Source organism: Adelges cooleyi, unplaced genomic scaffold (genome assembly GCF_023614345.1).
Source record: "Adelges cooleyi isolate 19-005CV unplaced genomic scaffold, UGA_ACOO_1.1 ACOO_flye_CR_arks_rails_tigmint_CR_PRNA_23, whole genome shotgun sequence".
Taxonomy (NCBI): Eukaryota; Metazoa; Arthropoda; class Insecta; order Hemiptera; family Adelgidae; genus Adelges; species Adelges cooleyi.
The window spans coordinates 9,409,518-9,541,722 of NW_026095893.1; the positions used below are offsets into that span (position 1 = coordinate 9,409,518).

At 33.4% G+C, this 132,205-nt stretch overlaps 3 protein-coding genes across 10 annotated transcripts in view; all 3 read right to left on the reverse strand.

Moving 5' to 3' along the window:
• The window catches only part of LOC126836271 (zinc finger protein 85-like), a 4,538-nt gene extending 3,582 nt beyond the window's left edge, over nucleotides 1-956 (reverse strand). The window contains exons 1-2 of the mRNA XM_050569527.1: nucleotides 624-956; nucleotides 1-84 (exon numbers count right to left, since the gene is read on the reverse strand). The exon at nucleotides 1-84 is cut by the window's left edge and continues 87 nt beyond it. Coding sequence (XP_050425484.1) covers nucleotides 1-84; nucleotides 624-788 — 249 coding nt within the window. The 5' untranslated portion in view covers nucleotides 789-956. The remainder of the gene's footprint in view (nucleotides 85-623) is intronic.
• Nucleotides 957-8,551: 7,595 nt separating this feature from the next.
• Nucleotides 8,552-76,598, reverse strand: LOC126835375 (paired box protein Pax-5-like). 7 transcript variants are annotated; one of them, XM_050567912.1, is made up of 12 exons: nucleotides 76,097-76,598; nucleotides 66,981-67,136; nucleotides 66,657-66,710; nucleotides 31,850-32,015; nucleotides 27,349-27,546; nucleotides 16,445-16,827; nucleotides 11,514-11,617; nucleotides 11,194-11,413; nucleotides 10,885-10,995; nucleotides 10,225-10,464; nucleotides 9,846-9,953; nucleotides 8,552-9,070 (listed from the first exon to the last, which is right to left on the reverse strand). In XM_050567912.1, exons 2-12 carry the CDS (start codon nucleotides 67,105-67,107, stop codon nucleotides 8,835-8,837), a joined length of 1,947 nt encoding a protein of 648 aa, XP_050423869.1. In that variant the 5' UTR covers nucleotides 67,108-67,136; nucleotides 76,097-76,598; the 3' UTR covers nucleotides 8,552-8,834. The 7 variants fall into 7 exon arrangements, with proteins under 7 accessions (XP_050423869.1, XP_050423870.1, XP_050423868.1 ...); XM_050567913.1 differs by having other exon boundaries at nucleotides 66,657-66,706; nucleotides 66,980-67,136; XM_050567911.1 differs by having other exon boundaries at nucleotides 66,969-67,136.
• A 41,279-nt stretch (nucleotides 76,599-117,877) lies between these two features.
• LOC126835618 (uncharacterized) lies at nucleotides 117,878-120,201 on the reverse strand. 2 transcript variants are annotated; one of them, XM_050568315.1, is made up of 6 exons: nucleotides 119,910-120,201; nucleotides 119,501-119,846; nucleotides 119,241-119,329; nucleotides 118,655-118,723; nucleotides 118,495-118,584; nucleotides 117,878-118,104 (listed from the first exon to the last, which is right to left on the reverse strand). In XM_050568315.1, exons 1-6 carry the CDS (start codon nucleotides 120,108-120,110, stop codon nucleotides 118,015-118,017), a joined length of 885 nt encoding a protein of 294 aa, XP_050424272.1. In that variant the 5' UTR covers nucleotides 120,111-120,201; the 3' UTR covers nucleotides 117,878-118,014. The 2 variants fall into 2 exon arrangements, with proteins under 2 accessions (XP_050424272.1, XP_050424271.1); XM_050568314.1 differs by having other exon boundaries at nucleotides 119,034-119,329; nucleotides 119,501-119,645; nucleotides 119,910-120,189.
• Nucleotides 120,202-132,205: the final 12,004 nt, after the last annotated feature.

Consider the following 132,205-nt stretch of genomic DNA (forward strand, 5'->3'; position numbering starts at 1 on the left):
TTTACTTTTGAACGCGTACATTAAGTCCAAGTTTTTTGCACAACAAGTGCAAATATTTTGAGGAAGTTTATCACCCTTTTTTACCTAAATAACATACATTGGCATAGAAAAATGTTAATGTTAACAAACACTGTAGTCATTATATATTTATAAACATAATAGTATCTAGTATATTTAAACCGCTGGGTTCAGAAAGGGAAATTTTCATTTCCTAACTCAATAAATGGTGTTAGTGTTAAAAGGAGACATGTTCCGCAGTCGCATATGGTCAGTATGTCAACAGTCATATGTATTATGAATGGCTTCAGGATATTGAAATAAACAATTTTTTAATGAAAGTGAAGAGTATTTATACCTACCTACCTTCCCTATCATCCTTGATAATTTTAGTTGAGTTCATAAAAGAGACATGAAACACTGTTGACACACAAAAAAAAAGTGAATGCGACCAAAACCTGCACATTGTACAACACTTCGTAGAAATATATAAATGAACTTGTATGAATTGTATAGAATATAAGGTATTACAAATTTATTTTAAACAGGTTTTTTGTCTCCTTTAAAATTAATTGTTTTAGATAGATCCTCTTTTTGAACTCAGCGATTCATTTAATTTCACTTACGACTAGAGAAGTACAATAGCGAATTTTGTCAATTATTGATGTAAACCCAATAGTTTCTTGGTTAATATTCACTGTTACATTATTGTTACCAAGACAAAGCCTACAAACTTGGAATTTATTTTCTTCAGAATTGGGTTCCTCCGAATCATCTTGAAGCTTATCCATTAATACAAAAACCACAAGGAAAATATCTTACAGGAATTTAAAAATCATTGAACTGAGTGGAAATTAACTGAAAAAAGTTGCAACAGCCAACAACAATTATTTCAATTATTATTAATTGATATTTTGTTTATAATGTAATATCAACACATATTATCACGGTCTTATACTGTATACACAAGTCCGGCAGCTCGAATATACTATGGTCTATGATTCAACCTAGCCATGAACTGTACCTAGGACGCTATCTAGTTGTATTTTCAATATACATTTTTATTGGCTTATCATAATAACATTAATATTTAATACTAATGATAACAACGGTCGCCTTCTCTACAGTGTGTCCTTTTACAAAATTCTACAAAATATTGTCATTGAGTAACACATAATATCAGATAATGCTTGTAAAAAGGTTTTTACAAACAACTATAAATTTTGGTTTGTATATACCTATTTAACAGCTAACTATTTTTAATTTATTATAATTACCAAATTTTTAATGTATAGACAACCAAAAATCTGAGCGTAAAAATGATTGCATTTACCGAATTTGTTGTACCAATTTTGTAGGTACACATTTTTCGTTTGTTTTTATCTATTATTTCGATTCCTAAAATTGTATAATAACTGAATAATTACCTCGTATAAATTATTAAATAAAAATCGAATACTGGTTACTGCTAATCGTATTGATCATTAATGTATAATCAAATTTAATAAAATATATTAAAAATTAATACCAAGGAGTTGACTACAACATCATACAGAAGCAATTTTTACTGCTCAAATGTTCTAGATAGTGAATCTAATATCACAAATTAAAAATTTTAATAAGTTTAAGCAGTTCTGTAGTCAGGGGGTCACCTGGGCCCCATGACCCCAGCCCCCTTGAAATATTTTATTGTATTTTAAATAATATACTAATATTTGGTCTTAATTACTAGTGTTATTAAAACCAAAAAAAGGTCCAAATAGTTCAAGAAATCTTTCCCTTCAAGGAAAGATATTGTTATGTTTATTTTTACAGAAACACGATTTTCGGGATACAAGAACGTTAGTGCATTATTGAACCAAGATTAAATTTTATTAGAAATTGAAGGGACCATATTTACTTAATTATAGGTAATCCTTTGGCTACGTAGCTTGTACACTTATATCTGTAGATATTAATATTGAACTATCGCCATTTCCATTGATATTTAATAAATTAAGTTTTACATCTTTCATTTGATTAAGTGTAAAATTAAGTTTAAGATTATTGTTATAATAAAATATAATTGTTTGAATAAAACGTTTGTTCATACTGGACGAGCTACATCCCTTTATAAATTACAATTACTCTGTCGCTTCATATTAAATTAACATAAATAATATTATGCGGATTTTGTGTTCAGAAAGGCCCTATACTATGATAATAAGCAAACTTTTGTTGGTCAAAATTCTATGTGCGTTTTCAATGGCTGAAATCAATTTGTTTCTATGTTGACTTAATAACAAGGAGTTAGTAACAAATGTATATTTATAAAACATTAAAATTCAATACCTGTGTTATAATATTTTCAGCGAACAATATACAGCGTGTCAAAGCGTTCTTTAGTTATATTTTATGTTAAAACCGTTCAATTTTTAAACGACTTAAACATTATTGTCAGTGTACTATAAGATTGGACATACCTTCAAGCTATTCAAAAAATAAATCCTAAGCGTTCCACAGAAGGCGACCAAAGACTCAAAAGGGCTTCACCTGAGGCTTGGTGGTTGGTATTTCGAATACATTCAGTTATTATGTAACACAAATCATAATATGACAATAAGTTATTGAAATAAAATGCTAAAATAATACATTTAATATAATATGGGTGATCGAAATGTTTAATAACTGTTTCATAAAAAAAGAAAACTTTTAAAAAAGCACTTGGAATTTTAACTTATGTAAATAATTTGGTGAATCAATTTTAGCATTTAAGAATCCAACACGGCATGATCATATTTGAGCTTTAGTGTAATGCAAAAAACCATCATGCCTTATAGAAATCTCTCAATATACAACCTAACCAAATCTAAAATCCCAATCCAATTATTACTAAATACTATTTACCAATATTATGTTAAAATTTTTTTTAGATTTACGAAAAAAATGCAATTATTTACACTTGGCGGTTGATCATGGATTTCCAAATAAGTATAAATAATACGAAGTAACTGGTAAGCAATGCATGTATTAATTTATTTTAAATACTAATAATAATTTAATTATATATCGTTTTAAGGGACCGGAATTAACTATACAGTCGAAATAATTGTACAAACGTAAATACAATTATTCTCTATTCAGTAAAATCTCCTTCTCGTAAATTGGATATGAAATGAAATTGAAAAAACCTTTTTTTATGTGACAGGGATGTTAATTCTAGACCCTTTTCTAGTGCTTGATTTGGTATAAGTAATGTATTCTTCAAAAAAGATCCCTACCCTAAAATATCTGACCATACTTGAAGTTCCAAATTACTTCCCCACCAAGTAAATACTGCGTGGATTAGGTCTATATACGATGATGCCATTTTATTCTCAGTTCCCCTCATAAACTATTTTAAACAATCGCAAAATTATCATTAATTTATTTAAGTAAATTTACACATTATAGCACTATCATCACTTCAGCTAATTAAATTAAACTACTTACACAACAATAGTAAGTCACATCTGTATGTGCATTGCACATTAAAACTATTGCATATTTTAGTATCATTAAGTTAACTTTTGTACACTCGTGCACTATTCTTTTGAATTTGTACAGACATACAAATTTGTATGTCAGATTATTATTTCATGTTGCATAGTGCATACTTATTTAGTAACAAGATTTGTTTGTAAATAAAACTACCAATATCTATACCGTTATCCTGCTGGATTACCTCCTTGGTACCCTTTATTAAGCATAAGACCTCAATAGTCTAATGCGTTTGTAGTATTAAGTTAATCATAAGTTATGCCCGAATCGACATCAGTGCATAAGACCACGTTTACTGCGTGGCCGACCAAGCTGCCAATACCAGGATGTCGTCGTTAAGAAATTAAACTTAAGGTAAGCCCGGATCGACATAGATGCATAAGTCCACGTTTGTTCGTAGCAGCTCAAGCTTTCAATACCAGGATGTCGTTATTAATAACTTAGAATTTAGGTATGTCCAGATCGACATAGATGCATAAGTTTACGGTTGTTCGTGGCAGCCAAAGCATTTATTATCAGGATGTCGTCGTTATTAACATAAAATTTAGGTATGCCCGGATCGATATCGATGCATAAGCCCATGTTTGTTGCGTGGCCGCCTAAGCTGTCAATACCAAGATTACGTCATTATGAAGTTAAACTTAAGGTAAACCCGAACCTATCTATAGATGCTAAGTCCACCATTGTCTGACGCGTGGCTGCCCTAGCCGTCAATTTAGATTCAACCCCTACCGTTGTCCAGCAGGATAACCTCCTTGATACCCTCATCGTCATTATTTGCATTATCCGTAAATCTTCAATAATATTGAGTATCAATACACTCTATCACACATTGCTGGTGGTTTTATAGTAAATACAATTTCAAGCATCATCGTAGATGGAGATACCACGTTAAAAAAAACGAGCCAAATACTCTACCCCATGGGTGGTTTGGAAACGAGTATAATGAAGCAATGTAATCAGAATTTTATCCAGATGCTCCGGTTGCCATATGAAAGTCGAAACATTTATAGTTAAACAAAAAATAGATGGGTAGTTAGATTTTCCATTTGAAGAAGTTCAATTATTTACACGTGATGGTTGTAATTGTGAATTTGCAAAACTTAAGTATAAATAATACGAAGTACAATACATGCAATACATGTAGTGATTTATATATGATATGTTAATTATAATTTATTTATACGCAGCTGTTAGAGTCCGGAATTAACTACAATCGAAATTATTGTATCAGTAAAATTCTTACTATTTGTATTAAAAATAAAATAATTAAAAAAACTTTTTTTATGTGACTGTGTGATTCTAGAACCATTTTAGCGCTCGATTTGATAATCACAACTCCAAACAATTATTTGTATTTTCAGTATTTAGCATTTAAGTAGATTTGTTTTTTGTAATTTGAAACGTATAACGTGCGCATGTAATTTAACTTTTACGTTTAATTAAACTGTAATTTTTTACACTCTCAGTCTATCACCGAGTTTCAACCAACTTTCTCACTGATAATAATTATATTTTAGTTATTAGGATTATTCACTTAAGATAAACTTTATCATGATTGTAATTATCTAAGAAGATTTAGGGTTTAATAAAAACTATCAATACTTTTAGCGAGATTTTTGCAGGTATGTGAAAAAATTGGGGTCAAAGGCAAGTCAACGGTAATTGTTTATTACAAACAAGAAAAACATGGAGAGTACAATATTGTTATGATTTTACATGTGCACCGAAATAACATTTCCTACCTGTGGTAAGCATTTACATGGGTCATAGTTTATACGTTACAACTTTTTCAGCCCTAAAACCATTAGACGTTTAACTGACCCTGTAGCACCCTCTAATATCGATTGTTAAAATCATCAATACAAGCGATGCGACTTTACTCCTCAACAATGCAATTCAACATGCGTCAATGGCATTTGCCTACACTGCTCGCCTAAAACTGTAGGTTACTTATTAAGTGTGTATCGTTTATGTGTGTGTAGTATTAAAATGTTGGTATATAACCAAATATCGGTACAGCGATGTCCATAAACGTGGACGTGTGTCTATTAAGAAGGCGTCGCACCGCCAATTTTTAAGGAGTAAAGTATAGGCAATTTTTTACAAAATCTTAATTTAAAGGTTAAACTAGGTTAAACTGGGATGTGTAATTATTAGTTCAATAACTAAGACTCTATTTTGGTAGTTAATTTATTTTTTGGGCTATCGCAGCATCCTTGAAAGCGGTTTAAAAATGTTTTTTCACCTCTACTAGTTTAAGCAGACTGAAAATAACTCGCTTAATTTTGGATTTAGAGTAAAATCACCCATTATAAAATTATAAGAAAACAATATTTCGCAGGGCAAGACGGTGCGTTTTTTTCATTATTCTAAGTATAGCGCTCAATACATAGTTTAGAAATAACGACTATTTTAATATTTTTAAACGACTTTAACTTTTCAAAAAATGAATTTTTGCCCTCCGAAATATTGTTTTCTTTTAATTTTATAATGGGTGCTTTTTCTTTAAAACCAAAATCAAGCGAGTTATTTTCAGTCTGCTTAAACATGTTTTTACCACTGAAAATCACCGGTGCGACGCCCTCTTAAGTAAGAATTGCACTATAACTTACATAATTTTTCACGACAGCATTAATCTGAATGTCAAAAATATGACAGCAAGTACATAGATCGAATATGAAGTACTTCAGAAGACAATAGGCCATCTGAGTTAAAGTGGAGGAAATGATGGTGGAAAAAGAATAAAGAAGTTTGAAGTATTAAAGCTACTCTACACTTAAGTAGGATAAGGTATTAAGAATAATAAACATTTTTGAAAATAGACAAATTACTTCGAAACGTATGTGGGAAGGTATTCTTTAGATATAGTACTATACCTACTAAATACATTTTAAACTACTACAATTTGGTATATTATCATATAATTTATAAACTATATATGACACCTAAAACCTAATATCGATAATAATTAATAACTAATAAGTAATCCCAATACATAGACAATATGTGGTGTATCATACAATGAAGATATTATCAAATCCATAATCAAATAGTAAGATAAAAAAAATCAATAATTCACGATGTTATGACTTAAAACACTTAAGTTCAATGTAAATTTTGGCAAATATTACATCAACCACTAAACAAGTAAATCATAACACTTTATATGTATATCGAGCAAAAATCATACTTGCATTTTTTTGACTATTGGTACATAATATATTATACTACATGTATAATACATAAATACCTAAATTATATTTAATTTTCTAATACATAATCATATGTTGATACTTTTTACCTCCTCCTCCTCCCCAAGATAAAGCCTTAGTTTTCTATGTTCCCGATGGTAGGCGATGACAGGTACGCCTATGACTAAGCAACTGGCAACGACGAAAACAGCTTAACAGCTACCTACTACGATGGTGGGATAAAAATATGATGAGCGCATTACCTACTTCCCTAACTGAAAATTAGTGATATGTGTTATAACACTATAAAAAGTAAAAAAATAATATTATAATTAACTTTGCAATATATAGGTATTTTGATTTTAATATTTTCTTGACATAGTCAAATTAAATACTACACTAACACTAATATGTACACAACAATTTTCACGAACAGACTTTTTTATTATATTATTAAATGTATAATATTTTTTTTTTTTACATTGTATATTCATTTAAGTACAATTTAGATCTCAACAGATCAAAAATACAACAATATTACAGATTTCAATCCACACTACATATAAATATATCTATTACTAATACTGTCTATTTAAAAAAAAAAATACCATGATTTTTCTAATAGTCATCTTTGGTAAGTACAGTATAACTGGTCGAGTAACGTAAAATAAATTAAATACATTATTTTAAATGTTTAAGTCACGAAATGCCTATATATCATTGTAATTAATATGATAAATATAATACATTTAAAGTTGAAATATAAAAATAATTAAAAAAATAACAAATAAAAAATTTTTATAATAAAATTAATGTATTACGTCATTTTAAACGATTTTTTATTATAATGAAAAATGCTTTAAAGATCTAAAAATTTTAAATATAAGTACAAAACCACTTAAAGTGCATTGATCTGTGCATTGAAGCATCACTTATTGACTAGGGTGTGTTCGATTTAAAGTTAAAATAAAAATATTCAAGTAGGATACATAATTTTACATTTGTATGTTTAAAAAAATTACATTTATAATTACAACATTCTTATTAACATTGCACTTTTTTGACGTAAATACAATAGTAACATTTCTTTGAATTTGAGATATAAGTTTAAATATTGCGTTCTATCAAAATATTGTATTACAAATTAAAAAATAGACTAGAATTTAATTATAAAAAAATGTATATGAAAAATTATAAATTATTTTTTTTGAGAGAGCGTTTAATGAGCTTTTTAAAAAAAAATTGTTCCAGTTTGAGTTATAACTTTATAGTTTATAACTTAAAAATCAAAATGGAATTACAACAAAGTAGTTTAACTGTGAGGCATGGGTTTTCTATCTAAATAGTAACATGTATCTGGCGTTTCATGAAAGTTTTTCAAATTACATGATAAGTTCAATTTTAATTACTAATAATGAGAAATGTTTTACTTATAATACACATTATAGAGACAAAACTAGTCGAATTTAGAAGATGATGTAGGTAGATTTTTTTTAAATATATAATAATATAATATTAGTACAATATATTTCTACTGATCATGTACAAATAACAACGCGCTATAAATATATCTTTGGTTTGCTACAGTTGAAATAAAAAAAAACGTAATAATATATATTATACACAGTAGGATAAGAAAAATTAAATTCATAAGATAATTATCGTTTTTATACAAAAAATAACTTGTTTGATAATATTATATGATTTAATAAATACAACACGACACCATCGCATGTCATACATTTTAGCATTAAAAATCATATAATTAAAAAAAAACTGTATTGATAATACAAAAAAATATAATATAATATAATAATAATAATAATAATAATGGTATTTATATAGTAGTATAATATTCAATAATTTTGATGATTTACAATAATATTACATGCTTAAAATCTAATATTCGCTTGAAACTACCTAAAAGGATATTTACAATATTACAACATATAGTAAAATATTTTCACAGGGACTGAAGATACAATATTTTATTTTGATGGCGGCCCGTTTCGATGTGTCTAATAAATACTCTATTATACTATAACAATAATAATAATATGATTGGTTTTTATAATCAATATTATTATAATTTATTATTATTGTTGTATTTTCGGTGTGCGCTTCTTAGCTGATACCAATGTACGGCGAAGTGACTGCACCGCCTGGGTTGTTTGCTTGGCACGGGGACGACGCGCTGCCCAGTGGCGAAGATGCGCTGGCGCAAGCGGCAGAATTGGCACGGGTAGCCGCCACTGGCGATCTAGCAGCCATGCTGGCGCTGCTGCCCGTTTCGTTACCGCAGATCTCGTGCCCGCCGTTGTTGTTGTTATTGTTGTTGTTGTTGTAGTAATAACGGTGATCTAAACAACAAACACGGTGTGTCAATTAATACCTAGAAAAGCGATAAAGACAATAATAAAAAAAAAATTGTCCAACAAAAGTGTCGCCGAAATAATTTTTTACAACCAAAAAGTCAAGATCCGTGGTGATACGACGGAGATAAATAGTACCTAAGTATATAATTTTAAAATATCCGTTCATATTTACAATACAGAACTGATTGATTTTTAATATTTCACGTTTGTGCGATTAATAAATAAAAATTTATTCGAGATTTTACGCCGTCAGAGTGGGTTGGTTTTTTAAAAATACTATTACATCATGTTAAGCTACTATTAGTGAGTTCAACTCGAATCTATAAGGATAAGTGTATGGTTTTAAAAAATTAAAAGGGTATGGATATTTGATCGCCATTTGAATATAACGCAACAATACGACATGTTTGTGCAATTTTTGTTAATTCACATAATATTTTGCACAAGGCATGACGACGGTAGAACTGCATTTTATATTTTATTTTAATAAATAACATCTGGATAGAATAAAATTATTAAGAGATACATTTCACGCGGCACACGGGCTTGTACCAAAAGTGTATATGAACTAAGGTCCACAAGACATTTTTACAGTATAACCACTGTCATTGGAATTTCTTCAAACATCATGATCAATATCATATTATGTTATGTAAAACGGACGTGTAGTGTGTTGGCCGTAGCACCACGGATATTTGATTTCAAGACGACATTATTACAGAAAATGCCGCTGGTCGACGACGAAATAAAATATACCTACTGAGAAGACTGCTTGTGCCGGTGGTGCTGTAACTGTAACCGGCGTACGGGGACGGAGAGTATTGCGTATACGGCGAACTCGTGTACGACGCGTATTCCGTGCCAGCGCCTGAAAACAAATACAATTTTTAATTATTATTGCTGTTAGATAGCGTTTATACAAATATAATATTCGTCGACAGAGACACCGCAGTACGGGTATAGAATAACGACCGAGTAGAGGTGTACAGCGGTGTCGTTTATTTGGGTCGTTGTCGTATGCGGTTTTACGCGTCGGGTGTAAGTGCGCGGTCTCGGAAGGAGAGAGGCTTTTCCATATTGTGCGTAACAATAATAATGTATACTATAACGCGAAGACTTAAGTGGTATATTATTCTTACCTGAGGTGTAATGAGTGGCGAAACCGGGCAACATGGCTGGGGTGGCCGCCGCGTATACCACACCGTTCTGAACGTTGTTATTTGCCGGTTGCAATACGGTCAGGTTGGAAGGATCGGGAGACCCGGCGGGAGTGACGTCAGCAGACAGTGACGACAGGGAGACACCGCCGCCGCCGCCGCCACTGGCCTGAGGCCCTCCGGCTCCCCCGTCGTTACTAAACCCTCCCGGCGTACCGCTATCTACACGCCAGACAAATCAAAATACAAAAAGCGTCAAAAAACATGCGTTTTTCTAATATTCTATACTAGGTTAGGATAGACTAACAACATCAGCTACAGGCGCTATAGACATATTTATTATAACATGATAATGAGAAATGGTCTGAGAATGGCACACGAGAGGCAAACTACATAAAATTATGATAAACATACTACTTGATAAGTCACAAAAAAAAAAAAATACAAGTTTATAAATTGCAACTCTCAACTCAAAACAACTATCAGCTTTCTTTCCGTTTTTGTTTGTTTTTTTGTTCACGATGATGACAAAGCGTCTCTCTTTACGTGCAATCCATAAGATGTCTATGACGGCCGAGTAGTATAATATTGTAGTGTACAAAACAAGTACATTAAACTATAAGCAAAATAACCTAAACCTACCTGTATGATATTGCACAGGTGACAGGTGTGTGTGGTCCACTAAAACTGTGCCGGGACTCATCTTTTGGATCTCTTGCATGGTTAAGGGGGCTAGAGGGGTGACTCCGCCTACTACAAAAACACAAAACAAAAAAAAGGCCGTCTAACTAAACTATCGTAACAATATGGTATTATAATATTATAATCTACTCCGTATTATAAATTAAATACAAATTAACACAGCGTCATGCGCGTTACATATGATTACACACAAGCGATGGGCTAAAGTGTTGTAAAGGCTAATTTAAACATAAAACGAGATATCCTTACCGAGCGTGGTGGGCACTGGAGGAGTGTACACCGGTGTCGCGTTCTGAGTCTGTTGCGGTTGAGTCATGCTCTCGTAAAGGTCTGCAGTCAAAGGAGCTGCGGAAAATGCCGTTTGATTGGTATCGTAGAACGGCGAGGTACCTCCACCGGACGTGACGCCGGTGCTCAGCTCGGAGAACAGCTTCTGTTCGTCTTTCAAACACCATTTGCTCGGCCACAGCTACACGTTAATAAAGAAAAATCGAGCTTAAGTTAGCAAGAACGATACGAGTAAAACGACGCAAGAGTCAAGTCTCTTGTTCAAAAGCCACAACACTTACTGATACGTTCGAGTACAACGAAGCATCGCCGCCGTTGTAGTGTAACTGAGATCGTTCTCTCTTGATTTGCAGCTGATTGTCCGAATTCAAATCTCGGTTTTCATCTGAAAAAATCAAATTCCAAATAATTTCATTACCGTTCTGTACACAACACTGTTGGCGTACTCGAACACCTATCGGGGTTTTCGCTGCAACATATAAATTAGTCACACCCCCTCCCCACCGCCCTTGCCCCGTGTTTTTGTCTCTGTTAAATCCGTACATCCTCGAAAAAAAAAACAAATAAAAGAAACGCATACACGCATTGTATGCTTGTGTCCCGTGACCCTTTCGGATAAAAAAAAAAAAAAACACCGAATGGCTACACAAACATTCCCCCGGGGTCAGAGAGCAGATTGTGTTTCGCTACTTATTACCCCGTTCCCGTTGGGAATACTCGCATTCAAAAGCTTTAAATGTCAAACTAATATATTGAATTACGCTGTGTAGCCCTCTTGCAGCCGGGAGCTTCCGAAATAACCGCGCACGGATAGCCGCTTAATGTTGTCAATTCGACATAAATCCGATTGCCCACTTGTGAGCGCACCACTATATTATACTACCGTAATGGCCTTTAGAATGACTGATCGATTTTAATATTATAATATTATGTATACATAACGATATAATGTATTGTGTGCCGGGGTAGAGTAGAAGACACGAATGTACATAAAAGTAAAATAGTAAATAATACTATTATTCGTGCACGTCAAAAAAAAAAAGGCATGAGAATAAAGTACAGTGGAATAAGTGGAAGGATAAGACCAACACAAACGGATTCTATGTCCGACATTTCAATTAAATTATGGTTTAATAATTAATCGTTATAATATGACGTTATTATTATAGCAATATAGTCGTCGAACACACGGACGAAGACGGAGAAAAACAAATAAATGTTGAGGATGGGACATGTTAGGGTGGCCGACCACACACTTATGTACAAAATAAGGCAACATTTTATATTTTATTATAATTATTGATTTCAAATCGAAATTTTCGTTGGAAGTTTATTTCACATTTGCATTTTTCGACATTTCCCAATAACTATCAAAACTCTAAATAATAAAAAAATAATATATTATTCATCCGTTATCGTGACGAACAAAACGTCCGGCGACCGTTTATTGTGATCGAACAATAACATAATGAAATTGAATAGAGTGTGCGGCACGTGTGCCGTAGGTGTAATGCACAATAGTGTACAATACTGTGTTTTAGCTGTTATACGGGTAACGCGATCGGCGAGTACAGGGACAAACCATGTCTGTGTTATCTGTCAAACTCCGGACGGTCGAAAAAAAAAGGAATTGAATTTCGTTTAGGTACTGCTGGACCACTGATTAAACACACAAGCGCACGTGGAACAGTGAATCAATTCCCAAAGGATGAAAAAAAGTCGTTTTTGTTGTCATTTAGACGATTTTCAAAAAAACAGAAGAATTTTTTCATTAAAGCGAATTTTTTTAGAATCTGAAACATTTTGCGCGTGCACTGCCACCGAAATTTGTTGGTACGCAAGCGCCTACATTGTATTATGATTATTCTTATATAATACATAATACTTTAGAGACAAAAGACTTATAATGTATACGTATATATAATGTACACATTATGGTCGTACTGCGGCCGTTACGCGGAGTCTTAAAAGGGTTGAGTCAGGGGAGAGAGACAAAAGAGGTTTGAAGTTCATCAAAGTTTCGCCAAAGTGTATAATAGCGGGTATACGAAAGGACCTTTTCGCAGTATCGACGACGTATCGGTGCCACGCGTACAAAGTGAGCCTAATGCGTCTAAAGGAAAGGAATGATCCGAAGAAATAGCGCAGCGCTGCGGACAAAAGGGGCGAGGGGAAAGGAAACCCTTTACACGGATACGCAGACAGGGTGAAAAGCTTTTGCCGCATTGTGCCTACTCGGTTTGAAGTTCCTTCGTATTGGCAAGGTGATTCTTGTATATCTCGCCAATACAAAAGCAGGACTTTAAAATATTCGGCGCACGTTTTTTTTTATGTGTGTAACTAGCAGGTATCGCGTTCGACCGATCCGAGCCAACACAATCTTCGAGATTTTATGCTTGTACCGGGTTGCCGAAAATGTATTATTTTTAATGCAGTACACAGTATGCGACTTTATGTTAAAGTATTTGAGTTTTTACGGTTTTGTTTTTTTTCCCAATGCATAATTTCAAGGATAGTTCAGGTCGTCAACACCAAACAAACACAGTGCGGGTGTACGCGATAATATAATAATATGTATGTACATAATATTATATTATAGGATTTTTTTTTGTTTTTTGTTTCTAAGAACCCGGTCTGTGTTATGTATTTTATATTATTGATCAATCTGCGCAGAGTATCAAATATGGCGCGCGTTAAAATAATATTATTATATTTATGTACTCGGTGATATTTTAAGCAATCATTTTGAGCTTAGATAAAAAAAAGTATAGGTACATAATCAAATAATCACGTAACTTTTTTTATTTATGTAATACATTTTTTTTTTAGTGCACAACATAGTAAACCTATCGTCATTGTTATGTTTTTTTTTATTTCAAAATACAATGTACTTTATAATAAATTTTATAAAATATATTTATGTATTTTATTTTTAAAAATACAATGGTTCTCGATTGCAAATAAATTGGGTATTTGTTACGATAGGAAAATAAAAATGAAATAATCGTATAAATATTGAAATATTATATTATAAAAAAATCATACACAGAATTAATACAGTTCAAGTACCTATTTTGATATTGTAATAACGGTAGATTTTACTATATGCAGCATGACACCAAAGTTCACGAGGAGTCCCAAAGTTATAGGTAATTGCATCCCTTACTTAACCAAAATATATAGCATCAATAATTGTGAAGTGTTCGGCCTTTGGTATAGGGTGCGCGGATCAGTGTCTGATCTAGTGAATATATGTTGTCAGTTTTGAAAGATACGCTGTATACCACTTGTATACTTAAATCTGAATTATTTGTTTACTTTTTTATTATTATTGTTATTATCATTATTACTACATTTTATTCTCTTTTATTTTAATGTTTGTGATTAGCAGTAGATTAATTGCCTACTAGAATCAAATGTGTTTTCTTTTGTTTAACATAAAAATATCAATGTTCAATTGTTTTATTACTATTATGTACTTTTTTTTTTTTTTCTTCAAAAATTATGTCATTCGATTGATTAGTATGCTGTGTTGTACTGGCAACCCGAATAATTGGCAGCTCGCTTTTATTTGTATTAATAAAGTTGTTTATATATATATACCCCCACTTTATCATCTTATCGCAAACAAACATATAAAAATAATAGCGTAAAGAGAATGCATTTTTTTGGGTTGACAACAAGTTAAGAAATTGCAATAACCTTGTATATTTAGGCCATGAATCTTGGTACCATACTATTTTAGTAATCAATATACTTTTGATACTTGATGCAAAGGAAATGTGATTGCAATATACTTATTTTGCGGACGGGAGGGAGCAAACGGATATTTACCCAAAATTCTATACGATCATGAGAATTAGTAAGAGTTTTTTAAGGAAATCGTTCCCCGTTGCCATCTTGTTCATTTATAACAATTAGTAATCAATGACTCAACCGATTCACGTAACGTAATATTATATATCATTCTGTAAACTGCCGTAGTTTGTTACGAAACATAACGGTTGTAAAAAAAAAAAAAAAAATACAAATCGAACCATTTGATTCACTGTGGAGAAAATTATACTATTATTATATTTTCATGTAAGAATTTTCTCAGAAAACCGCCGTTAAAGGTCGTAATTGTATTTTTATAAAGCCGTTCGGTAATCATTCACACATAGAAAACCCTATAGATAGAACAAAGCAATACATTGTAATGGTTGTAAAAACCAGCAATTATCTTTTTCTATTATACGTTTACGTTTAAAAAATTATAATAATATGTATAAAATAGTAATATTTATTAAAAATAACCGTATCATAATTTGTTATAATAATAATGCGATATTGGAAACCTATGCCGAACGGTCGATTGTTTATGATGACTTGAAGAGTATTAGTTACCATTGTTTTCGAAACGAACGTGCTTCCAGTCTATTAATCTGGAGTGCCCGGCGACGGAAGGAGGAAGCGAAAATCGAGTACAGCTTTTAAAGTATATAATATGTAGATATAGTGCGGCGGCTGTGTTTAGATGACGTCCCTTTCCCGTCGATTCCGGGGTGATGGCCGGGAAGGTTATAGTACACATAGTAATAATCCAGAAGAGTTTCCCTATATATATACACACATAAGAGCTGCTGTAGCGTACTTGGGCGGTGAGTTTGTTTGTAACGGTCGACCGGGCGGCGACGGCGGTGGCGGCGGCAGCGACGACGGTATGTATAAACTTATCGGAAAACGTAAGAAAGGGCGAGTCGTAGGAGAAGAAGCGTATAGGAACGACCGGCGAAGGGAGGAGACGAGGACGAGACGGGGAGGGGGCGGTCGCGTGGGGTAAAAGCTTTCGAAGGATGTCGCTTTGCCGAAGGGACGGCGCGGGCCGGACAACTATGGCGGTGTAATGGAGCGTTGCTAGGTAACAATATAGCTTGTAGAACTTTTCGGTATATCCCTATCCCTCGCCTACAAGTCGAATCCACTTCTCCCACCCTCTCGGCCGGCAGTTCTTTTCGGCAAGGAAGCAAACTCCTTGGCAAAGAAAATACACCACACTCGCGCATTGCCCTTTGAGCGCAATCATTATATAAATATATATATATATATACATGCTACACTTAGAGCGTTTCTTTTTTTTATTTTCTTCCCGCGTCCCCTGGGAACTGCGCGTAATGGTATAACAAGAGTAAAACAAACACTAAAACGACAACAGCTGCAAAATTAGACTTACCGCCCGCGTGATGGTGGTGTTGTTGGTGATGGTTGTGGTGGTGGTGGTGGTGGTGATGGTCCAGGTCACCACGTTTTCGCTTCCCCGTGGTCACGTTACCGTTGGGATCGTGTTGTGGTATACCGAGTATACCGTTGATGCTGTACCGGTCATGCTGTTGCTGTAGTCCACCGCCTCCCGGTTGTTGTGGGGCAGGAGCATGGGCGATGACGGATACTGGACCTTGTTGCTGCTGCTGCTGTTGTTGCTGCTGATGGAGTTGCTGGCTAGACGGAGTGCCCGTACTGCCGTTGCTATTGCTGTTCTGTTGATGATGCTGATTCTGCTGCTGCTGTTGATTGTGCACGTGCTTTGCTTTCTCGGCGGCTTTATTTCGAACGATTCTGTTGGACGAAATAAAGAAAAAACGAATTACTTTCAAGTTGTACATAACTATAAAGGACATTGCCATATGTGTATTACAATACCGGTGCCCGCCCGGAACCGGCGATGTATACCAAATCTCCGCATTCTCTAATTAATGCGGTCCCAGGCATATTTAACGGTTCGGAAAACATTATTATTTACTATTATTATCGTGTGCGAGGACCGACGACCAAAACTTTTGCGGGTGGTAAAAATTATACCTACTTACACATTATATATATTTCTGCACAGGGGGTTAGTATAGAACTCCCACGGGGCGGTGCGGCAGCAACTTTTAAACTCTGCGACCAAAAGTTACTGCGGCACAATGCAAACGGCGACGGCGGCACCGCATAACTATGTTAAAAGCTTCTCGGTCCGTTTGTCCGAGAGAAACAATACCTTTTGCCGGGACTAACTCCTTAACTCCGCCAATGCGGTATAACTTTTGAAAACGCCGAATTGCCTTTTCCCGAGCCGCACCCGAAACGGTCCGCTTTGATTATTATTATACCATCATTATTATAATTATTATTATTATTGTAAGCGCGGAGACAGTGTTCCGCACCGTATCGTTTTTGCCTTTAATACGTTTCGAGTTACTCGGGGGGGGCCCATAGAGGTCGGCACGGTAAGGCGAAGGGACAACGACAATTTTATGTGTACGGGAGCAAACTGTCGCTGGATGACTACTTACGAATTAAACAATATAATACGTTCGGCAGACGGGGAGGTGCGTATACCCATCAAGGATATTAATAACTTTATACGCAATAACGGTTATGGTAACTGCAGTATAGTCGCAAGTCCAGGAAGTTCAGCGCACGTGTCCACAGCACCGCCGCACGTGTCCTCTCATACACACTTTCTATATAATATAGTTTTTTCTTTTCTCCAAACTAGTTTTTAATACTGTAACGATTCGCATTAATCATCGTGCCGCAAATTTATTACCATCTCTTTCGGCGCGCCGGTCGGTGGCCGCCGTCACCCTTATGCACATTCGCTACGATCAGAAACAAAAGCGACTATTTTTCCCGTACATAAACGCTATTAAACATTTTCCATTGATAACTTCCAAATTTATATTCTGTCCCGCTAATAATAATAGCATACGAACAACCGCACAGCTATAACAGAGACAATGATAATGTTATTATTATTGTGTTGCTTATTGAATATTATTGGACCTCGGGATATCGTCTATTATTTTCGTCGACAATATCGGTTTGTTTGGAAAAAAACATACAATTTCGCCTTTTGTTTTCGATTACACAATGCCATTAAATTATTCAATTTAATTTTCCCCGCACGTTGCTAAACGGCCGCGCAGTTACGGCTCCGTAAACAAAACACGGAATTAAACCGAGTAATACCTATCCACAGTTTGTTTGCTTTTTGACAGAACAGGCCGCGTGACCGGACGCATCAACAGGTCTAATAACATAGATAGAAGAAATGCGATTAAAAAGTAACACGGAATCGCACCCCTATATCCCGACAATCGGCTAAGTTGTTTGATCGGATAATAAATTAATGGTAAACAATTCGTTTGCTTAATTATTTATGACAAGTCGGATAACTTTCAATCGCATAAATATAATCGTTTCATCATTCATGTAAAAAATCAAATATACTTAATTTTGTTTGGGATATCAAAATTTCTAAAATTTGTATTATAATAATATATTTTATTTCTTGATAATACCTATATATATATATATATATACATATATTACAATAATCTTAATTCAACTTTATAACGCACCTTAGGACTTTTTTGTTAACGGCGCATTTGTTTACCGTATACAATATAATAATACAAATAAAAAACAACAGCTATTGGTCTGGCGTTTCATAATATGTTTATACAAAAATATGTGTAGATAAATCTTCTCCCGTTGGATAGAACCCGCCCTTACAAAGGCGAAAGGGTATTTTCTAACTTATGCGAATGGGATTTATCTGGTATTTTACACGACAAACATGTTTATCGCTCTGAGTGGTGCGTATAATTTAGGTTCGCACACGTTTTGGGGTGCATCGGAGGGACCTCGAAGAGGGGGGCACGTCCCTTCTTTTTATGGTTATTGTATGGAGCGACGCCGCTTATTGTGTAAATGGCGCATTGATGGAGTGAAGCCGGTTACACAGTGGCGGATAAGTCAAACCGACTTCTCTGTATAATAATAATAATAATAATAATAATATAGTATATAGTATATAGTACAACATATTATATAGCTGACTACTGCTGCACAATGATCAGCGGGGAGTCCCCGGCAGATGCACTTATACAACGCACAATCGCACTTCTCCGGAGCACGTCTGCTTCGTCGTCGGATTCGGGATTCCACCGAGTGCGTATAATATAACATTAATACAATAATATTATTTCGTTTTTTTCGTTTTTGGCATATGTGTTGTACGCACAACACACGAGGGTATATATATATATATATATAAACCCTTGTGTAAATATATATATATTTATTTAAAGTGATAATAACATATTATATACGACCGAAGACGACTTATAAGTATGCTGGCTAGTGGTATATGTATGTAGTATGTATCCACCCCGTCGTCGTCAGAGTTGGTGATCACGGACCGTGTTTCCTATATGTGACGACGGCGATGCAGACCGCAGTAAAACGTTTCACTTGTAACCGGAAAAGCTTGCACACGTTTTGCCCCGAGAAAAACCTCTTGAAACGCACGAACTAACACACACAACAACAACGCGCCGGCAAAAGAGGCAAAGACCGAGGGGGTGCCGCCGATATTTGGGCACTGTATGTGTATTATATTATGTACTCGGTGGATGACGCGGGATGAATATATGCTACATTCATACCAGCCACTCGAATGTAAAATCATCTATACCATATATACACAATACAAAATGCTATAATGATATAGCGAGGGATACGAAGATCGCGTGATGATCCGCAGTAAAATGAAAAGTCACTCAACGCCATGTAAAAGGTTGAACAAAACGAAATGACATGCTTTTGTTTAGCTACATACATGCATAGTAATAAATATTTTAACATAATATACCAAGGTAATGAGGAAAAACATACACGGGTACAGATAAATATATTGGTTAAAAGTGAAAGAAATTCTGATGGCTTCGATTAAAATATTATTTTTCAATAGTTAATTTATAAATTAATTTAATTAACAGGTTTACATTTTTCGTTGAATTATGTGAAAATTAAGTGATATTTTTAAATTGGATAATTCAAAACAAATTTCGACAACATTTTTATTGCTAAAAAAAAGGAAACTATTGAATCCACTAAAACTTATTCCTTAAGGTCATGTTTTTATTAAACTAGCAAACAGAACAATTTTCTAAAAAAAAGTATTTAGGCAATAAATATACAATCTCAGACGTACGCAGAAAAAAGTTTTGAGGTATGTTTATATACCTATAAAAGTCTATTAAAGTATAATATAACATTAAAACTGAATAAGTAAATAACCATACAAAAACCAAACATTTTTGGGGGTGTTTGAACACCCAAAACACCCCCTGAGTACGTGAGGGTACTCGATGTTAATATCTAGTTACTTATAAATCATGTTAATATAACTAAAATGTCAAAATAATATATTTTGTCCATTTAATTAAATAGTTATAGTTACTCAAGACTGTCGATTGAACATAATATAGTTGTGTAATTACACAGCTAATTGCATGATGATGATTGTGACGGATTTGTGAATGTGCATCCCACATGTACGTGGTTAACCGAGAGGCACACTATAGATTACATCATTCGCACAAAATAAAAACAACATTTCATCGATTTCCCCCCCAAATTCTTAATTTTTTAATGTAAACTCCTGTGTATCTATTAAACAAAATGTTTTACCGTTATGCTTTATTGTGGCGTTTGTATTACAGTAGGACAGACATTTAAAACGTGAATATTTTGTAGTCAGTCTTTACATATCCAGTAGTTTCCCACGACCATAATATTGCGATTATGTTTTACAAAAACGAAATATCACGAAACAATTTTCGCCAGTATACTTTCGTTTTTCATTCGTACATGCATTTTATAAATTACAAAATAATAGACAGCATACATATATTTCGCTCACTTACGATGATCTCTCGTGGCACGCCACTAGAATGGTACAAATAATATTATATGCTTTTGTTATAATTTACTCTATGAGTCGCCTTGAGTTAAAATATTATGATTGTAGTTATGATACAAGCAGTTAATCCATAGGACTTTCTTAAGCTTTATTAGGTAGCTTTTAATGATATTTTTACAATTTGTTTTGTATGAACCCACAAAATCTCCCAAACGATTACACCAATTTCTTTATGTAACTATAAATCAAAACTTGTACCTGAAAGGTACTTTATTGTAGTAATACTTTATTCTTTGAAATTAAAAAAAACTATCCCCAAAATTGTAAAAAATACCTAAAAACATTTACAAGCTTTACACTTAAATTAACGGCACTATAACTTTTAACTTTTAACTTTTAACTAGTTCCAAATGTATATAGAATGTTCTTTACTAACGATATACGTTAACAAAACCAAACAAATATTATAAACCCTTTCTCCTAAAAGAGTTATAACTTCTAGAGGTAAATCTAGAGTGAGACTATAACATAAAATTTTCTCAATCGATAATTCAACTTTTTTTTAGTATAACAAACTACCGGAAACGACTAAAGCTTTGTACATTTTGATGAAAATAAATAATGTTTAACGGTTAGCTGCAAAATAATAGTTACAATTGTTTATTTTTTTAAGTATAATATGTTTTCATTTATATACATATCGTGTGGATAATATATAGTTTTTTGCATTTTGTTCGCTGATCTGTGACAAACACACAATTCGTTTCTATTCAACATATTTGTACCATAGTGAGAGAGAGAAGTGTTCTAGTTATAATGTTTGTATGGCAAAATATTATTGTAAGCAAGTTTTTTTTTTACATCGAGCGGTTTTAGAAACCTGTGACACTAACCTTTATCACTATTGAGTCCCGTTCATATTGGTAATAACGACCGTAATTATAAAGGAAGCAAACAAATACTAATAATATGTAGGTTAATTGGATTTTTGGTTTGGCGATTATCTTTAAACTATAAAATATAGTGTGTTTGACGATTGAAAAAAAAACCTAAGAAATGTGATTTGTTTTCATAGATTAGGTAACAGTTGCGGTTGGTTTACTTTTTGTTTTTCGGATCGATTGTTTTTTAAACGACACCTACTATCTATTTATAATAAACACATTTTAATATGTGTCATCGAACAACTGTCTCGCGCTATGGTTGTGTCGATGAAAAGTATAGCAGACACAATTGACTAGTTGTGAACGTACCTACATAATATTATATTATGCACTGCAATGGTTCCGAATGGAAAAAAACCACTCAGAACGTTAACGAGGCGTTCTTATAATGTAATTATTTCGGGTAAGTTCAGGCCTTTGGTCGGCCAATACGCATTGAAGCTGCTTGTTTTTCGTCGTCGCCGAAGTGTGATCTGTATTTGGGACCATCACAAAAAAATAAAACGCTATAATTCCGTTGTAAGACGGCGTGATCCGATTGGTCGCGTTTTAATGGCATTTGCCACGTCCGATTGGCCGGATACACGACGTCAGGGTGGAATTATTGCCGTTATATTATGATTATCGCATAAGGGGTGAACGTCGACCCCTCATCGTTACTCCGCCACCGCTTATACTACTACTTCTACTACTACTATAGGCCACCAGAGACAGTTCAACCGTATTGCACCACACGCTTGTACTACGTGGTCCTCGTCTACCTCGTGGCACGGAAAATGCCATTTATTGTGTAATATAGTACCATGCCCCCCTCCCCCCCCAATTGTATTCCTCCTTGCGCGATTCTCCAATAATTCGATCCACTTGTTTTGCGACAAACTTGTAATTGGTTGAGCGCGTTTTATTGTCATTTGTCTGTATATACGGTTTATTCACTTTATTGAATGCAACATACATAATACCTACTTACAATACAATGGATACTATAGGACGATCTATTAAGTGTAACATTTTCTTTGTTAGTGCCAATTGGGTTTCACATATTTATGTTAGTATTTTACGGTGAAATTTTCTAAAAACAATTCATTAACTTTACTAAATTTTTCATTAGGTGTTTAGGGACGAAGGTCATAATCATTTATATTATAAGTTATAACCAATAATGTATCATTGTACAATTATACGTATCTTAGTGCCTATATATGGCATGAAAATAAGGTTCGAAACACTCCACTGCATTCCAAATTAAATAGAAAAATGTGTGTGGCTAATGGGTAATCGTGTATTTATTCAGTATGGAAAAAACCAATGCAGTATTTGTGTAGTAGAACAAAAATAATTGTTTATGTGATACCTAATTCTACAAAAAAAAACATGATAAATACCGATTATTATTCGGAAACAGCTTAAGCAGCCCATGCAGGCTTATCGTTATCCTTTCCTATGGACGAAGTTCTCTGATTACTTTTTATTACCTATTATAAAACTCTCCTTTTTTTTCTGTTTCCTTCGCCCTATCATTTTTAACCTATCGTACGTTAATCTGTATTACGGGTTTGGTATTCGCATCTGAACATAAAACATTTTTATTTGCGAATCGGCTCTTCTAGTCGTGTACCGATTATTAAACGAAAGCGTTCTCCAACCTGACAACAACATGCATTTATAGTGTGTATATGTGTATACTTATATCCGTTCAGCCATATTATTGCGACACGACGTAGGACACATTTTGTGGTATGACGTTTGAGCGGTTACAGTGTTGTTAAAGTGTTTAGCATGACACGGGTTCAGTTTACCGTGGCAAATCTGCGGTTTTCCGTGTGGACAACTAGTGTCTTGTTGAAGAGGGGAGGGCAATGGGTTTGAAGAACGCCATTGTGCTTGAGCGTGTGCTACTCTGTCCTCCTCCTTCTCCCCACCACGCTGCTAACGAGCGGGGCACAGCGGTTAGTCATCGCGCGCCGAAAGTAAAATAGTAAAAAAACAAATCGAACAAAAATCATGAGCGCATCAACTAACGTACAAGATAATAGCATTTTCGACATAGCGGCTCTGCAGTGAGATCATAGATCATCATCATCGCCATCGTATGATAATAACAATAACCATCAAAACCCGCGATAAAGGCGACGACATGTGCGCGTCACAGATACCATCTACCCCCGGACGAAGATTTGTCGTATTTAATAAACCATCAACGGGTTTATTTTTTTTTTAGGGTAGATAACGATCACAGGCCATTGACGACGGTTTCACTTATGCCGGGCTTACACACTCGTCGCTCTGGTTGATCACTTGGGATGATTTTGACGGTTCATTTTTTAAATGAATTCGTCTATTTTATATCATAAGACTAAAAGAGAAATGTGTAACTACTCGGCTTTAGCTGTTGTCGTAGGTACGTTGAACAACACTGAATACGAGTAATGAACACTAACTGTGAAGTTAGTAATGAACATTCTGTGGCGCCTCCCGATAACATTTTCCACGGCTTTCCGGTTTGAACGAGCACAGGCCATGTGTGTATGTATGTGCGCGTGGCGGTGGTTATGGTGACGGGGATTCGGAAGGGGGTTATAGCCGAGAAAGTGACTTAGTTAGCCGTGGACGATAGGGGAGGACGGCCAAGGGTTTTTTTGGGGGGAAAAAAGAAGGGTGAGATCGATATCTCGAAGAATCCAGCAGCGCACGTCTCAGCTCGCCGGTCGCCTTTTCCTTTTTCGTTACCGTAAAACCCCCCAGTGTAAGTATATAATAATATATTATATGTATATATACACATTATATTGCGCTCACCGTCATGACTATATAGATGCGCTCTGAATTCAGATACTCTTTTGCGCCCACGGCGCTTATTGCCGGAGATAAAATCTCGTGTGGTGACATTAGGTCGAACCTGTTTACTAGTGACGGCGATCGACTAATAATTGTAAAATATTTAGTTGCACATGCGGTACTCAAAGGGACTGGTGTTTTGACTTTGAATGTTTTCCGCTATTTTCGAATGTCACATTTCACTCGTGACCCGCCACTGTGAAATGTGATTTTCGGACGGCGCGGTGCTTAATGTGTTGGAAACTGGTATAGCTGCTGGGGATCGAGACTCAACCGACCGTCTGTAAGTAATGTATTGTGTTATTATATAGTACCTACATGACGGCTATATAGGAGAGTAGCAGGTCATTGAGTCATCTAGCGCGCGCGCGAGCGCACCGAGTGCTATCCTTTTCGGATTAGCCTTTTTTTCTCTTCATACTCAATCGCACGGAAATGATAAATGGCCACGCTTACGCTCAAGAGCGTTGAGGGGGCGAGGGTGTGAACAACAGGTTGCGCGTTTCCGACTTTATGAAGATAATGATATTAATAATAATAACACGAACCGATGATTTTCACAGCACAACAGATGTGCAATACTGCTATTGAGTTTCTACCGTACCGGTCGCCATCCATGCCGATGATTAACAGCCCGGCGCAACGACGATCGATAACAATGCGAGGTCAGTGAAGCTTAAACGTTGTAATGCATGTTGTTAGTAGTAGTTATTTTCAAAGCCTAAGGGTACTGTCCACGTCAACAGATTTTAAACGATGAATATTTTAAACATGATTATTATTATTATTGTTATGGGGTCGGAACTGCTTCCCGAAAATACGACAGGCCTTCCAATTGCCCAGATTTTCGGCCGCTGTTTTTATACTAAGAAATCGTCTTACCATATAGATACAAGGTATAGCACATGAATTCAAATCTTTACGAATAACACTAAATAGTAGTTATTTTTGAATATATGGAAATAAATACACAGCTAGAGTCTAGACCAACTGAAATTATGGTTAACATAGGGACACAACAAATGTATAGTTGGAATAGTTAGGCCAATTAATCGTTTAGTTTTCTTAACTATAGTATAGTTTCTTTAACTAAACATTCAGCTGGCCCAACAATTTTTTTAGTTATTCCGACTATACATTTATTGTGTTCTTATATTAACCATAATTTTAGTCGGTCCTCCTATGTATTTTTTTTCGTGTAACTTTTTAGGCTCTCCCACACTCGTTTATAAAAAAAAAAAAAAATTAATTAAAATAAGCGTTAATCGTGTGATATTCGTTCGTAAGACGTGTACTCGTCATAATGTGTTTGATTGTTTATCTTGGAAAAAAAAGGAAAGGATTTAAACCGATTAATTTTATCAATCGCATTAACGCAAAAAGTGCATCAGTATATTTCTCGAATCTACCGGCATTTCCCAATCACAGCACAAACGATTGCGCAATACTGCGTGCGTTTTTCTTCTCCCTCTTTCTATGTTTTTCTCTCTTTCTCTCTTCCTCTCACTCTCTTGGTTCCATGACGAATTTTCAGACCCGTGTTTGATTTGTCTGCAGCACGCACCCATACACAAGCCACGCCGTTACAAATCGCTTCTAGCGGATATCAAACATACCTCTGCGATACTAAATCGCAAACCCGTGACGACAATGATCATCAAAAGCCAAAAAGCTCTTGAAATCCACGATACAACTTACATTCAGTTTGCAATCTAGAAAACGACCGGGGTGTTTTAATATAGCGCCCCCGGTTAATCCCATGGGCGCAGTTGCTCTTTCACTGCCATTCGACGATTAATAAAAACACAGACCTTGCCACCACCCCCTCTCGTCCACTCGACCGATCGCTGGGTGTTTACACCCTTTTTATTGTTATTGCTCACTATCATCATCATCGCCTAATCGTGTAATCTCCTACAGCCCCTCATGATCAAGTTACTCTATACTCGCGAGTGGTCTTTATCATAATAGAAAACACGTTGTTTAATAACACATCATCGTGTTAACATATGGGCGGTTGTTTTGAATAATATATCGTACATGTTATAATAGTGCATGTACAAGCGTTTAGTGGATACGTTTGAAGACATTTACTCAGCCAATAAGACCACCTTCAAACAAATCAGGACCGCATTATAAAAAAACACCCTTATACCGGTCAATATTTTTAATAATATATAAACAGTTCGACGCACAAACGTGTCTTCTGGTTTTAACGCCTAGTTCTTATCTGGTAATATATTGTAACCCATTTAGTAACGGGTACATTAATATAATTTGAATGCCTTATTATCAATCGAACCAGCTAAATGTTGTTTAAGCTTTAAAGAACCAATAAATCTAAATTGATTTATTAAATCTCTAATAAACGTATTTCAGTATAATGGGCATAGATATGTATATAGAGCGACACTAAATTTGTTTGTTAGACACTAAAACGCTACAAGTACTGAAGTGCATTAATATCAACTTTAATTGTATTTTTTTTTGCTTCTGTTTTTCGATGTAGTCAAACGTATGATAGCTTAGAAGAGATATCGCAACAATTGCTTTGATACACTAATTAAACCGATTTGCGTATAATAATACATTTGTTCTTACCTGTTGATCGATGACACGCTGGGCACGTTGTCCTGAGTGCAAACGCCTTCCGCCAATAGTCTATCGCGGATTTCCCAAGCGAACATGGTCGGATTTTCTCGTTTGTAATTTGCTATGGAGTCTACGACGGGTGCGGTTGCCACTTTGGGCTTGCTGCCTCCGATAACGCCGGCTTTAAAGCTACCAGTCTCGTAGTACCTGCAAAGCGAAAATAATAATATCATATACTGTATTATAATGTAGTTGGCGGTTAGCACAAGTCATAGCGTAACGCAATACTGGATGCTGTTATTATTGTAATATTTTGATTTTATTATCGTGTGTTAAAAACGATGTAATATATTAATATATATATATATATATATATAGTACCTATGTACATGTATAAATTCATTTTTTTTCCTATAGAAAAAGCACACACCTTACAGTATATTATATAATATAAGTCTGTAAAGCGCAACGCGAACACAATAGCCTTTTTACCATATGAAAGGGCCTTGTGTCCCAATGGCCGCGGCCGTCACCGGGGACTTGCGCGAAAAATGACCGTTGGTCATTATATGCATATGAAGATGTCCTACTTCCGGGACACGATATCCCGTCCAAAACAAAGGAGCTCGCGATTATTTATTATCACGGAGCAACAATATTATTATCATAATACACTACGCTTGGCATTATTTATTTAACATCACATTGTATGTACGTGTGTGTACGAAGATTGTATAATGTATAGGTATAATTTTTTTGTCGTTGCTTTCTGCGCGTTTTTCGTATTATAGAAAATGCAGATTTTAGTCTATTCATGTAGGTCCAGCCATTGTTTCCGGACGGTTTTAAATGCGACGCCCAAAAAGTATTAGCATGAGCGCCGGACGTGTCTAGGGGTTCGGCGGAGCTCTTGTGTGTGTAGTGTAATGTAGATGTATGTAATATCGCATTAGAGTTTTCGCCGTATGACCTATAGTCTAAAGTCTACAGTATCGCCCGTTTATGAAGCAGTAGGATAGCATACGAAGAGCCAATGGTTAAACTGGAGAAAATCAAGCTCCCATTTACGCCAATTGTAACTACTGTCGAATATAGGATCTCGTGTGTCAAAAACATGTAAAGTAATATAAGTCACCTTGTGGAAAATGTATCTGTATCGTCCGAACACATAAAATATGCGCAAATAATTAGTAGAAGTATGGTGAAATAAATGTGAAGAGAAACATTGGGTGTTCTATTATTGTAAATGAAATGATTCCGTTGTCGCTGCTCTGTTTCAAATGAGTGTCCTTGCTCAAAGATATAATCAAGCTAGTCAATTAGCGAGTATCTACCGACGAACGGCTCGTTTCGTTGACATAATATCATCGCGCCCCCGTACTTTCAAGCCATAAAGTTTATACCGACCAAATTAATTGGAACAAACGAATCGTTAAATTGGAACTTTGTGTATGCACATCAAGCGTGTTATTTTTTTCCACACTCGAAAACCCGAAATCCGAGCGCGCATTTATAGTCCAATGTTGGCAACGGGTTATATTTAGAGTGAATGTCAGTTTATCAATGTCTACACCTGAGCCAAGTCCAGGAGAACACACGCAAGCTATTAAAATAATATTATTACGAATCACAAAAAAGGCAACAGCAGTTTAACGTGATAGGCCCCTGCCAGGCCTTGACTGATGGGGAAACGTGTGGTATTTAAAGTAGTCCGTGCATTAACTATATCATTTTCAGATGATTTTGTGTACCTTTACTGTAACTTTATTTTATTGTAAGGCGAAACACGCAAATGACGATACCCGTATAGGTACTTATTTTTAAACCACAGACTATAATGACAGAAAAAAATAGTTGATTTGAATTAGATATCTACTACGTGTAAGTATAGACGATATAATATAATACATTTAGCTGTTTTCACGATTTCTAGATACCCCCTCCCCCTCCTCATACAAGTTAAACACTGATTATAGTATACTATAGTGATGCAAATTTGGCGAACGTCAAGAACGGCGCTACGCATTTTTAATTTTAATATATTCTATATAAGTTTGCTAATATAATAATGTATTTCAAAATCATTGCGCGTGTCATTGATATTTTTTTGTTTTGTTTTTTGATGCGCGAGAACTGTTTCATCCATAGTAGAAAATGGTTATGAATTTATCAACATTAGACACAGTCCCCGACGATGTGTGTGTAACCTTTTTCTGGGCAAGAGAAATCATAATCGAGACCTATTGTTCAATGGAGAATAACAATTTTTCACGGATGTTTTTTTTTTTTTGCTCGCGCCGTTGTCAACCCTAATAATTCCAAAACCGGGTTCGACCGGCGGTGGCAACAGCTATACACCATAACAGATAGAAAATGTATACTGCGGTGGTGGTATACACGCGAGGCTAACTCAATTTTGCACTTAGACCCGGCACGCGCACACCCAGTGACATTTCCCAGAAGCCGCACGGATAATACGCTCGCGGTTAATGTTATTAAAACTCACTGGGAGGAAATCGAAGGAAGGGTGCGGTGTCAGCAGTATGAGGGCGGGGAGATGGAGAACCGGAGAAGAAGGAAACGAATCGAATGAGATACGGATATGCAATGACAGTTCATTTAAAAAGAAAGAAACCACTTTTGTTTTTTGTTTTGCATTATATTATAAAAGAACGGTAGAAAATGGTAGGGAACATTGGGAATTCAATCCTATGATATTGCAATTTAAATTAAGCATCGAGTACCAGGTTAATATACAGCAATGATTATTTAATTACCAGCCACTCTTTAAGGCCAATAATAATTTTGATAGGTGGGCGCTTATCGAATATTTTAAGCGATGTACAAAAATTGTTATTACTTATTAAAAGGACGTCGTACCCTTTAAATATAACCGTAAAAACGTGTAGGTCAAAAAAAAAATGTTGATATCGATAAAAAGAGAAAAGCTGCGTTCTCTCGTCGTTTTTTTTTAGAAAACTTAAATTTTACTTTATATATATAAGCACTTAAATAAGTAAAAAATGATAAAAAGTGAATGTTTGATCAATTATATAAAAAAAGCTAGAGAAAACCCAGATAAAGTTCTCATTACTTTAAAAAAATTTGTCTACGATTATTATTTAGTCAATAATTGAGAATGTGTTTAAACGAAAAAAAATGTTGTAATCGCTGTCAAGGATGCTGTGATAGTCCGAAAAATAATTTAACTACTAGAAAAAAAAATAGGGTCCCACTGAACTAATAATTACACATCACAGTATAGCCTGATTTATAAAAAAATGCCTATACTTTACTCCATAAAAATGGGCGGAGAGCGTCTTCTTGATGTTAATTATCTAGTAGTGTGAATTTTTTATTTTTATTGGGAAAATAACACATTTTGTTAGAAAAACAAAATCTTTTTTTATAACGATGGTTAGGTTAGCTACTAACTGAACGTGTAAACTGTGTACTATTAATAATACAGTTAAACAGCAAAACATTATCATATAAATAAGTGTTTTTCAAAATCGAATCACGATTCATTCGCGTTGAACTTTAATGTGTGTACATGTGTGATATATAAGTAGCTATATGAAGTTAAAGTACTTAATATACATTTTTTTGGGGGGAAACGGCAGCGGGTCCACTGTGCCTTAATGCATAATGCATGTAATACACCAGCACGCGTAACCCGTTTCCGCGAACAAAAAAAAACAAAATAATAAAATAAATAAATGGGCATAAAGATTCGCAAGAAGAGCGTACGGCCGTGAGAGGGAGACCAACCGAATGAACCGGAGGAGAGTAACATAAAAATTAATAGCGGCGACATGGTTTTTACGACCTTCTCTATTTTATTAGGGTATGTTTGTAAAAAAAAAAATGTGTAATATATAATATACAGGGACGATATTGTTGCAGAGAGAACCGGAAGCGGGGGAAAGTCCGTGGACATCGGTTGCGGTCGAGGCTTAAAAGAGCAGATCCATTATCTTGGTTCCGGTATTCTAGAATAATTGTTTCATATTGAAAGGAACAACGCTAAAAAAACATCGTCCTTAGTATAGTAAAACGTCGGCTGTTTATTTTTAAAAAGTATTTATTTACATTAACAATTACATGCAACTGAAATTCAGATACCGAATAGAGACGCTTCACTAGCTTATTTTTATATTTGTACCAACAGAATCGAACTTATCCGCAGTAGTTGTAAATAAATAGATTAATTCTCTGATACCATGTGAAGAGCTTTGATTGGGTACTGAAGACGGATTATCACTTATCAACCATCAATAAAGAATTGGAAAAAAACATTTGTTCCTTTAGGTTATACATAGAATCGAGTAATGAGTAGTGACTAACAATTTCATAAATAATATTTCCAAAATCTCTAACCACCTCAATTGTTTTTCCTGTATTTTTTTATGGCTATGACTTGTAGGACTACACGTTCAATTCTATTGATTGTTACTCGTGTCTATGTTACAAAAGAAAATTGTATAATTATACTGTAAATGATTCTTACCTGGATAAAATTTTAGACACGCACCCGTGCGACACTCTTAGTTGTCTGGATATGTCACAGGGTCTAGTACCGTTATGTGCCAACTCCACTATCCTCTGCCTGACTAGGTCTGGTAACGGTCGGCCGTTGACGAACACTCCTCCCAGTTGATTCACACCACCGTGGCCTATTGAAAAAACGAGAGAAAAAACATTCGTTAATATTAATATCAGCATATAGTAACTACGATAGTGACAATAACTGTTGTTGTTGTTATTATACTATTGTTGGCTATGGCGGATGGCTTATTATAATTATTATTATTAGGTGTACAGATTGGTAGTTGGTTCCTTAAAAGTATTTTTTGGTTTTTTTATTTCGTTCATTATTATTATACTACAATAACGTACAATACACGTTATAATATATATGCACACACCGCAAAACTTAAAAAAAAAAATGAAACCATCGAACAACATCCGATACCGAACAATAATTACACAACTGCAACAATATTATTGTAGAACAGCCCACAGTCACGTAATTTGTCCTGTTTTTATCTACAAAAAAAAAAATACACATCCTTAAATATAGGCATATTTACACCTATTGTATAAACTTAATGTGAGTACGCTTACAAATCACGCTCGTCTATTCCGATATGTACATATAATTGAATCATTAAAACGTGTGTTTTTAGACCTATATTATTAGAATATGATATTTTATAAGTTTTGTAGCATAATGTTTTAGAATTGTTTATATCGACGTTGTATTGAACTACAATAACAGAAAAAATTAGATTAGATAATAAATAATTTGGATAGAACGAAAATACATTGTTTTTATTCAAACAAAGTAAGGCATGAATTACTTCATTTCAATAGAATATTTGATTTTTTCACGAATAAATTTTAATTTTACAAATAACAAACCATACAGTTTATAGCGTACCTACGCGATTATCTCCTTAGTTTACAAGTCAGTAAATAGAATACTCACCACACCTGACAACTAGCAATGTTATGCCACTAATGATTTGTGATTATTGATAATATTGACATATTGAAAATTAGGACAAAATTGGCATTTGTATTTCTTTAACGAATTTGTACCGATACAGATTTTTGATACGTTTTTTTTTTAATTAGAACATCTGTCCAGTGGTGAGATTTTAAATGGGCATCTGGTCTGGCCTTTTATTGTTACTATATGATGATTGGACGTCTCACAATAGAACAAAACGAATCGGTGCGAATAAAAGGTGTTGGGCGGTCAGTGTTGTGTCCGGTTGCAGATAACAACCAGCAAAACAATGTTCATTGAATATACATTATATATAAACACCGGTGGTTTAAAACCTCTCGACGCGTGTCCCGTTGTGGTGGGCGTTTATTATACCAACAAACAACCCGCTCAAATACACTATGTGTATAGTGATAGAGAACACAGATAGAGAATGATGGTTTAACGAGATAATCTTGTTTGCCGGGGCCGCGCAGGGGTTGTCCGCCGAATTAAGCAGATTACCGTTTCTGAAGTGGTTTGAGGGGTTAAGAGGAGGGCGGCGGCTATTAAGAGTTAGTCATCGCCACGCCGTTGGGCGTCGACATATTGGCTCTCGACCCGACAACTAGAAAACAATATAAACCCCGTCGACTAATTATTTATACCGTTTCCCTTGCATACACACCTATTTGGTAACCGATGGCCATTTTGTAAACATATTATACTGAATCAAGTAAACAATACACGAGTTCAACAAACATGTATACATACACATATTACAGTATTACATACATTAATTAGATATTGGACATGTTTGATAACACATATAAATATAATATGCAATTCTATTATATCATTACTTATTTAATCGTACGAGCAATATTTTACTTGACATTTATTACGAAATAATAATATCATTAATAGTTTTACAGTGAATAATGAATAAAATGTATTGTGAAAAATAGCTACTTGTGGGTCGTCTCGTTAGGTATTTAGTGACCAACAGGTATAAGTTAAGGTTAATTCGTTTTCTAAATTATAAATATGTTTTATGAAAGGAATAATGGATAATTATCATTTTTTTTCATATACTATGGTTTTTTATATAAATTATATTCGAGATAATCGCTGTGTTAGTTAGTTGTTGATACACTTACACATAAGTATACTTCTACTACCTATATGTAGTCTTTAAAAAAAATATATAATATATATTGTCGAGGTATAATAAAATCAAACTGCGGTTAGCCTATAAAAATGAAGCGCCGTTGACTTTAAGCAGGGCTCGTCATTCTGTTGATGTGGTATCGACAGCGCTGCAAAAACAATCAGTGATAAAACGGAAAACCCAACTATGTTGCCGTCAAAAGTGTTTGGCCCTCGGGGACCAAACACTGCACACGCCCTTGTTACTCTTCTAATGAATCTTCCCCATAGAATATAGAATATCGACTGAAGGGCCTGCACGCGTCTATAACATTAGTCCACACGTATGTGCGTTGGTTGGATGCTCATAGTACTAAACATTAGTCGATAAAAAGATAATTTACACAAACAATGAGGGGATGTTTTTATACAGGTCTCGATAAATATGCATGGTCTTGAGAACGAAAATTGGGGTCAATTGTTTATACTTACACAATAACAAAATTAAAAATAAAAGAATATATAATATTTTTTTTTTATTATTTGGTGAGTAGTTTGTAAAAAGATTAGGACGAGTCAGTGCTCACTGTCACCGGTTCGACACTGGATATGACGGTTCTGTTTGCTGGACGGAAAACCTAGTCTGGTGTAAAGAAGCCGCGGCGATCCGTCCCAAAAGTAAATTCTACAGCAATGGACCTGCAGGTCTGTTAAGCTATACGATGACGATAATGAGTTAAAAAGGGAGAAGAAGGTAAACAATTATTTTGATTTGATACGATTTTTTGGTTTATAATTTCAGCTTCGACGAGGAGCTGAGAAGGATTGTTTTTGAAATTATGTGTTTTTATTTTTGTGTCTGGATCCACGATATCTCCTAAACCGCTGCACCAATGTATTCATGCGACAAGCTTACAGATCAGAAATCGTATCTGAAAAGTACTCAATTTGGGCCGAAAGTTAAAATAATACAAAATCGAGAAAAACACCAAAAATATTAACCACATTTTTTATATTAAAATTACGGCATTACAGCTATTTCAAAAATAGTCAACATACATTGATTAACCAACGAAATATCATAAGCCCTATTTCCCTAGAAATGTTTAATTGTGTTTAGATGGAAAATACAAATTTTAAAGTTTGTTTGACAAAAGTTACAGCGTAGAAAGTGAAATTAATCGGACGTGCAAATTGGTTCTAGTTTCATGTACCTACAATTACAACAGTTATAAATCTACAGTTTTTTGTGAACAAAAGTTCATCTAGTTATATTTTTAACTATATTTTATAATATAACTACATTCAATGTTTGATACAAACGAATCTTGTGAAATATTTATCATATTATAGACCGGATAAATAATGATTTCAACTACCTGAGGTATTACATTAACGTATTATAAATTACATTTCACACCGTACTAATAAGCTCTATCGTGGAAAATTCATTTACATAGCACTTTGGATCGCGTTGCTCAACCAGGGTCGTGCCCGTTATCACTGTCGAATTTACCGTTGAGTATATTTCAAGTTAACGTTAAAAACACGTCGTAATATTGGTATTGTATCAAACGTTTAACTTAATATTAGATTTGGATTTAGAAAGATGCTCAGGGTCTACTTATCAATAGTAAATGTATAGTATGGTATAAGAGCTAAGCTTTTAGAGATTCGAGCTTGCTTAATATTTTGATGTCGATAATTATTGAATGTCAGTTTTGTTGAAAAGACGAAAGTTGCGTATCGCCGCAATATTTTAGGTATAAAAAAATTAATATAACAATATTATGTACCAGACCAGGGGTAGGTTATAATGTGCCAATCAAACACCGCAGTGTATGTTTTCCTAATTAGCTTTGGGCGGTGTAATGTAAATAAAACTAAACGCGACCGCCGCAATTGTGCAACACGCCGATCGTTTGTCGCGTGTATAAAAAAATCGGCGGCGCTAATCACTTGCGATGAAAACAAACTAAAAACGTGTGTGTATGTGTTTATAAACGAGAATCGATTAAGTTGCACAATCGGCGTGACGGTAAGACGGCGGCGGAAGCAGAGGCAAGGCGTTCTGATGCGGTTGAGTAAACGAATAATTAGACTTGGGTGCCGGCGTCGCGTTAATTACAATTTTGCCTAATCCTGATATTTTCACCAGAATCTTTCGGCCTTACTCTCGTTGGAAACTCCACCACGATTCGCGGTCGTTGGCCGCTGAGCGAATAGAAATTTCAAAAATAAGAAAAGATAAAACAAAAACGAAAAAATCGTTTCTCGCCGAACCCGACAGAGGCTGACAAACTCACAGGTATAGTATTCCATCATGTTCTGGTTGTACCGATAAGCGGCCGTGGACAGATCCATGGCGGGCCTGAGGGCCGTGAACAGTCCTCCGATATTTGCGGACGGGTCCAGTCTGGAGGCCGCGCCGAGTTCACCGACAACGGAATCGCCGCCGAGCACCATGCCGGACACGGCGGACGTGGTGCATAACACGCGCGAAGAAAAACCAAACGGACACCGCCGGCAGTAACTGTGTTGTTGACGGACACCGCTAATGTCTTTTGCGAACCCGCGTGCGGCCCTGTAATATACGTATTGTCGGCGGCGCGGACAACGGTGTGTGTGCGCGCGGTACGTGCGATCGGTGGTCGCGTCGGGTGTGCGATTGCACGTCGGGATAGCGTCGCGGCTCGCACGATGTGCACCACACAACAATATGTGTACCTATCAGCCGCCGGGGTGGCTTATGTCGTTTATGTGCTGCCGCCGCCGCCGCCGGTCAGAACGCGCGACGCTTTCGGGTTCGATGGGCGGGACAAAGGGATTTCGGTGGGGACACCCGCCGCCGTCGCTTCGTCCTGTCACCCTATACGTGACCGGCTCCCCTCCTCCCTGCATTCCGCCAGAAGCGGCTAGAGTGTAGTAGTGCCTGATTTGTTTTTATCATCCTCTTCTGTTTTTTGCTCCATTTTCGTAAAACACAAAAAAAAAAAAAACTACCCTCTATTTTAACGCGAGTACATAATACATATTATTTTAATCCACTTCCCCTCGAACGGTCTGGGTCGTCCGAAAATAGCGTTAAATTCGCCTTGATTCCCCTCTCTTAATGTTTTCCCGGTCGGAAACCGAAAATTGACATACCGTGCCCCACAATTCCATTTTTATGTAATCACAAGCATGTTATTTTAATATTATAACATTATTATCCCACAGGCCACTAGCAGAAGTTGTATACACACAAACGTAACTTATACGCGTATTTTTTTTTTTAATAATAAAGCACGGAACTGATTACGAACAAAAAGACTATATATACTCTATACTCAAAATGTTTTGTACTCTACTGATTAAAAAAAATGTCTCATCAAACGTGGATACCAAATCGAAATTTTCGGTCCCTAGAGTTACTGATATTTTTAAGGGTAACTGTAACTTTTAATATGCTCATAATTATCGCAGAAAACTGTTATAGTTGCAGATACTAGATATTATTCATTAAAATGTATGATATATTTTTTTTATATAATGTACAATAACATTACATAAAACCTATAGAATTTTCTTATGTGGGTGATATGAATAATAACGTTTTTAAGTTTGTACACAAAAACAAAGAGTTTTGTCAGAAAAAAAAGTTTTATTTAAATTTATATTTCTATACATGTATTTATTAAAAATATAATTTACTTAATATTATAATGAAATGTTCGTTTTTCTTTTGTTTTCATGTCATTTCGTCCGAAAATTCTAGAATATGTTTCTATTTAATAAGTAAAATTATTAGTAATAAATTTATAAAAAAAAAAAACTTTGAATCCACTGTAAATGCACCACTGCAGTCACGGTACTGTCGAATCGAATTTGCTATTGATGTTAAATTAATATTTAGTTATTCTAGTTTAGTTTTAGCTGTTTAAGTCAGACGAGATGTTGTCATGTCTCGTCATATATTATAATGCTATGCCATTAGCTTTCAGAGTTCGTTGGACTCTTAGCGTGTCAGCCGCGAGCGTTTTTTGATATTCAACTTGCATCATCTGTCCCGGACCACTGTGATTTTTCCGGAAATCTTCTCACGTCAAAAGTGCGCCTACCAAGCCCACATAGTCCGGGAGTCTCTTACTGTCGGGGGTAAGGGGTATGCCTACAATACGAGGCGGTGGTGGCGGATGACGCATGTGCCGCTCGGGGTAAAGACCCTTTGCTATTGGCCAATGGGCGGACCGGAAACCCGAAAACGTTTTGCGTACGCTTTTATTTTTTTTTTTCGCCTCCCATTTCATATCCGTTGCACACACACACATACACATGGCGGGGTGTAAATATTTTAATAAGCGCCGAAAGTCGAAAAAGCCGACACACGGAGCTTTTTGTGTTATTAAACTGCGCCGCGAAAGCTTTACAAAACGTTTGCCTTGTACTGCTGCTGCTCACACCCCCTTGTCGTCCCGCTTTAATGGTTCCTTCGGGGAATGCCTATCGGGAAAATAACGTTTTACAAAAGTAAAAGCCACGAGCGTGTGCTTTTCGGTTTTTATTGAGGTTTGCCGTGAACACGCTCGTTTCCATACATTATTATGTCGTACGCCTCGTATGACGTATATAAATGTATAATCCGCGGTAGTCGGCCAAATGTTTTTTTTTTCTCTATTCCTTTTTAATAAAATATAAAACCATAGGCCACACAACGCCGCGAAACCCGCGGCAACTCTTTTTACTTTTACAGAAAAGCCACGATGAGTATTAATAATGGATTCTGTAAGCTTAAATTTGCGTTGTATCGAATTCTCCAGGCAGGACCGGCGCTAGACAATAATCGACTAAGGCAAACTCTAATTTTGCCACCTTTTCGATTATTAATTTAAAACAAAATCGCCCCCTTGTATAATGCAACCCTAGGCAATATACCTATGTTGCCTGCTCCATACACCGGCCTTGTCTCCAGTCAGTTATTCGGTTGGCAGACATAATCAATTAGGTCTAAAATTAGAAAAAATGAGATTGAACTGTTTTAGTCGAGAAAAACAAAATTATCTCACCATCAAGAAATTTTAGTTGATACACTTTATGAAAAACGTAAGTGTTTAATTAATATTTTTACAACAGTATAAACTGAAACGAAAAAGGCTAATGTAAAACAAATCTTCTTAAAGTACGGCTATTTCTAATGTTTCAAAAGAGTTTACATATTTTTAAACGCATTCATTTGTATTAGGACTGTAAAATAATGTTATAGCTTTTAATTTAACTCAATCGACAAAATATACTATATTTATAATGGCGGTTGAGAAAAACCATATCTGCAGACTGCAAATATGCTTACCACCTACACGCCTGCCGAACACTTATAACACTTTACATAATAATTTTTAATTATCATAATATTTTAAACTGAGAACGCGTTATTAGCCGTTTCGATCGGGGCGTTCGCCAGACGCGCCGGTAAGTTTTTAATTTTTTCCTCCGTTTTTTCTATTATATATTATTATTAATATTGTAAAATATTTCAGCGACACTTTTGGCGTCTGCGCTGCTGTCTCTTCAAAGACCCGTTAAACGATGTGTGACGCGAACGCATCAGTTTTTTTTTACCATTTTATTTTTGCCACCGCCGCCCGCGTTTACACGTCTGGACGCCGCCTAACCTACAACCTAACCGATCCGTATGGTCTCACATCGGTGACTATTTCATTTACTATATATTATTATGTATGTATACAAGAATAATAATTGTCACACATAGTCAAACGCACACCGTACACGTGAAAACTCTAGTTAACACACACCGCCGCCGCCCGGTCGTATCCAAGAGGGTTAATGATTCAGAAACGCGTGCGGGAATGTCCACTTGGGTGGCCGGTTTATTGAGCGATGACAAGTAATAATGATTTAAGAAAAAGAAACAAATGTTTGAGTCGCTAAAATCTACAACGTTATCCCGGTTGGATGAAAAATTAACAAGACAAGTCGGCGAACATCGTGGACTTTATGCGCACCTCGTTTATCGGCCCTCGATAGTAGCTGGTATATTGTTGGAGTACATGGGCTATTATAGCCGGGTAGTAAAAGGATGGCGAGCCAACAGAAGAGCGGACGGGATTCTTTAAATATCGTTTGCCAGAGAGTAGTGGCAAAAGTCGGAGAGCGTATAATATAAAATATATAGTACATTATATTATTGTTATGAGCCGTTGTTCGTCCCCTTTCACGTTAGTCGACAATGCTGAGTTAATAAATTCGGCATTATCACGGCTATAGACCGCGAGCCACCACCGAGGTCGCCTCCCCGCGTTTCCACGCACATCATATTATAATACACAATACCTATGTGTGTGACGGTCCTCGTTCCTGTATATCGATTAAACGCCAGGTTCGTTTACAACAGTTCGAGGGCTGCTGCCGACGCTGTGTACTATAGGATATAATACGGGGTCACTTGATCATAATAATATTATAAAAGGCTCTGCAGGTAATAATAATGCGGCACAGCTGATTTCTGTGTTAAACGCTACCGCGCGCAGGATGTTAAAAAGCGATTTTTTTCTGGTGTTGTATGTGTACATAATAAAACCAAGAGTGTTGTGAATACCCAGTCCTCCTCGTCCACACCAGAATGTCTTTAACGAACCATTATCGGTTGACCATCGACGCGGTTTAAAAACTCTACGACCGCCGCAGCAGTTCCAAGAGTTAAGTAATTGTTTTCGTTAACAGATTTTTATCAATTACCGTTCGCTTGGTCGCATCACAAGCTAACCTCTGGCAACCTCTGGTACCAGGTTATAAAGTCCTCTGGAACCAACCAATTGAAACCCCTATGCGGCGGCGAAGTAATAATAAACTTTTTGATCTCCGCAGCGAAGCTAAAGTCAATCGCACCACGCCACTGTTCAATTGTGTAAAAATATTCATTGTTCACTTGTCGTTTCCAATGTGATTTCAAGTGGTAAAGTGTAACCTGCAACGACTTCAGTCCAGAAGATATATTGGTAAACATATCTTCGTAGCAATTCTAGGTTTTCAGTAGAGTTTAAAGTATTTTAATAAATCATTCAGGTTTTTTTTTAGTTTTTTCATTCTTCCTGTTGTTTGGAAACCGAATATATATATTTTTAAATTGTCGACAATATATCGTGTTAACTCATTTCGATTCATATGTGTATATATTAAAAATACTCGCATGCACGAAGGTTGATCCTAGTTTCGATTTCATAGTGTACCTATGTGTGTGCGAGTGCATGTGCTGCTTCTTCGGGTGTGTCCGGCAATCACGAATATCTCACAGTGCTCTTATTTTGTCACACAAGTGCAATCGAATATGGTCCGCCGGATATCGGTTACAGCCGCCACGACCACAACAGCTATAACGCGGCCGGTCAGGTTTTCATGTAATAATATGTAGGATATCCCCGTTTCCTCGGTCGCGTCACATTCGTACTCCAATATGTAAAAGTAATCGTAATTATAGGACTACAACACACACACACACACACTTATAACGCCAAGACGCGGCTTAGACATGACGATGGGAATTTCCCACGATTAATACCTATACATCATATCCGTCGCCCGAACCACCGCCGACTTCCCTTTTGCCGAGCAAACTCACACTAGTATACATTATACAAATATATATATATATAATAGTATATATATATAATAGTATCTATATATATATATATAATAGTAGTGGTAGACGAAGCCATAATAATTGTATTTTTTTGTATAATTACAATAGAACGTGAGTAATCGACGCCGTGTTAATAGTAATAATATTACTTCGAGTAAGAAAAGGATGTAAATGTATATTTATTTTATTTCAGTCTGTACAACGTTTTGTACGCGCGTCGGTACTGAGTGGCCGCTATTATAGTAAAATCTACTATAATGTTCTGTCTCTCTTTGGGGCATGCAAATCATAGTGCAAACACACTTTGGGAGAGACACTATTTTGAGCTAACGGTAAATCTTACAATAATTTATCTTGTTACACACAATAAAGGTGACAACATTTTCCATCAAATTCTTCGCTTAATTATTGAAAAAAAAAACTAAAATGAGGAAATATCGAAACACAGTGTTGTAATAATGACCAAAACTATTAAATTTCAAGTAAGAATAACGTTTTAGAAAATAATTGAATTGTTAGGTAATATTAAGTTATTTATTGTCAGCTTTATTTTTGGCTTTATGGCGAATTGTTAGTTCAAATAATAACTCTCCAAAGTTAATTTGAGTTCTGTTTTTCGCGCTAGAATGAAGCTACAGTATGAAACTATTGAAACGTTGTGAGTTGTTAAACAGGTGACACACGCTCGGCGTGGCGTTGTAGAACAGATCTAAGCAATTGGGGCAGATAATTTCAGGACGAGCGACATCCGTTTGGATTTTTATGTGGTGAAATTATTAACAATTGTCGTGGTGCGTTATACTCAAAAGTAGGCGGGATTCGGCCTAATATAAAATTACGGCGACGGGCTTAACAAAGAAACTAAAATCTCAGCAGTTCGTTTTTTTCTTTTAGCGGAGTCGTTCGAGGCAGGGCGATGACTATAGTAGTTATATTTCAAGAGTGGCTCCGAGCTTGTTAAGTCCTCTATATCTACGTGTGTGCGAGAGAAAGAGAGGGAGGAGAAAGCAAAGTATAAAAATAAACTGTTGATATACCCTTAAATGAGCAGCTCGGGATGAAGGCGCGACTGCGGGGAAACTTGTGTATAGTTTTTGGCATTACCATTTTATGAAAGCTTCGTCAAAGAGATACGCCGGGTGGACCGGGAGCGTTGTATACACTTTTATGTACATAATATAACAGGAGAAAAACGAAGGTCGAAAAGAGGTTGAGAGACGAAGAGATAAAGGCCGTTGTGGGCGGAAAGCACTTAAAAAGCTTCCCGCATTGTTTATTATACACCCGGTTTCTCAAGATTGGATTATCCCTCGCTTCAAAAACGACCGCAGAAATAAATAATACCGCGGAGAGCCGTTCACGGTCCGAGGATCAAGGAGCAACGCCGGGTGCAGAAGCGCACCCGTTTGCAGTTTATGCAGCCACAACACTTAAAAACTTCTACAACACACACAACCGTTGGCTTTAATAATTATGAATAGAATAATAATAATAATAATAATAAAGCTACTGCCTACTTTAAGCTGCAAAAACTTGTAATGAAAACTATCACGTGTAAAACAATGTGGTGCTGTATAAGAATGGAAATAGTCGTAAAAACTGCAATAAATTCAGCAGGGCTTAAATCAAAATTTATTTTATTGTTTTTTCGTGAATTTATTGAATTTTAACGCTTTTTTAATTATATTGTTTAGCGTTATTATGCTTTTAAACGTTATCGGTTTTATTTTGTTTTACGTTGATTGTATTTAAAACGTCATTAATTATTGAATTTAACGTAAAAAATTTATTTTTGTTGCTTCTTTTAACATTTATTCGTTAATAGGTAATTAAAGAACCACCGCCAAAATAAAATATATTGTAAGTACCGGATACTTATTTTGATTTATTATTAACTCTTAGTCAAGGGAGTCAAAATTTAAATAGCATGTTTTGTCACAATGTTCTAAAAAAACGTTTTCAAGTCCTGGCACTAAATTGTGACATTTTTTTCTTCAAATTATACTACTTTGATTTTACACTAATCATACCAGACTGTACCCACGCACTTTTTTCTCCTAGTCGCGCGATACATCACTGTCGGTACATGACCTTTGATTATTATTATTATTATTGAATGGCGGATTTCGCGACTATTCCGCTGGGGCTTGTTTCTAATGAAACTGTCGGCAACGGCCGACGTCGCTAGGTCAAATTTGAATACATATATTATAAAAAACAAAGATAGAGAGGGGTAGAGAGTGGGAGAGAAACAGGACGTCGTCGTCGAGCAATCAATCACGGCGGCGACCCCCCATCTGCATCCAGACCGGTATCGATGAGGCGGCGGGGAGGTCGTCACTCAGTAAGGGTAGTCGACGGGCCGCGAAATTAAAAAAAAAAAAGAAAGGGAAAAGCGAGGAATAAAGTATAAAAATAATAATAATATAATTCCTCTAAAAGAGAAAACCGGATCGAGGGATATGATATTATAATAGTCATATTTCACAGTCCCGTGAACATTGGCCATGTAGCAGGCATCCTTGCCGGGGAGAGAAGTTGCGAAGTGAGCTGAATTTATCATTTTCCAGATATATGAAACCGTAGTGCATTCCTTTGCGAGACCGACAAAAAATATTTTTTTTTTAAAAATGGCGACCGAAAGTAAAAAATATATAGTTTTCGGGTCGCGAGTCGACGGTGTAATTTGAATACTTCGTTTTGAAAAATAACATTATTTTTATCGACCATAAACTTAACGAAGCACGCCAAGAGTAATAATGTTATTATTTAATTTTTTTTAATTTAAGCGCTTGGATACGCGACTCGCAGTTAATTAAACCGTTTAACATTCAATTCGATTAATTTATTTAACGTTCAATGAGACTGCTATAAAAAAAACCGTCGTTTCCTATGCAATAGTACTTATAATGATAACTTGTTGATTTAGTGAAAGCGAGCAACAGAATCGATTTTCTCCAGTCGCGATGCCAATAGAAACGAAATCCGTTTTATAACCGTTGTAGAAAACAATAACTTTCATGATAGTATAAGCATAATTATTGACTTAATAAAAAAATATCTATAAAAACTTTTTTGTTGGAATGGAGCATAAAATTATAATATCAAGACTATGTGTTTAATATTAATTGTTCGTATGTTCAAATGTAATTTGTATATACATTAAAAAAAATAAAATAAACATTTATCATAAATACTGAAAAGGTTTTTACTTATTAAAGCTGGTTTTTTTACTATTAGTGTTTTTATTGTATCAAAGATGTACTAATCGTTTGAAATGTTCGATTACAGCAATTAAATACTATAAAGAAAATTCGATGATTAATATTATACTTGTTATATAATGAAGTTTTTAAAGTGTATACAAATATTTTTTGCATCTTCTACAATATGCTAAAAATAAAGGTTTTATTAAAAATAATTCCTATTCGGGGGAGGAAACAAGTTTAGCGCCTTTAATTTCCAAATTACTTTTTTCCACAACTTATTACCAAGGAAGTTTCAATGGAAATTAATTTGTTTAAATTACTTGTAAAAACAAAAATGATCTCTTAAAACTAACGACTGGTTGAAAAACCAAAATCAATCCTCCCTAGCACAACACATAACAATATCATACATACATCATATTGTTTTTGTTGCTGATTATATTTTGATCTTGATACTTTTACTTAGACCAATACGCCCAGGTTAATTTTTCAAGGTTCAATGAACATAATGATATTATAAGATGGCTATAGGATTATATTACAGCAATATAATATTACGTCTACCTGAAGAAACCCTACCTTGTTCTTATGGCGCCTGAACGAAACGCAAGATACAAAAATACGGCGTCCCTGCCGGTGTGGCAAGCGAACGTGGATAAGATTAGGCGAACCGATTGGTGATGATCATCTTCGTGTGGAATATATTTTTTAACTGGTCTACTAATAAATTTTGAAGTTGGTGCCGTTAGACTTTTTTTTTTTATAATAATATGTTTTAAAAACTGTTAAAAATTTGCCGACGCAAATAAATTATCATGCTCATGAGTTCCCGAGTCTAAATGTATTTATACTCCGCACCCTTTTTTTTTCTTCAAGAACACTATAACACAACCGTCAGATATTTATTGCGCCATTAGCGGTAAGTTGCTTTTCTCCTGCGTTTATTTTTCCTTCTCGGCTTTTGTTGTGCGTTCGGTAGTCGGCCTTAAGACATAACGCACGCACGCCTTTTTTTCCCTCTTGAACATTTCTTTAGCTCTCGCTTCACCCTTATTTATCCCGGTGTAATTTGCCAAAGTGTTGGGAGCTTTGCTGCGCAACGGTCGATTCGACAAATCTATTTGCGGGGAACACACGTCAGAATAGTCGGTCGGTACCTCTCTCGTTACCATTTTGGTTAGAATATTATTGTTTTTTTACTTTACTATCGCATTGCAAAAGAAAAAACGACCAACTACCCGTCGTGTCATTATCGACAGATACTTAGCACTTATTACAATGTCTTTAAAGTTTATTTACTTATAAAATGACCGCGAAGGTAATTTCGATAGCGCGCAAATTATGTTTGTTATAATATTATTATTATTTGATCATCGATGACCGGTGATGACTATCCAACCGTGTAGGTATAAGCACTGTAGTGGGCTGGTAGGTACGTATTTACAGCCGGTGGTTATCGCGTTACGTACCAACTACCGAGTGTAAGTACACCAGCCAGCCAGCCAGCCCGCCTTGCCGACGCGACGCGACGCTACAGTTTTCCACTTGTATTGTACGAGATCAATCACGATTATAATTACACGTTTTACCCTTTTGTACGACGGTAGCGGCGTGACTGATTGGCGGACGGCCTGCGACCCGGCTACAAACAATCAATAATTATGATAAATTTTGGATAATTTGTAGGAACTCCCACACCGTTAGTGGATTGTTGTTGTGTTCAGGTGTCACGGAACGTTACCTCCGCGAGGTCTTTAGGAAAAACGACGACAATTTCTGTACGAAAACACAATATATAATATTATTATAACAAAAACATCGATCGGTTTTCTCGGCGGAGTACCTCTTCTTTTTTTTTACCCCAACCGACGAGTGCTTTTTTTATTTTTATTCTCAGTCCGACATTCCTCTGTTGTGTATACTAGTACGTGACTCGTTTGCCGCGTCGGAAATTGATTAATATCGCGTCGATTTGGAAAAACGACATCGGCGAACGGCTCGGAGAAAAACTGGTAATTCACTAAAAGCAATAATAAAAGTAATAATAATAATCTTCATTGGCGGTGCAATATAACGTCGTTCGGGAGAAGGGGAAACACAAAAAGAGCAAAATAAAGAAATTCCGAAACAGCTAGAAGAAGATACACGGTCGGAAAATTCAGCGTTCGCTTGGATACACCGAATTGCATATAATATGCATACCGCATTACTATTTTTTAATTGAATTTTGGTTTTGTAATTATTATTTATTATTGATTTTATAATTATTGTATGAATTTGCTTTGCTTTTAAAAACAGCCTTATGGATTTCATCTTAACTGTTCTGAACATGATGATTTTATATATCAGGTGATTCTATTAACGCCCTATACTAGTTTACTCTTAAAATAACTGCAATCAACATTGGCTTTATCAACTTTTGAAACTTGTATGGTAACGTATATATTTTATTAACTTATTGAATGAAGAACAATTTTCTGAATTTTTTATTGTTCAAAACCAGTTTTGAATAATATTTTAAAAGTTATTTATGTTTATACTTTAGAACGGGAGGAAGAGGGGTCGGGGAAAGGGTGGAATGCAAAGTTGTTTTTATTTGTGTACTTTTATCAACCGCATTTATCAGCCGGTTTACTTTTTAAGCTTTTTACTCGTTTTGCATTCAGATAGACTCACTTGATAAAAATGTAATTATTATTCTATACATTGGCCAACAAAAAAAGAGGACACTGTTGTTTTTGCGCAACGAATAAGAAATGTAATGTGTCGCAATAACAATATTACAGCTGAATTTCGTCTGTAGGAAGTAGTTGTTGCACTATTCGTGGAAACCGCGTAATATTATATTATATTATCATTCACACATATTATACATAATACATAAATGTATTAGTCGAAAAAAAGGAAACGTCGCGGCCCACACAGTTGACGACGCGAAAACGGGGTAATGATAATTGATTGCGGGGCAATTTTCGGGTAATCCGTAAAAGATGAGAGCACCGGCGCGGGAGGAGGACCCGGCCGTTTTATTTTTCATTATTTCGTGTGAGGTCTTTATTGCCACCGCCGCCGTCTTGATCGTTTTGTAATGGGCTCCCAAAAAAACACGGTTGGTCACGACTACAATATTATTATTATTATTATTGTATTTTCTTTCCATACGACACGGATTTTGTTGTCTCCCCCGCCCGGCACGCGAATCGTACACGACAAATCGACATTTCATACTGGTTGCTCCTGCGTTCCTTAACGTCTTCATCAACGGGTCGAAGACGGGACCACCTCACGATCACGTGGGAATGAACCCATAAGTCACGCGGACCGCCACCGGTGTACCTTGTCGCTCGTTTTCACATTATTATTATTATTATGTTATTAGCTTTGTATTGCATAGCACACATTATAATCCGTTAACTTCGGTTATGCCAAACATAATCGTATTAATATTTCGTCGCGTACAAAAATCGGGTAGTTAACGTGAATTATTTCTATATATATATATATATGCTAAGTCGAAAAAACGAATTAGTCTTTTAAATTTAATAACTACGTGCTAGATTACAGTCGTTTGACGACGATTAGTTAAACGTTCTGTTTTTAATGCTAAAAAAATGGAACGGTTTTTTATATAACAACAAGAACTTATTACCAGCGAGTAGAGACAAGTTACCCCCCGAATTCACAAGTATAACCTCGCGGACATTGTGAAATACAATAAAAACTTAAGTTTGTTCTTCTATACATTATCAACAAATGTAAATGCGTTTTATCGTGAGAACGCCAAGAGTGGGATTTTTTTTCAATAACACGGCGGTCAAAATGATAATGAAAAAAAAAGTTATTGAAAGTTGTGACTGAGAACGTTCAATTTTATAAGTACCACCTTCACATTCCGTGAACACCACCTCCGTGGTCGGGAGAGCCATTTCCTCCTTTTTTTTTCAGAACTCGTTTCCTGTCTTATAACACAGGTCTATAGAACGCCACGCCAAGCAGTATCGAATAAAACAAAACAAACATTATTTCAATGTTACTACCGACGACGGTGTACCGGGTACCTTCTTTTTGTGTTGCGATACAAAAAAAAAATCAAAAACATATATCCATATATATACATGTATATTTTTTTTGTTTGTCTAGGATATTACCACTGGAGCAATTGCTGCCGATGTGGGACTGCGGTTAGAGCCTCGACGGTGTACGCGCTAATCACGCCACTTCCGTCCTTCCTTCCACCCCTCCAGTCAATGAACATTCCACCGATGAACCGATCATCAATCAAACTCTGGCTAATGGTTTTTTACTAGTCAGTTCTTCTTCGTGGTCCGGTTTTTTTTTATTCATACCGCGGTAAGGCGTTCATCAGTCGTCACATGTGTATATTTTTATACAGGAGCATAAACGGCCGTCATAATGTACATATTATACTATACAATAACAGTCAAAAACACCGACGACGTTTGTTCGGTTTTCCTGTATCGGGTACACCATCCCGATGGCCACAAATTTTAAGTTGCCGCGGTGGTGGTCTCGCACGCGTTCATTCATTACGCCCGGTCTATGGGCTATATTATTATTATATTTTTATATGGCGACGTTACCAAATGCTTTTGTTGTTCGTCCGAACAGATTATTCGCTTTTCGCACGTCTCTTGTTTGCGTAGCTTGCAGACAGTTGCTATATTATTATAATAAAATGTTTATGATAATATTAATGTATATAAATATACACATAAAATATTATAATATTACCGTGCTCTGTTAGATCGTATCTATAGAAGTCCACATCTCTGACCAGCGAATCTTTTTTCGGTGTTTTTTTTTTATTTAGTAAGAAACGGTTGCCGCCGTCGCCACTGCCGCTGTATAATCGGTTCGTCACACTGCAGAGTGTGTAGAGAGCCATCGTCGGCGCGGCAGTACATTATTATTATGATTATTATTATATATTGATAGCCGTTGCGGTATAATGGTATATACGTATACCGTACATGTACACTGTAAATAGGCGGTGGCGGCGGCGGTGGTGGGGGATATTCACTCTGGTTACATTTTTAACAGGTAACAATGGGATACAAGATGATTGCATATCGGAAACCCCACCCTAATTAGTGACGTCATTTCCGGGCTTAGAATTCAAACAGACATTTAACATGGGCAATTCAAATCTCCCCACCAGGATTCTATTTTAGCGCGTATCACATAATAATAATAATAATATTATTATTATAACGATCGTTTTATTCACTTTCGTATGTACTACGCACAACGGGCAGACGTCATTGTGTCCGTCGCCTAGGTCCCACGGTCAAACGAATTTTGCTTTCGAGACCACATGCAAAGCGTAAAATTATCAACAAAGTGCACGTGGTGGTCTGCGCGTTGCCGCATTGACGCTATCAAGAGTAGATACCATTCTCGATTCCAAATCAGCACTTTTTTTTATCACACAACGAATGAATTCAGAACGGTCACTTCGGGATGTACACAAAGTCGCGACCTTATGTCGCATTTTTGGAGGCCTCGTGATATCGTTGGCTGTACCTATTCTTGTTCATAGAAAATATGATAACGGCGACTCCAACAAGATGGCTGGTTTTGTTTATTATCTTATGATTTCAGTGTATTGTACTCGGATTGACAAACTTACGGAGATTTTCACATGACAAACATAACGAGAAAATCGTTACGTACACATACGTATCAATTCGCACAGAAAGGAACTCTTAACCTCGAGCCCGCCGTTGTCCTTGACACCGGTGGGAGTACTTACGGTCGGCAGTCGTAGAACGCTAAAGAGGGTCGGCGGATGGGAAGCGCTCCTATTGCTTCAGAACGTGGAAACCTATTGTTTTCACCACACACACACACATACAGTATCAAGGTTATGATGCAACCGTTCACTATATTTATACATATAAATGTGTGTATATATATTTTTTTTTATTGTACGCTGTCTGTCTAAAATTTTGTGGTATTTTCAAAACTTGGTAATGTTTTTAACATCGACTTCTCGCTCATTACATCGTCCGGTCGATCCAAGGTTACCAGCTGAGTCCTTCCACAATGAACCACTGTCGGTCATCGGTTTTATAATCTGCTACAACACCTAGACACCACACATAATACAGAGTTCTTAGTGTTTTGTTCGCCACTGTGTTTTTACACATTCTTTTTCATGTATGATTTTTTTCGTTTTCGCACGATAATAGTTGTATTATCATGCGACTTGTATTATTGGCGACTATCTTTAGTGTCGTAAAGTGCCGCACCGTTTCAATTCATTCCATCCCGTTTCTTCGACTTGTTAAAGTATCTATTGATTACTAAAAAAGTTGTTTGTCTATAATATATCGCTTAACTTTAGATGGATGTCAAAGGCCGCAGACGTAGACGAAAATTGGAACGGGGAGAGATAACCACAGCAAATACATGAGTCCAAACCGGTATACTACGATATGTATTGTTTAGGAGGCAGTCGAGCAGTAGTATTATAATGCGGATAATGGCTGCGGCTGAGTCCTTGCCCGGAGCTATTTTATACTACAGCGGCCGCCGCAGTGGCAGCAGCCGGACACCCATGAATGGGATATGTGTGTATCATAGCAAACACCAGGAGCCTCTTCTGGAAAGAAGAAAATGATGATGATGGAAAAAACGTATGAATGGATCGAACCGAGAATCATGCGTGACCAACCGTTGCTAATCACCACAATATTCGGTCAGCTGATCAACATGATCTACCGGCTCCACAGTGTCTCCTGCCACCGTTCACGGTTCATCTATTTTGTGAGAAAACTTATTAAAATTATCAACAGGTCGTGAACCACCGTCCGGAATTTGTTACAGTTTAAACATATTCCCAGTTGCATATTACAATTTGACAAATTACTCTACGGGCAAGTTGTACTTCGATTCGAACTTTGGGCGCGTTGCACGTTCAATCATTACCGTCTGCTTAGTACTATGTCTTCGAAAACAGCCAAATCTTTAAGTTCGCCCTTTCAATAGGATTTACTATAGTATTGTAGAGTAGATTGATGGAAAGAGGAGGGAGCAAGGTGTCGGCGGTGCAGTGTTCTCAGACGGTGTAAAACTCAATGAACGGCGGCGCGGTGTAGAAGCATTGTGGACGGATTCGTGCCGCATGGTCCATTAGTTATGCCCCACATAGATCATGCTGACTGGCAGGTTCATAGCCACCGCCGCCGAAGACGGGGACGTGATGCGCTCACGGACAAGACACACGTCCCTATGTAATATCGTACCGCGACTCCAACTGCCGCGGCACCAGACATTTTTATGCGTCTACTGCAGCAAGAGGATGTGCGTACATGATATCCGGTGCGTGTGGTTTGTCTTATGGTCCGGCCTATAAGGACCGTGGGTCGTTGAGTTTTCCCTCTGTCTTGCCCGAACACGAACTGATTAATTCCGTTTTCTCCAATCCGGAGATTTTAGTTGCAAAACCTTTCCATCTGTCACAGGATACGAGTAATTGCTGCGACCGCTCGCGCATCTTACACACGCGATACCAACGGTTTTTCGCTTTTCACCTATATGTAATGACCAATGATATATATGCTCAATAGTTCCTTGATTTTTCTCGTTCTTGTATACTCTCTCGTATAAATCTATTTTATACTGTCGTGGGATATATTACACGTGGAAATCGGATGCCTACATTATTTTTTCTAGGCGTATTGCGGCTGTTTTTTTTTTCTCAAACATTCTATATTGGTCGAAAACCGCTTTCGACCATCAGCGTTCGTTCTCTTTTTGGTGTACCCGCGTTTATATATACATACAGCCATAATCATAATAATACTATGAGAACGGCCTTGAATATATTATTATTGTAGTTCCATTGTGTAATCCGACTTAACTGGTCCGACATCCTTTTCCACACACGCACCCGTGTGACAATCCCCATAAGCTCCTTACCCGTCTAGGTGGCCGCCGCCTCGGCTACTCCGGCCAAAACGCACGTAACGTACGTATTATACTTACGGAGTGACGTCGGACGTCTTTCTTTTTCGCCGTGGACGTGCGGGGACCGGAGTTATCGATCTCGGTTGTAAGTCATCATTGTAAATACTTATGCAGCCGTTTTTCTGGACCGGTGGAACGCGTGCCGGCCTCGTCCACTGTAGCTGCGTGTAAAGCGAACCGTTCGCACTTTGGGGATCCGATCGAGTAGTCTGCTCTTTGACCCATATCCAAGTCAGTTGGTCTACATGTTCTGCTGGAACGCTCTGATGCGCACGAGTAAAGAGCGGCAAAAACAGTCTTGGTCGACGTGCCGAGAGAGGGCAACCGTACACAGGGGGGTCAGGATCACTCATTCATGTTATTGCACGGCGTCAGCTGATTTTGGGCGCGCGATTTCGCTTTCAGTCTGACCAGAGACCGATCGATGCGCTTGTGACTGACCCGGCCACGGCGACGCGCTTGGCCAACCGTCCATGGTCCGTGTGTATTTTTTAAAGCGCATCGCTGGACCCGTTTAACGCCGGTGGCGGGTACAATGTCATTCGCACAAACGGTCTCAAGGACGGCTCGCCGAATAATAACTATACGCACGTAAACAATACCGGCTATTCTACGTCCACCGCAAGTCTGTTGATTAGATACAATATTGAGTATTTACTTAGAAAACGCTCTCGTCGGTCTCCGCCCCACGTACGTTATATTATTATACTGTACCGATTCTACAGCCCTATCGGTAAATCTAAACTCGTGTTATGTTCGAATCGGCCCGGTTTATATGTACATATGTACACGCCGGCGATTTGGTGAAAACTCCTGCGATACTATCGGTTGTATAGTATGGTACTGCCGCAGCGTCGTCGTCGTCGTTCACCGTCACTCGCGGTTCGCCACATTTATAATAATAATATAGGTATTTTACACGTACATAAGTACCCGGCAAGCCGGCCGGTCGGCACACGTGGCCGTAGGTCGTCGCCGGCATATTGCACACACGCTCACCAACAATTATTTATGGTGGTGTCGTTTGTGCCGGTGTTTTTGCAACGTGTACAATAGCCTACTTACGCTTTGAAGGTGCGGGGATAAATTATATATGTACGTATTCTACGAAAAAAAAAATAAACAAACACAACGGCCAGAGTGTTGTCGTAGATAATAATATTAACGCACGTACCGGCTGACATAATGTAGTACGTTTAAAAGGCATTTAATACACTCGAATTAAAAAAAAAAAACAGCTATAAATAAACCGCCGTTTATTATCTTGACTAGTCACGACGATCCGCTGAATGGTTAAAATATTATGTACTTATTGAAAAATAATAAAATGTATTGAACTGGCACGGAACAAATTATTGATCAATAAGGCCAATACAACCGCAACGCGTCCATTGATTTACCTTAGTGTGAAATCCACGGCACAGCACAGCGCAATATGGTGTTCAAACGATGTTAATTAGAAAACTATTAGAACAAATCACACATGTTAAATTATAAATGCCCAACTGTTAGCGTTACGTCACGACCACTGAAAATATTGATCATGTCATCGCGGTATTAGTTGCCAACACGGTACACTGTGTAAGATTACATCAAGTAGGCTTATCGGTACGAGAAAACTAGACGAGATACCCATAAAACGATTGTAGGTACATAGAGTCTCATTGGGTTTCGAGGGCCGAAGCCTCTTTAATGGAACTCATTACTCTTTTGTTACCGGGTTACATGATGTTGTAGTTGGCTTCTGTTTCCTTATACCTACGTTACACATATTCCATTTTAATAAGTCCGCGCGCGCGCATGTATGTGTGTGCAAGAAGAGAAATCCGAGTTTTCCGCGACTCTATCACGACCGCGGCGACGACGGACCGTCTTAATTGGGTCTCGTTCGGAATAGGTTAATATAATATCGCTGCACGGGGAGAGTCGACTGGTACCGAGCAGCGTGGTCTTAAAAAATAATAATAATAACGAAATTCTATGCAGTAAGACGAATATTATTGCGATTTTATCGGATTTTGCCCCCTTCTCCAACAGTACGGACATAAAAATATACAGTCTTGTTTTTTAAGACCTCGTCGTCAGCGGCAGTATAAAAATAATAAGAAAATTAGACACGGGAACTCGACGCAGTTTTTTCTTTTTTTATTTCAGACAAAATGCGTCGGCTTAATGTATTATTATTGTAAGAAAAAAAATTGTTTTCCTAATAAAAATATTACGATACATTATTTTGAATGGTGCTATACTCGGTGGAAAACCAAAAAAATATGACGTTGACCGAACGGCTGTTAAAATATATCCATTCGGCGGGTCGTTGGAAATGTCAACGAGAATAATTTGTTTTATGTTAATTGGACGAAATCCAATTTCCAACGACCGACTGAAATCGATTCGAATTAGGGTGAATTGGGCGGACTGGTGTCAATGATTCTTTTAACCCCTCGGTTATTTCCGTTGTTATTTTCCCTCCGACTAAACGATTATTATACTATTTTATTTTACCATATAATAATGTTATTATTATATCATAAGTGGGTATGGTTTCTCTCTGAATTATTGCCCTTTTGAAGGTTTATTTAATACTCGACGAATAATAATAATAATTGTTATTAACAAAAATCATCATGCAAAATCAGTCTGTGAATACAATATTTATTATACTACTTATTACCGTCGTTTAGCGTTTGTAACGATATATTTCATTTTCTCGTTTTGTATATCGTTGTAATGCCATTGTTTTATAATATTGTCACTGTAAAATAGGGATGAGGCAGTTTAATAATATTATACTATTATTATAAGCCCCTCGACAGGCGACGGTCGTCATGATTTGTGTGAACATATAAAATAGTTTCACCGGACAGATCCGTAGGTACGCCGAGTGCAGACAGACTTTGGTGCCGAGTTGTGGTGGTCCGGTAACGTCATGGCCGAAACGGGTCTTCGCGTTCGCCTTGAAGATTTATGACTCCGGCTACTTTCGACCGATTTCCCACAGGGCACCGTTACATGAGCGCGCAAAATCGTGCTTAGGCGCGCGCACTGCGTCTTTGAAAAAGTACACACTTGCCCGTGTGCTCGGCCCAAGTGTAATAATATCATCGACGGCCGACCGGCAATACAATAAATAGTAGGTATATGAAACAGTTCTGATGTAAACGCCAGCCGGGAGGACCCACAGAAGAATATTATGTTCTGCCGGTGCACGCAGAGCAATTTGTTGCCGTTGCGCGGGCGTGGTCCGGCCAGTGTCTAGGTGTGAAAGCCGTTATCTACATGAGTTATATGGTCGTGAGCGTTTTGGATTTTTTTATTCGCCGCCGTGTTCCCTTAACGGTGAATATGACCGTCTCCTCATCCCCTTCTTTCTCTTTATCGTGTTCCCACCGTAATTTTATTATTAACCTACCGACGGCTATTGACAATAATAATAATAAGTAACAATAACAACCGCCCTCGCCAATCGGTATTCGCGAATCTTGCATTCATTATGGTTTTATAATATATTTCATTATGCGAATCGAAATTGTCAACTATTTTTGAGAATCCCAAAAAAACTGACTTCAATGTACATATTATACACTTTACTTATATACTGTATACATTTAAGGGCGAACTGGGATAAAATATAAGCCCGGATGATTCATATACATTCAGGCGTCCTCGGTTGGAATACCTAGAAATAATGAATTTCATGAGCTTAAGATCTCCCCCCCCCCCGCGGGCGATTGTCCTTTCACTCTCTGGCTTAGTCCTCCAGTGACTGCACTTAATTCAAACGTATCGGTCAGTGACTGATTTATCGCTCGACCGATGGAAAACTATAACATCGATTTTGAACGTAACTTTTTTCCGTACATAAGTTTTTGTACATACTACATTGGAAGCTTTTTTTTTATTCTTACTGTCTAAGTCCACGTGTAGACTACTAAGATGCGCGTTTTTGTTAACCGAGTATTTTGCGCATACTCCATCCGGATATTGTTAACTTCACGTTTATATATAAAAGAAAATGTACACGGTGAATTAATTTACAAATATATGTATATATATTATATACATATTATAATAAGCTAAACAAATTCACGATCGTACCGCGGGTTAATACGCATATTTCACGTACCTGCGCGCCGTATTTATAAATGATCTATACACGCGTCGTTATCTATATGTATATACAATATTATGGTGTATATGCCTTCATGTATGCATGTGTGTATATACATATAATAATAATGCGCTATGATATTATATTATGTGCTACACATAAAACGACGACGACGACTTGAGCTCCGGGACGGGCGATACCATCGGTTTTGACCGGCTTACACTTATAAATACATACACGATTCCCGGCGGCGGCGGCGGCAGTGATGGTCCTGCGGACCAGACTGCGATCTCGGATATGCCCGTTCAATTTATCTGCACCGCGGCGGTTTAATAATCTCCATAGCGCGTGCAGACACTGGTGATGCGACCGATACCCAAGACATTATGATAATTTTATAATATAAAAAAAATATATTGCACATGTACTACGCACCGTAGTCGAATGCTTTAAGCTGAACATCTCAAGAGGAAAGACCCCTGAGACGGCGGCGTTGGATAGACAAAATTGTACTTAACGGAAAATCTAGCTGCTGTAGGTTGATATGGTATCCAGTCACCGCAGTAGCAAAATTAACAACATTTTTTTCTTACGTGCTTTCCATTCGTCAGCTCTTTTACGGGACACATTTCCGGGAGATATAGATCCGGTAAATTAGGGTTATAATAGGTTTCTATAACCTGTTTGGCACTGCGGGTATTTTAGTCCAAGAATTATCGGGTTCGGTTCTCGTATAGTACGAACGAGAGGTTGATTTACACAAAGTTTTGATTATCTGGATTAGGTGCAGGTTCAAATGAAAATAAAGTTTAATAAAAAAAAAAACAGAATAAGATTCATACTGCACCAGCTGTCCATTTGCTAATATACATGTTTAAAATCTTTACTTTAATTATATTATAATGGGGTAAATTTAATCGCCATCATACTCGTGTAGACACAATTGTGCGCTGAATTTCTCTGTCCGAGTCATAAAAATCTGCAATAGGTAGTAGTGTACGAGGTGAACGATCCGCCTTCGTCGCCAAAGGACAACGGTCGACAGTTATAATCATCACAGCCCATATCATTATTGTTATTACTTGTGTTATTATAACGGGAGATTAAACGAGAATTAACTTTTCGGCAACGACACTGAGCGGCCGTTTAGTACAGAGGTGACCAATAATTTGCGCCGGGTAATATAATAATATCTTCATTTTTTTACTTCATTTATTTTGTACACCATTTGTTTTTTATTGTAGGCTGTTGCTGTTGTCGTTCCAACCCGAATGGTTATTAAGAACGTTTAGTTCCCACGCGGCCCGGCCACGAATAATAATAATAGTGTGCGCGGTTGAGCGCTGGCAACGATTTTGTATATTATAATAAAGAAGATAACATAAACGTACAGACCGATTGTTACCCTACGGTTACCAACTCATTAGTACTTAGCTGGTGACAACCGCTACTGCAGTGATACTATACGGTTCATCGGAGTACCTACGCCGGGACACAGAAAACATTAAAACATATTCGCGTCGTCCAATGTATGTCCACGTTATTTTTTTTTCACTCCTAGTTCTAAGTCACGCTTATGTACCGGATAGTAATTAGGTTATTACCAATTTATTATCTGTAGCGGATTTTCGAATAAAGTCAAGAGGTACCTTTATAGACTTTACTTCGGATTGCCCAGAAGGTACAGGTATTAGATTAGAGACAAAGAGGCAGAGGCCACCAACGGTTGTCGACGTGAATTAAAATATCATTGTTATTATTATTACCGACGGCTTTCTTAATTGGTGGCACGATGAGCATCGATAGAATATCTCCGCCTTCGACCTCGTTAGCCTACATTACAGTAAACGGAGGTCGATTTACAAAACCGAACACGAATACCCGTGTTAGTAGGTACAACATACACAATATATATCGGCCGCGGTACAGGATTATTACTACTATATAATATAATAATATGCCTACACGGTTGTGTTGAATACAATCTAATGTGCAGTAATAGAGTATCAAACGGAATTGCGACGGTTTCTTTTTAATTTTATTTAATCACACTACCGCCGGCGATGGCCCAGTAGACTAGTCGTACACTACACACTATACACAATGTAACACACGAGCCGTAAGTCGTAAACAAACAAAAGCCATTGAAACGAGTTGGGTATTGCTCTGGTCAGGGCAGGCGGTTAGCACGCGCAAATAATTTTGAACGATACTACGATGGACCAAAACATGAGTGGCTGTTACGAATATTAAACAGTATCTGTACTTCTTTAAGAGTCGTAGTTCTTAGGACGTCTAAAGAATAATATTTAAATATTTGCCCCCTTTTAGTTTCTTATAAAAAAAAAGTCCAAGAAAAAAATTAATGTTCGGTCTCTATTGATCTGTTTGATTCTGTCTGGCCTTTGGGTAATCACAATGGCTTCTTTTGAGTAATCTACTTGTCAAAAATAATTTGTAAAATAATTACCTAATACTACAAAATTAAAAATTTTTACATGGAAATATTTATTAAAAAAATTATGTTTTGTTAATTTAACGAAATAAAAAACGATTGAACATTTTTACAGAATATCAACTATTGTAGTTTTAACCTAATTTGTAATAAAAAAATGCAAATTTGTAGCTTTTCTTTTTAAAAAAAATGTTTGTTTATATTATATTTCAACATTTTAAATTACTAAATAATACGGTATAAACATTAACTATTTAATAAATATTACCTTTTTTAGTATTTTCCAGAGCTCTATCAATTTTAAATGTTAAACGTTAAACGGATGTATACCTATATTTAATTAATTTTTTAAATTGAGAATAATTGGTTGAAAATGTTGACTAGTCGATAATCAATTTTGAATAGTTACTTTTAAAATTATTAAAGTTAAAACATTTTGAAGGATGTAGCAAAATTATAAAAAATTGCAAATAAGAATGTTTTCAAAAAGAAAAACTATAAAATTACAAGTATTTTCCGGGAAAACGATTGTCTTACGTTAAACAGATTATCCTGTATAAATTTTAAATTTATAAATTTAAATTTTCGTTAAAACTATACGAAGTCATTCTTTTTTATCATTTTCTTTCTGGAAGACTCGCTCGTAGGGCCTAACCTGACCGGTGGGTCACCGGCCTACAAGTCATTACCTACCTGTGTAATTGTGCTGGCGACACTTCAATTTTGGAGCAATTGTACTTGGGCCGGATGTGCGACGACATTACAGTGCTCGCACCTTTTGTCTTGTGCGGGTGGCCCTTAATGGCTGTGCAACGAATGCAGAGCGTCATGTGTGCCGGGCGAACGCCGTATGCGCTTTTCACCAATCCCCCTTCCCCGTCATATAGATGATTGACGGTTTCATCTCAGTTTTTCTTTATTATTATTTAGGTTTTTTTTTTAGCAATCTGCCATCTCGCGTTATTATTGTCTAATTTCATTTTGTGCGTTTGTTCACACCTTTTGGCGCTACCGTATACACGTTCTGTAGAACACCAGCCATATACCGCGTTATGTATACCCACTGTGTGTGTGTAAACCAGATGGTTCGGAAATAATTGAATCCTCGCGGCTTTGTGCGAAATAATATATGAAACAATTGTCTGGCCGTGACGATAACTTTTGTAAGAGAAAAATACACTGGGCTAAACACACAAAAAAAACCGCCTCTTCGCTTTACGACGGTTAGCAGCGGTTTTTTTTTGTCGTCCGCCGGAAGAAGATCATTGGAAATCACTAGTGTAATATAAACGATTTATTAAATTGCTTCGGTACAAAAATGAATATCATTCGTGTCTATGCGAGAGCCTTTATTGTACAAACGGGCGGCATACTAATAGCACGTTATAAAACTTTCTAAACGGGCTGTAAAACAATCTAGACGTGTCGTAAAAATATTGCAAACAACCGCTAAAAATCGTCACGACTCCGGCCGATAATAGTTATAATAATAAATTCATTGTCGTAACTAGAAGGGGGAGGGGCGCTGAGTAAGTTCGGACCTTTTAAGAACTCTGAAAGCTCCCTTTAGAACTTTAGTACAAATTATAAATCATACTTGGAGGCTGTGCCTGCGATTGGTTATCGAGGTTTTTTAAAGCCTGAACGTGGTGTTTAGAAAGATTTGAACTTTCCCAGGCGAACATTTTTTTTGTTTTAATCCTGTATAGACCACAGCCGAGTTAACAGTCGCGTCGGTGCGAAGACCGGAGCCAATGGGATGGACAAAATACAACGGTGACCCGAGATGCCAATAAATCGATTACCGGTAATAAGATCAAGTATACCGTCGGGTGAAATTGTTTAACACGATTTTTATTATTTAAAAGATTCTGCTGTTTTTTCGGCCGCTGTCCAGCGAACGGATTATCACCGATTTGTCGTGGACAAAACCGGAAACGTCGCGGCCGCGACCACCCACTCAACCCTTAACCGGGCGAAAATTAGACAACATTTCCTTCTGTTGCGTAACACAAGTACGCTTCGTACAACGTTCTATTTTTATAGTTTTTGTGCCGACAGACCGCTCGGCGATTTATAAAAATAGTGTTACAAAAGCGGTACACACATACACACAGCCCACGGGTCTGGTTCGACATGCACATTACTGGAAAAACTGCCCAGTTACGTACACACGGAGATTTAACGCCATTGTGCCTTTTTTCGCCTCCGACACCTATTCAAAACACTCCGGATCGCGGCAACGAGAAAAAATATAGAATGAAAATATAATAATAAAAAAAAAAACAACAAATCGGTTCTTTTTGTTATATTATTCCTATAATAAGTTGTATGTATATATACTTATATATTTCCCCCCTCTACACTTGGGCTATATTATAGTGTATAAAACATATAATATAATAATGTACTATTGTCGGCACGGCACACACGACACGCGGTACTTATAATACGAGTGTCGAAGATAATCATGCAAAAGTACCTATCTAATACATATTATATACATATAATATCATGTACGCGAATGTCATTAAACCCTTAATCTGCCGCCGCTGTTGAGCTATATAGGTGTGCACACGCGCATTTTTCAACGTGTGAGTGTCTGTCCAGCCCAGAATAAGTTTTAATGGAGAAGGAGGCACATCGATAATGATTTATACTTATATATATATATATATATTATTATGTCAGGAAGGTTTTCCGACCAACAATCATAATACCATGACCGATCGCAAATGAGCAAATTGCGGAAGTCGGCGGAAAAATGTAAAGAAACAAAACAAAAAAAACCCTAAGCGATCGCTCTTTCGGTAAATGCCTTACTGTAGACCTCGGCCGTGCATATATTATACGATTATACAAACACTGATCCCCGACTCAATGTCAGTCTTCTGTTGTATTACCGCACGACGGCCGTGTGTGAAACAAAGCATGTTATAAAAAAACACATCAAAATTTAAATCGCGATCGAGTTTTAGGAATTTCTATAATTTGGAGTTTCATCACTGTGGATCTGCCACCAGACTTTAACGGTTACGCAAATTATAACTATACGGTCTTAGGTGTTTACCTATTACACTTTAGGTAAATGGGTATTCATCAAGAACCTGTTTGTTGCTCTTTATGAGTCTTACGGCTCAAAAGAAATGTATAAAAAAATGGTTTCAATATTGTAAATGACAATATTTTAGTAACATTTCTTACGGTTTGTGTTATAAAATATATTATTTTAATGAAAAACGAATGGTTATATAAAACGTAGGTGCTCAAAAATATTGCAACTGCACTGGCTCCCTATATATCATAATAATGATATTATCATAGACATCCTGGGGTTATACCTTGGATCGTGATTGAGTTTTTTTTTTAGTCTTCGTGCCAACACGATAATATAGTATAATTATTATTGTGAGTGGCGACGATGGCGCTAGGGGTTTTAAGAATAACCATACCGGGCATGAAATCAGTACGGCCGCGGCGGCGCGTATGTATAATAAATTATTGTAATTATCGTTTGCCGCCGTTGTCGTAAAATATGTGCACCAAATATTCATAGAACATCAGTATTTAAAAGACAAACGAAATGGCTGGCATGGCATCCTATAGGCTATAGCCGCCGAACAATCAACGAGACGTCAGGTATTGTGAAGGAAATTAAAATTATTCTTATCGATTGCATTTCCACTGTTAAATAAAACCGGTAGTCACTGTTTCTTCAAAGAAACGGTTTTTTTTTTGTCTTTTGTACGCACAAAAACGAATTGTAGCCGTTAAAGATTTCGTGGGTGTTTGACATAATCAAACAATTTAAAACGCAATCAACGTTAATGACAAGGTCGTGTAACAAGTGCGTTTACACACACACACATGAGCGCCGGTAAGGGCAGAGGGGTCGCGGGGCATGACATGTGGTGAAACCGTTGCGGAGGGCGGCAGATGCCTCTCAACCGTCAACGGACGCGAAACACTTCCACCCACCCACCGTAAAAAAAAATACCACAGTATACAAGTATAATGTAAAAAAAAACACACAATTTTCATTATCTTCGACCATTGTTCTTACAAGGAAGCACGCTTCTTCCTTCGAGACGGCCAGTAAAAAGTCCGTTAAAAATAATTACAAGCGCTCAACGGTTTTCGGGACGGTTGTGTACGCTGTGCATTTTCTTGATCGGCCGCCGCATTATTCCCACACCTTGGCGGTATAATAATAATGCAGCAGATACGTTAAAAATAAAATACCCATATCAGTTGTCCGGTTATAGATAGCACTCAGAGAGACACAGCTGTTCCAGAACAGTCGGCCGTTATCACTCAACACGATAAAAATTAAAAATCCTCTCTGTGAGAATCGACCACAAATCTGAACGTAATGTTTTACCGGCTCGGACTGGTGAAACTTTGTACAATGGAGAAATAAATTTCGAAAAAAAACTGCGGGTGCTTTTAGTTACTGTTAAAAGATTGCTCCGGATGAAAATTTATTGCGAGTGAAGTTGAATGAAAGCATATACTCGTACGTACTGTACCCTTGAACACGACGCGGCGCTGTGTATACATGTATAGGTGGTATACCTATATGTGTTTGTGTATGGGAGTAGAGTTTTGTCAGTGTACGAGACAGAACAAAAACGGTAAAGCTATAAAACGGATTTACGATTGGCGAGCAAAAAAACTGTATCGTATACTACGGTCATCGGCCTAAAAACTATTTTTGTGGATTTCGTTTGGCGAACTGCAGCTGTATTATTATAGGTTTTTATTTATTAATTATTTAACTCCAAAACTACACATTCGTATAGTACAACGTTGTCGAGGTCGGACCAACGTGCGACGCCGGTAGAAATAATAAATAAACTATAAAGTTTAACGGCAATGTTGGTTTTGCGAAATGTCTCGGTCGTATAATATTGTTATGACAGCGCCGGTATGTTTGTTTTCCTCTCATTAGCCCGGCAATCGCGTCTTCGCTCTAGGCGTAACAGTCGTTCGTACCTTTATAAATTATTATTATTGTTGTATTTTAGTGCAGGCGCGTTTAGGTACGAACACGACCCGATCGTCTTGGACGAACCGTTTGTACACGCGGGGTATACCTAGTGTACTATAGCTTTGGCCGAAGAGAAAAAAAAACAGTGCTTCGGTGACACGGTAAAACAATGCCTATACCTAAGCATTGGAACCGAGGCGATCCGGATTTAATAACTGGTCCATGCTAATACTACCTATCCTATACACTAGTGTCCGATCGTGATGATGAATATTTAAAACGTTCGGCTCTCTATCTCTATTTTTCTAAATTCCCCTCTCTTTCTTTCTCTCTCTCGCACACAAACACACTCTTTGTACTTACATTCGTCGTTTAATCAATCCGGACAACGGCAGCAGCGGCCCTCAATGAGCGCTAGGCGGCGAATCGCCGGCACGATCTCATGAATAATTCACCTGTGGGCTGTGGCCGCAGATCCGAGCTTTAGCATACTATGTATGCTAATTCCTCTACCGTATACGACTACCGTGCGTCCGCAACAATAATAATAACGGCCGTTGTAAACATACCAGCGTTCAATTAATGTATATGTTTTGTGTATCGTATACAACCAATAAGCCACCATTCGCCGTCGCCGCATTCTGAAGTCGGTGAACGCGGGGTTATCGTCGGTTTACAAAATACCAATAAATATTTTACAAAAAAATCACACAAGCAGTGCCGCTCTTGGGGTCAACCCGTACTTAGTGGCTCGTGTAACGTGTTGCTAGGTACAAATTGTTAGTCGCACACGTGCGTTTTTTTTATGTAGTACATCCAATAGTATTATACGTTAGACGAAGCGTCGTGGAAAGCCTTAGAGTTAGACTCCTTATCTCAACATGACACTTATACTCCTTACTCAATAATTCTATTTATTACTATTAGTAATGTAGTCGATCGTAAAAAAATGGACTATATTATGACTTATAAGTTATCGAATACCGTCTAAAAATCTAAAGTAGACAAAATAAGTTCGATCGAAGAACATTTGATGTATATTTGTCAATTCCAATATCTCCACATCAAATAGTTTAAAGTTAAAACTAAAAATAAATAGTTGTAAGCACTTTAAGGAAACGGAAAGAGTCAAATGTATCCTAATGTTCTAAAGGTCTAGATTTTAATTTGTGAATTTTTTCTCCCTATTTAAATGGGATTAATCACTATAATGAACCGAATGTGATGCATTAAAACGAACGACCACTGTGCAGTCTGGCGTCTCGCTGCACGCATCAGATTATGGGACTATTATTGTTGTTATAATATGCTGTTGCCTTGTGGTCGCTATCGTTTTGCGGCGGCGTCAACGTGAAAGTGAAAATACTACAATATTATTATGATATCCACTAGGATTTTTATTGACGTGCCTCTCTTCGGGGCCACCCCATCGTCGTTGTCCATAACAATTATTACCGTTACAGCCGGTCCGCGTACAATAATATCACGTGTACTACAACGACTGTTAAGAATTTACAATCGCGGGTCGTTATCGTAAAGTGGCGATCGCGCACGAAGATCAAGAAAGAGTGAGAGAGAGAGAGGGTGGGCGAGTGAACGAGGCAGAGAGTTATAAACAGACGGGAGCACGCGCGCCGTACAAAAGGGAAGACGAGCACCTGTTCAACCTGGGCAACGGTCAACCCATATGTTACTTCTGGTTGCAAATTAATCAGGTCGTCGCCGTGTCATCATGATGATATTTTTACCATACTATAACCAAGTATAACCCATGGCGACGATGCCCGCGCGTACACGATATTTCCATTATATCAACCGTTTTTTTTTTTGTTTTTTGCCATGTACATAATAATGGTATCACTACACACCGTAATGTACCTACCGTAAATATTCCACGGGCGTAATAATAATAATAACAATAATAATAATAAAATAGCCGTGTAGCATTATAGCGCGTGCCTCCCCCTCCTCGTCCTACTCCTCCGACTCGTTTTCTTTTGGCCGACAATGCCGTGGGTCGTGATCCGGCGTACACGGGCGACTTACCGGTCTCAAAAGAGATTTCGATCGGATTACATATTTATGTTTAAATATATATATATATGTGTGTAGATTGGAATTGTCTTTGGATCGGAAACGCAAAACCCGACTTACATATTATACCCGTTGTACACGTAAGTCGCCCCTCTCCCCCCCCCCTTCGCACCGTATCCCTGGTTGTTATTACATTTACTTTTTAATAATATCCTATAATATTATATTGGGTTGCACGAAGACTCACCTTCCTGTGAGAACCCGTTGACACTGCTACTGCTGCTGATGTTTCCGGATCCCACTGAAACAAAAACGATTCCAAAAGAAGTCAAAGTTTCTATAAAACGCGGTTCGTCGGGGATCGTTCGTCGCGTGCGTTTTTCGGTGTTTACCCGTTATTAGTCCGGCTTGAACACTGTGTTGGGTATTCAAATACGACCGCCGCACGATAGACCAACGACTCGGACTTAACCATTTTAAAGATTGATATTTAAAAATAATTGAGCAGACAGATCAAAAATCAAAATGTTTCAGCGTTTTGTATTTTGGTCCGTCTTACTTTTCTTTTTACCATCGTCGTGGTGCATCTGCTGTTGCGTTTGATGCATCAATCCTTGCGAGTGCATCTGATGTTGTGGCATGTTGTGAGGGTGCAACGAGCCTCCATGGTGCCCCAGACCAAGTTCCATTCCAATCATAACCCTTTTCACGGTGTCATTCACCTTGCCTGCAAGATAAATTTAGCAAAAATTAAATCAAGTCGTGTATACTATTCATTTAATTACTAATAATAGCCTAACCTAATCTCGCAGTAAGTGTTTTGATCGAGTAACATTATATCGTTAAAATGCAACTATTCGAAATAAGCTGTGGTCAAAATGTGTGTTTTACTCTTAAGTTCGAAAAGTTATATCTACAATAGGCATACATATATATACATATTATGACGTGTTAATCGCGTTAAAACCCCATTCGCTGATCAGAAGTACATTTGCTACGGCTTCTGTTCATAGATCGCAAGTCAGTCAACATGAATCTAAATTTTGCCATGTCACCGTTATTACTACAACCATCAATCAACAGTATAATATGCTATACCCGGGTGGCCTACACTCGTCGTGCCCGAGGACAGTTTACAGGTCGGCTAGCTCTTCCCGGCCAATGTGCTCCTCGTTGGCAGCGGTTAGCAAACTCGGTATTAATATTATGTTTGTTGTACATATAGGCTTAAGCACCCTATTTTCTGATCGTATAGTCTCGGTATACTTGAAGGCCGTTCTCTTTTACAGCCCGATTGAAAAAAAACAATTATACTGAGCTTGTGATTCTAAATACATTAAAACTTTAAATTAGTGCTATCTACATTTATTTTTATTTCAACAAAATCTCTCACTAGAAAACTAATATAATATGTAGGTATTTTGAAAAGCACTAATTTTAAGTTTTAAGGTTTTTAGTATCCCCCCTCCCCCCGATATCCGCCAATGGTTGTGTGTCGTTACTGCATCAGCACTAGCAACACGGGCATCACGTTTATTATTATACAGCAATAGGATCCACGTGTACTTTAAGTGTTTTAGTCGCGGTACACATATGCTCACCGGTAGTACACGACGTCACACCCTGTTCGCTAGTAGGTACACGATGAAAAGTTTTTTTTTCCCATTTATATTTATATAGATAGATATTTAACGTAATATATGTAAATGCTGCGAGTCGTGCCGGAGGGTTAAGTGCACACCGTGGTGGGATGAGAAAACTAAAATGTGTGAAAATTGAAGCTCGTGATGACGACCGAGCTGTGTTGTTTTATATAGACCTTCTTATGGCGGTCAACCGATACACACAACGCCGGGGTGTCATCTGGGCACAGTGCTGCGTGCGTACAGGTATAAAATATAAATCTCGATCACGCGGGTCCGGTCAGGATCGTGGCTTGATATTATTATTCTCAGTACACACACACACATACGTATATAATCGGATGCGCCGAGTTGTCTACCGGCGTCTGACGATAACACACGAAACCCTTTGCATGAGAACAAAAAACAAAACACAAGATGAGAAAAAAAAAACTATGGAAACGAGCGAAAACAATCTATGTAATATATTTTTATTCCTATAAATAAATACTCTGTTCCTCAGGACTCCGTTATATTATATGCTCACGTGTGTCATCGTGCACGACATCGATGTGACAACCCGACGGTGCACCGGCGACCTCTCAATATAATAATGTAACATTATAGATAACCGCTGAGTCCCATTCATCAAGTCATCAAGTCACGTTGTTCTTCTCGCGCGGTCGTGTCCTGTGCGATTTGACGCGATATCGATTTTTTTGTATGTACTTTTCTAAACTTACCGAGTGCAGTACACCATACCGCGTGACCGATTGGGAACACACAATATGAGCGGTTTGGTTAGTATGTTTACATTATAACCCTTAAATCGTCAAAATATCCTCTCCACTTCCCGTGTCGACAAGCGCGATTTGCAACAGCAAAAATCAATCAACGGTTATCCTAAGCCGCTTGCTGTTCCAAAACCCCTATACTTTGTTTCTGTTGTCGGCACATTATAATAATTTTATTTTTATATCGTTATTTATTTGGCATTTCGTTCACGTGCCTTACAAATCTGCACGTTTTTCTTGGCCGGAACTATGCACATATAAATGCGTCGGTGGGACCGTGCGCTCTGGATACGATAGCCGGCCGGTGCGATAATATTATGTGTGTAGTGTATATATGTGTATGTAATAAGAGAGTATATTATAAAGAAGGAAGACCATACCGCGGCGGCCATCGAGATAAGAGACGTTGACGTGCAAGAATAATAACTCCGGCGGCGTTTGATTCGAGCGCGAGATGAATCGCAATAGCGTTCAGGACTTGTTCGCTTTAACCGGCGAGCCTTTCTCAAATTCAATACCGATCTACGCAATAGAAGTATAATAATTTTTACCCGAAAAAACAAACAATAACAAAAATAACGCTTCTATTACAGTTACTTAGCGAGTGTCCAAGTGTCCAACCCGTTTTTATGACAGCTTTTTGATCGATCTACAGGCTACAGACAGCGGTTATGGGTTGGGATAGGTTAAAGCTTGTACCGGTGACCTACTTTCGTGCGACACTTGTTTTTAAGGCGAAAAAGTTGTATTATGTTAGTAGACAATTGAAAATTCATTGGATTTACACAAGGCGACATCCAGCGCTGCCGAGTGCAAGAGTGCTGCAAAACCATAAAAGACTTTCCGTAATGTTTGCCTCGACTTGTGTGTGTGTGTATGTGCTTATACATAGCTTCGTTGTTGACTTAGCGCGTGTCCACGGCTCCGTGACCATAACTCTTTGGCGTATGCTGCGCACACTCTCACGTACACACATTATAGACACTTCTCACTGGTCGTACATAAATACGTTATTACACGCCAAAGAGTTTGTCGCCACCGCCACCGACGCTATGACAAACGTATAATATAATATCATATAGGTACAGGTAATGGTACACCACACCATCCGACTATAACGGCCGTGTGGTACGCCGTTTTGTATTTTTTCTTCTTTCGTACTCACGTGACGCCGGACGCGTGTATATATGTATATAGAGATTATTATTATAGTACATAATATTATATGCGGTGTGGGCAACTCGGTATTGCGTTACAGCAGCAGCGCCGGCATCAGTGCTTTTAAAACGAAGGTGAGTGTGTGTATATGTGTAAACGCGTGTTAAAGTCTGCTCGGAAGTTTTGTACCCATAATTATATGTATAATGTATATACTATATATATATATATATATATATACATACTATAATGAAGGTAAAGAAGGACTGAATCGATTGTCAACGTCATTGGTTTTGAGTGGAAAAAAAACACAATCCATTCTAGGTACTTTCTCGTGAATATTGTTTGTATTTGGTTAACACAAGACATTTTAATTTTTCATTTAAGAAATTCTAACTCGAAAACTAATCAAAATGTTCGCAATTTAAAAAAGTTCCTAAAACTCTAAGTATGATACTTTGTTATTACGCAATATAAAAAAAAAGGACTTTCAAGTATTATATTTTTGCTTTAAGATTCTTTTTACTGTTTACTCATTTATTGTTGCGCGTATTTGTATAGATGTAAATATTCAATATAATAAAAAAAGCTTTAAGAATCTTCATTAATTTTGTAAACATTTTAATTAGTTTTCAAGCTGAATATTTTTTTAAATAAAAAATGTAAATTCCCTATGTTTGTCAAATGCAAAAAAAATTCATGAGGTAGTACTTAGAGTTAAGGTAGGGGCCTGAAATTTTAGGAATTTCTTATTTGATTAGGCTACTATCGATTTAAAGGGGTAATCGTAAACAATTTTTTTTAAAAGAATAGCCTACTCTATTATATTGTCTATTGTCACTCTATTCTAGAGTATCTACTGACTATTATCTGCACTGAGTGTATATTGATAAGCTTTTTGTCGGGTCTGAAGTCTTGCTCCTGATGCAAGGATTGTGTGCTATTAGATCGAAGGAGCTAAACATAATATTGTTGTCTTTTCAGTTATAAGTTATAAGTCAAATTTGAACACGTTTTAATCTAATATAAACTAGTCTAGTTACTAACTAATAGTTACCAGTCCAAGTATTCTTGTTAAATTCTTGTTTTTAAAAAACTATTGTTGTAGTTCTAAAAAATTCAAATTTAGATTCATATGGTGATTATTGCTGAACTTCACTGTATTCGCCACAATAAAACTTATCATTGGGATAGTAAATCCAACGTGTATACTAAAATAAATTTTCGAAACGTTTTCTTTATAAATTATTTTTTTTAGTTTTCACTTTACTTGTTGAATAATTTTTTAAAAATTATTTATAGCTGAGAAGAGCACATAATATATTATATTTGTCTACAACGTTTATTATTACGATTGTTTTTTTTTTTATTGTACTTTACAAACAAACAAAAACTACCCTTCTTGTTAGATAATAACATCGTTTTGCTACTTTTTAGGATACTATGTCCCAAAAGGGTTGCGGCGTTGGAGATAATTACGGCTATTGTACTTTGACGAGTTCTTACGTAGGCGTGTGTCTGCAGGCTGACGGCTATTGAGTAGAGAAAAAAATTAAAATTAAAAGTGAAGACGAATAAAAAAAAAAACTCCGTGCTGTAACGATTGGAGACGTCACATCGCCTAAAATCGGCATTATTATATTTACTACCTATATTATTTTGAGACAGTTCCTTGGGTAAACGGTTGGCAACAAAATGGCGGTATTGGAGTAATAATATCGATTAAAAAAATATTTTAGTTACGAATGACCGGAAAAAAAGAACCGCCTGTTACGCAATTAATTGGATTTTCCATCTAGGACGGGTTTCCACTAGGAAAATTTAATCTACCCACTTTCTCTTGAGGTTTTTTTTCGCCATTTCCGTCTCTTATATTTTTTATCGTAATTTTTTTTTTCAATTGCCCGGTTGCGGGTTTCCATACGGTTTTTTCTCTACTCCCATAATAATTCGGAATTTTCCTATTTATATTATTATTTTTAACAATGTAATAAGTAAAATAAAAAATGTATTTATTCACACTGAAATAATATGTAACTGATACAAAAGCAAGCCTCGTGTCGCGGAATTGTTTTACCACGAAGGTACAACGTTGTGATATTTTCGAGTGGCTGAAAGCAGTTATATAGGTTGTGTTTTGTATATTTTAATGTATAAAAGTCTTATATTGTTTTTTTTTTTTAGATTACCGTTTAAGTTGTAGGGCTATTTTTTAAACGAAAACGTCTACGCTAGAATTTTATTAGTTATTTTTATACATATACCTAGCGACCCCAGACTTTAATCGACCTGGATATCATGAGCAGTTCAACCTAAAAAACTGTACACCGGTATATCAAATACCAGGTTTAGGCATATTAGTGTTCGCTGTTCGGGTGTGAGGCTCATTCAACAGTAGCGGGCGGGAAATCGTTCTAAATAGTTATATTATTATCGTCACGCGTTTTGTCCTTGATGAAGTCGGTGGTGTATGCGAGCGGCTATGCTAAACCAACGACAATGTCAGACATCACGAGCCGTCACACACATAAGCAGCTGGTGCACCGGTGTCCGCGTGGCATCGCGGTTACTGATAACAACGATGGGCCCAAAAGGGTTGACATGCAATGTCAATGACACGAGACGGCCACAATAGGCAAAAGTCAAGGATTTTTTTGTTTGTCCGATCTAATCGTCCGCCGGCCATAGTAATACATTAAAAAAAAATAAATAAATAACAAGTAATTACTTGGTAAACCGCACATTTTGTTAATGTGATGTCATTTTGTCTGTTTTATTTGGCTACGGAAATAGACAGCTGCTGTTCGATTTAAATTTTAACCGGTATAAGTCCTCTTAAAATATACATTTAATACTTTATCCGAAACAAAAAAATAATATTAGTTGTATTATTAAAGTACTATGTTCGTGTACTTTTGTTCAACTTCTTTAAACATATTAAAAATAACAAAATGTAAAAAGTCATTTTAATACCAAGTTACTTAATAACCAACATTTTGTCATCCGAACGTTTCGGAAAAAGTACCAAGTAGGAGAATTTTGTTTTTAACTTCGATGCGGAGCCGAGAAAGTGTTGATTTATAATTATGTGTTATTATTAAATTGTTTTGTATCTAGATCCACAATGTATCCGAAATCATTGAACAGATTCCTTTATGTTTCAAGTGTATAAAATAGAAAACGTCCCTAAAAGATAATTACTTGGGCCAAAAGTAATAAGCCCCTTTTTCAAAAAGTATTCATATTTTTCAACATAAATTTTTGATACGCTATAACATTTTTTAAAAATGGTCAAATAATTCCAAATTTGTATAAATTATAATTTAGATATAGTAATATTAATGTTCATTGACAAACTGAAAAATATAAAGAACCAAATTTTCCTAGTTGTCTAGTTAATAATTGACCAATTTATTAGGCACCCCTATCAATGTATACTGTGCATGCTTGTTTGTTATGTAAATATTTAAATAAATTTCTACCTAAATATCAAATAATATATGTAACAGAATGTATACATGAATAATATGTACAGATAACATTCATCGTAAACTATCAAGCTTTCTAAATTGATTTTGAACACCTTTAGAATTTGAATAACTGCGAGAATCGAATGTATTAAAAATTCATTATTATTATAAATTCTAATAATGCTTTTTATCATAATATCTTGTTGAATTTGACATTGACGCTTAAGTTTATTAGACACGCTATATAATTTTCAAAATTATCTACCTATAAAATAATTATTATTATCACATGTATATTTTTTTGAAGGAAGTATAATTATTGTAATAAAGATACCAATGTGGATTTTTATTTTATATAAGTAGACCGGTCGATTATTTTTTTAAATTGTAGATTAATGTTTCAAACTGTATGCTTTGTTAGTAAACTCCAATTTTTTATTTTTAAATTATTCTTGTGGTTTTAATTGTAAAATTAATTATGTTAATATATTATAATACAAAAGTTATTTAAATAATAATAATTAAATATATCTATTTAAATTAAGTTAGGATGTAAATAATCTTAAAAAATTGGCTTTTATAAAAAGAACCTACCTATTTATAAAGTCGTACATTTTTTTAACACATTTTACATGTACTAAATTGTCTATATTGATAGAAAACTATAAGACGAAGTTCAAAAATATAAGAATTCATAAAACTGTTCTTAAAACATTTATTGATGTGACAACTTTTTAAAATCTTGATACTATATTAATACTTATTTTACTTTTAAAAATAGGTAGGTAAGTATTCTTTTAAAATATCTACTTTTAAGACCAATAGCAAATAACAAATTTAAACAAATTATCAAAATAAAAAAACTGTAAACATTTTCGAAATTGGAGTGGTGAATTCGACACATTTTTATAATACAAATTAAAAACAGTAGATTTGTTTTCGAAAATATAGTCAATAATTAGTAAGAGATGAAAATTTGCTAATAATGTTTATCCAAATTTTGTTATTTTATTACCTTTTTTAAATGTACTTTACGACTGAAAACTAGTTGGATACTTATATTACTATACTATATGCTATGTATTTTAATGTTTCGTGTAGATTTGTTTGTCAACTCACTAAGTATATAGTTGGTGGTATTTGTTTCAGAACAATGTTTTAACTACATAAGTAGTTATTAGACAACTCTCGAAATTATTTATTATGTTTAAAATGCTATTCGGGTAACTTGTACAGTGATTTTACACAATTATTATATATATATATACAACTTTGTAAATAGACCGAATCAAGCGAATATCAGTTTGAGTTCTTTGTTTAGTGTTATAAAAATATAATAGAAAAAAATTAAAATAATATATTGGTGTCTAAAGGCGAGGTCACATGTGCAATAATTTTACTGAATGCAGATTTTCATCAAAATTCTAGGAAAAAGAAGATAAGTATCGTTTTCGAGTTACAATTACTAAGCGTTATTTTTCATGTAGATTCTCAGAAACGAATTAGGAAAATGACCTATCCTGCCGTATTATAATATTTTTTTATCGTTCCGTATACGTACCGATCAGAATAATGATACTATACTGCATATACATTTGCTATTTTTACCCTGTCCCGACTTTTATTATTATACAAATACAGTGCATATAGAAGCTATCGTATAGTATATATCAAAATAATTACTATAATTAACATAATACAGAAAAATATTACTAATGTCAATTCGGTTTTAAGATTTTATTTTTTTGTTATTATATCAACAATTTTTTTTCTTTAACTACCCATTGAGCGTACCGGTGTCGTGTCCAAGTCATTACAATGCAAACGACCGTGGGATTTATTTTCTGAAGAGAAAAACATCACTTGTTGGTGCAATTAATGTTTATGTATATGTATTAGGTTGGATAAAAATACCTCCTAATTTTTCAGATTTTAAAAGAATTTTTAGAGGTTGCTATAATAGTGCTTGGAATATTCATTTTTTTTAAATCATCCGTAAGGTCATAATGTTTTTTTCAATTTTAAGTATATTTTATTTATTAAGTAAAGTCTACTTAAGCGGGATTGACGGTCAAGGATTTTTGTACAACTGGGTTTAAAGTTATATGAAAAAAAATACACACTTTCGGCACAAGATTGTCATCATTTTTTTTAACTTATGATAAAAATTTTCTGTAGAGTTATTTTTTTTAGGTGGAATTTCATGTTAGATATTTTTCATATAGTATCTAAACTCTTATATTCGTTGAACTGTTGGCGAAATGAATGTGTTTTTTTTTGTCTGGGTACCAATTAATTTTTAAAATATTTTATAAGAGAGCAAAATTAATAATAAATCCTTATAGAAATATGCATTTTTTTTTTTTTAAATATAATTTTTTTTTTTTAACAAATGAAACAAAAATCATAAAAAAACTAGATTTAGAAAAAAATATGTATACACTCAGTATATTTTTTGATTCTCATCGCTGGAGTTAATAACCGCATTTTCCATAAACTTTAGATTCCAGCGTTCAAGTCTCCGCGCAGAGGTTTTTCTCGTCAAACGTCTCCTACAAACGCGGTGGTTTACCAACACTTTGACTTATAAACTAACTAAACACTTATAGTATAATAATATTATTTTCTTTTAGTTGCACTTACCGAAACCCGTTGGTGAAGTACTCCGTTGGCTCGATGTTGGCCGAGCTGCCTGTGGGATTTAAAAAAACTAACACTATATTATCTTAATTTTTTTGGCTTTTTCAAAGTCGCCAACAATATCGGATCCGCACAAAACGATTTCAAATTGCCGCGAGTAGTCAACGGCGGCGGCGGTCGCGGACACGGAAAATCGGATGACAACTATTATAGATAATATATTTTAAAATTATCGTTGGCGATGCGATTCAAGAACTACCGAACCCGATCGAAACGATTGTAAATATTATTATTATTACTATTAATTATGATAATAATTGTGGATGAATGCGTGTCGGTCAAAGGGGTGTGGGCGTCGCGAGCGGACCGTTCACGGGTGGTCGATGAAAAGCACTCGGCGGAAAAAAAGCGCGCGCATATACACACACACACACACATACAGGGCGCCGCAGATCTATAGACTATCTATGGTCTACCGATGGTGCGTCACGACCGTCGTCCGCCACTAGGCATACTAGGCACTGGCACTATACTACTACTAGGTATGGTCCACTGGCAAACCAAACGCTCGGAACACCGGCGCCCCCGCCGCCGCCGCGGCCGCAGCCGAGCGGCGCACGCCATTGGCCCGTTACCGGAGACGCCCGCCGCCGCCGCGGCAACAGGTGCCCCGTACACACCTATTGGAAACGTTGTACTGTCGTAACCCGTTGACTATAATATAAGGTAGTCTACGCTGCATATGTATATATACATAATAATAACTATATAGGTAACTATATATATATATATTATGATAATAATATACAACTACAACATATACCTGTAGCAGCGGCTACCTGTGCGCGCGGATCGTTCACCGCGGCCGGGGGAAGGGAGCGCAAAGCGTGCGTGCGGCGCGCATACACGTACCTACTGTCCGATGCGTCCTAACAATGATCTGTAATTAAAAAACAACAAAATAATTACACAATATTAACATAAGCGATTTTGTACTTGTGAAAAACCAGTCCATAGTACCTAACTATTTTTTTGTCGAATATCTGTATAAATTAAGACGTGGGAGTTCTTAGTCAACACATTTCTACAATATGCGTTAAAACTTAATGCAGCAGGAAAATATAGCTACTTGGCAAAACTGGGATAAATATACTAAAAAGCCAGCCAAATGGGCTGGATCACAACTGGGAGATAATAGGTATTTAGAAACTATAATAGGTATAACTAAAAGTGATAAATTTACTTCCAAGTAAACGCCTCAATGCACAGAAAAACGATTATATTGCACTATAGAGGAGTAGCGTGCCATATTATTATTAAGATGAAAATACATATTTTTAAGTGGTTTAACTCGATTTTCAATAGAACAACTGAACTTTCTCAACTTTTAGCCTAATGAAGAACCTTTCGGGTATGATTTTTTGATTTTAGACTTTACATGAAAAAATTCACCAACTTGTAAATAATTAATGGTGTGGCCAGACATACAAAAAAAAAAAATAATTTCTCGGCAATGAATCAATTAACATATCATCAATATATGTTTGAAACTATATTTTTTGGTCGACTGTTATGACCTCGAATAAAGCGAGGGTCAACGGCCACCGAATGTTGGCCAATCATTTTCTCGTTGCCGTTGCTTCGCTCAGATAAACCAAAAGTTCTATATTTGCAGGCTAGTCAAAAAAGATATCGTAGGTTTAAGAAAAAGGTCGATTCCGAGTTTATCGATTTAAGATTTGTTGGCTCCAATTTTGTCGATACCTCAACAAGTATGATCGTTTCCGAAAAAGTATTTTTTTAAATAATGGTTTCATACATTGGTTTTTCAAAGAATTTTTGGCACATCCCTAAAATATCTTAAAATTACTTTTTTTTATTTATGAGATGAAAATTAAAAAAATATTATTTTAAAATAATACACAATTATTATTTTGTTATATAAATTTAATCTAAGCCGCTTTCGATAACAATTTTAGATAAAAAGTTTATAAAGGTATTTTATAAACTGGGTTTGGGTTATATGAATAAATTAATATATTGATTAAGATTTATTTGTGTTGGCGGGAAAAATAACGCAGCACATTACTGTTATTATTTGCACATTCTCTCCAGTATGTACTTCAATATACCTTAAAAATAATTGCTCAAAATTGGTTATTGACCAGTAATTTTTTAAAGTGATGATTCTTGATTTATTATGTACTCGAAATATATTGCCATTTAAATTTCAAAAATGGATTAAGTATACAATAAATAAGTAAAAGTGTTAAATTTGTTCAAATATAGTTACACAAAATATATTAAAAAACTACAAATATGAAATCTCAATTACTTTTAGAGAAAATGAGTGGTTTATACAATATAATGAATTATCAACCAGGATGTATTTTGTGTACCTACACATAACATTATTGCATGGTATAAGTTTTAATAACCACGTAATAAGTTTTTATATACAATGTTAGTGTCGTTAATAGTATTCTTGAATAAAGAATAAGAGCCGGTAAGAAATTTTTGGAAATATCTAATCAAAAAGCTTTTTTAGAAATTTAATAATTTTCAGTGAGTAAATTATTGAAATAAGTAATTATTAAAATACTGTTCAACATATTCTGCGTACCTAAATAATAAATACTATTGTTGTTGACTGTACTTGTCACAATTAAAAAAATATTGTAGGTACCATCAACTATTAATTGTATTTGTAATTATTTTTAAAAATTTTAATTTAATTACAATATAACTCGAATTTTAGTCTTAAGCTATACAGTCAGTATAACAGGTAATTGATATATTGTATTTCAGTTATTCCAATATATTTAATATATATGTTGATTGTTGGTGTATTTAGTCACTGCGGTGCGTGTTACACACAAATATAGCTATATAGAGTCGGCGTTGATTTATATTTTGTTTTCGATTTATAGCCATTTGAATAATAATTACACTTTTTCCATTTTCAACTATAATAATTCCTGTAGACCTATCACCTCCACGGACCCCGTCTCCTCTATGACCCTAACATAACTATTATAATTACAGCTAAAATGTTACATGAATGTTTATATTTTTAATAACGTTTTTATAGCTTTTATTTATCCCTACTCTCTTTTAAAGAATATGTTTACACTATTGGGTAAAAAGAACGCCTCGTCAGACCGTAATATATTCCTTGATTTCTCGTTTTTTTTTCTTTTTGTATAGTATTACGATGTTATTAAAATACTGTAAAGAAAACGTCTTGTTTCAGAGCCTTAAGCGTTTTCCACTTGAATACCCCGCAAGTGGTGTTCGGTATATATTGACTGACACGCAACTATCTAGTTAACAGACACTGTTTGCTATTAATGCGATCACCATATCACATCGATTACGCCGGTGGGTAAGTTTGCTAAGCAATTAATATTATCCATGAGGGTATATTGGTGGTCCGGAAGCAAAGGTCATTATGCTTTGTGCATATTATTATATACTATTACATCGATAAGAACTAAACAGAGTAGATCAAATTTAAATTATGGTAACTGGAAATCAAATACACTTGTCATTATGGTTTCATGACACTGTTTCGAATCGAAACAATAAGAAATTGAATCTTAGACACAAATTATTACTTCCTCTGCTTGTATAAGATAAGTAAAAAAAAAAATATTTATTTGACTTTAAATTCCGATATTAGATGTAATACTATGGATTTCGCATCGCCGTGTTATTATGCAGAATTTTGGATTCGTGTCAAGTTTTATCAAATACTTTCATCTCCTAACTCCTTAATTAATAGTTAGAGTAAATGTATTTACCTAGTAATTACTTTCAAGGAAACCCCTATACTGTCCATGTTAACGTTATACTTTTAAATTTAACATAACAACCTCGCCGTCGTGGCGAGGTTGTTATGTTAGGTTAGGTATGTTATGTTAGGTATGTGAAGTCTATTGGTCACGACAGTACCTAATATGTTAGGTTTGAGACTTAAGAGATGTTTCCATATTAAAACAATAAAAATAAAAACATCAATGGATATTTTCACATTCTCGGCGTGTATAATTTGCAAATGTACAATCGAAATCACGTGTTAAAAAATAAATAGATGTCGTGGTAGGCGATTTAATAGAGCAACAGATATAATTATTTAGAGTCGAATTGTAGATAAAATTACAAACCGGACGAGCACTCGTAGTTTTGCAAGATGAGATGATTAATCAATACTCGCCAAATGTTGAACCAAATATAATAGAAATGAACAAACAAAATTATTATTTTGTAGATAATTATCAATTTTTATATTTTTGTAACCAGAAAAGTATTTTCACTAAATCAGGGAGGGGGTTAAATATTGCAGACGACATTCCTTACTCAAATTTTGGAAAACTTGATACTTAACAACACATTGATGCTTAACGCTACGTATATTTTTTAAAAATAAATTGCCAATTTTGATCTGATAAATTATTATGTTAAAGATGAAGTAGTTAAGTAGAATTGGGTAGCGGATGATATTCTTCCCCTTCTACTACTTTAACGGGTTATAAAATGTTGTCCATACAAAAAATATATCAATTTACACAAAATTTGTTATGTAATTTTTGTTTTGTGTTGTAATTAATTAAAACATTATTCTGGCCAAATAGATTAATTATTTTTCATATATTTTCTTCATGTATATAATTACAAATAGGTACATCTAACATTTGAATATATTATTACTTAGTTGTGTAAATGGCAATTACAGTTAAAATTTGAAATATTGGCTCAGTAATACAATCGCTTTGTATAAACTCATTGATTCATATTAGGTACTATTATTTATTAAAGAAAAATAATTTTTTATTTCTATTAAACCTCAATCGTACAAATATGATTTTATTATAAGCTATTAGGTATATTTAAATGTTTATACTAAGCGCATTACAAAAGTTTACATTCAATCAGTAATTATTAAGCACATTTTGTGTTATTACATTTTTCTGTCAAGGTTAAGTAGTACCAATGATCATTTAATGAGTCATACCTATTAATTATTTTTAGAACAAAGATTACACTAATAACTTTTTTTTATGAAGAGTTATAAAAAAAAATGTATATTTCATACGTTGGTATCATATATCATAAAAGTACTTAATGTAGTTTTACTTTTTCTCACGAGGCATTAATATTTATGAAGCGTAGTAATTCTTTAATTTTAAATGTTATATTATGATCCTATGAACTATTATAGTGCTTAAAATTTAATACTGTCATCAATAATTTCCAGTTATATGAATAAAGAAATAGTTTTTACCAGAAAATCAATTTTTTAATGCAATCAAATGATGTGTCTGTATTGAAACTTAGTTGTGTTTAAAATTAACTTATTAACATTATTACTGATTTACAGTCCAGAAAAGAGTTATATTTAGTACAACTGTTATTAACTGAATAGTTAATAATAATGACAATATAGGTACCTAACCTAACCAGACTAAGCTATTCGTGGGATTTCAAGTTTGGAGATTTTGATACCCAAAAATATTTTTCACTTACTATTTTGTTACTAATAAAATAAAACAGATATCGAAAGCTAAATGGATCTGTAAGCATTATCTAATTATTTCTAAACGATTCAAAATTATGAAGTAAATATTATGGTCAGGTGTGTGTTGGAATTATAATTATAATATATATTTTGACGAAATCAATTGGTTAAACAACTATACAAGTGAAAGTTCCTAATGTTGGTTCGACTACTTGACTGCGGCAAGCAGTTGACGTGAAATGTTCTTAACCTGATTTATTTAGTATTTGCTAATAATACTATTGTGAAGTGGAAAGCGCTAATTTATTTAATTGATACAGCAAAAAATGCTAGGTCGTATATTAGAAAAACGCGCAATCATTTGATATAACTGTAAAAATATAATTGGCATAACCATATACTACAGTTTTAGTAGGTATTAAAAATAAATTTAAATAGCTAAATTATATTTTTGTTATAACTTTGTACTGAGAAACCTTAAACAAATCTCTCGAAACCAGTAAATAGACATTTAGAGCATGAACTATTTTAGTAGCTGATGAGAATTAATAAGAAATTATTATATCTCGACAATTACATAAATAATACCTATTATGTAATATTAAGGTGCATCAACATTTATAATATAGATGTTATTTTAGCAACAGAAACTTAAAAACTTCAAAGAAGAAAACAACTATTACATTAGTAATTTTATATATTTGTACATAAACATATATAACAAACGATTTAATGAGAAATGTATTTTGCATAGAATAATAAATAACTATATATTATAAAGCACTTCCGTATAATATTTCTGCCACAATCCTGCTGTATGTTATGAATAGATACGTATAGGTATCACGCCGATGAAAAATTTTAGTTTAGTGAAACTAATGACAGTCAATAAACTACAACGCCATCTATTGGTAAGTGTTTGTAGTTTTTTGTCATACTCAATAGAATGCGCTAAAGACTTGATTCAATGTACATAATATTGCGTTCGCTATAATTCGGATGTATGTAATGTAATTACAACAACGGTAATGCCTATTATTTTAAATAATTATAATAGAAGTGTGGAAAATCAAAATCTACTTTGTGAGTAGGTATAGATTACATGTAAAAAATGATGGTGTTATACGTGTGTAACATATTTTAATTAAAAACATTTTTGTTTTCTTATTTATTTAAGATAAATACTTTTTATTATATAGTCGCATTAAAAATCAATTTGTCGAGGGTTATTTTATAAATTGCTGTTGGAAAAATAATTAAATCTGTGAAAATTGGTTACATATAAAACGGTGAATCAATTGAAAACACGCTTAAAAAAATTAAATATGTATAAACCATTCTGTGCTGTACCTAAAGTTAATATTATACAAAATTATAAAACATTTTTTTTAATGCATAGTTTGGACAAACACAAAAATGACATATTTATGTTATTATTAAAATATTAATTTAATACTTATCTATCTGAAATCATAATTAGGTCATAACTATACATTTTCAATGTCAAAATACAACTTAAATCATATAAGAATATTACGTGGCAAAACATTAATTATTTGTCGTCTGTATACAGGGTGATCCATTTAGCGTAAGACGCTCATTTTTTGAGAAAATAATTACAATTTAGTAGTTTTTATTTGGTTGAAAAACGCACGTGGGTAAAAATAATACTACACTTTCTTCACGTATCATCCATCCTTAACCAATTTTTAAACTTTAATTACTATAAAAGTAATGACCCTAAACTGGTTATCGATCAGTCAACATTTTCAGCAAATTATTTTGATTAAAAATAAATATTATTTAAATATGCTCGCTACATTTTAAGTTCCAAAAGTGAATAGCGCTCTGAAAAATTCTTTAAAAAGTAAATATTTAGTAATTTTATGAAAAATATGTTTTCAAAAAGATAACTATACAAAATTGTACTTATTTTTCCAAGAAAATATGTGTTTTGCGCTAAATGATATACTATAAGAATTTTATATGGACATTTAAAAAGCATAATAATTTGTTCCAATGATCCAAAGTTGTCGAGGGTTGATGAACGCTACTAGTAAAACAAACTATAAAAAAATATATAAAAATAAATATATTATAAAATATTTATAAATTATAGCAAATATAACTTTATTATGTACCATAACTAAAATCATATATTTTACTATACAATAATCGTTTTAACGTGCAAAAAATCGCTTTATGGACAAAACTGAGTTAATGAAATGAAAAATAAATATTTTATAATTGACCCTACTAAACATTAAGTTAACTAAATTAATTTTTTTCGAAAATTGTATTTATTCAGCAAAGTCAATTTTACAATTTTGTCATTACTGTACTTTATTACTTTACTGTAATATATTATACAAATTAAAAATACTTTATTAAATTTATTAGTAAAATAGTTTTACCTATGAGTGCTGTTCATACTATAATATCAGGTGCAATTACTAATAGTTATAATCGAAATACCTGGAGTAGTCTATTTTCAATATGTATAAATACAATTTGATCTAAATCACAATATTATTACAAATCGTTATGGACATAAGAACTTTTTAACATGATTTACCAAAAAAATGGTAATGGAAGAATATCAACACGTCAAACATTGTAATTATCACAACAAAAGTGTTATTTAAGTTTATTATGAAGATGACTATCTATAGAATAGGTATTTGAGTTTCTCACATTTTTAACGTTTTAATGATACTATAATCTATTATTTATAAGGATTTAAATATGTTATATTACAAATATTAATCAACTAATTCAATTCAAATAGTTAATCAACAACATCTGTTTTTTTTTGGCAACCACTAAATTATTATATTAATATAATACTATTATTTTTACTCATTTTACTATTCTATTTTTTCTCGTTATTTCTGCTACTTGCTAATGATGGCACAGACATATCTTCATATCCTAATTAAAATTAAATTGGCACAGTCAATAATTAATATAGGTTTAAGTAATATTTTTGTCCACAATTTCTTAATATATTGCAGCATAATCAATAGCTATATTATATACATGTGTGTAAAATGTAAATTTATCCATGTTTGGCGAGTAACCCAAGCATTTCGGCTGGTCAACATATATAATTTAGTATAAATAATCGCATGTATTATGGTTAAATTACGATAATTAATTATTTGTCTCAATCTATCAAGACTTTCTAATGTTATGAAATGTTATAAAAACCAATCAACCGTTAACTTGTTGACTCATATACATTCATAATGTTTGTATAATTTAATACTTTTATTATTTTTCCCTAATTTATTTGTTGAATAGATACTAGCTTACAATATAAAAAAAAAAAACACCAACAATCTTTTACTTTTATTTAATTTCACGATGTAAAAAGTGTTTTAATGTTTTCAATTAAAATTAAAAAAATAGTCGATTACTTTTAATATATACGGAATTTATATATTATGCCACATTGTTTTTTAATTAAGATTTATCCATCTGACTTGAATAATCAAGTTTCATTTGAATATAATACTCTCGTCTATATTCGCTCCAATTCACAACTGCATTCGGTAAGGCGAATATATTTTTCTAGATATTATTTTGATGGCAATTCGATTTTGTGCTTACTAATGTTGTGTATGCCGCACGTTATGTATTCATGGGCATGTCGTCACTCACAATTGGTTTGCGAGAAATTTGGTAGCGGCACCACTAGAGTAGAGTGGCCTCGGCGAAAGGACCGACAGCGGTGGTGTAGGACCGGTTGCGTGCGGTCGGTCAAGAGTAGGGGAGCTCGTCTCCTTCTGAGCGTGTATCCCCTCTGTGCAAGATTGTACAACATGGCGACTCCGGTCCAATCGTAAGATCTCTGAAAGGCGTTGCTTTGGTTTACGCGACACGACATTGGATTTTATCTATTATCTAGCCGCGTTTTCTCGCAGCTATATGTAATTATTATTGTAACTATATACATAAATGCATTGCTCAGTCATTGTAGGTGGAAAAAAAAAACAACGGGAGGAAGACGGGATGAGGCCTCGACATCACCACCGGTCGTTGAACTTTGCCGGTGTATCGTAGAGACAAAACATTACGTTGAACTCTCTGTACTCTATGGTTAATATCTAGGCACATATATAATAATATAAATCGCACGATGATGGAGATAATGATACCTACTAATGGTATGGGTACGTATTACGCATGGAAGTACCGTGTGTCTCACGGATTGGTATATAATAGTTCGGAGAAGGGGAAACGGCAGCCGTGGAAATACATGAAACGCGAGAGGAGAAAAAGAAAATGGATTTATCCGTGAAAATTAACCGCCGAAACGACAATTGTGGCAATATGGCCGCCAACCAAAAATTATATGGTTTCTTTGAAAAAGGAATATTATATTTTTTCTCATTTTTTAGTCTTTTGTATGTACCTACCTATTACTAAAACAAAACAAAAAACGCTGAATTTATTTTTTTTTTTTGGTAGTAGCAGCATGCCTCTAATTTAGTTCAATGTACTTTATGCTCTCTGTTATTAAGCACGTCATAATAAAAATTGAGCGTACATAAAAAAGTGTGGTTTAATATTTGGGACTTGTTTTTTTAATGAAACCATTTGTAGTACTATTTTCGTGAAATAAGGAAATTAAATATTCCACAACTCAACAACAATACAGATATTAATCAATTAATTATTGTATACTTTTTTGGGTAAACGTTAAAACTGAACATTGCTTTATGGTTAAAATATAAGTAGATAAACTTAACTATACAAAGTTAGCATTAATATTGTGGAGATGGAAAAACTTAATACTCTGCCTTACTACCAGCGACCTACAAGTGGATTAAACATTAAAACTGTAAAAGCTATAACTTAACGCATTTTTATTATTTAGAACATTGTGCGTCATTTCTAAAAGGAATAAACTCAGAAAAAAGACACAATAGAGGTTTAATAATAATAAATTAATAGTATCGTAACCGCTTAATTTTGTACTTAAAATAATATCATTAATAAAAACAATGCTAACAAAAAAGGTTACTGCCTTAAGAAATATTAAAGATATGCCCATTGTCCATTGTCTACCCTTTGTAGAGTGATAACAAAACTTATTTACATAAAGTCTAGGTGGTGTAGAGAACTTCAAATTTTATTTTATATTTACACCATAGCTGCCAAGAATTTTTGCGATTATACTGAGATAATCCGGAGCCTATGAAGTCAATTCAAAAGTAGTAGATTGCAAGAGTCAAAATTAATAAATATTCAATTCTAAATGATATTTAAATTACACCTTAGTAAAAGCCTAAAGTCTACAACCTGTAACTTTCAGTAAGCGAAATTGTTTACATCAAAGCTAAAAATACAGTATTCTGTATTGTCATAAGAAACCAAACGGATATCAAACGATTAATATTATAACATTATGTGAATTTCAAGGAACAATTGTATATTTATGTTGTAACCGAATACCTATACTTAAGAAACTGTTTATTTACGATAAACTTACTTAGAATCCATTTAAATAAACGTTAATTAAAGTCTAATACAGAAAGTTTGAAATCAACTCCGCTGTGATTCACGCAATTAAAAACTTTCTTTATGTATGCAATTAACTTTAATTGAGCTGTGTTAAGTAAATAACATAATTTTAAACTCAGAAGGGCTAAATGGAAATTCCCAAAACCACTATAAAGTTAAAAAATATAATTATCTACCATCCGAGTTAATTAGATGCAGTTAAATAATTGACTGTACACATTTATTTATACAATAAATTGTAAATGTATTGTTGCTACTTTACAATTATTCATAAAATACAGAGTTATAAGCTGAAATTAAAAATTAAATTCTGATTTTAGGTTTTAAATTTATGGTATGTAATTTAATATTAAATATAGGATTTTAACTTCTTTATTATTTCAAGTCAGTGTTGGATCTAGGATTATTTTAAGAGAAGTGCTAAGGCCTAAGACTAATGTCTCGTAGGTAGGCTCTATTAGTCCTAATGAAATACTTCCTTTTAAACCTCAAAAAATAATGCACTTAAATTTTAACACAATAACCACATTATAAGTGGCAATTATAATAACACACCGATAAATATTATTTTTTAATTTAAAAAAAAATAACTAAACAACAAATTAAAATGTTCTGTCATGAAAAAATATATACAGTTTTGCCATTTTGATTAAATTTCTTATTCCATCGTCCTTTATTTTTTTCGAGCGAAGTTGTCAAAAATGTATATCTAATTGTAACTGTTTGTGTATATTATTTAATATGGCTAAATCATTTAGCCGTATGTCAGCTCAAGATTTCTTTTTTTTTGTTGAAAATAAGCAAACATAATATTTGTTATTTTGTTTTATTGTATTGTATGATTGTATAATTTACAAATGCATAATACAATAACTCAAAAAATAATAAGATTCAAATATATGTTATAAAGTAGTATAAATAATATACAACATTTACTGACATAGGTCATGTTGTAGGACGTATAATCAATATTTAAAATTGAAAGATATTTTTGCAAATATAGAACCGTCTTTATTTTAAAATCTTTTACTTGTTATTTAACTATACATTTTATTTTAATTGCTTAGTGAAATTGTAATATATTATAATTTGTACTAAAACAATAATTATTGTTACAAATAATAATTCAATTATTATAATAAACACAAAATAATAATAATATTGACCTTTTAATTGTTATATTACTTATACTTATTTATTTATATTGTTGCATATAATTGAGCTGCGATATCGATTTTACTTGGTTTGACCACCAAGTTAATTGATTTTAACCGTTAAAAACATTACCCAGGGTACATATGGAGATATATGAAGTCCCTACCCTTGGGTAGTCCATAAAGTACTCATTAAAACATATGTTTAACAAAAAAGTATATTTTAATTATTTAGATATTTTTTTAGCACAGAATTTAGCAGAAAGAACTGCGTTCGACATAACGTAAGCATCCGTTTGAGTTTTGACTATTTTATATTTACGGTATTAATATTTTTGGTAATGGATTTACCAAGATGAGTTACTTTACTGCCTGTTTTTAATAATTATAGGCAGAGTTGTACGGGTTTTATATTATAATTGGTGTCCTCCTAAATATGTTAAACATTGGACACGACATACAAATTAGTATAGTCTATTTTCAGCCTATTTTCATATCATTTCATTTGATTTCAGGATTCGGCTGCGTGTCAACTTTAATATTAGCGCATGTTGTGATTTCATCTCCTCGAAATTGACTATTTAAGGTTTTGTGTATGGAAACAAAAACGTAATATATCCTATTATACCAACTATACAATACAGTCCTAATCCGTCGAGTACACGAATAGCGGGTTTTGTGGTTTTTATACAGGTTTCCACAGCAAACACAGCATTATGATGACTGTTTGATTTGAATCACAAGGGTGAAACAATCCGACATGGAGCTAAACCGAAACCAATCGGTGCTTCCTTCGTCTATAGCACACGCACCGTACCTATACTATGGGTCACGTTGATGAAATATATATAAATGAAAGGAGATATTATATTTTATATGTATATATACACATATATCTGTTCAATGAAACGTACAAAGGTCCGATGGCAAAACGGATGGAAAATGAGAACAGGAATTTAATCGTCGGCGAAGTCAAAAGAAATAGGATTTCAGATCAAAATACGTGAAAAAATTTACCTTCATCCCACACTAACCGAATTGATATTTTGCGCGTTTACCTAGTTCCCATGTCCATGGGGCGGCGGCGGCGCACGATGATATTGGCTATTGTGTTTATAATAAATAAATTGAGGTGGTTTTTAATTGTATTTTTCATTGGGTTTTTTTTTACACAACTATCATCATATTATTATTCTAAAAATAGTTGTAAACGGAAATTATTGTCGTTGTAATCGGCGCGATAGAGCTGCTGTTGTGAAAGCGTCGACGTCGGTTAATTAAACACACCATAATATAGTGTCGCAGGCTATATAATGTAAAGAACCTATATTATAGCGCACAACAGTTTCACGGTAAAAGCAAATCAAATTTTGTTTGTTTTATCGTCGAACCGCATTATAATTATACACGATGTCGGAGAAAAGTGGTGGTGTATGATTTAGAGAAGGAGAAAAAAGAAAAATTATTTTCACGGTGAAAATATGTCTTGTTCTACATCAGCGGTTCGACTGTCTTAAGCACTAGTGTAAGAACGCGAATAATTGTCTGCCAAACGTATGCAATGCAATTTTTTTTCTTTATTTTTTTACTAGCAGAAAATAGCAATTATTATCGTTGTAGCGCCTCAGCTTCTGTAACAGCTGTAATTGCGACGTGATGTTTAGCAATTCCAATAATTATGTGATCCACAATGACTTAATCACTATTATTTGATTCACTGAACAACCCATTAACTACGCAGTTTTAACGCTTGGTCCGGTTACAAACTGTATAGCGTTATTAGTCTTTTGATAGATGATAATTGTTGGTATTTAAAATAACTTGAATCAATGATTCTGCTCCATTCGTGTCATCTAAGAACTTGGATCAATCCAACGAGACTAATCGTTAGACTTGTGGATTATAAAAATGTCACATTCAGGGTGGTATTTTATTATATAGTAATTGATTTTATTTTATATTATATCTTCATATATATATATGTATTTCTTCTGTCCGTGTGTAAGTATTCATACTCCTCCTAAACGGCTGGACAGATTTTTATGAAATTTTGTATGCGCGATTAAGTTGATTCGAGAAAGGTTTAATTTCATATCATCCAGGATAATAACCATTAAAGTTTACTTATATAAATGTTAACTATAATAGGTTAGTACCTATTTAGGCTCCAAAAAAAGTTCTAATATAAGCCATAAATATATACCTACTGGTGTTTATCAACAGGAAAACTGTATAATTTAGATATGTTTTCATTTTAAGCGTGACAGATTGGGTCTAACAAATTTGTGTCTACTAGGCACAGGAATAGGAATTTTTTCATTTTAAATGTGTTCCACTTCCATAAATGAGAAAGTTATTTTCCGAAAAAAAATAGCACAATTTTGTAAGTAACAAATTTAAACTAATTTAAAGCCTGGTGGTAGGAAAATATATCTTATTTTTATTTGTGGCATAACCTACGTTAGTTTTTTGAGCTGTCTATCGATTAGTATCTAAGTTTTTTTATAGCTTATAAGCCAGACATTATTTACTGAAGCTATCAACGATGCGTAATCTTGAAAGTGATATTTTTACTCATTGACATAACAATCTTAAAAATTCCTCAAAATGATTCAAGCTTATGGCATTATGGAAAAACTATACGGTACAAATATACTAGGGAGCATACAAAAACTATGGTAGTAGTGACTGCATTGAGCTGTAATCTCAAAAAATTAAAATGTTGGTTACGTCATTAGCATATTGTTTTTCTGAAGCTCAGTTTAGAATACCTACTACTATCATAAATCTTCTTAGGTATACTATCATATAATTCTATACCTATACTTGGATATAATATTTGTGTACATTACTTTTATAGTTTTGTTTAAAGAAATCGTGCATTTGCTAATTTGCAATTCACATAATAATTATTTAACGGTTTAGTTTAGCTCTTGAGCACGGAACTTATCGATGTGCTTTTTAATGTTGTAAATTAAACTTGTATCTAAAATCTCAAGTATAGATCAAAATTGAATCGCGGTACGTCAATCGTTTAAACCGGCGCGGCGTGGTGAACATTTTTTTCTACTAGTGGAATGTAATTTATCATGTTACCCCCGTTGGTCTGTAAAATCAAATAACATAACGCTTCTCCTCATCTCGGCCTTATTTATATTATGTATATACAACAACGATCACTGGCAAACCAAACACGCCGCCATCAACTGAATCGACTAAACAAAAATCGAGCACGTAGCGTATCAGAGGCAAGATAATTAGGTTTTTTGTATAGGTAGGTATTCCAGAGGGTAAAGAGAAAAAGGATTTTTGGGGGTCTGTCGCCGCCACCGCCACCAACGCTCCGTATAAAAACAGTAAATATTATGAACGTGTTGTATCGTTTGATACGCACACACACACACACACACAACAGATTCGTAAATAAAACGGGAGAGAAAAAAACCGAGTGGGTAGGTAAAACGGGTTCCGGTTGATTATGTTATAATGAGGGTGCTAAATGATGTAGCTACCGCGTTTAACTGTGCTCCGGGTTCCCATAGGATTCTCACTGTTAGTAGTAGTCCTTCGCTCACACACATACAAACACACCCTTAATGGGTTCTCGTATCAATTTATGGTGCGACACAATGAATGAACAAACGAAAATGAACCTTGACGGCAATCTTTCGTACATTTTATAATCCTAACCGTGTATACTATATTAACGTATAGGTAAAAGCTGTGTATTGCCGTGCACGAGGTACAGCATTATAATATGTTTTAATGTATTGTAATATTTGTTTTGCGCATTATATACATTTAGTTAATAAGTATGTGTACACACTATTGACATGCACTGTACAACGATGACAGTGACTGGTTTTACGATAAATATAAAATATGTATAATTATCTATAATTTAATATTTTTTAGGCTGATTAAGTGTTTCCAATTTTACATGATTATTTACTAAATATGATTTATATGCATAAATAAAACTATGCAACATATTATTATTTTTGATTTGTAGTTCACACCCTTTCCCCCAAGACTAGATAAAGTCTTTAACACGAGAATCATAAAATATTTAATTGGTGTTATATTTATTTGGTAATCAATAGGTTCATCTGAATCATTTGCTTATGACCTCGAAAGTTATTAATCCGGCTCTGCAAACACATAGGTAATTATTACGGCGATCAAACAGTTTATAATATAATTAAATAATAAATTATGTCTAACCTTTATTTTATTAATGTTCATTATATAAATATTTATGCCTAATTGAATAGTATAACTTATAAAGCAATATCCTTAAACATGTGAATTATCAGCTTAGTGAATTTGATGAGTTGAATTTATTCTACCATTTAATTATTATTAACACTTCATTAAGGAACTAAAAAATGGGTTTAAGGCTAAAAAAATAAATGGAATCTAAAGAAGTTGCTAATTTTTTTATAAATTGTATTTACAGTTTTGTAATTTGGCATGATGAAAAATTTGCTAATTTTTTTAATGCATATAATAACATGCAAATTAGAACTTATCTAAATAAGCAGAAGAATCATTGTTCTTGGCACGTGATAATATGTTTATAATTAAAAAAACCAGGTCGCGTGTTTTTGATGCCATAATTATGCCATTTATTATATATTTTTTATTTTTTTCAACTGAATAATTATTTGTTTTAAATGCATAAATAATACATTATTCAATCCATATAAAATCGCAATTAAAAAAAAAATTAAGATCCAACAATACATTTTAACTGCAGTCAGTGTTCAGTCTTTTTTGTTTGGTGCAATATAAATCTTAGGCTTTCTCTGTTTTTTGGACCGTGTCAAACAAAAACAAGTAAATCACTTCTTAGAAAGTAGTTGTTACAGCTAGAGCTTAAAACTAATTAAACTTTAATAGGACTAAATTCAGCCTTGTAAAAAAAATATTATGCATATATTTAACGTGTTAATTATAATTAAAATAATTGTTTTTGTTACCTTCATATCAATATTACTATTGTATCTACCCATTTGTATAATGCTATATTATATAACTAGTTGTTTTGAATTTATTTTTAGTTATTTTGATAACATTTTTATCATATTATAAATCACTAATCTGATTATATCACGTGAATGTTAAGTATAAATATTAATAATAAAGCCAGTTTTATCAAATGAAGTACCCTATATTCAAATTATTAGCTGTATAATATTCGATTTATTAAAAATACAAATTCAATTATACCAATAAGTACAAATTTTATATATTATATTTATATTTATTGATATTATATTATATATTATGATTAATAATTTATTATATTAATTCATTTTTACATGAGATCATATATTATGTATATATTATATTATATATTTGTCATATGCTAAAAATCTCAATTATACATCAAAATTATTCATACAACTGGCGAAGATGAGTATTTTAACTCTCTTGAAATGTCCTTATTTTTAGTAAATCAAACATTAATTGTTTTACAACACGATGGTGTATCGGATGAAGGGAATTTAAAACTTGTAATTAAAAACAAATCCTGCTTACGTCTTACTCTTACAAAAAAACAGCAACTAGTTTAGTTCAGATTTTTCTAAAACTTGACACTATTCCTTATGTTCAGGAATAGTTATGTTAGATAATCGCCAAGACAAAATATATTATGTCTAGTTGATTCTCGTTCTATTTTTACAATTTAATTGGCAGGGTACAGCCAGGTGCATGCGTACCTGTAATGCAGCGGTGGTACCCGCAGGATGTCATTTCATTAAACACTTCGTAGACAGATATACTTTATCAAGCATATACACATTGGCTGGTAATAGGTACATCATCTAGTAAGTCGGTAACACGTAAAAGCACTTAGAATACAATTTGAACGTATAAACAAAATATTATGAAAAAATGGATTACAAATGAGTATAGGTATTTCTCAATATGTGCACTATGTTTGTTAATCAATCATCAAAACAATATTCTTTTCAAATAACGTGTATAAAGATTTTTTTAATTTAAAAGGATAAATAATAAATAGATAAATAAATATTAGGATATTTGTAGTAGCTGGTAGTTTATGAGACGTTATTCATACCTTTTATCGAATGATACTACGCATGTAAATAATATGACATCGCTTTAATATTCATGACGTGCGTTGTGCCAATCTGGTATTAATATTGTCTTTAAATACATATACATAATATATGACTTGTATTTATTGTGACTTATAAAAAATAATGTGCCGACGGGACACATATATCAGTAAGTATAAATAGGCGATAACTAAGGATGTGCCATTATTCAAAATTTGTAATAATTCAATTAAAAAATATGCTTTTTTATTAAAAAAAATGAATTATTTAAAACAGCAAATAATTTGAGTTACTTATATTCAATTAACGACATTTTATTAAAAAATTGAATAAAATAAATAATGAAAATAATCCATTTTTTGGAGGTTTTCCCGATACATAACTTGAAATTCTATCCGCTTTTATATGTTTTGGAGCTGAGTATCTCACTTTTTTTCAATCCTGTATTTTGAATCTGGTACCGTTGAAATAATTAGTAAATCATATAAAAAGTACATAATATGTTTAGGTTGATATAAACAAGAAGCTTTGCAAATATTTTCTGAATTGTTTAGGGTAAAACTAATACGTTCTCTCTTTCTTTTTGGAATGTAAGAAACTAAACAATGTTTAAATCGCACCGAACAAACAATTATAGGGGAGGGTGAAATATCTCCTTTAATAAATTAGTTGAAACAATAAATCCAAGTTTCTAAACAGTTTTGCGGGAAATACAATTAAATGAATATGGTCATCGGCTTCACAGAGACAAAAATTTAAGAACAAAAATATAGAAAACAAATTATTTCATTTTTTTAACCAGCATGATAAAAAAAAATAATTTATTACGAATTTTTAAAGTCTAATCTGTTACATTAGTAATTTTTAAATTGTAATATTGTGATCAGTAAATATGTATACACTTTTTTTCGACCGTACAAAGTGGCCTAGAACCATATCTACTACTCATACAGCTATCTTTAATCTATTATTTTTTTCTTTTGTATTATATTTTATGCTCATATTCAAAACACCACCACATTTATAAGTATAATATTTGTACACTAGTCGTTTTACATATAACTCTGTAAGCTGGTGTACCAGGTAAAATATATCAAATAATAACCGTTTATCGGTTTCCGATCGAGTGACGAAGAATACTGTCCGGAAACACCTCGTTCGCCGCTACAGTTGTACTTAAACCGTTCAATGTTTGCTCACAGAGTGAAACATTAAAAAAAAAAATTAAAACTTCTCCAAGAGTCATACACACACTCATCGATAAGAGGTGCTCGATATCCGGTGCGGTTTCGATGTGATTCGTTTCGTGGCCTGGCGCCGTGGGAAAAACTTTTGACTGTTCCGGGCGGCGCATATCACACATATCGTGTCCCGACCATCGTCGTTGAACCTGCAAGAGGCACGAAGAAAATCACAATAGCACCAGTATAGCAGCTACTTATATTTGATCTTTGAGTCATCCTTGATTGATCGCATTTCTGACAAAAAATAAAAAACCCTGTCCGTGATATATATATATATATATATAGATATTAAACGTAAGGCGGTGACGTCGCTGCTGTTATACACACACTTCCGGTCGGCAGCACATATTAAGAGCTGCATTGCGGCTTGGGAACTTTATCGTGGCGAAACGACACCGGCAAAACGGTAACGTCATCTTGACTAATTTGGTGTCGGGTCCGTCACACACCGCCACCGCCGCCACCAAAATCAGCGCCTTTTGTTTTTCAAAGATTTTTTTTTTTCAATGATAAAAATATATATTATATACTTATCAAGTTCGTTATTGTCAATGAAACTGTTATTTTATACATATTTTTTTATTACCGATGTGGTTTACGACGATCATTGGCGTGGGATGGCTTGTCGGTGCAATGGCCGAGTAGTAGTAGGTAGGTGTTTTTTGTAAAAATATTTTTTCTTTATTTTGTTGGAGATTAATAAAATTAAAAACCGCATTTGCGGTGGCCACTGTTGGCCGACAGATCTCACTAGAAAAACGTAATATTAAAAAGTGAGGATTATCATAGTACACATTTACTTTTTAATTGTAGTTTTATAATTGTTCTTATTAGTTTAAGCTTGTCGCCACCCTTTTACAAATAACTAAAAAAAAATAAGTAACAACAAATTGTTTGTATTGTTACTAATTAAATAGTACGGTTAGTACCAAATAGTACCATAATATATAATTTTATTTAAGTCAACTTTAGTTTAGTTAACTTAAATGTTAGTAACAGTCTGTTACCGGTAGGGCCAATGAAAAAGTGTTAGGTTGTCACTAAAACGAGCATTTTTCTATTTGAAGATACAATACATTTGGTACGTGTGTGTGTGGCTGCAGAAAATGAACAATTCAATCAACATTTAAAAAAAAATTGTAAAATTAATTTTAGTTTTTTTTGTTTTAAAGTTGTATGTTCACTGTTGTTATTATAATGATACGGACAAAGATATACATTTCTGACACAGGTTGTGTTTAATACTGTAGCGGTCAATTAAATTATAGCTATAATTTAGGTAATTTTTAATCTGTTACCACGTTTACGACAATCGTTAATGCGCATTTGGTTTTATATAAAAACTGTAATTGTAGAGCTAAAAATAATGCAATGGAGGGAATCGAATTAAATATTACTCAGGATTAAAAATTTAACGTAAAATTAATTATTGGACGCGTGATTGATTAATTTTCATTGGTTAATAGCTTTATGTAAACGTAGTAAAAAATATCAAATTTAAACATGATACCTATCGTTATTTTCGTTAGTTTGTGACAACATGTTAGTACAACCAATTTAAATAGTACAAATAAAAATGCCTACATTTTATTTACTCGTATTTAGTTTAGTCATCTTGTCACGTACCACTATTTCCTTATTGCTATAGAATGAGAAAGCGTTGTTTTACTTAAATGTTTGTAGTGCAAACAAATTTCCACTTTTTATGATCTGGTAAATTGACGGATTTAACAATATTTTGAAATAATATTAATTTATATCTCCTAAATAAAGGAATAGATGTAATTTATTAAAATTGAAAATACATAAAACTAACAGTATATTTTGATGATAACGCATAGTATTGTACTAACAGGCCCAATTTTAACTTATCTTACAGAAATATAATATGTTATACCGATAGTCGCAACTATTATAACTGTATATTATTTTACATGTTTTATACAGTGATCACCAGACCGGCTTAATAATAATTAAACAATTTTCTTGGGGTTCCATTACCTGTTATACCGCCGCACGCGCGTGTTCGCTCATTATTATATATTAAATATATATATAATAAGTGTCTGTCTTGGTCATAGTCCAGCGATAATAATAATGATACGCGCGTGTGTAGTTGTAGATGAAATGGCTTCCGACGTAAAATTCGAATGAGTACCTACCTAACCTAAGAAGTAATAAGAAAAACAACTATATAGTAATAATAGTAGTTATAATAAGAATAAGAATGAGCTTTGGCTGGCAACAGCAATACCATCACTTGAGGCCGGGTGTTTTGGTCGCGACCACACACCGTAGTTCCTTTGAAAAGTCAACTGTGCGGAACTCTTGCGCTTTGGCGTTGGCAGTGGCCGCTGCTTCGTAGGACCTTTGGCACCTGCCGGCGCATTGGGCCGGCAAATTCCGGTAGTGTATTCTTTTGCCGTGCCCATTAGCAGACTGCAAGACACATGGTACGACAGCCCTCTTCCCGCCAAAAAACTTCCAAGAATAATTTCTTCTATGGGAAAAGCACAAGGTGTTCCCCTCCGCGACATATGGTCAGTATAGATAGATACCTGCGTGTTGCAATAATAATATTACTAAGTAAATAGCAATGAATATTTATACAATAATAATTATTTTTTTTTATAGTATTGTGAAACAATAAAAATATTGTATAATATAATAACAGTAGTGTTATTTGAATATATCAAGTATATTTTATAATTAAAAGCCACGTGATACTCTTTGAAAGCAGGTACTGTTGGCTTTTTTTTATACATAAAATGGGTAACAATTATTTAGAATTATTGCTTATGAAAAAAGGACTAATGTAAACATTCTGAGGGGTCTGCAGCCCCCCTAAGCTCCCTCCTCTCCATAATCTTGATCATATTTAGGTGTACTGTAGTATATAATAATTTTTTTAATTACTACAAGTTCGAGAAATGTATGAATTTAATATATCATTTTTTTTTAGAAATAATATTACGTACCTAGTTACTTATGTGTATGTCATACTAGTGATGAGAATCCGAAAATCCGGCTTTTTAAAAAAACACTAATTAAGCCACTTAAAAACCTTAGAAATATTATTACAATAAAAAGCTATGTGTACAAGTAAAATGTTTAATGAAAATTTAAAAAAAAAACGCTTAACTTTGACTATAAATTACTTTCGGATTCCGGATTTTCAAATTTCAACAAATTCGAAGTCCAAAAGTAGTTTATCTTTTTGGTGATGTGTTTTCATTCAAAATATTTTACTTGGATACAGTTTTTTTTTTTTTGTGAAAATCCGTATTTTCGGATTCCCATCACTATGTCATACGTGTTAAAAACATAAAATCATTAATATGTTATTAGTCCTATTCAATTGCAATATCCACTTAGGTCAAGAAAATAATATTTTACTTTGGATTTGTATTGGCAATCGATTTTAAGGTTAGATTAGATAGACGACTTTAATTTATTTTTAAAATGAGTTTTGTCATTAGCCGTATAACTTACAAGGCAGATGATCAGTATAATATTATTTGGTACTTTTATGCATCAGTCTTCGGGACATGATGATTCGTCCCGGTTTATCGATTATAGTTACGACAATACTCTTTTCACTATAGTGATTGGATTGGTGGAAAATGAACAGCGCGGTTTCTCGGGGTCGCGGTTGAATTGTTTCCGTCGATTCCATGTTTTCCTATATAACCCAATATGCGGTCGTTCATAATCGTTTAAAGGTACCGCGTGGTAATCATCTCGAACGTGTTACAAATGATATTATTTTGTTTTGTACTCTTTACCGCAACGATATCCGCGTGGACCGGTGTCTACTATATCTGGTCGGTACAGTGGTTTTAACGTTGAACTGCTATAATAATAATATAGTTGCTATACAAATCCCTTAATAATTCCAACTTGGACCTGGTCAGGCAAATATGGCCTATCGGAGAAGTCTACGACCAAGACGCAGTTCGGCTCCCTCGTCAGTGAGTTCAACAAAATTAAAAACTCAATACAAACAAAAATATTAAGTAAACAAAGAGTTAAATTCGTGCATCTTCAACATTTTCCACGAACCTGTATTATTATTGTGGCGACTATTGTTAATGGGACAAAACTTTTAATCAGTACCTATAAACTATAATGTACAAAAGCTGATGATATCAGTTACAAACATACAATAATTAATTTGCGACGACATAGTCTGAAAATATAATGGTATTAACAACAAATTTTTCACCAGGCACAAGCCTTACCCAGGCCTTTAAATATCAGCACCCTGGTAAAATATTATGATGTATGAATTATATTTTACTTTTGAAAACCCTTAATTGTTCAATTATAGTAACTTATTATGTCATCCCCGATAGTTTTCACGAGATGCTTACTATAGCGAAATCGGCTCAGATATTTTTTTCTTTATACTTTATAGTACCTATATATTCTACCTACAGTACCTATATATTTTTTTTATGCTCGTGGACGAACGAGTTTTATAAAAATAATAAATAAATTATTATAGGACGGAAAATGCCGAGATTTCATATATTATAGTGTAAAGGCCTGTATAAACATGTTCAATTAATACGACACTTGTAAACTTTACCGGAGCAGAAAGCCCTCGTGAACAGTTTGAAAATAACGAGCTTGGACCTTTTAATAGGAGACTCGCAATACGAACGCGTAATGTGCGCTACCGTGTTTACACCGATTTATAGCATTTGTTTCTGGACGCAAAGATGATTGTGGGGAACGGTAAGGGAGGGCTAAGAAGTTCGGTGAACAACGAAAAGACATTTTCGGCAGGGGCAGCGGGCGTAAGTGCGGTCGGACGAGTACCGGAGGGGTTTCCGTATAGAATAAAAACTACTTCCGTCGGAAATACTCGGAGCGGAACAGCACACTACGGTCGTTTAGGACGTCTGATAATCTATTGTTATTATTATTATTATTATACGTATGTGTGTTGGGAACAACGTCTTGGCGGACAGCACTTGCGCGGAGGGGACGCGTCGGGCAAAGGCCGGCAGGCGGAAGAACCGGTCGCCTCGGTTCGGTGACCACGAAAGGCTTCCTGTGTGGGTCGCGTGGCCGACTCGACGACGGACGGCGACAGCTGCCGATGCAAACGACGAAATTGTCTTTTACTCCCGGGTGTGTTTTAACGACAATAACAAAAAAATAATAATAGTAACGCCGCAACAATAATAAAAAAACACACAAGAGAAGCAAAAATGAACAAAAAGTCTCGACGTATCTTTTTTCTTTTAAACGTATTTGACGGTTTGTGTGTTTTCTTTCCCTTTTTTTTTAATGTTTTTGAATATTATATATTATGTTTTTACCGGGTCTCCATTTCGACTAACGTCTGCGACGTCGCCAACGACAATAAGTCAACACCCGAAGTCGTCTTCCGCGTTCACCTGGACGACCATTATCGTCAATAATGGGCCGCAATTAACGCGGTCACAATGTAATTATTATTTGAAAAAGGCCAACGAGTCCAAATGCCACCCGAGTCGTACAGACCATCAAACGAACGCGTTGGAAAACAGCGCAGTCATTATTAACGTGCGCGCAGTCTTTTTTATATTTTTGGCCTGCACTTAGAATGGGACATTGTGTTATTTTCTTTTTAAAAGAATGAATACTTGACTCGACATGTGTGAAAAGTGAAAACTGTTGGAACATAAGTCAATTTTGTTTAGTTTTAGTGACCTGCTGTGTTAATTTTTCTCATAAGGTACAAGGTTTATACTTAATAAATATCTCTGGTTAGGTGCGCCACTTATATCAAGCGGTTATATTATGATAAATTATTGTACATAGGTAAAACATTTGATCGTAACTATAGCAACTGCCAACTACCATTAGAGTAAAAATTTGTTTTTTTAGCCATAGATGTGTAACAAAACCGTTTATAGACCACAAAGTCTCACTATAGATTTGGTCACCAGCTAATGAATTTGTTGAAATTCACTGACTTACTGACATCTTGACTGTTACTGACGATGATGTGATTATTATAAAAACACACATATTCGTACAATTTATTATTATTCATTTCATTTAAAGTTAATTGAAGGGCACAGGACAAAAAGGGTAGTAGTCCATGTATGAACATTTTAGAGTATAGAAAAAACAAAGTTCGTGAATTCCTCTCTCTCTTACATAAGAACAAAAAAAACACATTAAGTACTATTCTACTAAAAAATGTATTTATTGAAACAATAGTCGTGCTCGCACCACACACCCGCATCCTACCCGGATGCTTCGTCTAGTAGTATAAGGTCTATGGGTTATACTATTTTGTATTTATTAGACTAATTTAGTCGTGGCTATACTACATTGGAGCTTTAGATGTTTGTTAAGTCTGTTATTGTTCCGTGTTTGGTTTTTTTCAGATTTTCCCATATAATTCGTCTTAGAATTTGATTATCGTCATACAATGCAGTATTATAGTTTGAATACAGAAACACGGGTTTCTTTATGTCTAGTAATTTGTCGTTTATATATTTAGTGCCTAAATTATAATTGTTTAATTATCCTTTTTTAAGTTAGTTGAAATTATTCTTTAAGTTTTTCGGCCATGACTACAAACTATTTTATCCGCTGTTAGTTGGTAAAAGCGGAACGACTAGAAATTATGTAGTTGGAGCTAAAAACAATAAACCACTCATTAGAAATAAGTTGTTTTGTATTCCTTTTTTTTAAAAATTATTCTATAAGTGTTTACTGAGTAGTAGCAGACTCATGTTTTAACTTATTATTTTTAATCTGACCGTTAGATATATTATATTTTTATTTGATGGAGTTCAATTTATATATGATACGTTTTAAGTGGTTTACAAAAAAAAAATAACGTTTATAATTTTTGTTTTTATAACGTTTTACCCTATTTTAGTTTTAAGTAACACAAAATGTAGGGTTTATAATAATTTGCGTTCATAAATCATAATAGTCCATAGTAATCCACCTATCCAATTGTTTTTTATTTTATTTAACCTAAAGTATAAATAATTTATTTCGATAGTTGTTATAAATAATATTTTTTTGAATATTTGTATGACTCATACGAAATAAGAAAATAAGGTTTAAATCTAAATTTAAACAAAGTTGTGTTTCAGTGATTTGCAACGTATTCTAAATGTTATTTAACAGTATGATAATGATATAATGATAATATTATAATGTATAATGTTATAAATTTGTACGTCGATTAAAACTTAATATCATAAAAAGTTTCGCTGAAAATTTAAAAACTATTTATAAATATAAAATAGTTTTAATAAATATACGCCATCATTGAAAACTACTGTCAAAACGGTATTATCATCGAGTCTCTAATCATAATGATTTTGTGCCTATAAAAAAAAGACCTTACCTGGAATTTGTTTACCCTAAAAAACAACGCTCATAAAAATTAGTAGGGGTACGTTACGATTTCTGAAAAAATAGTAAGGGTACTTAACTGCATTTTTAACAAATCGTCTTACAGACATCGAGTATTATTTGAATTTAATAATAATATGATTTTATTGCAATCAAACTAATACACAAGGGAGCTCGCAGATGAAAATTCAGGGGGGCCCACCAATGATTTTGTACTAGATTTTACAAATTAACTATATTGGATATACATTTTTTTAACTTGCAGGGAAGCTAGGGGGGGAGTTGCCCCTCTCCTTATCCTTCCTGTGGGCGTCCTTTCCCATATATTATATTATTGTTTACAGATTTGTGTCGAAGCGTTGTTTTGAGAACGATTTCATTAATCCTATTTATGTTCGGTGCCCATTGTATTGCCCCGACTTCACTGTACTGGTTATTTTTAAAATTTATAATTTTTTTTTTTTGTGTTTTATTTGGTATACGTTATCTATACAATTACAGGTATAATAAGTATATATGCAAATTTCGATTATTGTAACATGTTAGGCGTGAGTAAGAAGCCGCCCACCGACGACACTTAAAATTTATAATTAACATTAAAATACAGTATCTTAAGAATTTTTTGATAAGGTAATCTTTTTTATGAAAAGATAAAAAAGTTGCATATTAAACTTAATAGTTTTAAATTAATAAAATATATTTGTAATAATTATAAACAACATATTATTGTAAAGGGTATAGGTTTTAAGGGTGACTTTTAACAGCAAATATAGTAACCTATATAATTGCCTAATATACCAATTAAAATCAAAATGATATCATAAAAATAACGACTGGTCGATAACTAGTTTTGAATAATTATTTTGCCGCAGTATTTTCGTCCACTTTAAGCTTTTAATGCTAATAACTTAAGAAGTATTTATCAAACCTTGTTATCGACCGCTCATTATTTTAACTGTGCCGTTATAATTTTAACAGGTAATCCAAAAAACCGGTTGTCTATCTTAATTTTAAAAGTCACCTACTAAACCTAACATTATAAGCAAATATAAATTTTTTCTCCTCGAGAAATACAAATTAACAAGCCTGCGGTCGAGATTTCGGGTGTCCACAACCACTGTGGTCGCCGAAAGTAAACCTATCTATAATATCCGAGAAGAAGACGACACTTTGAGCACGAGCACGCTGTCATGACGGTAGTAGTAGCGGTTTGGGTGGAAGGAGAGAGGTTGGTTGTGCCGGCAGGTTAGTGGCAGGGGCAACGGGCATAAGCGCATTACGGGGGAGGCGGCCGGCGTCACAGAGGCTGACCCGAAAGATTGTTATCGGTCGTGGCGACGGCGAAGAATGGAAGAGCACAGCGCAGTGCCGGTCCGCAGAGCACGGGTTTTTCCTCGGTCGCTCGCCTCCGCTAATTAGTACCGACAACGGCGGCAAAGCACGGCTACTACCGGCAATGCGACCGTAGTATAAGTATACGCATACACACAGACATTATATTATTATTATTATTATCATATATACCGTACAAAAGACGGACGCGTGCCCCTCATAAGTCTCAACACACACACACACACATACATACACGTTGGACGCTCCAATAAACTTAAACGTCCGCGCTCAACACCGAAACCGATTGTTTTCTTCTTCTTATAATATATATATTTTTTTTTTACTTAATTATAGTAACTAACGTAGACATATATATATATATATATATAATATAAGGATGATAATAAACGGCCCTATGTGTGTGTGTGTGTGTGTACAGCAACGGGTTTACCGGAGGCGGTGTGATTACAGACATCACGGACACGCGACATGTAAAGAAAGTTTTTTCGGCATCAACGCGACCGGAACCGCCGACGTACGCCGTGGCGCGTGTCAGGACGTTTCCTCAGAGTATTATTACAATAATAATATTATATACACGTCTTGTATTATATGCCCACCGTATCATAAGTCTTATACGTACCTACTCGGCCTGTACAAGATATAATAATAATAAATGTGTATACCTACATACGTACGGTGTGTATAAAGTAATAGTAGTAGTCTGTAGTATAGCTGTAGCTGTATGAATTAGTACGGTTTTTAATTCGGTCAGAAAGCCTCTTCCAGAGCATTACAGTATATTTTATAATTATGCACTACACTAGTTGAATAGCACAACGGCGATACGAGGACAACGGTGTATGACTTATGAGTATATCATTATCATTATCCGAGCTCGGGGCTTAAAGTACTTTAAAGCACTCGTTAAAATAAGCGCTTAAAAACTTCATTATAAGCACACAAATAAGTAATTAAAATCATTAAAATGAGCAAAAAATATCAAAAATAGTAGCCCTCTTCTTAACACCAATATATAATATGTAATATCGGAATCGATTACAGTTGTTTTTCCATAATGCAGCATTATTACAACTTGGGATATTTAACATAGATACTCGTATGTGTTTTGGCCGAGGGTCTATTTATCAAATCTAAGTCTCAATTGTTTTCCAATGTAGTAAAGAAATTATGCGAATTTGTGATTGACCCCAAGGTCTACAACGACCGACGCCAAAAAGAAGATAACAAAAAAAAAATTGAGTTAAAATAACTTTTAGTTCTACCGCAAACCAACACTGAGATAAAAATCTGGGTTTTTTTTAGTGGCATATTTCATCAAAAAGTAAAAAATATGCAAAAAAAAAAAACACCAATATCAGATTAATGGTTCATTGAGAGATCAGCAATAAAACCATTATTGTTTAATACTATTAATAATAAATACAATTACAATGGACATACATTTGTGTGTATTGTTTGCAGATTGTGTAATTTTAGCGAATAGGAATACAGATATAATAGGTGTTAAAATAGAGAAATGGAGAGATGCATTTAAGAAAAATAGTTTGAGAATAAGTAGGTATAAGGAAAAATAATTAAATATGTAAATAAAAATGGGTCTATTTCTAGTAGAAAGTGTGGTGAGTTGAATAAAGAATGATGTAAAAAGAGGTCAGTTTGAGATAATCTGGAAGTGGAGTGTAGTATTATTTTTATCTGCGCGCATTTCCCAACCGCACTTCCCAAACTCCTATAACTTAAAATATAGTAATCCGAAACTGGTTATTGACCAGTCAAAATTTGTAATATTTTATTCTCTATTTAAAAATGTGATAAAATATATACGTTACCATTTAAGTTTCAAAAGTCGCTATCGAAAAATCTAAGTTAAAAGGGGGGTAAAAACAAAAAAAATTGTGAAAAATTGAGATCACATTGTATAAAAACAGTATGAAAAAAAAATTCAATTATTAATAAACCTAGTGAGATATTGACTGGTTCATGATAAAATAATTACCCTGTAGGTATATGTTTACTGTTATCACCTTAATTGTATATTAGTCAAAATAAATACTTTTTATTACTTCTAAAAAAAATCATACTTGAAATTGTACATTATTCGTTTATTTTTTGTTATAATTACAAACATCAAAACAATAAATTTAAAATTATATATTTTTGCTTTTTTTATAATATTTAAATATCGATTTGTAATTAGTATTATATTGAGGAAGTATATCGGATTTATTTAGTTGTAAATATGGGATGCTTAATTGTTTACTTAAGTAGGTTTATTTGGTGTGAATTTAGAGCAATTGATTAATTGTATTGTATCTGTATGTAACACATTTTTATGTTAAATTATTGACATCAACATTTCAATAAAAATAAAATCGTAGAAAAAGAAATGTGAAATATAATTATAATATTATCTTGTTTTGTTTATTAAATTACGACGTTATTAATAGTAGAATATTTTTCAATTTCCAAAAGATCGTCTTGACACATGGTTATCAGTACAGAAAGGCGGGATAGAATTATCCTGATAGATTTTCGATAAAACCAAACCGTATTAGTGTACACTTAACCTTTGGAAGAACACTTAACGACAACACATTGTCATAATGTAGTCTGAGTCAATACCTATATACCTACTTGAAGAACAACAACAGACCGACATCGTCCGATTAATCTGACTTATTTCTCGTCCTGATGGAGTTCCCGCATGTTGTCTTAGCACACAAAAATCAACCAGCGATCCGAGATAACCTCACGAGCTAAGCACACAATTACCTTTTTGGGGTCCGTACTTTCAATTAGTTATTATTTATTACAGTTTAAATCAAGGGCTAAGCGTTATACATAAAAGACGTAGCAATTAAGACGCAGCTACCTATTATTAAATATCGTTTTGTTTTTTTTTCATGTTCACGCTACTGGTGTTGCCATCTGTCAGATTTGTCAACCGCCACTAATGGATCTGTCTTGGCGCCGCTGACGCTTACGGTAATCCTTATTTTTTAAGGGCGATAGTAGCCAGTAGGGCGTGATGGAATGACGTGATGTTGTCAATTATTCTACAGGGTAGGATTAAATGTACGGCCATTAATTAACCCTAATTCCCTAAGAGTATTGGCATATTATATTTATAAGTTACAACTGAAATAAATGCAACGACATTAAAGATTGTTATTATTGGAAGTAATCGGTTTGATGGAAAATATATTATGCTTTCATTCAATTTGTTAATAACGTTTAATTTTAAAACTAAATTATTTATACATTTCATTTTTCGCTGAAAATAGTAGGTAATAATAACCGTTTTCAATTGTAAAAGGACGTTTTTGCTCGTTAAAATATAATATAATAATAATAATTTTAGCTAAAACTCAAATTTAAACAATAAGTAAAAATATGATTGGGATGTATTTTATTTTTTTTTTTTTAATCCACTCGATTAGCGTTGACGTTTTTTAATGGAATTATTTGGAATTTTAATTCATTCCTATCGTCCTTCTTATACTGCTGTTTAATCCACTGTCTTACTATAAGCTTATTTAATTATGATTTAGAAATTCAATATTATCGACTACCGTTTAAATAAATAAAAAATACTATAACACACATGCTGTAAAGTATCGAAATATTGACATATAGACTTGTAGAAAACAAAAGGTATTACAGCCTACATGCAGTGGTTTTTTTTGTCATTAAATTATTTAACTCGATTTTTTTTGTCTTTAAACGTAAGTGCTTTAAAAAATATCGTTTTTATCAACATTAAATGACTACTGTCAATATTAAGGCAGAATAATCGGATTGGATAAACACACCGTTCATCTAAATCTGTCCGTCTGACATTAACACTGTAATTGTTTTTGAATCAGTTTGAATGATTTCATATGGTCCGAGTATGATAAATTTTTTTTTTCAGTGTAATTGTTATGACTTAGGTCATTACATATTTAATTTAAAAAAAATATAAATAAACTAATACAGCAATCAAATGACAATATGAAATATTATAAAATATTTTAAAATATAGTTTTTCTAAATATACTTAATACAGTTAATATAGTTGTTGATATTAATTTTAAAAAAAACCAGAGTTGACTAATAAACGTCAATTAAATAATTATTTTTGGTAGGTACATAACGGTTTTTAAAGCCTTACTTAAATTCAGCTTAGATCTGCTTAATAAATATTATATCATCTAAATCCATGAGTGTCTTCGTGTATTATTGTTTAGTATAAAAAGCACTTTCGTGTTCAAGTACACTCCATGTACGCGTGACATAATAATATAGTTTGTAAAGGGTAAAACGCAGTTGTGTGTGTTTCAGTGAAATAAAGATGTTTGAATTTATTAACACTGCTGGCATTAAAAACAGGTCGTACGACTTCTTCGACACAAAATTCTGAAATTTCAATGAGCGGTTCTATACAAACATTATAGTATTAGTATAATATACCAAACGGCAGTGCCAGTTCGAATATTCTAGGGTCTGCATTCAATTCAAATTGCTATATGAAACAATTGCGTTGTTGTCGATACCAGACGCCACAATGACGTTGTATAAATAAATAATATATTATGATTCTAATATAATCGGATTCTGCACTACGACAATTTTTATTGTGTCGCATTTCTTTGAAGAAAACTATTGATCACGGTCATAAACCGGTACTAAACAGAATCGATTTGCAAAAGCTATTGAAGTTAGAACTTATAAGCTAATAAGCATAATATATTATTACTGTTATTATTATATGTGGTATACATTTAAATTTGGGTCAATAAAAATGTAAGTATTTATTGTCCTTATTTTTTGTTGCAAACAATAAATTTAAAAGTTAAACCAAAATGCAATAGTGTTTTAGACAGCCTAAAGCTTTTAATATACAATTATTACAATATAAAGTCAGGTCACCAAGTCTCCTAATTTTACAGTTTTTTTGTCAAGCTTCCTAACAACTTTTGAATGGAAAAAAATGTATTGTCTTATAACTTTTAATAATTATACAAAATGTTAAATTCTAAAAACATTCCAACTAATCAGTAATCAAATGCAATTGTTTGTTCGTTAATCACAACTATAGATTCAGGTTCTGAGACTGTTGTTGTTTAACTTGTAGTTTGAGATAAGTCGATTAGAAATATTTTGAAACACGACTTGAAACTTGAATAATGTTATTGCCATTTTGTAAGTTATTATTCATTTTAAAAGTGCAAAGAGAAGTATTCAAAATAATATAATTTACAACAATAGCTTCTAAATGACATAACTTTGTGATATACATAATATAGTAGGTATTTAGTATTTATTTATTTAATTCGGATCTCATGATGTTGTTGTTGCGAATATACAAATAAAGATTCATTATATTTACCTATTTTACTATTTTTACCAATTAAAAAAGTTGTAATGAAATTTTTCCACATGATTTCTCATCAATTTTATTGATAAAACAAATTATTCTATAAATTGGTCATTATTACGCCATATATTTTAAGGAGTAGATGTAACACAACAATAATTACACGTGACTTTTAAATGGCCCTCTGTTTTACAATACTGAATTTATTTGGAAATCGTATTTAAACTAGCTTGTAGTCAATAACATTAAATTACAAAAAATGTTATCAAAATTATTTAAATGGTAAGATTTGATTAAATGTCTTACCGAACAGGATTTGTAAAGCTAAAGTATTATTATGAAATACAATTGGGTAAAAGACTCTTATATAATATAAAAACGCTTGAGCCCTTTTTAAAAATACTGTCATTTGTGTGAAATAATTAAAATGATATGTATGAAAATTAATTTTCATAGCCGACCGAGGTCGAGTTGGTATTTTTAATTCTCTCAAGACGTGTTTTGTGATCATTATTTTTATCAAAGTTAAATCGCCAAGTACTCGTAGTAGATATTTTTAACTAGACTATAGACAACCAACCAGTGAAATGGTGAGCTATAAAATTAATATTACATAATGTTTACGAAGATACGTAGGTAGATATTATTGTACTATTGTTGTCACATCTTTACAAACGTTTTCTTGATAAAAAAAACTAAACCGAGTAAAAAAAAAAAAAATTATTTATACTTTTAACAAAACTACATCTACAAACATTTATTAAGAAAGTAACACGACGAATTGAATATTTTAACATTATTATTAGTTATTACAATAAAAATCCTGCATTTCTCTGTACATTTATCAATTATTTCTTTAGGTATTTTTATATTTTCCCGTACTTGTATTTTTCAAAATACTTTTACACAAACTTATCACATTTTAACGTATCTTTATATGAAATAAATCTTTGCTTACAACTAATGAAAATAAGTTTCTAAATTGAATACGTTTAATTATCAGCCGAGTATTTTAATTTTACAGATTTAATCCTGTTCTGAGTAACCTGACTTTTTGGTTTTTTTTACCCATTTGTTTTTTTTATTCATGTTTTGGTATGGGACCTAAGCCGACATTTTTATTATTATTACATTTAACCCTTGAATCAACGACCATGGAGAAATATGACTGCTTTTTAACAGGTCCATTGTTCATTGAGTTAGGTTTGTACACACATATTATAGATGCAGTGTATAATGGTGTACAGACTGTGCCGGGTACGCGTATAAAGGATATTACCGTCGGTTGTTTCCGGTAATTATTATGGAAAAAAAAGTAATTCGGACTTGGTTGGGATGAATTACGTATTCACGGAAATTAGGGTCTGGAATATATTCCGACGCAGATTATGGAACGGCAAGAGTCTCGCACAACACAGGCGAATTTATTTTTAAATAATTAACATCACTAATAATATGTGGGTGTTGTAATAAAAAGCACGCACATGCACACGCATAGGTAAGTCCTCTTAAAATATTGTTAAACAGTAAATAATGAGAATAACGTGATAACCTTTAGAAATTAAATCAAACAAAACAAAATATGTAATTAGTGCCGTAAGTAAATTATCAGTAATATTATTTATATTGTATGGAGATTTTAATTATGAAATGTCAAAACAACAATTATTTAAACTATTATTTTTTCTCACTGAATTCTAACCTTTGAAATAGTCTTAATAATATAGTACTTTTTTATTTTTATTAAATTCGCAGACATTTTTTGAAAAATCACTATAATCTAATATAAATTCTGAAAAATTGGACTAACCGTTTTGTTATATGTGTTTAGTAAAAGTTATAATGTTAAAATTAACTTTTTACTGTTTTGTTGGGTAATTAAAAAGCAAAGACCCGTCATTAAAACACATATAAGAAGTATGGTATAAATGTATACAGCTATAGTAGAATGAAATATTTGCCACATTATAATGAATTTAATTAAAAAAGCGATTACTTACATACAAATTTTCTATAACTTTTTAAATGATAACATGAAACAAATGTACCTAATCATATTTAACAACTATAATAGTCATATAAAAACAAAAATTGTAAAAGGATTTTAATGTTAAATTGATAGTTTACAACATGAGAACATAAACAGACATCCCAAAATTATTTTTATTTATTATTTTTTTAAACCATGAAAGTTTTAACACATTCAAAATTTAGTGTTATTTTACAGTCTAGTGCAATTAGGTAACAAACTCAAGCATTTAGACTGGCCAGATTTAACAGCGAGTAATAATTATTTTTATTTTGATATTATTATTGTCTGTATCGGTACATGTCGAGCGCACAAAAATTGTAAATCACAAAAATAATGTATAGTATTAACAACGTGCGGTTACGTGAACTTCCCTGCAAGTCAGAAAATAAAATATCGTGACATGGTTGATGACCTCTAGCTACCAATTACAGCTATTTATCCTGGACACTATTCGAGCACACGCGATCATCGGTCGGCTATAAAAACGGATATAGTATTATAGTATTGTTTTGTCTTCGTGCGTACCCGTAGTCTGTATACGAGCCGACACACGATTCGTTTTAGATTAGGTAAGTTAATTATGTGTTGTAGTTAAATAGTACATACTTATGGAGATTTAAGAACGTCCCCCGGCAAACGCGTGAGCTCAGACTCAAACAACGTACAAGTCCCGCTTTGGCCTCTAGTCGCAGCAATCACGGCCCACGGGTAATAATTGTAACAATAATATTTATACAATAATTAATCAGACGTCAAAATATATTCCACATATTATAATAAACTAATTTTAACGATTCCGTAATGTTATATTTTAATTAGTTTTAAATTAATGAATACTGTTATTTCTTTTATGTGTATAGCTACTGTCTTGAACTATTTAACCCGGTATCGACTAGCTGAAACAGAAATACTTATTGTATTAAGAGTATGTTTGTAATTTACCAAAGTTAGTGTGAAGTGGGGTCGATTATTGCAATTAAATCGAGCTAGTGCAATTGAAAAATTGTATATAGAAAACTAACCATAGGTATTTTATAAAATGTATGTAACACTTTAACATCAGGTTAAAATCTTTTTAATATTATTGAATTGAAAAGTTTGATAGTCGCACAGCGCACTTGTCCTACCAAATCGCAGTTAGCTCACGTTATATTAGTTTATAAAATGCAACAAACAAAATTATATCGACTAACATTGAATTGTAGCCGTGAGAACTGAAAGGTGTAAACTGTAATAGATTGGTATTGTATTTTCCACATGGTGTATTTATTATAAAGTATATTCCACAAACACATATTTATAAAAAAAAAGGAATTAATTTTGTTAAATTTATTATTTTTTACTGCATTTACGACTACCGGTTTATGACTCTTTTCTATTAACATTGCTGTACTCGGGTGAAAACATATTTAAATTAGTGATTTGTGTGAATGTATATGTTTGATGGGGATGCTAACACGGTCTGTTGATCTTTGACCGGATGTTTTACTTTGGACATTAGTATAGGATTTCCGGAGCATGCGCAAACCCTTTCAATGGACGTTTTTTTTGTATTCATATTTTTTTTTTCATTTTTATTATAATGCAACAAGTATTAACGTAGGCCCTACAACTACTATTACTATACAGCTACAATATACTGTATATTATAATATACTATGCTAAAGCAGTGCACTACTATGCTACATCAATTCATGAGGACGAGCTGTACAAATCTGATGTATATGACTGTGTTATTATCAATGGCACGGTAGTTCAGTTAATTTTTCTTTAGACACAAAATACCGCCTTCGAGTTCAAGTACTGTGACAACTCAAGTGTTCCTGACTGATTTTGGAGTAACAGTTGACGAAAAAATAGGAAGCTTGATGAAAATCTATAGTAAACATGATAATTATGTTTTTGTTTTAAAAACCAAAATATAATGTCCATTCCACGTAAATATAGTATTATACTTAATTTTTTAATTATTTACTAGAAAATCACATTCATTTTTTTCTCTGTTATTTTTTAAGTTATTATAAAGTTTTTAGTGTTCATGTGTATATTATTCTTGTTGAATATTTTTCTGTAGTGTTTGATTTTTCAATTTTATTATAATATTTATTTGAATATTTGTAAAGATCTTGAAAGAGGACAAAATTGTCTGGGTTTTTGACTATTTGAAAGTAGTTTAAATAACTTAAAAAGTGATTATCCAAATCTGGTTATCGACCAGTCAAAATTTTCAGCAAATTATTTTTAACAAAATCACTATCTTGAATTTTTTTTAAAAAATGTAGGAAACAAAAAATATAAAAAAATAATTTGAAAAAGTAAAATAGTTAAGTGTAATAAAAACCATGGTGCTATAGCGCAAATGAGTATAAATTATTTAAAAAGAAAAAGTCTTAAGCATATTCACTTGAACAAAAGTTATTTCATTTGTCAAATCATTGTGGACCACTGTATATGTTACCATTATTATAAAAGTTGATAGAGCTCTGGAAGAAAGTAAAAAAGAAAATGTTTCCTATTTTTATTATATTATAACAATAACATAAGTAAAAATAATTTTCAAAAATAAAAACTATAAAATTATAACTATTTTCCGGGAAAATTAGTGTTCTATCGGTAGTCATCCTGTATTTATTTAAAAGAGTATTTTATTTAGTATAATTAATGTAACTATAAAATTTAAACTTTAACTGATAACAGTCTTTTAAATGACACTATACCACAAAAATTGACTTTTTTGTTGGAACATAAACAAAAGTTCTATTGTTTTTTTTTAAATTCTTTTTGCTAAATCCGAATCTTACGGAACTATAACCAGACATTAAAATTTACTTTAAGGATTAAAATAACTAAAATTATTTGGTTCTGGTTAAAATACAGTTAAGTTGCCAACTTTAAAATATACATTAAAAAAAAATAATTTCAAAGGTGTACTTAAAGTTCAAAGTTGCATGATAGATTTTCAAACAAAGCTTCTGTAAAATTATATAAATTGCACTTACGGTACATGCGGTGCACTATGCTATCGATATTATGAAAAGGTAAATAACACAATAATTTAATAAACGAGGACTCGTGGTAGGAGTACAGATTGATGACTGGTATTAATTTTTTTTTAGTTATGATTTCTGATGGCAACATAACCTGAAGCAAGGCCGCACATGCAGATAATATGACTACGACTACCCCAAGTATGCCGAATATCTATACTTAGTACTTCCTACTTATGTTAGTCATGATAACCATTAAATATATTTGAGGCACAAAACAGCTTAACCCTCACAAAACGAAATTTCGTTTTATTGCACTAACAAATTTTAAATAATAATCCTAATATATCCTAAATAATAATATAATAATCCGAAACCAAGGTGACCTAACCCAAAATAAATTGATCCACTTAATAACAGAACTTATTTTTTTTGGCACTGTCATTTAATAAATTATAATTGGATTTTTTTTAAGATAGTGGATTGGTGAGTAAACCTGTTCTGGCGATATGCGCCTCAATTTACTGTATATCAAAGTCAATGGTCGTTTTTACTCAACGGTCGATTAGGTCCGTTTCTAATTCGTTGGCGGACAACACCTGCGGTGACTGAATGACCCGCATGGGTCCACAGAGAATATGAAAATATGTTTAAACTCGAAGGGGTTGTAATAAAACAAAAAAAAAAGGTACGATGTCCTTCGGGGGTTAATGAGAATTGAATCGCATACGGTACAGTGGACGATTGAGTGCGGTTTATATAAGTATCCGTCGGCGTTAGCGTGGAAAACACAATATCTTGTAGCCAAGCACGTTCCGACCGGTTTTTGTTTTTTTTTCTTCTAACGCCGTTCTCGTTTTCTGTGTGATCAGTAGGCGCCGACAGGTGGAAATTACACGTTTCGATGAACCAGCACAGTACCACTTGTTGGCTGTTGCTACCTATAAAACGGAAAGGTGTGCGGTAGCCACAGTGATTTACCCGAAGAAGAGAAAAAACGCAGCGTGCGCGCGCCAGAAACCACTTGTAATCCAATCTGTCTGGTACACAGCTTCGGATAAATACAATATGTGTGTGTATGTGTTTGCCGGTGAGTTTGTGGTCATCCGACCGGAAAATAAAAATCCACACGTCAAATCACGATTGATAATATTATACAGTTATAGGTACATAAGTATAATAGGTAGTACTTTTGGGTATTATACTTTTACTATTATGCTTTTATTTTTGATATTTATTCGAATTTACCGGAAGATTATTTTTTCAAATTACTTTTTCTTATCATAGTATCATTTATTAGCAGTCACAGAAATATATATAATATAGAGTTTGTTCAAAGTTAAAGGTAACACCTAATTTTCTATTATGTTATACTACAATTATGAAAAATATATAATATGTGAAATGATTTAAATTTTTATCAAACAATAATAATTTAAAGTTTTTTTATTTTTTATCAGCCAGAAGCTAGATTTAGGGGGAACTTTTAAAACTTAAACGGTAATGTACGAGTATACATTCAATAAGTTATTTTAGGTTCAAAATAATATGCTAAAAGTGACGACTGGTCGATAACCAGTTTTGAGTCAGTACTTTTATTTATTAGTTATTAGAGTTAAAAATTTAGTACCGGAGAAATGCTGGAGTGATGTATTATTTTTATCTGCACGCATTAGTCAACGGCACTGGGAAAAAGTAATTTGAAAAAATTAATCTTTCGGTAAATTCTAAACTTGTTGACTAAAAATATGTTTTTGATTATTAGATTTAAACAACAAATATTGTGCTTGTAATATTATGTTAAATTTTTAGAAATTAGATGAGCCATGTCGTCCTATAACTTCTACAATTTTACAATACAATTTTATTGATTTTCAACGCATAGTATTATTTTGGTAACACATTGTTTTAATAGTATAAGCATAATTTATTTAACTGCTATTACGAAAAAACTGGTATTATTTTAACACTTACAATCGTTTCCATATAAAATGACGTACATATTCTACCAAAATAATCTTAAATATCAAAGTAATGTGCCACATAATTGATAATACGCTAACAGACCTATAGTTTCTGAATAACATTCTATTATGATCAATTTATAAAATAATTTATTCTTGAATATAATTAGAGTCGATAAAGATTAACGAGTTATCTTCTCACCATTAAGTATAGGTATTAATCTATAACTTAACCTTAAATAAATATGATCCTTATATATTATTACTCTATTCAATTTTCTAGAGCAAGATAGAAACAAGGATAAAACTCTGTTCGGTAATCAGAATCTATTTAATTGTTTAATTTCCTAAGAAATTCATTCACGAGTATGGTTGTTGGACGAATGGCATATATAATAATAGGTGGTGCCATCATTCACCAATTGCCCAGTTGTCGACTAGATCATGATGGTTTTAGCTTTTTTTCTATATATTTCACGTAATATTTTTAATTTAAAAAAAAAATTGTCACACGACCTTTATAATTTCGGAAAGCGCAGTAAGTAAATTAAAATTAATTAACTTGCTGTATTGGTACCATTTATTTATTTTCCTTTTAAATACCAAATTAGTTACCTAGTATATCTTAAAACGTACCCTTTTTTTGTTTTATATTTAAACTATCCTAACCGTTGTCGAATATTACTAACACCGAATGTATAATTTTGTAAGTACATGTATTATAATGTGATAAGCCTTAATTTGAGTTACTGTTGAAATGGTGGCTACGCCCAATACCTATTCATATTATTATACTTATTTCAAATAACCACAAGATTGATTTCCGGTCATAACGATGTTTTGTTTTACTGAGACTCGGTCACAGAGAGAAATTTAAATTGTCGGTTTGTACTATGAACAATTAAATCTTGGTTTATCGTCCATTTACTGGATGTGAATTAGAAAACATAAGAATATAATTGTAAAGTTCAAAGTACTTTTCTTGAATAATTTATCATTAGTATAAGCAGAGTTGAGCAAAACAAACTTTATGAACAATAACGTATAAAGTTTATAAATAATAGCTACATCTAAACCTATAAATGCTATTTATGTAAATTATTTATATATATTACATACTATTCCCTTAATATTACCAGCGACACTACGCCACTGGTTTTATCAAATTCAACGGAAGTCGGAAATTGTATTTATTTTAAAATTTAAGTTATAGATGACATGCTTATTAAATTTATTTGTTGGTTAATCTTGAGAGCTACTTAGTTACTATTAAGAAATTAAGATATTTTCAAAACTTGTTTATATTTTGCGCTTATTGCAAATTTGTATGAGTGGCATGTTCAATAATGGCCAATTGAATTTGTACACAAACAACTACATATGTAGCAACTGCTGCAAGAATCTGAAATATATATTATACATTTTATATTAATTGTATCGTGCTTAGCATGAGTGTTTTGTAACAGCATTTTTGCATCAAAGTTACGAACTTGTTATCTGATTTAAATTTTTCTTCAAGCAATTAGCTCAATTATTATAAAATCAAAAATAGAAAAATTCATTTTTAAAAAGTGCTAGTGTTAAAAGCAATAATACAAATTACTGTAAAATGATGTATTCATTTTAATAGAGTGTGGATGCATATATACGAGTTAAACGATAATTGTATAGAAACTTTATAGCTCGTATAGAGCGATAAGTAATAACTGTACAAAATAAACAAGATCACAAAATTCAAAACACTGTTTGAACTTAAATAATAACAATGGAAACTTAAATGTATAACACTTACGGAATGAATAAGTTGATAATCCATGTCGAATAACCCGTGCACATCAAATACAATTGGTTGGTTCCAGCAGTTAAGTATCATTATGTCCAGCTAAAAAAAATGAACACTTTTTTGAAAAAAGCAGTTAAAACGAACATTAAATAATATTATGTTTGCATACTTCTTTTGAAATTACTATGTTAGTTGACTTCATTACTGCATTGTGAACAGTAAAAACTGTCTGTTTAGTCTGTGAAAAATCAAATACTCCGACATACATTTTTAACATAATTAGGGTACTACAGTTAAATATAAGCCCATATTTTGAAAATATTTGTTTTAATTCAATAGAGTAGATATTTAATACAGTAGGTAAATTAGTAGGACTTTGATCATTTGTTTGTAGGGTTTTCTTTTAATATTATTATTTAAGATATTAACACTACATCATTACTTTATAACTAATAAGAAAATTATAAAACTCATTTTTTTTTTAAACGTTTAATTTAAATGAAAATACTTGATTAAGATATTTTGATTTTAGTCGGCGAACTACTTACTATTATCGCAGTTTCGTGAGTTTCTTTGACGACAGATATTAAAAATATCAGCCGAAACAAACAATAGGTGACTATTATGAAGTGAAATTGAATGGGAATTTTGTTCGAGTAGACGATATGAAATGAAACTGTCGTCACATTGGATATTAATATTGCAACGGTTTCTACGACTAAAAAAAATATTTGAGTAGCATAATAGGACTTCACCTCCTTTGCCAAGCATCGCAGTTTGTTAAACAAGCGGTCAGCTTCTCTCGGATAAATACATTTGGTATTCATTTCGGTATTATCCATATCTACGGAAGAACATTTATTTGATACATTATCATTTAACAATAAATTGTTTTAAAATGAAACGATAAAAATTAATTAAACATTAGTATATTGTATTTTTATCAACTAAATTAACATCTTACAAGCTAAAAAGCTAATAAGACTAGAGCTAATAAGCTAAAGACTTCACTTACAATTTTTAAGCATGCTGTTGACCATTTCATAGCGTTCCCTCATCATTCTCACGAATATGACGTAATAAACTGCGACCAACATTGTCAAAGAGCAATGTAGCGGCCAAAAAATATGACTGCCACTATTTTTTAAGATATATAAATACTGAAAAATGCCCATAAAAGCAATATACATGATGTAATAAATTTGAATTCGTCGGTTATGTGACAAATATGTTTCCTGGGAAAACTGGTCGAACTTTTTGAATTTATCTAGAAGTTCAAAAAAAGACCAACTCCTGTACGCCGAAACCAATAAAGTCACGGTTCCAGTAAAACTTTTTACACATATTTCGAAATATACTAACTGTAAAATAAAATAATTGAACAAATAAATCATATTTTAAAAAAATGGAGACTAACAACTAACCTTCATCCATAACTTTAATTCTATCGAGTTAGTTTGACTTTTTTCGTATACGACTGAGTTTATTCGAAAATTGTGAAACATCAATATTGTCCATACCACGGCCGAGTACGCAAAAGACAAATATTTTTGGTTGCCCGAAAAAGGTAATAACCCAAATGCTTTGCACGTATAGTACAAAATGTTCTGATTAAGCCACGTCATGACTGCGTTATTCTTGTAGAAAAATAAATATTCAACTGCCGATAAAAAATCCAAATTGTTTTTTGCATATGTGAAACCGTCAAAAGATTGAAGTGCTCTTCGACTCAAGTGGTCCTATTGTCTGTGAAAACAATATAATAAAAGTGTTTGATATAACGAGAACAATTCAATTTTGTTCGTTCTCGGCGACCATTTTTTCTTCAAGGAGTAATCGATTAAATTACATTTCCGATTTGGGTCAAGACTCAAGCCCGCGGCAGACGGTGTTTTTTACATCATTATCATATTGAATTTATTACATTTTTCTATATATAGTAATTGACTGACGTCCGTCTTGGATATAAGGGCGCAGTGATTTTTAGACAGAACGCTAGTTTTATTGAAATTAAAAACCACTCTAAGTTTTTATAAAAATAATATTAATTACTTATAATAAGTATCAAATATCACTCGTAAATATTTTTTTTTTGTTATTGATATTTGTTTTTATTGATTTATTTTAGCTTTATATCGTTTTATATTTGATCGTTTTAGATAAATATAATAAGTGGTTCTACTTGTTTTTTTAGTACAAATACAAAAAAAGTCAATTTGAATATGATGCGACAAAAACCTATTTAATCTATATATATATAAAATGAATGTCTGTTTGTATATGTGTCTGACCTTTATGTATTACTACACTATTCATCCGATAGCCATGAAACTTTGGGAAGTTGTTGTGTACACTCTCGCGAAGATAACTGACATAGTACTTTTCGAAAATTGCACCCCTAAGGGTGGCCTTAAACACGAATTTTGTACTTTAAATACGAAATGTTTTTCGTTGCCAACCTAAAATAAACACTTGGTTTGTAACCATGGTAACCACGGTACTCGAGCGAATGGTAGGTGATTAAAGAAACAGGCCGATTCTATGTACCACGATTCTGGGGACGCTTTTCACGATTGGGACAGGATCTGGGACTGAGACTGGGACTTTTGACTAAGAGGAGGACATAATAACCGAAAAAGTGTCACAAAAACGCTGCCGCGCTGTTATCTGATAAGAGATAAGAGATTAGAGATAAGGGATGGGGTGGGGATGGGAGAATGGGAATTATTTTACTCAGCCCTGGCAAACTAAATACCAGGCAACGCCGGGCTCGGACAGCTTGTAAGATAATATTTACAACATCATCACTTATACACAAATACGTGCTTTAAAAAAAAAATCGATACGATCCCCTTATAAAATTATTTATACTTTATTTTACTTAACAGTACTGTTTGTTTGTGAAGCATTTTCCAAAGTTTTTAGTTGAATTTCTACTTACACAACTGTACAAGTAGTCACTGCTGAATATGAATTGGTAACGTTAAATAAAAATGAAGTTGCAATTGATATGAATACCGCAGCAGTTTCAACTATTAGTAAATATACATTAGCGACGCGGTGTAATGCGTTTTAACATTATCGTTAAAATCTCGCAATTAAATAAACAAACAATCTACTTCACTTGGGTACATGTATTTGATACTAGACCTGGTGTTATTCATGCCTACAACAAAAATTATTTTTTATTGAAATACAAAATTAATAAATTATTAATTCTGGCGTGTACTAATGTACTGCTGAGTACAGAATATGCGATTCACAAAAAAAAACACATTTCTCATGGCTCGCAATAGTGCAACAAGGTTCACGTTCACGCGATGATAACTTTAAAACAATTAATAATTTCATGATTATTTTGTTGATATCAACATTATGTAATTTATTTATAAAGTAATCAATTACGCTCAACACTGTTACCTACTCGGTGCTGAACACAGAATACAACAAGTTTTGGTATAAGGACAGACGTATACAAATTGGTCTAAAATTTAAACCATAAACGGGACCACCAAAGTTAAAGTATATCTACATTTTATTTTTACTTGCTACTTTTAAATAAAACGTTGGCCATATCATATCTTTCTCTCAGCATTCTCATGAATATGGCATACTGGACAGAGGCTAGCATTGTCATACAGCACACTATTGACCAATAATAATGTCTCACTTGAGCTTTCTACAAACACGTATATTTATTGGTATCATACAATAAAGGCGATATGCAAAATATAATATTTATATAACATGTGTTCAGCCCTTTTTGTTTCCGATGAATTTGGAAACAATAACTGGTCAAATTCACTACATTTTTTCTATTAGTCCAAAATAATTCGAGCTGTTGTACGCTGATATCATTAAAGTTAATAATAACGACACACTTACTTCAATGTAATGAAATAAACGCATACTTTAAATGTGTCATTGCCTGACATTATAATATTGTTCCATAATGTATACTCCCAAGGGTTAGTATAGCTTAATTGTTGTACTTACAAAATTATAAAAATAAAGTTAACCAGCACGATCGACCATAATATTACAGCTCAATACGCTAAAACAAGTATTTCCTGTGACAAGCAAATTGAAAAAAAAATGCAAAGATTTTTCAGGCTAAAGATTTTGTAGCACAAAATAATCTGGTTAGCCCACGTCATGTCTACGATAATCCCGTTGATAGTCTCACAGTTATCATTTTTATCTTCGCAGCTAGTAATACATATTTATGGATATTTTCATAACTTCAAAACTTGCAAGTACTTCTTGGATACTCCACTTCTGATAACATATTGTCGTCGGACGGTTTTTTGTTCGGGACCACTGAATTGTAACTTGTTATATACTTAAAGGGCTTGGAGGTCATTTAATCATTTTTGTATAGCGTGTTATGACCGTAGCTCTCGACAACCTTTTGTCGGGAAGTAATCGATCTCAATTATCGGTAAAATGGGTTACCCGACATGGGTTACACCTGTTGGCGGCACTTCATCACTACTACAATTGTTTTGTTTTAGTACATTGTGCGTAACCCTTTTGGTATTGATTTTAACACAATAAAAAATCTTTAAACTTATATATTGTTATCTTAGACTATAGGTCATGTTAGTAAAAAAAATAAAAATAAACGCATTGTTTGCCTATATCTTTATAACCGCATACACCGATGTGTAGTATATTATGATCCACTATAATATGTACATTTTATGATCGTAGTCTTTAATACTAGTACACGGAAAAAAATACATAGTTGGTCCAGCTTAAATTTTGGTTAATATAGGGACACAATAAATTTTTATTTGGAATAACTAAATAAATAGTTGGCCCAACTAAATTTTTAGTCGAAGCAACTATACATTTAGTTCGGCCAACTAGAAATTTGGTGTGTCCCTATATTAACCATAATTTTAGAAGGACTAACTATGTATTCTTTTCCGCGTATATAAGGTATTACTCTGCAATTTCCAGAAATATAATATAATACGGACAAGTACCGACTATACGGATAACAATGATGTAATTTGACTTTTGCATTTTTTGTTTTACATCAAGGGTAGTCCAGAGAAACTTTTAAAAGTTCCTGTATAAATAATATTTTAAAACTTCTATATGTTATGTACTTTCATTATAAAAGTTCTTAAAGGATTTGCAAAAAAAAAAAATCTGCTGTAACTTTTTTTATTCTGTAATTCATTTTCTTTACTAATAATTTTATGGGGAAACTCTCTTAAAATTAGTATATATTTGATGTGCAATATGCATACAGGAGATTAAGGTACAAAAATAAAAATCTGAAAAAATTCAAGAAATATTTTTTTAGTATTTGGAGCCGAATGACGGCCATCCAATGCCATGTCAAATTAAAGAACCACCCTAATATATATTATAAGTATATTTGTACATACAAATAGCAATTTACCAAAATTGTACTATGTTAGGGTAAATTATTTAAACAATTTATCAATTTAATTTTATAGACTGTAGGAAACGTTGGAATCGTTATCATGATAATTGACTGGGTGTTGTAAATCCGTGTACGGTTAATGATTGGCTTCTTTTAAACTCTTCAAAAATAGTTATCCGAAACTGGTTATTGTACCAGTCAAAATGTGATCAAATATATACGTTACCATTTAATTTTCAAAAGTTACTATCAAAAATTTAAGTTGGGAGGGGGGTAAAAACAAAAAAAATTGTGAAAAATTGAGATAACATTATGAAAAAAAAATCAATTATTAATTAAACCCAGTGAGATATTGACTGGTTCATGATTAAAGAATCACTCTGTATAGTAATTGAAACAAGCAGAATATACTTATTGTGATATTTCAAAATTTGTAAGTAACCATTTCAATTTTATCTATTCTTTGGTAAGGTTATATGATAGAGAATCCTAGAAAATAATATCATAAATAAGTTAACAAAAAGTACAAAACAACTTTGTCAATTTTGTATTATACAAAAACGATTCTGGAGGTTCGCAGTAAAATTGATCTATAATAAAAATAATGATTATTTGGATAAAAATCAATTGCTCAATAATACTATTAGTATAATTATATTATTGGATGGATGTATTGACTGTCCAGAATCACTTGCAAAATAGGTCTCAAGGTATCTGATTTCAATAGCAGACTCAATACATCCTGTTCCACCGCCAAAAGTATAGTTCTAATAATCCAATAAATTGCATCTTAACAAATAGTACAACATTTTCTATGTTGAATTTGTTTAATTGGTTTTTAGTCGATGTACGTAATAATAATTATGTATTCAGGTGAATTTATACTGTTTGTTATTATTGTAATTTTCTGCTTACAGTATGTAAAATTGTTGTCTGTACTTATGCTCCAAAGGGGCGTCTTAATAAATAGATAAAATAACGTTATTGTTGCCTACATAACTGAACCACTTACATATTATTTACACTAAATTAGATTAAGTCAGGTTAAGTTAGGTAAATGAAAGAGGTCGAATACGTAGATTTTTTTATCCTATAATGTGGTCCGGAAAAGCGGGATAGACTTTAAAAACGGCGTCAAAATCGGTTCAGCTGTTTTAGCATGATTGCTTGACACAACAAGTATAGTAGTAAACGGCAGTATTGTTATGTTTATTCAATAGCTTAAATAAATTACTAAAATGTCTAAGCCACTGCAGAACTCAACATTTGTTTTGAACAATAATGAACATTTTTGTTTTGGTATAATATGAAGTGTATGGGCAGTTCGTGACGCTATCTATCCACGTATTTACGAATCAAATATTCTTACTATCCAAATTAACTAACTACCGAATAACGCAAATGAAACCATTTTGATGTAACTAAAGCTGACATGTAGAAAATTGCAATTTCCATTTTTTTACGTCTGTTATACTACACAAATGTATCTCACCGTGTAAATTAAAATAATAATATATTCTTGAAAAATCTTAACATTATGACAATTTGAGTTTAATTCGTTGTATTTTTTAATTGCTGCGTTATTTTATTTCTTACATATTCTACTGTTTAATTAGCTACTATTAATAACATAGATATAGACTACAGACTACAGTAAATAGACACTAAGTATGTCACTCATATTTATGATTTTATTGCAAAAAATGTATTTCATTGTTATACAGTCACAATATGGATATTGCATGCCGGTATGTATGGTATACATTCGTTTACTATTCATGATAAATTAATATATTGTTATAAATTATAATATGTGCGTTTCTATGTATAATTAGTCAATCTCAACTTTTGACAATTATAATCTCGCGCTGCGTATTTTCGTCATTATCACCAGAGCGTATATCAAATAAAAAACATTCTAGTTATCACGTGTACTGTAATTTCTTCAAATTACAGTATAAAATTATTATTATAATTAACAAAAAAAAACGATGGTTCTTTGTTTCATTGTTACAAAACAACATTACGCACAATAATTTAAAATCCGCGTAGAAATCTTAACATAACACCACACTGGACAACAATAGTGGCTAAATAACTATTTTATATCAGACTGTTCTAAATCATGTGTTAGCTTGATACAAAATAGTACTGAAATTACTGTAGATATTTCAATTACAATAGCCAACATTTTTATCTATTTTCACTCGTTTATCTACTCCATTTGAGACTAAGAAATGTTTCTATTATAAAATGTACTCATTATATATTATATAAGATATCATAATATATGTAAGTAGTGTCGTCGCTAGAAGTAAGTATAAACGTGTTAGCCTTGAGCCAAGTCCCGCAATTTTAAAAAAAATTGGTTTGACGTGGTTGAAAAAATTGGACATACTGCCTGAGCAATTCATATATGCGTATTTAGCTAGCGGAGGTTGCTAGAGGCTCTAGCATCCCCAAAAATCCCAGTTCTTCTTCAGTAAATAATGTAAAATGACTAACAGCTATTGTCGTTATTTTTAAACATTATTACTTAATGAACTCGTTTCACGTGTTTAAAGACCAGCCATCAGAAGTTAAACACAGTTTTATAAATTAAATATAAATTAAAAATAGCTAAATATTCTAATTTGTATTAATAATTCTTAGATTTAATTATCTGTACAGCTTTTTATTCAGCATAATATTATTATGAATGTTTGAACAGACATGCTTAAAGTTGAATTGAATGGTTTAAAAATCTTACAGAATTTTAATTTTTAAGATTTGAAAATACAATTTATCCAAATTTCTAAAAATTACTCCAGATGGTGACTATGTTTCCTTTAAGTTCTGCGACATGTAAACATAGTTTATTAAATAAACATAGGATAAAAATCTTTAAAGGACTAGTATGTCATAGAACGCTTCACGAATTGTCTGTGTTAAGCATTGAAAAATTCTTAACAAACAAGTTAAAAATTAAAATATTTAAAATAAATATAGTTTAAAAGTAAGAAAAGTAATTTTACAGTAATTTACATATAATAAGTATCCCACATATAGTTGTTAATTATTTGTTTCTTATTATTTATAATATAAAAAAAACATTGCCCGTGTAATTTAATGTGATAAGTATTTAAGTACTATTTAATGCTATCTTATCCTTTCCGATAATATAATACGAGCAATAATTTAATATACGAATATAGGGGTGATCATTTTATCGTGAACCACTCAAAATCTCATATGATTTAATAAGAAATTTTGTTTATTTTTTCATAATGTTTTTTTGTACAATGTGATCTCAATTCTTTTTGTTTTCATCCCCAACTAACTTGGTTTTTTGATATAAACTTTTGAAACTTAAATGGTAACACATACATATCATTCACTTTTTAAGTCGAAAATAATGTACTAAAAAATTTGGCTGGTCTATAACCAGTTTAGGATAACTATTTATAGTTATATTTTATGAGGTATTTGTTTTTTTTATCTCAAAACCCAACTATGGGATTTCCGAAAGTTTGTATTTTAATATTTTTGGCCATAAGGAATTTTATGGTTAAAGATTTAATCAGAGTGCTAACCTACGTTGGCTTTTGTTAACGTCGGTAACTTTCGTATAATATGCAGCGCTATCTATTGTTAATTTCTTTTTTAATCGAGACACGCTCGGTCCCTTAATACTGTTATAATATAATACAGGTTATATACGTAATTATTATAACATATAACTTAACAATTAACAGGAATGTAAGAGAGGGGATTATGTCCCAAAACTCTGTGATCTACTATACTCTGGTTGCATCTATTACCATTAATCAAAAAAACCTTGAGCCTCGTGGATAAATAATTATTCTTTAAACATATAAATTAGGGTACCTAGTCATTAGTTAAACTATTTGTAAACCTGATAACCCTTTAAATTTCTTTATTATCTTCAAAAACTTGAGTACGCCAAATTGGAACTGAAGCTTAAAGTTATAACATACCTCAACCGCTTCAAAGCCTTCTGAACACCTACCATATTCATACTTGAGAGCTCTATAAACCAAATAAAAGAAATCAGTGTTTTTAATGAAAACTTTGATGGGTAAAATTTAATTGGGATATAAATATATTATTTGGGTCATTTTGCGAAAAGTGGTCACTTTCAGTGTTGACATTTTACGAAACAACTTCAACTTTACAAAACTTGACCAATGTTTTGGACCATACCTAAAATACGATCTCTATATTTTAATGTTGATTAAATAGTATTTCTTCAAAAATCGTCCTTTACAAACAATGCTGCCAGGCTATTCTAACCTAGCTTTTTTCAAGCGACCTCTCACTATGTGAGCAAGAGAACTGGAGACAAGCCAGGAAGGTTAGGAAATTACTATTAATTCATTTTTTACCATTGTTATTGAAGCATATTAATGAATCCGACTGACAAATTTTGTTGACCTAAAATATACTCTAAAAGGACAATTTTTGAGACATGCCAAAAATAATTATAATGACTCATGATTTGTTATAGACACAAATGTATCACGTTTTGTGAAATGACCCACGTAAAATTAATTTCGTTCGATTTTAACAGAAATTATTATGGTGTTACTACATCCTCAAAAATATGAATAATTAGCTATCATAATAAATCCTACTATTTGATTAATTTTAAGCTATATTATATTAAGAAGTGTGTATTAAAGAACAAAAATAATTATAACAATAATATAGATTTCAATATGTTAAAAATTTGTTCAATGATGTTTATTGGTGTAAAACGTTTACAAATATTATGCCGCCAACGGCCTTAGTTATCGATTTTAAAATTAATACAAAACTAAAACCGTATAAAAGTTGAATTGTTTGAATCCATTTGTTTTAATCGTTACGGACGTTTTTAAAAACCAAACTATCGGTTAACGAATAGATAAATTGAAGCGCCAAGTGGTTTATAAGAGGAACCGGTGAGTTCTTACGTGTGTAACTTGACGTTAGCTGTTGTATCTGGTAATATACACGTTCTGACTAAAGCAATGCGGAAGAGGCACTTTAATAATTTACCTGGTTTCTCGGCTGTTTGTGCAAATGTGCTAAATAGCAGAAATCCAGAATTTGAGCCCTTGAATTTGCTATGATAGATTTTCGGTTAAATGAATGTCGGGGTATTTTACTGAGTCGTTCCAATCAATATCGTCGTTTCCAATTTAGATACGGTGGGAATTACTATACGTCTTCAGAGTAAAGAATTTTGTTAAGCTTTTGTTAGAATTTTAGTTGTTTTCATTTTCTAAACCATAAAGTAATTTTAATAAAGTTTGGCGTTTTTAAATAGATTTTATTAAAGAAAAAAAAAAAAAGGAAAATTACACTTAGACGTTGTAAATTTCTAGGTTGGTAATTAACATTTTTTTGTAAAATATTTACATTATACTGTTAAATACGATGTATGAATAACAATGACAACAAATTAGTATAGTATAAAGACAGACGACCAACCCTAATCGTATCCACACTAACACTACAAATATAATTACAAGGTAAATATTGACATTGCTTGTTTATCTAGGTACTGATACGCATCGAAGCGTTTATTTGAAAGTGATTTTATCACTTTTAGTTATAATAATTTCTGTAGAGCAGTGACCTCCACCTCTCGAATTTGCTTCTTCAGCATATTGTCTCCACCCCACTATACGGGCTTTTGTTTTTATTGCTGCCGTCGTTTTAGATTGTGCACTTGTTTTATAGGATTTTAACATGTTTTAGGTAAAAAAAAAAAAGTTAATATTTCCATTTCTATTACATTAAACAATCAAAATAATGTGAAGTTTTATACTTTTAGAGAAGTTCAGATGACAACCTTAAGAAATCAAATTAAAATACATATATTTTTTAGGTATCATATTTTGTAAACGATCATCGGTACTTTCCCTTCACAGGGCTATTGTTATTCGATGACCTATAATTCTGTCGGGTACACGCTATCACAACTCGCGACAAAACTCATAAAGTAGGATTTATTTGTTTTTCTTTCATTCACAATGACTTCTATGCTTGTTTAGTAGTCTATACATGTACGCCGTTAGGGTAATTGTTTAAATCGATACAACAATATTATTTTATTCATTCAAATACAATACACCAAATTGTATTTTTCTATATAACTATACTGTGAATAAAATCACATCGCACACACCGTGTAAAATGTCGCCGAGTTAAAATATAAACATTTAACTTAGAAAAGTTGTGATATTGATTTAGGAAATAATAATATCATACCATCTATTATTTTATTAAATAATTTAATTTATATAGAACCGAAATTATTTAAATTGCTTGGCTATTGCTTGGTAATGTGAATGAACACCTCCTCCTTTTACGCCACCGTGTTAAACAATCAATATATACTATTTACTCATTGTATATTTATTGTATTTTTTCTATTTTTAGTTAAAAAAAAGTATAAATCAATAATTCTATAATCACCAACATTAAAAATGTAATTTGTTACTATATTATTATCTAAAAGTTGAGAATTATTTTTATAGAATATAATATGGATAACGTCACTCAATTTAAGTATTAAATTTCACTAACACCGTATCATTTTTTTTTATTTGCGATATTTAACACAAAATTTGCGATGTATTTTTGTTTCTTATTTTTATTTTAACGAAACACTTTTTTGTTTCTTTTATAATTTCTTTTTATACGTTTATTTTTTTCACCCTTAGTAGAATTTAATTTTTGTTTCGAACAATCCATATACTTTAAAGTTTAATATGTGTATTAAATTAAATATTTTAATAGTATCTATTAGAATATTAATGTATCTCGATTCAAGTCATAGTCATTATGATATCTTCGTCATCGGAGAAACTCCTACAATAAGGTATCCTTTAACAGCTGTAAATAAATAAATGCAATTATGTAAACCTCTGTACTACATTCATACAGTGAAGTACATAATAAAGTAGTGTACTAGTACAGTGAGTACAGTACATAATTCAATTTTTAAATAAAAATACTGGTAAAATTGTTGACAATTATAAAGTCGACTAAAAATTTAATGTAGTTAACCTTAATAAAGTATTTCTTACTCGACTAAACCAGCATTAAACCTTTTTGCGATAGAGCAAAGTTACATTACAGTTAACTACCTTACAAAAGTTTACACTAATTAGAAAGAATTAAAGAACTAAATTACGTAAAAAAGCAAAATGATTAAATCGTTATTGTCTCTCGTTGGATGTAATCTGAAATTATTTCTCGTTTTTAATGTTTCTTATCTTAAAAAACTCATTTTTTTAATTATCACGGAGCACCGAATTCCGTTATATTCCCCGGTTATCGATCAAACACGGTTAATTATTAGAATCGACCCGACCGCAGAGGGACCCAGCGAAATCAGAACGTTTCAAAAGCCGACCACTTTGAGTATGGCCGTTACCGCAAAAAAAAATATAATTCATATTAGCTGATGAATTGCCTAATAAGAAGTTTACTTTATATCTGAGAATTTAACTAATGATTACGCAGACAGCACAAAAATTCAAAAGTCTTCAATATACTATTAAAGTGTTTTTGAAAAATAGTAATATTTAATATTTTAAAGGCATTTGAACTTTTGTGCTGTCTTGTCGTCTGGGCATTAGTACTTGAATTATTTTAATCAAATGTATATTACCATAGCACACTGTGTTAATTTGTATGGTTTGAAAAAGTTGTCTGAAATTTTTAATCGTTAGTTTCCATCATATTGATATATTTTTAGGATATTATTTTTTAAAAATGTCTTAAACTGTTAAACAAAAATCGTGTACACAAGTTTATTTTGTCTGAAAATGAATTCCTATATGTTTCATTCAAATCTGCAATCCACTGATGTGACATTTTCTTATTAGACAATACACCGATTAATTTCAGTTATAATTTTTTTTGGCCGTAAAGAAATTACTATGTTAATGAATGGGTCATCTGTTTTGTTTGTTTAATGTGTACATTACCCACCGGGGGAGAGCAACCACGGGTTTTATCGGCACGGCTTGTGTAAACAACCCCCACGGTGCAACGTGCAGTTCATGAAATTCTGCATACTTTGTGTTATGGAATTTAATTGTTGACAATGGTTGGGGCTAGCTGTTATTATTTTCAAAGTAATGTTCTATTTTAAATCTTAAAAACACTGTTTTATTTTCATCTCACTGGACATAAGGAGCTTATCATTTTCTCTAGCAAGTTTTCGATGTCGGATCTCGCCGTTGATAAAAAAAAAACAGATTGAAATTATTGACATCAATACATATAACAATTAACCATATACCATTCAACAAGCTGCGG

Coding starts and splice junctions, on each gene's coding strand:
- LOC126835375 (XM_050567911.1), bottom strand. CDS start 67,107: ATGATTGGAATGGAACTTGGTCTGGGGCACCATGGAGGCTCGTTGCAC. Junction 66,711..66,968: donor CGACGATGGTAAAAAGAAAA/GTAAGACGGACC, acceptor TTTTTGTTTCAG/TGGGATCCGGAAACATCAGC. Junction 10,996..11,193: donor TCCAGTGCCCACCACGCTCG/GTAAGGATATCT, acceptor GTGTTTTTGTAG/TAGGCGGAGTCACCCCTCTA.
- LOC126835618 (XM_050568314.1), bottom strand. CDS start 120,110: ATGACGTGGCTTAATCAGAACATTTTGTACTATACGTGCAAAGCATTT. Junction 119,646..119,909: donor AATTAAAGTTATGGATGAAG/GTTAGTTGTTAG, acceptor GGCATTTTTCAG/TATTTATATATCTTAAAAAA. Junction 118,724..119,033: donor CTCACGAAACTGCGATAATA/GTAAGTAGTTCG, acceptor GATTTTTCACAG/ACTAAACAGACAGTTTTTAC.